The sequence below is a fragment of the Falco cherrug genome, chromosome 6, assembly GCF_023634085.1.
Source record: "Falco cherrug isolate bFalChe1 chromosome 6, bFalChe1.pri, whole genome shotgun sequence".
Classification (NCBI taxonomy): domain Eukaryota; kingdom Metazoa; phylum Chordata; class Aves; order Falconiformes; family Falconidae; genus Falco; species Falco cherrug.
Window position 1 is genome coordinate 66,525,478 of NC_073702.1, and position 119,772 is coordinate 66,645,249.

Consider the following 119,772-nt stretch of genomic DNA (forward strand, 5'->3'; position numbering starts at 1 on the left):
TTCGTTTACTATGATCTCGAAGTGCAAAAATCAAGGCGACCACGCCAAGGGGTTATGCTTCAATTAAGCAGCACAATTTTATTGTTTGCCCATAAAGCGGCGTGCGATAGGTAGAAAGACAGAAAGTGAAGAAAAGATAAATTAAAAAGGAAAGAGGATTATAGCTACCACCACGGGTCCAAGGCGTCCCTATGGTCCCAGGTCCAGGCAGTGTCCCGCCAGTCCTTCCAATCATCGTGATCCTTGGTGGGGGAAGATCTCCTTAAAATTCGGTTGCTAAAGAGTCCTCTTTTATGCCAAGCAATACACGTTGCTCCTCCTCTGGCCCATGGATTGTTGTCAGTCTCTGCCTTCTCGAGCAAGGTTATCACGCATGTTCTGGTTCGTCGTAACGACAACACTTGTTATGCGACCTTGTCGTAGTCGTTCCTTCCAGTGCTGGGTATCAGGGAGCAGCATAGTACTCCTTGTACTCCTTCAGGGTCACTGGGTCTCAGTGTCCATGAGGACCACATTCCATCTCCAGGTCTCTGTTAACAATGTTGAGACAATATCATTCTCTTTAGACCGACTCTTACACCATCCTCCCATCAAGGAGATGCTTCAGGAGCGGGAGGTGAGGAAGGCCAGCGGTGTATTTTTTATTGGGTGTTTTATTTTTAATTTCCTGGCACACAACCCTTTCTCTATGTCCACATCACAGCTATGGAATTTGTGCTTTCTAATGTATATGCATGCAGTAAATTAAACTCAAATGAATGACCAATTTCCTTACAGCTGAAGCTTCATTAATTACTGTATGTAAATCACATTAGCTGAGATTAGGTTATAATAGCTGTAAAATAGATACCGCCCCTGACAGGGTGGCAAGATTTGGAAGCCCAGGTGACAATCACTTCAGCTGCTTGAAATGAACAGATGAAATGTGATAGTTCTTGCTTCATTTTGCACCCAGCTGTTGGTCCACCCACATCACCCAGCTGTGCAGCTCCACATCAATTCTCTTGGTTGCTCTTTTGCTCCATGTACAAGGCATGTGTGGCAGCTTCCTGTCATGAGGCAATCTGAGCAACCTCATTTCGCCTTAAACACCACATGGCAGAAGGGACTGCTGTGTGCAGGTACTTCTTCCTAAAGTTATGAGGATTTACTCCTCGCAGTTAACTTCCTCACATAAGGTTTTATCTTGGTTGTATCTTTTTATGGTTCTCTCCTGATGTAGATTTGTTAGGTGTATTTGATCCCTTTCTTTTTCCTCCTTCATTGCTATCGGGGCCGAATAGTTCATTCAGATGATGAAAAGCTGCCCCATTATATTTTATATTCAAAATAACATTTAATATATAGTATGTACACTAAAAGTTACCGGTGATTTAAAGTACTGAGACTTCTATACAAAATTTCTTGGCAAAAACTGCCTTAAAAACATCTGGCCCATCTCTCAGCAAGCTTCTAAGACTCAGAGGTGATTAGGCATGGCAGCTGGGGCCAGACCTCACAGTGGGGTGCAAGCAGACCCTGGGACCTGCTTCTACCCCACCCCATCCCCCCAGAGACCCTTTGTCCCTGGGTCCCAGCGTGGGGGTGTTGGGCTGTTTTGGAAGAGTGAAGAACCTCTGCTGCTGTTGCTGGTTTTGCCTGGTAGCTATGGAAGTCAGGATGATGGCCGCCACAACCTGAAAGATTGTCTGTTTTGGAAAGAGGGTGTTGGTGGTGGATGGCTGGGTCCTGTCTCCCCTCATGTGATGATGTTGTCCTCCCCTGCAGTGACACAGGAGCTGGCTCTGCTGGCACACAGCAGCAGACGGTGCTGCCCTGAGCACTGTGGAAGCAGTGAGACAAGCCAAGTGCTAAAGGGCTGTGAAGGAAGGAGGGCTACAAACATGATGAGGGGACTGGAACATCTCCCTGATGAGGAAAGGCTGCGAGAGCTGGGGTGGTTTAGCCTGGAGAAGAGAAGACTCAGAGGGGATCTTGTCAATGTTGACAAATATCTTAAGCACAACTGTCAAGAGGATGGGGCCAGGTTTGTTTCAGTGGTGCACAGTGACAGGACAAAAGGCAATGGGCACAAACAGCAGCGCAGGAGGTTCCATCTGAATGTGAGGAAACACGTCTTTACTGTGAGAGTGAGAGATCCCTGGGACAGGCTGCCCAGAGAGGCTGTGGAGTCTCCTTCTCTGGAGACATTCAAAACCTCCCTGGATGTGATCCTGTGCAACCTGCTCTAGATAAACCTGCTTTAGCAGGGGGTTGGACGAGATGATCTCCAGAGGTCCCTTCCAGCCCTGACCATTCTGTGATTCTGTGAAAAGCAAGAGAGGGATGGGTGGCAAGGCCAGGGAGACTGTCATCATTATGAGCTCAACAGAAGCAGAAAGCTTGTGAGAAATAATCGGGATGAAAACAACTTAGTTTGTCCAGTCCATTGCCTCCTTGCAACATCAACACTGAAGCTGTCCCTGCCCAGTGTGCCTCTAACCTTTTATTCCAAAAGGCTGTCGATGGAGGTGCCTTGAATAGTGCCTGCAAGATGTCACCAGGGTGTCAGAGCCAGGCAGCAGCCGCAGGTCAGCATGAGCTGCCCGCATGCTGCCCAGCCAGCCCAGCCCAGCACAGCATCTTCCACGCTCACTGCTAAAAGCCAATTAAAACAAAAAATAGCAATATTGTTCAAACACCAGCGTCTCTTAAAAGGGAAGCGTGTCCCTCTCGGTCAAATGTGAGCCAGGGAGACGAGCAGGAGTGACAGCAATTAATCACCATGCTGCTTTGAGTCTTTATGTGAGTGCTCAGTGTTAAGTATTACAGCACCACCAACGGAGTCTGACACCAGCCTTTGTAATCCAGGTCTCTGTAGATGCAAGGTTGTAGGCTAGGCAATAATAAAATAATTCAGCTTGTTAGACACGGGCAAGGCTTTTTGGTATGCACACCACGCCAGCCTCAAAGATGATGGAAGTGTCAAAATCGTAAAGGAGGGAAAATACAAGGAAAACCCTAAAATCAATATTTTTATTTAAAAAATATCACCACTAAAATTATATTGGTTTCATTATAACCACAATATGACTTCTGAAGTTTAGCATGTGAGCAAATTAATCAGCTAGATCTGATAACAACTAGGAAGTATGTTTTGGTTCTTTTTTTGGGGGTTTTCCCCCCTTTTTTCTGTTGGTAGCTATTCCACATCTAGAAATAAAATTTGTCCCATCTCTGGCATACAGCAGGGGGCATTTGTAAAGTTTAAATCTCTTTTGCTAGTTCAACTAATTGCTTGCCTGTGACAGGATCCAACAAGTCTCTGCAGTTACACGTGAATGAAGGGCAAGAAAGCCTGTCCTGGTATTCTGGATTTCATGGAAGTTTGGGGTGCTTTGGGACTAAACTGTACTAAAGTACTTTCCTCACCCCCCAGTAAAATAAAATCAATGCAGATGTAGATCATCCTCAGAAGCTAACCAAATGATGAAACTTTTATGTATTTTTGATCTCTGCTAGTATTTTTTTTAAAGAAAGTTGGTGCATGGTCAAGGGATGTAGCTGGCGTCAGTTTTGTTAGTGAGGCAAACATGGGTGTAGGCATCACAGCTGCCCGGGTGGCAGGACACTGTACCACCCCGGTGGTAGGACAGCCCTGCTCCTCAGCTCTACCCATGGGTATCGCACCAGCTGGCAGCGTGCTTGGGGCTCCCTGTGTCTCTCACAGCCATCACTGACCTCCAGTGTCTTTATAGAGAGGGGTCTCTCTATTGCCTCTAGCTTGGGGATATGCACGATGTACCCTGGGCAGAAACTGGCCTTTGCAGCCGGTGTTGGATGTGGCATTTTGACACAGTGACAGAGGGACGCCCGTCCCACGGACCCATCTGTCAGGTTTTTGGTAAGTGGAGTGCTGCACTTACATTCCTAAATCCACGCTCATCACTGAAGTATCTTTTTTCACCTAAGCCCCCCTTGTCTCCTCCAAGGGAAGAGGCATTTGAGCCCTTGGATTACTATTACTGTTCAACAGGCTCGAAACTGTACCAGGGTTTGGCTGCTGGGAGGTTCTGCCCCTCCTTGGTAGTACAAGCAGATGCTGTGTGGGGAAGTTTCTTGACTGAGTTTGTATGCAAACAACATACAGCTCCTAACTGCTGATGGCTATCCAACTCCCTGGCTAATTAAAATCTATAAACTACACTGGCATATGTAATTTAAAAAATAGCTATGCTATAGTATGACTATGACTATGTATGCGTATTGACTAAAAATAGCACTTGCCAAGGGAAAAAAAGAGATAATTACAGTGAATTTGGATAGCAACTGATTTTATTTTTCTCTATTGAATTAAGGAAAAGGAGTATGCAAACATAGCTTATATAGAGACATATATCTTTACTGCTCTTTTAGCTAGGGAGAAAAATTGAAGATACTGGACTTGAACATTTGTATATAAAATTTTATTATATGAAATTGCTATTAATGGCTTTTCCTCTGGCCAGTTTTGCTTGAGGGTGGTGGCTGAGCCCGTCCCAGCTAGTGGCAGGCAGCGCTCCCCTGGCAGGGGTCGGGGGGGTCGCCTCCCCTCCAGGCGTGCGAGCAAGTGTTCAGTCTGGGGAAGAGAGGCTTTCCGTGTGACATGGCCGTGCGGTGGCTGCCGGGGAGGACCTGCGGTGGAAGCATAGTTTCCTCCTTGCTGTAGTCATTAATGTTTGGAGACCAAATTTTTGGTACTGAATCCCTGGCTGGGAATGGCTTTCTCAGCTCTTCATCTGCCCAGGTGTGATGTGCATCGGCTACTATCACCACCACCCTGCCTAGCACCTCCAGAACTATTTCCTCCAGGATTTCCGTGCTAACATGCTCTCAGGACCACCATATTTTTTTGGGGTGGGAGTAACATCTGCTCTCCTAGGGCCAGAGCAGTTTTCCAAGCCTGAAGGAGGAGAGAGGGGAGCTGGAGAGGTTGTGATCCTTCCCTGGGAGCGGAAGAGCCCGCACAAGGCACAGCACCATGGCGGCTGCTGGGGAGAGAGAATAGCTCCGTTTGAAACCTGCCCCTGCCAAACAAACCGCTTGCCATTGCTTCTCTTCTAACCGCATCCACACAGCAAGCCCAGCAGCTCAGGCTTTGTGTCTGTAAGGCAAGGCCAGGCACGCTGGGAAGCAGAGCACAGGCATCTGTGCTGCCCACGTGCTGAATGGGGGCGATTAATGAAATCCAGTGGTACCTTGCACAGGAACAGGGTTTGCTGGCCGGGGTCTCCTGCTGCTGAGCAGGGAGCTGCCGGCTGCTGCCAGGCTGTAGGTGTTTAATTGGTTAAGTGCCTGGGGAGGCCCTGGGATGGAGATGACTGTAAAAACAGCAGAGTAATCCAAGGAACAAAATCCTCACCTGGAGGATTTTGGTTTAATTACTGCTCAGACCCACTTATCTCTACTGCAGAAAGTTAGGCTACTTGAGCCAAGTTATTTGAGGAAGATGCTCAAAATCGGAAATGTTTAGATCACTGCTTCCGTTATCACTTAATTGAGCTATTAATTGAATTTATTATTATAGTATGATATTATAGTTGTTAAAATAGATTCCTTTTATTTGTCTTTCGTGCCGTGGTCCTCCGGGCATGGGAGTGAGATGGGCTGCATCTGCTGCGCAGTCATCCCTGGCTCTGCCCCAGCTGACCCGGGGGGAACACGGTGCTGGTTATGCCTGGAGGCAGTTACAGTATCTGCGGGGGGGGGGTGGGTGGGGACAGGGAATATACTGGTTACATGAAAACCCTCTGTCCTGGTATTATTGTGGCTCTTCCAAGAAAAAAAATAATGTTTTGGTGTGTTGCCTCACAAATAACAGTTCTGGTGTGTACTCAGTGAAGAGTTTCTAATTCAGCCTTTCAATGCCTCACCCCTGTCAGGCACTTCTCATGTAATTAGCAGCAGAAAATCATGCAAAAAACTTATCCTGACTCTTCTTTCATCTTTCTGTGGAACAAGATGCAGTAATTGCCATCCATCTCAGCGTTCCTGGGGCAAGCCCCTCTGCTCAGCATCTGCTGAATGAAGTACTGAACAAAGATGCTGAATGTGAGTGCTGAACGTTCTATGCCATAGCGGTGTGACTGTTCTCCTGGGAAAAGCCTCCAGAGATGCCGGTTTGGGAGCCAGCGGGAGCTCTGTCAGTTGTATAGCAACATCTGCCAGCGCGGGGGCCCAGGGCTGGAGCTGTGTCCCTGTGTGGGCCATTCCACTACTGGTTCTCCCCCTTCACAGGAGGCTTCCCCAGGCTGCTGACAGCACAGGTGAAGCCTCCAGCTGCACCCAGGTGCTGAATGGCGAGGCTGTAACTCCACAGGGTGACATGCACAAGACTGGGAGTGGGGCCAGGGGCTGAAGGGAAGAGTGGGGCTTCTTCCCGAGCAGATGCTGGGTGCACCAGAGGGCAGAAACCCAGCAGCCTGGCTGCTTCAGCTCTGCCCCTGCAGATTGCCATATGCTGGGTCTCAAGGGAGTCTCAGAAAATCTTTGCAGATAAGCAAGTTAGTGTGTTAACACCCTGGCTGGCATCAATGCATCCTCCTTACACTGTACCTGGAGGCACATCACTGTTTTAGTATCACTGCTGATGCTGGACAGTTGGAGATGGTCCATGGTCAGTCACCTCAGTCATATAAAGAAACATACAAAAAATGACCACGTGTGTAAAGCACCTTAACCTAGTGGGACTGATGAGTAAGGTTTCTTTGTTTCTTAGCTGCAGCAGGTTGCTTTGTGCTCCAGAGTTCTGCCTATGGCTTATTACGCCTTATTCTACCTGTCTGCTTTGGGTGCCAGGGATTTTGCCCAGGCACTTGGCCTTTTGGGTGCAGTTGCTCTTGTTTTTTTGCTTGAATGAAGCTCAGAAGGGAAGGGAGAAGGTGTGATTTCTGCAGCTGAAAGGATTATTTCTTTTATCACTAAGGATGCTGCGTGACTTTATTGCCTTTCTGAGCTCTTTAACACAGCAATAAATGAGCTGTTAAAATATTTTAAAATCAATAAATGTAATAAAGAACCAAGAAAATTACAAAGCCGCTCCTGATGTTTAGTGATTTGGGAAATAATCATGTCCTCAAGCGAGCAGTGAGTTGGGGTGAGGAGGTGGCTGGGTGACCTTGCAGGGGCTGCCGTGCTGGGGGACGGAGGAGGCAGAGCTGGGCTGCAGCCTGTCCCAGGGGCCAAGGGGGTGGCTGGTGGGTGCTGGGCTGGGCAGGGGTTTGGGCAGGATGGGAACCCTGACCTACCACCCCTTGTCCATACAGGCTGCTGCCAAGCTTTTATTTGGGAGTTTCCACTTGCCCTGGGCATGGGCTTAATTTTCAGTTCAGCCTCCTGAGCAAATTGCTGAAGCACATCAGTAAATCTCCCCTGCTTGACTCATAGGTAGCAACGTGCCTAAAGGGAAGGTGATCTCCAGGGCTGGGCTGGGCAGGGGGAGACTGGCAGGTGGTGGGGGCCCCGGCAGCCTGGGCGTTTCTTGCTTGCCTGGGCACTGCCATCCCACCTTGCCCCCTCCGCTGGGCAAGCAGGAAGGAGCTGGAGGGCAAGTGAGGAGCAGTGGCAGCCAGGGCTGGAGTCAGAGCCCCTCTCACTGCTGTTTTCAAAGGTTCATGCATCTAAATGACTTCTCAGCAGCTGTCCTCCCTGGAGACCCCTTTCTTGAAAGATGACACCACTCTTGTAATTAAGGTAATTGTTTAAATTCATTCCCTTAAACCAGACCCCATCATAACTTAACTGACTGTGTCTATGCAAGCATGGAGGGGTTGAAGAGGGTCAGGGTGCGTGTCACAAGATTGATTCAGCACCCAGAAAGATTTATAGGTAAAAATCTTGTTAAACTGAAATGCTTAATAAATATGAAGGGAAAAATCACATACAGGGCATAACCCAGGCAGGCAGCTGCCCTGAAGAGACCCTCTGATGCCTTTTGTGCAGCAGTGACTGACAGGGTGTGTGTCACCCCCACAGTCAGGTCTTTACTGGTAGCAGAAGTGCTTCACGCCCGCCCCGCTTATCTTCTGCCCAAATAGCAGGTAGGGCTGCACACGCCTAGGCTGTTTCGGGATATTTAATTTCCTTCCTCACTTACCCTGAATGCTTTCTGATTTCATGGAACTCTGAAGGTAATTGAATGTAACAGTTTAAAGAATCAAATTATTTAAATTATAGGGTAATGCTTGAAATAAAATGACAATCTGTGGGAGTTTATTAATGGTGGTGGATGGAGAGCGACAGAGCGCTGTGTGCCATCCTGCCCAGTGCGGGGCTGCAGGGCTGGGTGTGCCGAGGAGCCAGCGGCTGGGCAGGAATGATGGTGGGAAGTCAGGATCCAGCACGCTCCTGCATGGGTGGCAACCTTCCAGGATGCTCGTCCCTCTCCGGGAGAGCCCTGGCCGTGGCTGGGTTTGTCATCCATCCGAAACCGTCTGGGCAGTTCAGCAAGAGCCGGTGGGTCAGTCCCTCTCTGAGGGTGGTTCAGGGCTTCTATGAGAGGGTGACAGAAATTACCATAGGGATCAGTGCTGGTCCCCTATCTGTTCCCCATTGACCCACGGATGGCAATGGGCATCTGTGAACCCAACAATGTCACTGTCAAAAAGGAAAGAGAAACCCACAGCAGACAGCAGGGCAGGGCTTTGGTGTGGCTGCCGGTATTTTGGATGTGACTTCAGGTGGCCAAGGGTAAAATTTATGTACATGGCACAGAAAAATACCCAGCTAGTCTGGAGGCAGGCAAGCAAAGCCCTTGCATCCAGGAGACCAGGTGAGCTAGGAGTTAATCCAGCACTGAAAATTCCATGTCCAAACCCTGTGTGTCTGGTTGCCTCACTGGTCATTAAATCCCAGGTCTTGTGCCCCTCACTGTGCCACAGCCTGCCCCAAAAGCTTCGCTGCCATGTTGGGGTCTGTTCCTGCTCAGAGGGAGCTGAGGACAAGCAACAGAGGGAAGGGTTGAAAAAGAATCAGTACAAAATAGGTGACAGACAAATATCAGGACACTGATGAAAAGAGCAGAGGGGGATGGAGGACAAAACGAAGAAGATTTGTATTTAAAAAAAATAATTTGGAGGCTGATGGTGGCCCATGGCTCAAATAGTCAGGGAAGCAGCAACAGGAGGCAGGAGATGTCAGTTGTGCTCCTTGCTCTGATGCCACCTGCCTCTTTATGCAATGATCCTTACTATTTCTCTGCAGTTTCTTCATTTGCAAATCCTGTGCCTACAGAGGAAAGTGTTCTAGCATTTTTGAGGCTAGCTGGCACCCAGGGCCTCAAGTAAACAAGACCTTTGCTTTTTTCCCCCCAACATTATCACCTTTTTAATTTCTATTTCAAAGTGAAATGAATGATTACATTGTTCAACCATTTTTCTATTGTTCGGTGGGCAGATTTACCAGGACAGTAATTTAAAGCTCCTCGACCTCCTCCTTCCACCCGCCCCGCTGCCGTGCAGTCAGGTACATCTCTCTGCAGGTGGGACAGTGGTGTGGGCAAGCCTTGGGCTGGAAGGGCCAGCCTTGGGTTGAAGCCACTAACAGGCAACCGCAGCTGCCTACCCGGATCCTGATGCTTGTTTGAGAGTGCCACGGGCGTGCAAACACGCTGTTTCCCTGAACTGTCCTGGGCAAAACCTTCCCTTTGACTTCACCTCTGGTTCACACCCCTTTGCCCCTTGCCCCTCTCTTGTGGAGCCCAGGGTCTGGAAATGAGCCTTGCATTTGACTTCATAGCAGATGCAAATGCTTCGAACCATTACCTGTCACTATCTCATTCTCCCTTGCTTTTGGCTGTAAGTTAAGCTGCCCTCCAGACCAGCTGTAAGTTTTAAATAAAAATTCAAGACTCTAAATTCAAGGCTGTGAATTAAGCCCTGCAAAGAGCATAGTCCAAAGAGGTCTGCAGTCCTTAACAGATCAAATCAAATCAAGCAATCCTTAGCTTGCTCCCAAAGCAGTGGGGATTTAGCTGCTTTGGGGCCTGCAAAATTATGCATGGCATTAACAACAACGGCAACAAAAGAGAATAATTTCCAGTCCCCTCCCAACACTTTGCTCTTGTGTTGCATTGTATTAATATCATATTTTTTTGCAAGGAACCACAGCTGATGCTTTCGTGCTGTGCTGTTGTGCCAGCCCGCCCATGCTAGATGACATCGGTAACGTGGTGTGACACAACCAACGGCACCGGGTGTGACAAGCCACAGCAGCAATGCATTTTGCTGCTGAGGCAATGTGAAATGACAGGGGTGGCTAAGACTCATGCTCAAAATTTTAAACAGCTTAAAAGGGAAGCGAGGCTTTTTAAAAGATTCTGTCATGATTTTTCTTAATCATTAACACTTTTCCCTGTTTATCCTATTAGGGAACTTAAAACAGGAATTTGCACAGTGCTCCAGTTCCCTCCATTTTATGCCAGTATGGGAATCCATGACTGCTGGCCCACTAACCTTGATTTTATCAAAAAAAACCCAAACCAAACCCAGAAAGAGAGAGAGAAGAAGGAAAAACGAGGATTACAGGTCTTTGCCAGGATGAAGGCTGGGCTGAGGAGCACTTGTACTTCCTTACCCAGCGTGTCTGCAAGTACCACAGAAGACAGAAAAGAGTTGTTCCATTTCCATGCTGATAATACATTCTTTCACACCTGCAATGTCTGTCAAGCTTATAGCAATGCAAGCAAAAAAAGGATTAAAAAAATGCCACCTTGTTTCTCCTGGATCTACCAAACTTCAATTTTTTTTTCTTTAAATGTATGAAGTTCTTCTCTAGCCATGATTGTAAGAAAGAATTAAACAACCTGACCATCCTCCTGACCTTATTGTGCTTGCAAGGGACTGATGGTGTGAGCTTGAGGATCTCACCTCCTCCCTGTTGCCATGGAAGGGCACCCACAAAGACCCCGCTCCTGGTATGAATGGTCCAGGATCTGGGGTCTCTTCCTTTTCCTTTTCTTCCTCAGTAAATAGGAAACAGGCTTAATGCTCATCTCATCTTCTGTGGTGACAAGTCGAAAGTAACTCCCCTGAAGCCCGTCAAGACAAGCTAGCATAAAACCAGTGTGCAGAGACCACAAAATGGGCAGAACTCTCAGACTGCCCATCTGATGAGACATTCACAGGACTGGAAAGAAAGATAGGCGAGGAGCACCTTTTGGCGTGCAATAAATACTGAGTAACAATGTATGTGAGCATGTGAAGTGGGCAGCGGGGAGCTGTGCAACACTCACAAACAACTGTGACAGCCCCCTTTGCTGGGATAATTTGATCTAGCACAGTCAATGGAGCATGGCAGAATTATTGTGATTGTTATTTATTATAAGCATTGCAGATTTTTTTTTTTTTTGGAGGTATGAGCTGCTAGTGCTGTGCTAAATAAGGGAAGACCTGATGCCTTTGGTGATGAGTGACTGGAAATGAGGTGAAAAGTCGCTCCCGCATCCTGCCCAAATGCCTTGGTATGGCTGCGAAAGCTGGTATTTCTACATATTATGGATATCATTGCCTGGCCATACCTGTAAAATTACCCACGCAGCTGACTCTGTGTGTTTGTGTGCAGGGGTGTGTATGTGCACGAGTGAGCAATGCTGTACATGCACAGCTAGTGTTGCCGGCAAAAACATCCCAAGCGCTATTCCCCTGATTTCCATGTAAATTATCCAAAACAAAGTGACTGGTCCTTCCCATCTGTGGCATCACGTAAGCTCAGCATCGGCCAGGCTGGGACAAAGGGCTGATGCTACAGTCCGGTTTCCATGGAAACAGAGGAGGGGTAGTGAATCCAGAAATGTTGCGAACACCCCTTCTTCTTGTTGCAGCCCAATGAACGGTATTGCGAAAGATACTGCTTTTGGGGGGGTGGGGAGAAGAGTCCAAACGTCTTTACCTTTCAGCTTGTGGAGTTCCTGAAATAAAAAGAAATGGCAATTTTTTTTCTCAGTGTAGCTGCGAAGAGAAAGGAAACCTGACGCGCAGGCCTCGTTTTCTGCGGGTAAAATGTGTGTGTTCTTTAAAAGGCAGTGGTTGGCTGCTTTTCCGGACATGATGTGGTTGAAGCTGTCATCGTAATGGAAATTCATTGCTGTAGCTATGGTAAATCGAGTTTTCTGCCTGTGCTGAATGCATTAGTCTAATGAGATGTTTGCAGCTGGAGAGCTGAGCTGCTGGAGACTTACACTGTGCTAAAAGACAGGGAGAAGATGGCTTTTGCCGGGGTCTGTGTGACTGTGCTGAAAGTCCTCTGCCCTTTGGGTCCCAATGCCTGGGCTGTCTAAAGACACTGCTCAGTCTTTTAACCTAAGCAATAGGTAAGGGGAAAGCATGCTTCTTCTTCTCTGCCTGATGTTTGTCATTGAGCCTTGTCGGAGCAGTTCTCATTCTGCTTGTCTGTACGGTAACTTTACAGCTCCTCAGTTGGAGCCTCTCTTCACCAAAGCACACCCTTCCTTAGCCCTGGGAGCACTTTGTGTGAGGAGAGGGGCAGCAGGTCCGTGTGCGCCGCCGGCTCGTGCTGCGCGGCAGTGGGAGCGTGCATGGGGGTGGGGGGGTGTGCACTAGTTGGTGAAGACTTCTGACTACAGAGCACTCTGCATGCAGAGCGGCTTCGGGCTTTTCCGAACCTGAATCTAAGTGGGGGTATTTTTGCTACCAGGTAAATGCCTCTTCCATTTAAAAAGCAACTTATTCTGCAAGATACGTAGTGGGCAGTATTCATACCACAGATTTGGGGGTTTAGTATAGTTCATAGAGCAATGAGTTTAGTTATAATCTCTTTATACCTTCATACCAGATGCTAAGTTGAATTTTTGTCCTTAACTGAAAACTGAAGGCAGTGATACTTTTTATATGCTGGGCTTTTCCTTCGAGACTACCAGGCATCTAGCTTACGAGAGATGCTGAGCAGCATACTTTAGCAGAGATGTTTATGTCTGTCTTTTCAGGTGTTGGAAAGGTAACTTTGAGAGAGGACAGAGCATGGGGGTGAAACATATGCGCGTGCCCGGCTAGCCCTGCCCGTCCCCCCTTAGCTCCCCAAGCCTCCGCTGCTGCCCCAGCCCGCAGCCCACTGCTCGCCGACGGAGGGTGAAGCCCGGTGTGGTTCAGTGAGTAATTCCGCCTGTGAGGTCTGGGTGCCGTTTCCCTTTCCATAGCTGGTGAATGACTGTGAGCATTGGTGTCTTTGCCTCGGGTTCAACTCACAGGAGCAGTCTGGCAGAAAGAAGTTGCTTTTGGTTTTGGTGCATGTGAGGCTTGTGGCAAGAATATAAAGTTAGTCTGGCGAGCTGCAGAAGGAAAGTTGTTTGAATTCTCTGCTTGGAGGGGGATTTCTGTTTAATTCTGGGTTGATTTCAAGAGGCTTCTGAAGACATTTTGCTCAAGGATAGACCAAGGGCTTTTCAAATTGAATAAAAGCACAATGGAAAATGTGAAGCACGTAAAGGGGGGTTAAGCAGCAAATACTTGGAAAGTATGGGGATGCTGTTATTTGTGGGAGAGGGCTGGAGTCTCAAGAGTGTCTTTGTGCTACAAGAGTACTTACAACCTCCTCCAGCACACTGTAAAGCTAAGCACACCAGGCTCAATCAGATGGTGGTGTAAATCAGCATAACTTCCTTGGCTCCAGCCTCATTTGACACCAGCTGAGGATATGGCTTGGAGATTTCCAAGTTCAGGGTTTGTGATTTTATTTAGATGAGGTGTTTCCTAATCCTCTCTGACTGCGGGTGACTTTTAATTTTAATCCAGATGTTGCACTGATTTGCCTGATAAGGCAGAGCCCCTCTGCCCTGTCATAAAAGTTATTTAGCTGATGCACATGTTCCTCAGATTAGAAAGGCTGGCAGTGGCACAAGCTGTTTAATGATGGAGTGTGGGAAAGGAATGGAAAAAAAATAATCTATGAACAGAAAAAGTACATGTGCTGAATTAGATCAGAAACTGCAGAAGGTATACTGCGAGAAATGCTTTGTTGTTGTAGCACAGTAACTCTGATATTTGTTATATTTTTAGCGGAAATATTTAACTTGAGTATTTTCCTATGTTTTGTGGAGAAGAGTGGGTAGAAAGACACAATTTTCTTTCTTGGCAATCAGTACCTTGCCCTGAGGTTTCTCACCTGCTGGGAACACATGACCGTACAGGTGCTTGATGGTGGCTTTGGTACCTAGAAAGAAGAATTTGCAGTAATATGCTTTTCCCTCAGCCATTCTCTTAGCTCTGTGCTTGACACAAAAATTTGGCTTTTTTGATACATATAACAGAAAATAAGTTTAAAAGAGAAACACCGTAGAGCACCTCATCATGGTACATGAGTGACACCCTCAGCTTCCCAAGGCTGAGATGTGACCTTACATAAATGTCTCCCTAGCACCCTCCCTCCCTTGAATTTAAGATAACATAAAAAAGGAAAAATGCAAAAGAGGGCACAGGTCATAGGGTGAAGCAATGGAGCAGGGTGTGGGATGATTGTCCTTTAACAGCCTGGGAACAAGAGACAGGCAGGTCCTGCCAGCTGGGCTCCTGCCTGCTCCCTCACCCAGACCTGCTGGGACAAGGCAGAGGAGCAAGGGGCTCGCTGCTGGGCTATGGGCTTCCCTCATGGGACGCATCCATCCACCTTGTCCCTGGTCATGCCAGGACCTGTTGGCACCCTCACAGGCTCCCCCAGCATCCAGCGCTGGTGGGAGCTGACCTGAACCCCACAGTAGAAAAGAGGAAGATTTAACCAACTCCCCCAACATCACCATTTCTCACTGGGCTCTGACCAGAGGTACTCAGAGGCTCCTTTCCTGCTGTGGACTGAGCTCATGTCACTAACACTAGCCAATACTCCTAGTATTAGCTTGAAAACATCCAGGGTACTTCAGAGACCGAGGCCCGCTCTCCTGCAAACAGTGGGGAATCCATGCCAGCCTGGCAAATAAATACACAGTGCAAAAGCATGGTTTGGGTAGGGAAGACCTTCAGGAAATAGTTGGTGAGAGTAAGACACCAATGATTTCTGTTAAATGTTGAAGGAAGAAAAATGTCTATGTTTGATAACACTGAAGTCAGCAAAGCCCTGTTACCTTCAGGGGATTTTAGTTCACTTTCATAAAGCGTACTCAATGGCATCATGGTGTTTTTTAAAAGTAACGATGAGAAAAAAAAAAGCCTCAATTCCCTAAAATCCTGCACTACTTCTCTCCATACAGCTTTAAAATGGTGCAAAGGAGGAGTCAGCTTTATTTACATAAAACACTCCCAGCTGAGTTCTTCAGCTGACCATTAAGAGCAACTACAGTATTTAACAGGTGAGGGTCACCACTAGGCTCACTGTAGTGAGAATGAACAATAATTGGTTTACTTAGGCAATGAAAAATATTCCAGGCTTACCTTAAATAGAAAAATTAATTACATGTACTATTTCTGTTGTAACAAGTCGCCTCGTGAGGAATTGGTTTCCTGTCAGAAAATGCAAAATTTTCTCTTTATTTTGCTGTGTATTAAAAAAATACTCATTCAAAATTGTGTGTCAGGGGATTACATGCTGCTCTGCCAAACAGAATCATGATATATGCATGCATTAAATGTGCTAGCTAAATTTGCTATTGACTAATAAATTTGAAAATAATTTATAACCTATGCTAGCATCTTTGCACCAAATCTTCCTATTGATGAGAATGAAAGGATTGACAAAAGAAAGGATGACGTGCAGTGAAGGTGTGGTTAAAATTTGCTAATTAAAGATCTAAACTTCTGATATTCTTTTTTCAAATAAAGCCTTATAAAGATGATAAAATTGTAAGTAATTCATTAATATTGACCGCTCCCTTTAGGAACTAGTGTAAATTTGGACCAAATACAAAATTGTCCAGAGAGATTCTGGATGTGTAATTATCTCCTGCTGAAGGATGAATAATTCCTCTTGAACCAAACAGTTTGCTGTTGCCCTGCAGTTTATCCTGACCCCATCTTTAAAGGTGATTCTCATTGTACAGGGGAATGGTGCTATAAATGCTAGACTTCTGCTCTCTGTCCGTTTGAGTCTGTTTAGTTTGGGTGTGGGATGCAAAGGATGGGGGTTCCTTTCCATCCCTGGCCAGCCGTGGGGCCAGGAATACGCCTCTATTTTCCTGCTCCACTTACCTGGCATGTGTGCTGACACCAGCATCCTTGGCATTCAAAATGCCAGAATGACAAAAGCTTTCAGAGGAGCCAGCTGTTGCTCTCCTTGCTTTGAGTGTTTATATAGGTGGAGCTCCCAGGAGTATTCCCCAGCATTTTCTTGATTTATGACAGGTGTGACTGAAATCGAGCATTCAGGGTTGGGCCCTAAATTGCTCTCAGTGCTTTCGTTACCATAGTTCTTGCAGGGGGTCTGCTCCTGCCTGCATCGTGGTACACATGCACCCTGGGTGCCCACGCAACTCTGTTGTGGCTCCCACCTGGGTGCAGCGTGCCAGGGAGCAGCAGCAGCTCAGCTGCGGGACCTCCGCTAGCACCTGTGCCAGCCTTGTTTTCCCAACAAGAGCTGCAAAGTGTTAATCCCACAGCACGTGTAGCAATAGGCGATTCCTCATAATATCCTCCAAGATCTCAAGCAGCAGAAGTAATTTGTAAAAAATCAGTTATATTTCTCTTTGACGTGCTCCCTGGATGTGAGCAACAGGTGTGCATGTGCTCTTTGCTGAGGGACCAGACTCAGAGAGCTGCCCTACCTCTCTGCTGTGTAAATACCTTTTCCTGATGCTTGCCTCCATCTCTCCATGCTTCTACTTGTGTGTCAACGGTGTGAAGAAGGTATCACAAAATGTGGTGTGTTTTACTCGGTGGGAGGTGAAGGGAAGGTATGAGATGCTTTCTTCATTCACCCCATCTTCCTGCAGGTGTCATGCACCTGAGATTCCAATGCAGAAGCTAACTGTGAGTGCTTTTGGTTTCAAAACTGATTTAGACTTAATGTCAGATATGGACATACTGTCCCCACACACCAACCCTGGCAGGGCAGACTCCCGAGAGCCAGTTTCCCCACAGCTGACAAGGCTACCTGAGGGCTGCAGTGAGCATTTCCTACAAGGAAAGTCATAGAATCATTTAGGTTGCAAAAGATCTTTAAGGTCGTCAAGTCCAACCGTTAACCTAACACAGCCAAGTCCACTGCTAAACCATGTCCCTAAGTGCCACATCTACACAAGACAGCTCCCCGGAGGAAGATGCTGCCCTGAGATGTCTCTGGGCCGAGGATGCTGGCTCGCAGGCGGCTGTCTGGGTGAGGGGGTCTCAGTGGTACTGTGCCTTAGCCCCTTCGCACTAGCAGGAGGAAGCTGCCATGTCCCTGGGGTGCGCGGGAAATCCTTGAAGACCTGAAAGCCTCTAAGCATCATTGGCCCCCGATGAGTTCTTCCTGCCTGCCTGCCAGGGAGGACACCACAGACAGGTAAGTTTTTAACCCAAGACCTTGCCTTGTGACACAGGCAGATTTATTGAGAATTATGGTCGTTGTCATCCCGAGAGGACCCAGCGAATGTTTAGGCACTCTGTAAACTCACAGTCAGAGGGATTGTGTCACTCAAACGCTGCAAGTCTATCAGGAGAGAGGAGAGGTGGGAGCAAGGGGCTGCAACTGGTCCCGTTTGCTGGGCATCCTGTTGCAACCTGCTGTCCCCTTGCCATGAAATCAGTTTCTCAGGTACCCTCCTGCTCCCCGAGTGCCTTCCCCTTCTCCCTGGCTGCAGGATGCAGCCTGGGTTTGGGGCAGAGCTGGCACACCTGAGCCGTGGGGTTGGCACTGCACCCAAGGGCCAGTGGAGGCTCTCCTGGGGGGCAGCGGAGGGGCATGGCAACGCCAAGGTGGGCACAAGCAGGTTTGGAGGGGGGGCTCCTTTTTACAGTCGGTGTGTAAAATTATTTCCAGAGTATACATCAGAGGTCTGCAGCCATATGCACCCGTGGGCACTGTGGGGAGAGAAACATGTCTCAGAGGAGAGAGCAAAGATTTGGGAGGGAGCTTCACACCTGGCCAGGGACAGAAGAGATTTTGAAAGGAGAGGCGGTCCCTGAACAGGGGAAGGGGAAGCTCTGGGGCCTTAGCTGAGGGCAAACCCGAAGGGGAACATTGCAAGAGGGGAATCCCTGTTAAGGACAGAGATTGCTTGGTATTTTTTGTCTCTGCTGTCATTTTTATTTGGGGCTGAGCTGCCGCCATGCCTGGCCATCCTGGGCTGTCCTGCCGTGCAAGCAGGGTGGTGGTGTTGGCTGGTCCATCTCGGCTGGCACCCGGCTCTGTGGGGAGATGCCTGCATGCTCTCACTGCTTCTTCCTCAAGCTTGGACAGATGCAGCAGCCCAGAGCTGACACAGGGATGCTGGAAAGACCTCGGGGGTTTCTTGGTGACTCCTCTGGAAAAGCCCCCCAGCATTCAATAGGGACATAACCCAGCAGAGTGCTATGGAGTCAAATAGTAGATAAGGCCTTTTCAATATGTATCTGCATATTTCCATGAGCATGTACATGCATAGGAACCAACCCATTGAACTGTGCAATAGAGACAGAGAATTTTTCCTTGTTTTCCATCTGAAAGAATAAACAAGTGAATCAGTATTACTTATTGCCACTAGGAAGAAATGTCTTGTGGAGGACATGTCTTGTGGACAACATGTCTTTGGCATGGCATCTTAAAAATCTTACACAGGGAACTGAAGGAGGACTTCAGTAATACTGTATTTGACACATTTTTAAGATATGTTTACCACTGAAGATGTCTTTCCTCTGACTCAGAAAAGCGTCAGCCTGGTGAGGGCTCTTGTTTTGCAAATGCTCAGTGCAACTTCCTAAGAGAGCATCCATGAAAAGAAATGGCACAAAAGGTCTCTCTCCCCTTTCCTGCACTAGGTGCCATTAAAGCAAGGGCTCACCTTTTGGTGCCATGAAAAGAGGGAGTTGCAGCAGGTGGCCCAGCTTTTCCAGGTGAGCGTGTTCCCTTGCTGCAGCTTGAGCAGCTGCTGAGGAGGCAGTGAGCAAGTGAGCAGGAAAGGTGCGTGGCCCTGCTCTGTCCCTGTGGGATGGCAGGGACTCCACTGCCACCAGCATGAACAACAACGCAACAAATAGAGCTTCAGTGCGGGTGTGTAGTAAACACACACACAGAGTAAAAATAAATAGAAGAGAGGATGTCTTCGAGAAACTGTTTATGATCATTATTTATGTATATGTGGAAACTCAGTACCCTTTCCCCTATTGCCTTAAAAAAAGGTTTATAACATTTATCTCCCAATTTCATCTGGCAGCCTCCATCTATTTCCCTATAAACGATGAATGAGATGTGCCTAGTAACTGTCTCTTATGGCTCAGTAAATACTTGAATTTATTTGCATATTAAGTCAGCCACGTTTATATTGTGCTCGCTAAATGCAGCAACACAAAATGCCACACAGAGGAGGCTAGTCGGCCATTAATGTGCTGAGGATTTATGTGAATGGCTGCCTTTAACATTAATGGAAGTTATCTACACAAATCGCCTTCCAATGGGGGAATAGGCCATAATGTATGTAAACACATATTACTCACTGCCGTTTAGTCATTCAAGAGGATGCTTAGCAATCTAAACCACTGCTCTGGTGCTGATACTCAGTTTTCCTTAAAAGGTGGGAAGGAAGGGTGCTGCTCCCATAGGGTGTTGTGTCACATCTGAGCCGGCACACGCTTGGAGGTGGCTGCAGTCCTTCAGGCTTCAGTGGGACACGGGGGAGAAAAGTTTTGCAGGGCTGAGTCCTTACTGGACCAGTGTCCCATGTGGGAGCAGGGGCAGCTCTGCTGGGTGGGTTGCAAGATCTGGGAGAAGATGATCCCTCTTTGTCCCTCATAAGCTTTTGATGTGGCTGGGTAAGGCATTCCCTGTTTCCCACCTGAAGTTCTTGATGCACGCTCCGATGCCACTGCCTTTCAGGAGGCCTTGCAGTGACCCTTCTGGTTTGGTCAGACTGCCATTTACTCTCTTGCCCTGGAGGCCACATTGGTGCAGGTCAGCGATCAGTGCGGCTGGGCTCTACCCACACATGCCAAAAGGTTGTCCATGTCCTCTGCAACACTGGGAGCTTCGGGATGCCTGCCTGGAGCCCCCAGGGGTTGCTGTATTGGTACTGCCTGGCTGTGGAGGCTGCAGACATGGGCAAGGTGTGCTCAGGGGAGAAACCAGCTTTGCTCTCCCTTTGCAAGTCTATTTTTTGCCTTTCTTGTCTGGGTGAAAGGCAGCGGTGTGCCTGGGGGATGCAAACCCTGCTGCACCCTCAGCTCAGCTCAAACCCCTTTGTGCAACCAGGGCAGGAAGGGTGCGCAGTGATGGCTGAAGCCAGGTGCTCTCCCTCAGCCTGCCTTGGGGCCAGAGCCTTTTTTCTTACTGACCTGCCGCTCAGCCCTGCCTGCTCCCCGGGGTGGCTGAGTGGAGCAGCTATGTACCTTACTTATTTGCAGTCATTTATCTGATTTTGGTCTGGGAACCGGGGCTTCTCTCTGGCTTCCCAGCAATGCCAAGGTGAAGCACGACAGCTTTGACCGAGTTTCACAGTGAGTGTTAGAGATTGCGCACAGTGCTGATACTGAAAATCTGCAAGCCCTGGTGAGGTGGAGCCATGCTGTTTCTCAGAGGTGCGTTTTAATCTGAACTTGCCCTTTCTACTGCTCCCTGGCCCAGCTTGCCTCTTGTGGACCTCTGCTCCATCAGCATGGGTGCATGTATTGCCCAGAAGCCAGGATGAGAACCTGCTCTTGGCTTGCTGGTGAGGGCTGGAGCTGGGGCTGGGTGGCCAAACCTCAGCTGCAGTGCTGTCCCCTCAGCTGTCTCAGCTGTGGGAGAGCACTGAGGTGCAAAAGATGCTCCCAGCTTTCTGGCCATGCTGTCCTCCTCACCAGCCCTCCCTGGTCAGCCACAAAGCCCTGCGCAGTGCTGAGCATTTTTTTTTTTCCCTGCCAGCCAGAGGAGACAGAAGCCAGGCAGGTGAACAAGGAAAACATCATGATAAGAGGACAAGCTCCATGGGCATCCTGACGTTCACATGGGTGCATATGGCACTGCTGCCCCGTTGCTCAGGAGGCACCTCACAGGTCTATTAGATCAGAGATATTTATCAGTTGTTGCTTTTCCCTTGATGGTATTTGCTGGACACACATTCATGTGTTTTTTTCCTCCCAGGATTGCTGTAGTTGCATTAATCCTCTGAAGCTAAGCCTGTGCAAATATCCTTCCCTCTCAGAACATGGGCTTTTTGGGTGATGCTAAAGAAAAAACAGAAAACATAGCTCGTCTTCTCTTTATCGTTGACTAGATGAAGGTAAATTTACTAAAAAAAAAAATAAATGGCTAATGGACTGATCACAATGTTGGCAGCCACAGCTGCCTCTCCAAATTCCCACCTGATGCTGGAGATGGCCTCAATCCCTGGCATTACATTAGGCAGCCTCACATCCTCACCAGCCTGGTGGGATACCCAGCACTCCACACCCTGGACTCAGGGCTGGTCAGCAAAATTGTGCAGCATCCCAGAGTCAGCTAAAAAAACCTACACCAGCAAAAATGCAGTTTTGCTGCTGCAAGACACTTAGGTGCCAGGGGGTTTGCTCTGTGCAGCTCAGTCTAGTGGGTAGCTGTGTGTTGCCCCCATCCCTGCATGGCCACAGATTTGTGTGTTTGTTACATGAACACTCAGGAGCTCCTGTGTGCCAGGGCACCCTGCAGCAGGCATGAAGAAGCATTGGTGGCCTGTGCTGGTCCTCTGGGATGTTTGGTTTTGAGCTCTTTGGTATGGGGGGAGACTCCTGGGAGAAACCTTCAACTTCAGAGACATTTTTATTAACAGGAATTTTAGAGATGGTAGTATTCGTGCAATCTCGGGTGTTTCAGAACTTATATTAAATTTACCTGCCATGGTTGCTACCTATGATTTCTAATTAAATGAGGTTATTAAACTGGGAGACAATACTGCAAAAATTATGATCTTTTATCCTTACCCATTATTTTTACACACTTAGCAGTGGCAGTCTCTGTTGACAACAGGGACCAGTGCTGAGCTGGCAGAGAAACCCAACTTCTTGTCATTGCCGAAAAGAAAGATCTGCTCAGGTGAGCTACTATTAACCTTGTGCCAGGGCTATTGTCTGTCAGCTTAGGTCACATGGAGCAAGAGGGTCTGTCCAGGGAAGGGCTGAATGTTTAATGGTGGACCTGGCAGTGTTAGGTTAACGGCTGGACTTGCAACTTAAATGATTCTGTGATTCTATGATGAGGGTATTTATTGACCTGGGTAGGCAGGAGGCTGCCCCACGCTGAGGAGAAAACAGTGAGCGGTCGGGCTGTGCGGTCTGGAGGGAGGCACACAGGCACATCCTCCTCAGTGAAATGTTGAGTGCAGGACTGATTAAGGCTTCTGGTGGGTGATCTATTCTAATTAATTTGGAAGCTGGGGAGTTCTCCCAAACTCATTAATATTTAGCTCTGCAGATACAGAAGTCTCATGCATAGGGACATACAGGAGGGAGTGATGAGCTCACAGGAACCCATCGCCCTGCCTGGGTGAAAGCTTCAGAGCAGGCAGGGAGCTGGGAGGTGAAAATTGTGAGGCTCCAGCCCCTCTCACGTGCCCTCAGGGACTCGGGGCACGGCTTGGTGAGTGCAGCTGCAAGTGAGCCCCGCCAGAGGTTGTGCTGAGGAAAATGGTCCCCAGGGCCAAAGAAGGGGAGAGCTTGCCAGAGCAGACAAAAACTGCTGTGCATGCACATCTGTGTGCTTTAGGACATAGCATGAGCCTGTTTCCCCCAACATCATGTGAGATTACAGAAACACGTGAGATGTAGGTCCGATGGCGAACAGGGCTGTGCTTGCCCCTGAGTTATTTCTACCATCAGTGCCAGCACGTGGGTACGTGTGTAACCATGAGGACACTTGTGTCTGGCACTTAACGGCTAAACAAAAGTGCAGATGAACTGAAACTGGAAATGGTAGTCTTGCCGTGTGCTCAGCCTGTGTTGCAGGCTTTGACTGCAGCCTTAATTGCTGTTCAATTAAGAAGTGTTGCTAGTCAGAGATATTTTAATGATTATTGTTAGTAAGTCTGGGAGCCAGTGCACTGCTTTTTTTATGATTTTTTTTTGGCAACAGGGAAATAAGTGGCAACAGAATAAATAAATAAAGTCAGCCTCTGAAAAGGTCACATTTGCTTACAGTCACAGTCAATGTGCCAGTTTCTTATGCTAATTTTGGGACAGTGAAAAACTTGACACTATGGTCCTGCTGCCTGGTGATTGCTAGAAAGGGCAGCTCAGGCTGGTCAATATAGGGGTGTTAAAGCATCGGGAGAGAAATGATGTGCTGGGAAGGCCAGGAGAGTGTGCTCCATAAGGGGACACAAAACTAGAGGCAAGTGGAAGGAAAATGAAATAAATAAAGTCTGAAATCCCTCCAGGTATTCAGGAGGCATCATGCGCTTTGCATGGCACCGTGCCACAGCCCCTTGCAGGCTCCTTGCAAGCATGGAAGATCTCTCTGAATGAAGTATGTTAAAATCATTTGTTCTCAGAGATGATAAAGGAGCTAAGAAAGCTTGTGGGGAAAAATAGGATAAAAACTGAGTGGAGAAAATGGCTTCAGACAAAGAATTTAGGTCATAATGATGACATTGATGGTGTTGGATCCCGTATGAATTACAATGCAAAAGAGTAAATCTGACTTTGGGCTTTAACGTGCAGAGGGAACAGTTTGCAGTAGGACATTTTGCCTGTTGTACTGTGGGTGTCTGAAACACACCTGATCCACTGACATTTAGAAAGTGCCTTGGATTTTCAAGGGAGACACAAGAAGCATTTCAATCTGCCATTTTCTTTCCTTTGCAATTTCACAAAGATTTCATGAAGAGATACATACTAATAGTCTCAAACACTGTACTGCCCCAAAGAGCTTACAACATGTCCCTGAGTGATGTGGTCACACACACAAACCAAAAAAAAGATGACTTACCTCTATCCAATGTCCCATCCCCTGTGCAGGGGCAGGCAGTGAACTGCGACTTGCAGATACTTTATCTGTCTCATAACCACTTGCGCTTTCTCACTGGCAGAAGAAATAGATTAAAAGCCAAAACATTTTATTGAACAATTTTGAAATGATTCTGCAGGGGAGAAATGTGCCTGGGACCTGGAGGTGCTTATGAAGGCTTCTGGGTTATGGAGATTTGTGGGATGGGGGAGCAGAGCAGACCACCCTCCCGACCAGGGCTCGTGCAGGCACACTTCTCACCAAGCGCCCACTGCACTTGGCAGGTGGTGGTGGTCTCCCTTCTCAGGGAAAGGCAGATGCCACCAGTCATGACTGTGAGTTGCTTCTCTAGTGATTCATGTACTGGGGCAGTCCTCAGACACCAAGTGGCTCCCAGAGCCCCCACTGCCACCGAGTGTGAAAACAACCTCTGTGCTAAATCAGAATTTGACACAGTGGGTGGCTGTTGTCAGGCTCAGGCTGCTGTGTGCTGCAGTCTGTGCATGGAGACATTTCTTCCTTAGCAGCCCCGGGTATTTCCACAGAGCTGTGATGAGTTGTCTTTGCTACTCAGATTGTTGTCCCAGTTAGTTAGAAGAAATGTAGCCAGGAATGGAAGACATTGCCATTCTCTGCTAGAAATTCTCTTGCCAATTTTGTGATGCAGACATAGAAAATATAACAATAATGACACCTCGAGAACCAGTAAACAATTCAATGCATTTGGGGAAAAAAATCACCGCATGCAGGGGGTGAGTATGCAATACGAGCTCCTCTCTGGTCCCAGAGAGCACTGTTTTGGAGGCTTAAGCTGGACTGCCAGAGTGTATATGCCCTGTGCTAGTTGCTCTCACCGATTAGTGTCGGAATTACACAGGGGCCAAACCCTGTGACTGGTTTCCATAATATACCTGAAAGCTTCCTGTTACTTGCTCTCGCAGCTGGTTTGGAAGTGTGCCTTCTACTGACAGGCACTTGCAAGCACAAATGAACTGGAAATTCATTCAATGGAACCTTTCATCTGGGGTGTGTTGTTTTTTTTTAAAGAACACTAAAAGCAGACATTTAATCAGTACAATTTCGCAACATCTATCATATGACCAAGGTATGCAGATGATGACAGACAAGCCAGCTGGAGCAGTTTTGTTCTGAGTATTGAGTTTCTAGGTGATAAAAACAGGGTTGTTGCCAAACACAATGAAAAAAAAATCTAGAAAACAGGAAATGGTCCTTCATTGGATGGGGAAATGGATCAAAACAGCTCTGGGAAGTGAAGGTTATATATTTGTTTAGAAAATGAATTACAGATATAATCAATCAGGAGCAAACTTTGCTCTTGGGTGCTGCACGCTTTAGTAACCAGCCTACTAGCAAAGCTTTGCTTCCCAGTCACAGTGAGTCACACCTTGCTGACTGTGGTGTTCCCACAGTTGAGTCTTAGGTCTGGGATATTTTGTGGTTTCCCAGCCTGTTTTTATTCCAAATGTGTCCACCCTGCATTTTGAGAGCCACCTGCAGCCCCCTCCAAAGACAGATCCAGTGTCCAGGCAGCCAGCAAGCCTGCGAGCGGCCAGAACTTGCCTTCCCAAAAAGGGGTGTGCCAGGGTGAAATCACAGTTGGTGGCCTGATACACCACAGACAACCTCTGCCAGCCTGCCCAGTGGTCACCTGGGCACCAGAGTTTTTCTTCTGAAGTGGGAAGCGGTAGCCATGGGGTGCCTGTCTAGTTCCCAAGCAGTCCTGGGTAATGCAGCAGACTCTAGCAAGTGGTGCATGTGCCTTTCTTGTTCCTGAATTTAAGGATTAAATGAATATCCTTTTATTTATGCTGTCCAATTACAATGTTAAAAATTGGTTTGAATATAAACTTATCTCCCGTGCATGGAAATGAAAGCTTTGAGCATCTTCAGAAGCTGTGGTCCCTGAAATCTCCAAAGACAGAAACATAAGAGCCACTCCAGTTCATGCCAGAAAAGGATGAATCTTTTATAAGTATTATTTCTCAAAATGTAATATAAAAAGTGCAGCAGGTCTCTAAGGAATAAGGATAACTTTATGTGAGAAATGTGTGAAATTCCTGCCCTCCAAGAAAATATATTTCCCTACTGACTTTCGTAATATAACTTCTTCAGATTTAGGGGGTTAATTTATTTCCTGGGACAGATATCTGTGGTAGCAGTATCAGCTGGTATGTGCGATCCAGCCAAGTGTGTTGATGTTGGAGAGAAATCATACTGGAGTCAGTGGTTGACTATAACTGGTGACTGAAAGGGAGGCAGAGCCATGGGCAATGAGGGAGCAGGACGACCGGGCATGGCTGCTGAGCCCCCCGGGAGTCACCGGTGCGCTGCTGGGGTATCATTTGGGCAGGAGAAGTAGTGGACTGCTTCTTCAGTGCTCAGACTGCCTAGAGAGCACATTTTATTGGGAAGGGGGGGATGCCCCACTTCTTTTTGCAAAATGGGCACATTAGCCCTGGTGATTTCATGCAGTAGGCGTAATTTGGCAAGGAGGGAAGCACAGAAGCTTTATTCCATATTATGGACTCGGGAAAGGTAGGGAATGATGGCAGTTGTACCCAGCACAGGGGCTGTCTCTGTTAAAAATGTATTTACTTGGCAAAGTAATTGAGGATGGTAGTATGTAAGTCATAATGAAATACCTAGAGTAGCACAGGAGGCAATAAATGCCAGCAGGCCACCTCAAGCTGCTCACCATGCCAGTTTTCTCTTTTCCACTATAACATTTGCTCGTATTTCTTATTAAGCTACTGGAGGCCCACCAGATCTGGGAAAGACAAGGAGTTTTTCAATTTGACTCCAGTTTCTGTGCTAATGACTCCGCTAATTCCAGCTGGTTTCAGGGATCAGCCCAGGTTGTGCAGCCCAGGCTGGCCCCCAGCACAGCAGGTTCTGGCGAAAGGCTGGGGCAGGGGGGGAAGCACCTTGCACCTTGCTGTCCTGCCAGTGTTCTGAGGGTGGAAAGTTCTTTCCCATCCCATTCTGGGTTCAAACCACAGCCATTTCATTGCGCGTGGGAGAAAGTCACTGAGCCGGTGCCCTTGTATGCAGCATGTGAGGTGAGGATAGAGTTGCCCTGTGATGAACACACACAACAAGGGAGAGCCCTGACAGCAGATGATGAAAGGCTAGGACCTCATACTGGGTAACAGTTTGCCATCAAGGGACCACCTCATCATAACAGAGCACCCCCTTTTACAAACAGAAAAGAGGGACAGCTCTCAGCTTTCTCTGCTCTGCCTAATATTAGCATCCTCCCTGGCTCTCATCCAGGCTGCTCCATCCAACGCACCGAAGACAAATCTGCAGTTCAGGGGCCAACATTAGCCACACGGATGCAAGCTATGCTGCACCCTTGAGCCCTGGAGACAGGCATTAGTCCTGCTCCTCCTTTATTGAGTAGTATAGCTGTAATTAGAAAGAATCCTGCTTGGCTCTGAGTGTGACAGGGACTAGAGTTTCATTGGCCCATGTGCAATGCGTGCCCAGGCAGGTGGTGAGCAGGGCTGGGGTGAGTCTGCCTCTTTTGCTGCTTTCCAGCTGTTCCATCCTGACACAGCTTATTTTGCTGTTTTCCAACAGAAGTTCTGTTACACCTTGCTCTTTACTGCAAAATGTTCACCTCAAAAGTTTATTTTTATACACTGTGTTTTCCAAAAAGTCCCAGCCAGCTCTCACTGCAGTATGCACCAGGCAAGTCGGATAAGCATCACAAATCCTTGCACATGTGCTTGTTTTTATCACACTGGTGAGACTTTCTCTCCGCTGTCTTTTCCTGTTTGCTCTCCTCCATCGCCTCCACAGAAATGTGTACAAAATCACTTCTCAACTTGTCCTGTCCCAAACGCATCCCAGAGGGATTCTGTGTGGTGACAGGGCACATAGGATCTAGAGAAATGAGAAGTGTGGGGTCATTGCCTCTTCCCCCCTCCCATCTCCCACCATCTGACTTGAATACATTGACCTTCTCTGAGTTAGGTACCTGCTCCTTCTTCCTGTTAGATATAAATGTCAAACACTTTTATTTTTTCCCGCAGGAAGGGCAATGCATAGCTGGTTCAAGAAAACACTGGAAGCATTAGGGAAATTATCTGCATATTTGGATCCTTGGAATCATAGAACAGTTGGGGTTGGAAGGGACCTTTAAAGGTCATCTAGGCCAACCCCCCTGCAATGAGCAGGGGCATCTTCAACCAGATCAGGTTGCTCAGAGCCCCATCCAGCCTGGCCCTGAATGTTTCCAGGGATGGGGTGTCCTTCTTTGAAGTAAGCTAGCAGCTTTATGGCAGACACTGGTTGAAGATATTCCATAAATGTAAAAACCACTAAACACTGGGCTGGGGGGGGTGAGGGGGTGGGGAAGGCAAACAATTATAAAAGAAGAGGCCAGAGCATTGCCAGACAAGTGAGAAGGAAAATAATAGAGTATCAGCCAATTACAGACTCAGCTGGAGAACTCAAATGGCTGTAATATAAATGTTGCTCATTTCACATTCATTTGTTCCAAATGTTTGCCCCTGAAAATTTAATAGACAGCAGAAAGGATCCATGGCTTATGAGTGATCCGGCTTCTGTGCAACACACAGAAGATGAGAAAGAAAGTAACTGTGTTCAGAAGAGACACTGGTGCTTTCTTTGCTGGTCTGAAGGTTGTAGATAAATAAGATACAGCTTTGTGTGCCTGTAGTTCAAGGAGGGTTAGCTCGTTAACCACACAAGTTCCCCACTGACAAAGCTAATGGCGGGCACACCGGCAAAGTGTGTGGTCAGAAACAAGGGCATTTCAGCTAGCAATTGCTTGGCTGAATACATGAAACAGGACCTGCTACAACAGAAAGCCCAATTTAAATTTAATTGCTGGTTCCGAATCACAGCCTCAGTTTTACAGGTTGAAGCCCTATCAGAGCTACAAACATTCATGTATTTACAGAAAAATTTGTTCCAGTGTCATCTGATTATCTAATTAATTAATAACAGACATCCTGGACGTCTTTGCATCTCCAGCATTCGAGCTTTGAGCTGGGAACACTGAGGATCTTGGTGCTGGAAATCACATCTGGTAGTTCAGGGAGAAAAGAGTGATGTGCTCTGCATCCAGTCACTGGAAAAGTCACTTGGTCCTGGGCTGCAGATGGCCGGAGGCAGGGCGGCAGGGAAGCAAGTGGAGAGCCCATAGAACGTATCTTCAGTTGATTGCAGCCTGGAAAGGTAACGGTCCTCCATTACACTTCGCTGCACCCCGAAGCATGCTGGTGAAGCATGTGTCCCATCAGCCTCCTGAGCAGGAGTGTGGAGCCTGTGGAGGCAATCTGGGAGAGGACCTGCCTCCTTCCAAAACCGGGCAGCCTGTCGGCGCTGAGGGGAGGCCTCTTAGGTGAGGTGGGGAAGGTGAGAAGATAAGTGGAGGCAGGCTGACAGGAAGGCTTGGCAAGCAGAGATTGCAGGTCTGCAGGAGTAACTACTCACACAATAAATACCAAACTTATAGTACTCAGTTTTCAGCCTCAGCTCTCCAGCCTGCCTCTCCAAGCTTGCAAGAGGGAGTTTTGCACAGCGCCGGGACCGCTCCTCCAGCAGCCCACTACGTTTTACCACCCTGACCACTTCAGAACAGGGTATTTTAACAGGCTCTTTCTAGCAAACTGAAGTGGCACCTCTGCATACGTAGATGCTGAAGCAGGAGGCCTTGGGGTGCTGAGGGGAAGGACTCAAGTGTTTTGCTGGGACCCATTTGCTTGCAAATGGGAAACCACAGTCTGAGGCAAAGACCTGCAAGAGGAGCTCCACCCTCTCCTGCAGCTTGCCAGACACTTTCTTCTTGTTTCTCTGCAATATCAGAAGCGGTGCTACCAGCTTCACATATGAGAGGGAGAAGGAAGGCATTGCCTTTGTTTTCTCCCTTTTTTGTGCACATTTGGCTTGACTACCTCAGCAGAGTGACCCTTGCCACTCACATGGCCTCGTCGCGTCCATTTTTCACATCTTTCCTTTGGTGCTTTGCCCGTGCTCACTTGCTCATTTCCTCAATTCCCTGCCACAGGCTACTCGTCTGCAACAAAAACGTCAGGCCAAATGAAGAAAGGTAAGATCAGGAGGCGAGGCTGGCCTCAGCTGCTCCTGGGGGTCCTATTCTCGCCAGGGTTTTCAAGCTCTTCTGGCTCATTAAGCAAACCTGAGTGAGAGGGGGCACGCAGCTACTTTTCTACCTGCTGTCACCAGGGTGCTATCCTTCAAAAGAACACCTCCTCAAGGACAGCACTGTCACTGCTGCTGAATTTAACTTAAAAAAAAAAAAAGTATTCAGGCTGTAAGATGACACCAGGAACAATTTTTCCTTTCTTTTGCCCTCAGTAACAAGGAAAGGAGCAGACACCATCAATACTTTTTGTCTGGATTTTGAAGAATCCTGTGCTATTTCCTACTAGCTCCCTGGCCCTTCATTAAGGCACCCAGAAGGTGAGAGGGAGAAGAGGGCAGGGTACAGCAGGAGACATGGCTTGCGTGATGCCTGCTCCTTTCCCGCTCCAATGCGGCAACTGAAAATGTCGGTGGCAGTTCTGCAGAACCTGCGCTCGGCAGCTGAAGAGCAAGCCTGCTGCAGGACCCCTTCTGAAAGGGCTCTGCCACTCGCAAGCCTGGAGCAGCCAGTAAGGCATCTGTGGCAGAAACATTGCTGGGTTTCTGCTGCACTGGGTCATGTTTGCAAGAGTAAAAAGATGTTTTCTTGTTTGAACTCAGTTTGATTTGGATCCTCTGGCAAATTATTTAACAAAGGACCGTGCAATTCTATTGCAGTGTAACCTTCAGCCCATTGCAGCTGCAGACGTTCAGGTAAAAATGGCAGCAACTAGCTGCAAAGATAAATGTGCTATTTCCCAAGATGCAAATAGCCAAGCAGCAGTGTGCCAGCCATGTCCAGACCAGCTGCTGCACCTCCTTCAGTACCCACGAAACAGGGCACAAAATCACAGAGCAATTAAAAGAACAGCCCCAAGTAGTTTACTGAGCAGAGGAAAGAAGGATGGTTGGTTTCCATAGATTTGTGTCCTGTAACCGCCTGATTCTGGTGGGTGTAAGAGAGGGTGTCAGGTCTGATAAAAACATTGAAGCTTTTATATTCTCTCTTCTGGTCTCACTGCCTCATAACACAGGTGGCCAAAACTGGGAGAGCACAACTGGGGTCTCGCACCTCTGTCTTTTACACATTTCCACGATACCTGAAAACCTTTGCACCCCTTGCTGTGGTGCCCCGTCAGGTCTGTTTGAAATGAGTCAACGAGTCCAAAAGTCATATGAGGAGTGAAGAAGTGCACAAGCTTGTGAATACACGAACTCTTACTCTGCAGGAAAGCAGACTAAAAAGATGCACCACCTTTTTGCCATGCATGTCTCAGGCACAAATCGATGGCATTGAAGGAAAACTTGCCCATCCCACCCTCACTAGTGCTGCCACGTCCCATAGTCTCTCTGGCTGATGCAATGGCTGCAGGATAAGGTAGGCAGTCTATGCAGTGACAGATGCTGGTATATGTTGTTTTGGATGCTCCTACTACTTCTGCTTCTGTTAAGGAGAGTTAAATCTTTGCTGTGCTGCAGAGAGATAATGATATGTGGCTACCAGCTCTAACAGAAGATTACAGCTCATTAGAAATCCAGGTTTTTACAGCCCAGAACAAAACCGCATTCACTCCTCCTTGTATCTGCTTACAGGCTTTGCTGTAGCACTGCTCCTTGTAGAGAAAACTCACAAATACCTCCTCTGAATACCTAAGGATCTATCTCCTCCAGAGTGGCTCCAAGCAGAAGAAATGGTGTTTGTATTTTATCCAGCCTTTTCTAAACTTCAAACATTGTGAGAATGTTTAAAACACGAGGCAGCTGGCAAAATTCAACTACTCAAGGAACTAAGAGGGGAAGCACATTATTTTGTCCAAATGAGAGGTACTGAAATATTTTGTCCACTTTTCCTTGAGAAACAACTTGCGGCAGTGGGTGAGATATGGGTAATGGGAGCGTGAGGAGCCTGGACCCTGTCGTCAGCTGGCCTTGCCCTGAGCAGGCTGCTTCACATGTCTGGTTGCCTTCCTGCCTCCTGGAGGGGATACAGTGGGACATATGGGAGAAGTGAGACACTGAAAGTGTAGGAAGTTCCTCACTGGGAAGGCTGAGATGAGCCCAGGAATCTCAAGGCTTCCTTACCTATGAAGCTTGAGTTTTCACTTCCAAAAAGGAAATACTTTCTTCTGCAATGTAATGTACTATTAACCAGAAATATCCTGAACACAGGATAAGACAAAACTGGCCATTGTGGGTACGCATGAGTGACAGAAGAAACATGTATACATAGGACATGATTAACTTCACCCTAATGTCGGGTATAAAAAAGACAAATCAAACCTCACATTTAGAAGTGGGATTAGTTCTGAATTAACATACCTAGATACAGATGTCTACAAGGAAGCGACAGAACTCCCACGATCATCAAATTGTACCTGGTCAGTGGACCCTAGAGCCACTGAGCCCACCACAAACTACATCTGTATCCCACCAGCTGAATGACTGCACGCCTTCAACCATATTGAAGATCTCCACTGATACCATGGGAGGTCAGACATCAAGCCCACACAGAGACACCTCTGTATGAGGGTCTCAATGTAGCTATTTAGGTGTCTTAATCTGTTATTGAATTATTCCCTACAGCTAAGTCTGGTTGCCTAAAATAGTCATCTAGTGCCACCTGAAATGACCTGAGGTGCCCAAGACATTTTGGCAGATGTGACACAGGGCGTAAGAGAGATCACATCTGAAATGACCAGGAGGAACCTATACTGAGGTGATGGACGAACTGAGGTTTGAAGGAAGGGGGTCAATCCCATTCTCAGTTCCCACAGCTAGCACAGGTATTTGTGTTGTTTCTTTAATGGCAGGTTTGGGAAAATGGGCCCTTCTACTCAGATCCCATTGGCTGGACAGTCTCAAGGGCTTTATGTAGAAATTATCCTCCTGGAGTCAAAATGGGCAAGAGAGTCCCTCAGAGAAGCAGCTGCTTCTCAATTCAGTCCCCAAGGCAATAAGCAGGAAAGAAGAGCTTTGCAAATCGCTGTAGAAGAACTTAATGCCACGGCTGAAAATTATCCTGACCTTTCTCTGAGCAATGGTGAGATGGGTGCTCTCCATGCAACATCATTAGGCAGTCACATCCAGACATACAGAGAATATTAGCAAAAATTCCTACTGTCTGCTTCACTAAACACTTAGCTTTCATGTACTATGTGGTGCTGCTTTGGTATTCATGATGAAGAGATGTGTAACGCCTCATGTCCCTGAATACTACCCGAGAGGAACATGCAGGTATAAAGCTTTGCTTCCAGATCAGGCAATGCTTCTTGTTTTGCTCACCTGCTCCACAGGCCATCACCTCCGAGCAGTCACAGCCAAAGGGCTGCCCTGCTGTGCACAGAGGAGGAGGGGAAAATAGTCCTGTTACTGGCTGAAAAGGATCGCCTCCCTCCCATTTAATAATGTGATATTCCCCAGCAGAGTGTGCTTTCCTGAACAACAGCTGAAGGGAAGACAGACAAGATCACAAGAAGTTTGTATCTTTTCTACATATGGCTATTGGGTATGTAGATCTGGGAGACCTGAAGCTCTGCAGGAGTCAAGAGTTGGAGGCAGGGCTGCAAGTGCTGGCAGGGACTCCTGGGCCAGAGTCCTTCTGCAGCTGGGGTTGGTGGCGATATTGGGAGTGAAGGGCATTCTCCTTCAGCTGCTGTGAGATTTTCTACTGGGCTGTACTTTTGCCACTCCTTTGGCTTAAGGCACGAATAGCTTGTTCCTTCCTTATGCATCATCTCTGTGCCAGTCCAGGCATGGGTTTGCACGAGACCTGGTGTAAACCAAGTTTAAACGATCATCCTCTGGAATTACCGATATAAAATTTAATGTGATATTTTTACCTTCAGCCCTTGCAGTTACTGGAGCGCAGGTTAAAAGCTGCATTTATTGCAGGCATTTATTTTTATTAAGAACGGATCTTTGCAGTCCATCAAAAATGCTCAGCTTGGGAGGAAATGCACTGTAGCTCCATCTGCTATCAACTGTAGCAGGGGTCCTCAAACTACAGCCTGCGGGCTGGATACGGCCCCCCAGGGTCCTCAATCTGGCCCCTGGTATTTACAGACCCCCTCACTCCCCGCCCCCCCCCCCCCCCCCCGGGGTTGGGGGGGGAACCAAGCAGCCGCAGATGACTGCCTGCCACTGCATCCGTGCGCCGGCCCCCTGGTTAAAAAGTTTGAGGACCCCTGAACTATAGTTTCTACCATGGTAAGCGGTGATGCAGGGCAAGTGCAGTGTAAAGCACGGGCCGTTAGAAACATCCTGCAGGTCTCCAGTGTCGGTCTGGTGCATGTTTTTCTCTTCACTCCAGCATTCCATGGGGGCAGACTGCTGTGGACAGGGTGCTCCTCAGGATCCTCTGAAGCCACGGCAGAACCTCCTCTTCCTGGAGGAGGCAAGATGTCACCCTTCCTGCAGTGCTTGGCCAGGTATCAGGGTGGGGAGAGGTGTTCCTCTGCTGCCTCCTGTCTGGGATATATTGGGGCAATGTGGAAAGCAGGTTGGAAATTAAATTTCCAGGTGGCAATGTTTGAAAGACAAGTAAGGAAAGCTTACCCTGTGTGTAGCCCTGCATTAGCAAGTGATGAAAAGCCATACATGTAAAGCAATTTCCTTGTGTTATTTTTAAACTAAGAATAGGAAAGTGGTAGACCCAGGTCAGAGTGAAGCTGCACCATCCTTGGCCATCCAAAGCTAGTGCCTTAGGAAAAGTACAAGGACAGGGCAAACAAATACTGATTTTCCTCCCAAAATACTCCCCCAGGCTATCTGTACTACAGTGATTCCCTGAACTGAGGCGGTGCCTCTGTTAGTAGCCTGTAATTTGCTTCCTTGAATTAGCCCTTAAATTGCATCAGGTTCTCTTAACTTGCCTTGAAGCCACCAAGCTTTCCAGCCACTGAGCTGTGGGTCGAGCCCCGGCTGTGGCAAAAGTCAGAGCTGCTCCACTAAAGTCCTTCTGAGGGAACACCCTGACTTTATCGGGGGGCAGTCAGACAAATGTGTCCCTCTAGCCTCTCTGGCCAACCTGCAATTTGACTGTGTGTTTTGCCAGCCTGCCTAAGAGCTTTCTCCTGCGCGTGAGAGGATGTTGTGCTGTAACCCCTGCACTGTCAGAGGCAATTTTTGCGTCTTTGCTGCCTTCCCCACGGCTGGGGAGCACACTTGCCTTCCAGGATCTGCAGCAGCGTAACACAGTAAATGCCACCAAAGGTGCTCTCCGTTTCCCTTGGCATACAAGAAAGAAGAATGAAGTCACGGTTGGGCTTGTAATTAAGTGTAATAACAACTTGTATACTGCAGCTGATTTCTTGTCTTTTCCATATCAATTCAAATATGTTACACTGAGAACATTTTGTGTGCAGCCCAGTTGGGTCTTGTGTGTCAGCACATGTGGCAAGGAGTTCTACAAGGTTTTGCCAAAGCACAGTGTCACAAGCATTGAGAGCAGAGAAAGAGGACAAAAAAATCGTGATTGCTAATATTTACTGTGTTTCCTGACCACACTGTGTTTTATACTTCACCAATTGCAAAAGAATACCCCATTTCAGTCAAAGAAGTGCTCCAGGTCAGCAGATCTTTTGCTTCAGGAACTGTTAACTCTGAGTTTCTGAGGTGCCACCAGCTACCTTTACAATTGAAGGAGAATACAGCAAAGGCAATGCAGTGAGGTGCTCAATGCAGATCCTATCCTCTGTCTCACAGCCTCCTGGCCACCAGTGGCCCCCACCACAGGAACCACTGCTCTTCCCCAGGTGGGGGGCAAGCCTGGGCTGGGTTTTGTCTTCCTTGGCCCCTGTCAAGCTCCCCTGTGAATGTTTGTGGTGCCAGGCTTTGTTCAGAGCAGAACAAAGTGCAAAGCTTGAAGCACCGGGCTTTCATAGTGGGTTTTTGTGCCAAATCCAGGGAACTCCTTGCATTTCCTTTTCCTGATGGACTCCCTGCCTGCAGCCAGCCTGTAATGTAACGCTGAGGGGATGTTTTGTTTTGGGAGGTGGAAGAGACACCGAGGGTGTCCTTCAGAAAGCACTACAGGGAGGAAAATGCACACTGCTGAAGACAGAAGGAAAGCAGTGATGCTCAGGATAGACAGAGCCTTTCCATTTGACTCCTGCTGTGGCAAGCCTGGTGCTTTTAGCTCTGAAAGTATAGTCTCTGCAGACATATGAGACTTTCATTGGGTAAAAATCAGAGCTCATGGCAGGTTTTCAGGTGGTTCCTGAGCTGACTGAGCATTCCTGAAGAGTGCAACCACGGTGGCCCTGGGCAATATGGTAAATTAGGCACTGCAGGTGTGCTCTGATCTGGTGTTAGACATTCACTGTTTGCGTGAAAGTTTTAGGCAGCCAGTGCTGAAGACTGAAAATGTTATAGTCAATCTATAAGTCCTGCCATATGTAATGGATCTGTCTGAACTGAGCGGATACCCCTAGAGTTATTGACACCCACCGCCCACCCCCCAATTTTTAATATATTGCAAATAAATGCATTTACTGGAGGGAAGACCTAGAAGCCCTCTGTTTTTCTTATCCTACAGCAGACTGTGTAAAGTACTGACTGGATAAGACCAGAGAAGCGAGTTGCTTGTTAGTCATGCTTATGAAGTTTTAACTAGGCAAAACGTATTTGCTTTTGCAGCAGAGAAGCTCCCAGCTGCAGACACTTGTCACCAGAGACCCCTATCAAGTGGTACCTGCCCCACTATGTGGGTAAGCAACCCCGATTTCATTCCCAGCAATGTCAGCTCTGATCAATCTGATCACACTGGGTTCTGAAATTGTGAGATTTGAAGTGTAGTGAGAAATCTGTAGATTTTACAGTTTGTAGATGTTGTAAAAAATTGTAGTTGTAGTAATAAACAAACCTTTACTTCCTTTATGTTTTTTGAGCTTAGTGGATGCTCTTGGACCACATCTTTAGGCTTTTGTCTGTATCTGAGAGAGCTATGAGTCTGCCCTGTAAAAATGGAGAGCAGGGAGTCTTCTGTTATCACTGGCCTGAGGGAGCATGAAATTGAAAACGTCAGCCATTGCAAGGCTTATCATAAAAGCATGAGAATTGCTTAGACCCCTATGTCTAGCAACGTATGCAGGCAGGACTGGGACTAGTATTCTGCCCACGCACAGGAAAGCAGATGCCTGGACAAACATTTGAAAACGTATTTCTGCAGTTGTTTTTTTTTTTATTGACCTTTGTTAGCACATGACCCTTGCCAGAAGCTGCTAAGGATGCTGTATATTCCCTTGATACTCTGTGTATGGTTACATATTTGTTCCCTTTATTAAAACCTGCACAGAGGAAAATGGACCAGATCCCACTCCATTGCCCCTGCTCAACTTCATCAGCTGCATGGAGTTGTGGTGAAATAGCAGCTTTTGATGGAGTACATCCAAAAGCCCACTACTAACATGCGTGGTAACAGATGCTATAAAATTCCAGAGAGTAAATGTTTGGAAATTCTCCTTTAACACAGCTACCTTGTGCCAGCAACCTTGTGGTCCAGTTCAGCCTCCCCACTCAGAAGTGCTGCGTATGAAGCGGAGGGAAGTCCATTTTGGTATGGGTAGCACTTCTGAGGTGAGGGAGGATTTGCAGAACCGCACAATTCGGAAAAAATCAGGTTGGCAGGGACCTCAGGAGGTCATCTACTCCAAATCACCTCTGAAAGCAGGCACTGACTGGTGGGTACAAGCTCACGCCTTCATCATGCTTATCTGCAGGATGCAGGGTCAAGGTGGCTGTTGAGGGATTCACCTATTAGACATCTGCAAGAGAGACATCTCCACCTGAGCCAGCTCCCTGTACTGTATTCATGGTCAACAGAGGGAAACGGGCATGGCAAGGGTTTTGTCCCACTTTGGAGGAACTGATCCAGCTGTGGTTAGGTGAATCCCACCCAGGAGTGCACATCTGTGGCATATTTCTTGCTCCGCTTTATAACTGATGGCAATAGGAAAATGGCAGCACGAGAAAGCTGCCTTCAGATGAAAAACCTAAACTGAAAAATGAATAAAAAGCTCTGTTTCCCCCTCCTTTTTTTCTCTCCCTTTTGGTTGATCGGCAGCCCCGGGGCAGATGAGCCACTTGCCGTGCCTGCCACCCAGCCTGGCCCCCGGGGAGATGCAGTCCCCCAGAGTGGGGAGGAAGCGAGGGCGACCCCCACTCCAGCCGGCGCCCATCAAAATGACTGTTCACAACCTCTACTCAGCACCAGCTGGCGCTTTGCCGGTCGTGAAGATCCCAAAGAAGAGAGGGAGAAAACCCGGGTACAAGGTAGATACGTGATTTTCACACTCCTTCTCCACCTCCTGCTGGTTTTAATACATTTTCTCCTAGAATTTCAGGTGAAATGCAGGAATGGAGGCAAAGCTGCGCAAGCGTGGGGCAGAACAATACAAAAAAAGTAAGAGAAGCCGGTTTGTCTTCTACCTGAGATAGTGAAAAATGGAGGAAATCTATTTTTCTAAAGTTTACAGTTGTTTTAATTTGCGTGTCTGAAAAGAACTTGCCTTGTGCAGTGTTGTGCGAGATGGCTGCGCAGCTGCTGGGAAGTGTTTCTCTCTCTTTTGTCACTTTTTTCTTCCTTCTCACTTTTTTTCTTCTTTCTCACTAATGGTGATTAGAAATGAAATAAGAAAGAGAAGGAAAAGGAAAGGAATATAGGCAAGTGGGAATAAAAGGAGGAAATAAAGCTAATTTCCAAAGGTGGAAAAAAAAAAAGGACATTTTAGAAAGTAATGAGATTTCTCTTACTGAGGGAAAGGCAGTTTTGAATATTAGTCTGCTCACTTTGGGGGAAAATCATGCACAGCTCTCAATGTGACCCCGATGAGGAGGCAGGAGTAAAGAAAGCAACCCTTTCTTTGAAAAAACCAAGCTATTTGCCCTTGCTTAAGCACGGTGCCAGCAGGCTGGGGCTCTCCCACTGTGCCCCCCTTGCGCTCAGCACTGGCAGCACCATCATGCCTCAGACCAGGCAAAAATGGGACCGTGATGCTGAGTGGAGGAGAATTTATTTTGGGGAGTGAAAAAGAGCTGCATTGTAGTAAGAGATCTTGTCAGTAGACTGCTCCATCATTCTCTCCATCTCTGCCTGCAGCCAGCTAGGGGCACCATGCATGTTTGCTGTGCCCGTTCCTTGTTTTTAGTGGGAATGGGTACAGACATGCAGTCTGTTACAAGGAGGGCAAATTACTGACTGTCAGAAAATAATAGCTGGTTAAGTTCCTGATATCTGAACAGAAAAGAGAGTAACAGAAGTGGTGCATGCACAGGGACTGCCCCAGCCTTCCCTGTAGAAGGTCTTGGCCCCGGTTGTTGCCCGGCTCTTCCCTGGGTCTCCCTCAGTTCGTGGGAGGCAGCAAGACTCCATGCACAGTGCTGCTGGCTGAGTTCCATGTACAGGGACCAAATGTCTCAGCTCCTCAGGTTTGGGCTTTATCTAGAGCCGGCTACCTTTATTGTTGCTCTTCCCTTCTTTTTGCCTCCTGCCAGACCTTCTTCTTCCTCCCATCCTCCATCCTCCTTCCTCCCTCCTCTCTCATTTCCAGGCAAGCCCTCCTCACCACATCTCCGCATCCCATTTCCAGAATCCCCTGCTCCTCTGCATCCCCCTGTGCAACACCTACTGCAGTAGACATCAGTACCTCAGCCCTTAATGCCTTCTGCTCATCTTCTGCCTCCTCCTGTGTCTCTCCCTACTTCATCTATACCCCTCTCTGCTATGGGGGCACATTTTGAAGTGTGTTTCAGTGTGTGCTCAAAACAGACCTTGCATAGCTAAGAAACAGTTCCAGCTGCAGTTTCCCATTTCTTCTGAAAAGCCTTAGCTTTGGTAACGTGAATGATACCACAGCAGCAGCCGAGCAGAGCCAACCTGACAGCAGGCTCAGGTGTCCCTCTTGGGGTTACCACAGAATTCTGTAGCGGTAGTCCAAAACAGAGCTGCTTGTCCAGGCTAAGACTGGGGCAAATGCTGTAGTGTTTTGTAAAATCCGAGATATGGAAATACTTAACTATTTTTCACTTCAGTGCTAGCTTAAAACTCTGGGACAGAGACATCTGAATTGTTTTACTTGAGGTACTTGTTATTACAAGTTTATTATTTATTATATTTATTTCCCTTTATTTATTACAAGTAATAATTTAAATTATTACCAGTAAATCTGGGTCACTTGTAGGCTCTTTAGATCAAAGCCAACCAAATTTGGGATAATGATTTGGAGATGTGGTGAAATTGAGTCCCTGAGATGATTAAGTGATTTGCCAAATACCACAATGAAGAATTTTGGCAGACCACATCCCTTCTGCCCCTGCTTGTCTTGCAGACCCACATTTCTTACTCCTGCATTCATACTTGATTTGTCATTTGACAAAAAATATTGCTAGGGAGTATGTTCTCTTGCACCTCAAATATACCCACCCACCTGTGAAAAAGCCTTTCACCAACCACCACATATTTGTAAGTAGGAGAAGTGAAAAGGGAGACTTAAATTTCCTAAAATGCTGCAGTAACATTGTATGTCAGACCTGGGTGGCTGAGCACTTGATTGCTGTTGCCCCCTCTCCTTCTGAAGGGAAACTTTTCCCCCAGCTGGGTGCCACACGTCTCCTCCCGGTCCCTAGGGACTTAGTGGGGAGGCGGTGGCATCCCTCCTTTGGCAGTGAATTTGGGATGGTGTTATTTCTTGGTGAGTGGCAGTGAGTATAAAGGCACCCTTTTATAACCGATGGCTTGAGTTTCTGGAGCTGAAGCACCCGTGGCATCTGGCCTGGCGCTGTTTATTTGCGCTAGAGGATTCATACACCAAAGTGACGTTTTCTGTGAGGTGCTTTTGTACGCTGTGTGCTTAGCTGAAGTGAACCCCTCTCCATCAAAAACGCTTCCCCAGCACGAGTCAAAGATTACATCTTTTGATAGGGAACTCTAGCTTGATTTAATTAGCTCGCTAATTGTGTGACTTTCAGATACCATGAGACTTAAATGCATTTTAAAAAATGACTCCCTGCCCAAATGGCAGACAACCAAATTCTTTATAGCAACCACATAGATGAATCATTACAGAACAGATGAAAAAAACCTTCTGAATTTTTAGAAAACTAGGAATTTACAGTCTAGATTTAAATTTATTTGGCCAAGATGTGAATAATAGGCATTTTTAATCACATGCTTTTTATAGCCAGATGACCCATTGCCTGTTTTCATTAACATCAAAGCAAATACCTATGTCTTCCTAAAATGATATTTTATCACGCTTCACCACCAGGCAAAGTCCTTTTCTTCACCATCCCATTTATTTTTTCACCTTTGGTATAAAATTTCATCAGTTGTTTTTCAAAAAACTGTTTGCACCTAATGCCAAGCTATTTGCCATAAAATTCTGTATTTTCCCTAAATACAATATTCTTTCTGACTGTTTAAATCTCTAGGAAAAAGTCTATTCTGTCAGCAGCAGGGAGGTTAGTAGGTGGATCAGTTTTATTTCTCTGGCTGTAAGTGAGGGGCAGCCCCAAAGAGCTGCCTTGAAAACCTGCGTGAGGGCAGTCTGTGTTAGCACCGTGGGCGACGCGCGGTGCTGGAGGACATCGGAGCGAGATGCGCACGGGGCAAGGCTGCAGCAAAGACCATCACATCCCTCCCAGCAGGCAGACAAGCGATGGCCCCATCCGAGCAGCCTGAGGGCAGTTTGTCCCCCGGCCATGCTGCTGCAGCATCTCCTGCTTGGGGAGATGGCCCCAGCCCCGGGGTCAGTGGTCGGCCCGGACCTTGCAAGCTCCTGCCAGGCCGAGTGGGCAGTGAGAGTTGCCCTGTGCAGGGCAGCATGTGGAGTGACAGTTTCCATGACAGGGCACAGGTTCCCCTGCTGCCCTGGAAGCCACTATTAATGATGACAAACAAGCAGTCAGGATTCGGACATGCTAGGACCGAGATTGCACAGACAACCTTAAAGTGCCCTGGTTGTTCACCTGTCCTGTAAAAGTTCACAGGACAAGGATAGTGCCTTGGAGTTGAAGGTTGCATATGCTCCTCTCAGGGAGTGCCTCGTTCACTGCAAAACACTTAGATGTAGGAGGCTGTGTGCAGACTCCCCTGCATCATCTGCTGCGCGGAAGAAAGGTATTGCATGACACCAGAAGAAAAGATGGGGAAGACCTTGGATTGTGTTTTGCCTTTGCCAGCACAGCACTGACCCCTCTTTGCCCCTGGTGACTGAGCTAAGCCCTGACTTGCCTCGTGCTGAGCCTCCTCACCGGCAGCCAAATGCACAAAGAGCACGGGGTGCAGCCAAGGACCCCAAAACATGTACTCGGAAGCTCTGTGCTTCCCTGGTGCAAGTTTAACGGCACCTTTCTGCCCAGCCATTGGAAACTTACACAGCAGGAACAGGCTGGCCCAGGCACTCACCTTGGTGCACATCTGCGTGCACATCTGCAGAGGCAGGAGGTCGTTTTCTCTCCAGCAGCAAAAGCTGTTGTGGCCAGGAGATGCCTCTGCCCTCCTGGCTGGAAGGACACAAGCCCATGGGGACATGGTGAACCCCAGCCTTTTCTAGCAAATTTTTTGTCAGGACAAGGGATAACCAGTACAGGAGAACTAGGAGCCATAAAGATGAGGACCTACGATCCAAGTTGTTTAAGAAAAGTACAGGGAAAGTTTGCACCATGATTCATCTTGTTTCTTTCCTGTCCATTTTATTATACAAGCTGGCAGAGAACTTGTTCAGAATTGGAAAAAAAAAAGTTATCTAGGAAATGTTCTTCCCCTCTTTCACTTTTTTATTTTTTTTTTTGGTGCGGGATGACGGAAATACCACCTAGATGAGTCCTGACTGTTCTGAAGAGGTGTGCAGGTTGTAACAGAAACTCCAGAACTCAACAGGGTCCTCCCTGCCTCGGCCACTGCATACTCACACAAGCCCCTAGCTGGCATCAATGGCACAAAAGCCCGTGCTTTCTCTGCATCTAAAGCACTGTGACTTTGGTGAAGTAGACACATTTATTTCCTACCCTAAATCCCTGATCAGCTTTGTCTGATCTCTTTTCCATGGTAGAAGATCCATAAGAGTGGAGGGATTGGTTGTACATCTTGTTTTAAAGCAACCATTGCCTTTTACATCTCATGCTGTGCATAATAAAACCTATGACAGTTGATATTCAAAAGTTGATTCAAATGCCTTACCGTGAGGATTTCCCAAAGTGCTCTGACAGACTTTCTGTCTCTTTTTTTCTCTTTCTCTTTCCTTCACTGCTTTTTTTCACTTTCATGCATATGTACTCTCTACTGCCAAGCTCTCAGTCAGCTGGTTGATTGGGTTGGCTTTTTGATAGAGAAGAATCAGTCCAAGAAAAGACATCTTTAAATGAAATACTTTCAGATTTACACTTGGCAATATTCAGGGACTACTCAGGGTTTCAGTGCCCGGGAGGTATTTAAGCCATGTTTGCTAGTGTACCGTCTCTTGTAATCGGGCATTGTTTTATTTTGATCTAATGAAGGCACATCCTCTGCTACCCCTAACAAAATGGCATTTATCTGTATCCAGAGGCTGTAGAGCACATACCGTTGCTATTAAGTTTGCAGTAAACTGTTTGCTAAAAGGGCAAACTGCCAAGAAGGGGCTTCCAAGCTACAGGGTTTACACAAGTCTTTCCCTCTGTTTAATTGCTCTTGAACACAAGACTGCCTGGGCCTCCAAGACCCAGGGAACAGGTGGAGAAAGAGGTCTGCTGGGCACTGTCCCACCTCTGCTGGGCTGGTGGTGCTGCTGGGGCAGCACACACTCAGACGGTGCACGAGGCTCAAGGGCTGGAGAGGGTACTTGTGCGCCCGTGTTTGGGGCCACAGGGCTGTGAGCCAGTAAGGATGTTAAGGAGCCAACATGCAAGTGAAACAGAAGTTACTAGGTGTGCTGTTTCCAAAATAGTGTCTATATAGATGTGTGCATGTGTGAGTGCATATATTTATTTTTATGTATATGTATATATAAATATATATACAAGTATACAGGTACATCTCTATACAAATGTATATACTTTTATATTGGTGTATATACTATGCACAAACACACATGTATATATGCATTTATTATATATGCATATACGTGTATGATCAAAAGCAAGCCTGGAAGCCCAGCATAGGGGGTCTCCAAAGTTTCATAGTGCCAAGCCACTTAATCATAGAAAAGCGAGACATTGACGTGTTGCTAAAGAAAATAACAAATCATGCTGGTTCTCACCTTCCTACATGGGATAACCCCCAAACTGGATGAGTACCTTGATTTTTGAAACGCTGTTTTCCTCCCATTTATTTTAATTGCTTAGAAAACAAATCAACAGCACTTTCCTGTTCTTTTCTGGTCCCAATCTGAAGGCAAGACAACCTACAAAAACAGGACAACACAGGCACGTGAGGGCTGCTGGCACTAGCCAGAGACCAGCTCATGGTCCCCAGTACCCTATGGCCGCCATACAGCAGGAGGTCAAATCCATAGTTTGTCTTAGATTCACTTACTGAACTTTTTTGCCCTTGTTTAGGCTAAATCCAAAGGGATTTAGCCTGCCCCAGGGGATGGAAGGCAGTGACACGATGTGGAGGTGGTGCCTGGCACTTCTGAGGCAGGTGGAATACCGTCTCTGCCCAGACGCTGAGCAGTGCCCTGCAGGGGATGGTGCCTGGGTGATGGAGATAGCTTTTGTTTCCATCTGAGCTTATTGGGCACATCTTTCCACAGGAACTTCTCTGAGGGAAACTCTAGGTTGCATAAAGGAACCAGTTCAGGAAGGGCCTGGTGGAGGTCCGACAGGCAAAAATTTCACCCATCTCAACAAAGATGGCCTTTTTGTTTGTTTTGATGGGTACCATCCCAGCACAGGCTGCTGTGCTACTGAAAGCAAAGGAGACCCTGAATTCTTTCTTAGTGAAGCCCTTGCTGGGATAAACCAGTAACTGGGGAATGACCCAAACTCCCACAGATGTAATGGTAGACAACCCACTTGGATGGCACCTAGCCTGACAGCCTTCCCTCTCCTCTAGTTTTCTGTTTTTAGTTACACTGAAACAGTGACCATTATTTCACAGTTGTAATCGTAGTCATGCACAACATGAATATTTATCCAAAATGACTTCTGCTCTTCACTGGGACTTGCTCAAGGTTTTTTTCTTAGTAGGTAGTGGTCTGGCTTTATTTCTACCTAAAATATGCTTTGTACATTATTTCCAGCTTGGATGTAAGCTCTGAGAGAAGCAATATTCTGCTAATTTAATAGGGCTAAAAATTCCTTTTCATTCTTATGCTTGTTACTTATAGCATTTTTACCTTTGGCCACTGAAAAACAGCCACAACAAAAATATCACCTGCCAGAAGAACAGCTCAGTGTAGTATATGTAAATATACAAACCAGCCAGCTGCATGCTTGGCTTTCTGCTTTCCCCCGGCTTCCCTTCATAGCAAAAGGAAAAGCAAGAGTGGTACCTTCAGGTCACATCCATCACGTCAGCTCTTTATAATTGTGAGGACCTGATCATCACCTGACTGGTGAGATGTTGCCAGGTACTGGCAGCATAAAGATGTAGTGATATTGCACCGTAAATTCCCATCGTGTTTCACTTCTCCAAGCCAGGCTGCAGGTCATGAAGATTACTGGGTGCAACAGTGCAGCAGTGTGTATTTACTACCTGTTATAACACACTACAGACCATGGTCTGAACTTATTTACATGGGTGTCAGCCCAAAGTAGCCTCTTGGTGCCACTGGATTTACACAAGATTTACACCTCTGTAACCAAGAGCAGAATTTGGCCCTAAATTATGATGTAGCTAAAGACCCCATTTTTCTGAGTTGCGGAGAATTGTTTACACCCACATGAAATGGGTCGTAAAATGCCATTGCACTGATTTGTTAGAGTGTTAGAACCAATTTGCTCAGGTGTAAATAACTACCCGGTGGGTGGCATAATATTTGCATCCCATAACTTAAGGTGTTGCTGTCTGCTGCAAATCAGTCAGGCTTCAGGCTCCAGTATCGCACCGGGAGCAGAACGGATGCTCCTGGCCTGGAGAAAGTGATGCAATAGCAGATTGCTAATGAGTGGGAGTTCATGGGGCGTGACATACATGGAATAAAATTGGAATATCTTGTGTGTACTTTCATTACCCAACTGGTTATTTTTTGCAGCTGAAATCTCGTGTCCTGATGACTCCCTTAGCAATCTCTCCGCCGAGAAGCACACCGGAGCCAGATATTAGTTCCATCCCCCAGGATGCAGCTACGATACCCAGCTCGGCCACGCCACAGGCTCTCACAGGTACCCAGCCTCAAGTGCTCCTTGGCCAAGGGGTGAGCAGGAACCATGGGCTGCCAGCCGGAGGCTGTGCTTTCCAGGACAGGTGGAGCTCATGAAAATGGGATGTTTGCAGATTAGACTGGCGGCCAGTGAAAAAGAACAGACATGTCCTGCAAGAATATATTTTGACTGCCATGCGTCAAGTTTAGTGGAGACTGCAGATCCATTCTCCTTGAAATGCAGACATCAACATCCCATGAATGCTACCATTTTATACCGAACACTCACCCCACCAAATGGGTTGCAATGACCAGACTAAACCCCGGTGTGAACATGAAGCATCTGTTACAGCTTTGGGGAGAAGGATGGAGAAGCCATGTTCTGACTGTAGGCAGGGTTACCAGGACATAAACCCTAGTGCCTTATCACAGCAGCAGACCTGGTTATTTCTGACTGTAGCCAGGGAAAGCACAACCTGATTCTTTTTTTGCTTCTGTTACCAGAAGTACCATAGGTCAATGCTTTTAAATTGATGTAAATGAGAAGAAAATCAACAAGATGGTTGATTTACCCTGAGATTTCAGCAGAGAAATGGATTAGATAACATTAGAATCTAAACACAACACATAAATCCCATTATTTCTTAGCTGGGATGCACAGAGAGGAAGTTTTCCATCTGCTCTGGTAGCAGAATGATAGTAAACGTAGTGATGATGACGATAATAATATATTTTATTCTCATTTATCCCTCCACATCTGAAGACTGCAAGGCACATGGCAAACATTAGCCAAGTGGTGTTTCATAGTGCTGCCCTGCGTGGTGCGCCTGGTGCCACTTTTGGAGGGGGACATGGTGGCACAGTCCACCAGCCCCACTAGATCACCGGTGTGGCTGCAGAGGCAGAGGCTCCATGGGGCATTTCAGGCTCTGTGGATGTGATGCCCGTACCTCTATCTGCCCACCCCATGCCGCCAACACCTTTTCTCCAACCACCTTCCCAACGGTGTGTGTAGGCTCCCACCAGAGCAAGGTCTGCAGGAGGTGGAGGCAGGCTCAAGCCAACCTTTACCTCTCTGTCTGCACCAAAAGGACTATAGGGGCCCTTGCTCCCCAGCGAGGGACCTAGCACGCTGCCTGCAGGCTTCGGGGTCCCTTCTGCAGCTGAGCCCTGGGCAAAACCGGTGGCTTGTCACAGCAGAAGCCACATCCTGCAGATTCGGTGAGGTTTGGCATGGTGGCGTGCCAGGCAAACTGCACCCTGACAGTCGTGTCCCCCGTCCCCCCGCTCAGGCAATTCATGCATGCTGCTGCTGTCTTTCCATTATCCCTTTGTTTGTTTGGTGCTTACAAAGTGTAAAGTGCTATGTAATGATAAGTATGATTGCTATTATCCTCCTGTTTACCCAGGATATACTGCTTGAGCCTCGTCTGCTGTTCAGTGAGAGATGGGGTAGCAGAGTGTGCTGTTGACAGTCACACTAGATTTTCATTACGGTGATGCAAACTGTAAATTATTTCCAACTTTACACAGCTGTCATCATGTCCTCCACTCTGCTTGATGGGTTTTTTTTGTCACATATCTGATTTCTGTCAGAGGATAATGTTATATTGTTTGAGAGATGACAGCTCGAGCACACTCAGCCAGCTATTATAATATGTCTCACTTTAGCCTGACTTTAGGCTGTGTCTCAGCCGCCCTTAGTTACCACAGTATTATCTCTGCTTCCTCCAAGACACAGTTCCAAGCTTAAAATAAGCTCATGCTAGTGAGAGGGGAACACTGATTTTTTGGCTACTGCCAGCAAGCCTGGTAGCACGTAGAAAATCTGCCTTTGCAGGTGATGCCGTATGAAAGGAGGCATGCAGGGCTTGGCTGCGGAGAGCCGGGGACATCCCTTGCAGAGCCCAGCTGTGCAGATGTGGTCCCAAATGGGGATTTAGCACTGCACATGATGTACAGTCTCCCTCGAGGTGATGCTGTTTGCAGAGCGCTGGGGTGGACATGGAGGGTCAGGAAGCTTCCAAAGACCACAGTGTCTGCCACGGCACTGTGCAGCTCAGGGCAGCATAACCCTCCAGAAATTACAGCTGCATAAAGGTCAGAAGTAGCAAGGATCCAAAGTCTCCCAAAACCCATCTCAGAGCAGCGCTTCTTAGAGGGCCTCTCAGTGAGCCGGTCTGAAAACACAGGAAAAAACCAAAAAAACCCCAAACACACCTCAGGCTGGAGTTTACCTGTTGCTGTAAGGTCACCCTGGCTAGTCACTGTCCTGCACTCCTTGGGCATTTTTTCTGGTCACCAGCTGCATGGACAAGGCAGTCTGCAAGAGAGCAGCCCCCAGGCACATACAGGAGATACAGGAGCTGCTTTGGTTGCATGTGGCTTATCCTCACCTGTGACACTGAGCAAGACTCAGCTCACCTCACTTAGGCAAGGGGTGATCAGTGCAGGGAAGCCTGGCTGTGCAAATGGCAGCAATCCACCAGTGAGTGTAAGAGCTTGTGAAAGAAATAGAAATGTATAAAGCTAGCATTTGCTAGGATGCTCTCAGGGCCATTTTGTAATAACCTTGTTGGGATTTTGTGCCTACAGTCTGCATTTATGTCAACAAACAAGCGAAGGTGGGGCCATACCTTGACAGAAAAAAAGTGCAGCAGCTCCCGGAGCACTTCGGTCCCGAGAGGCCGGCCGCAGCGCTGCAGCAGGCTGTGCAGGCATGCATCGACTGCGCGCTCCAGCAAAAGGCAGTCTTCTCACTCATCAAGCAGGGCTATGGAGGCGAGATGGTGTCAGGTAAAGCATTTTTGTAAGGGGTGGCTGGCCACTTGGGAAGTGCTTGGAATCTTAACCTGATCCCCAGTTCTGACTGTCCGAGCTGCCCCATTCACATCAGTGGGCTGGCAACCAGCTTTGAGCATCACTTGCACCTTTGTGAAATGAGCAGCTGCAGGAATTGCCTCAGTGTCAGATGAAAGTATATCGGTAAAGTGGTGATTCAGGGGAGGAACAGGGCTAGCTCCAGAGCCCTACGTTTACCACTCTTCGAAAGTGCTGAGGCCAGGCCTGTGAGCTGAGTCTTTCAGTCAGCCAGACAAGGATGAGCAGCATTGCGAGCCCTCTCCATGCCTCACGTTGCCGACACATGTTGCTCTAAAGGAAAACTCACACAGCGTTCAGCTGGTGGTGTGTCTTCCGCATGCAGCTCATAAGCCAAATCTGTTCTCAGCTGTAAGAATTGCAAAAGTCCTGTGGCAATCCCCCATATGGCAGGACTATACAAATATATCAGAGGAATTGGAGATCACAGGGAACCTCCCAGGAGCTCCTCATCTTCCCACAGTGACACTTCTCGCTGTATCCTGATGAGTCTCCCATGCCCCACGCTGAATCCCCTGGTCTGGCTCTCAGACTGAACACGAACTTTTCTTTTAATCACAGCAAGACTTTTGTGTCACAACATTGTTCTTCCACATGGTGATGCAGTGGGAATGAAACAATGATGGGAATACAGGAACAACGCTCTCCAATGAGCTGTCGGGGATGAGTCAGGCATGAACATGAAGCCAAGGACCACAAGTCCAATCAGTTTTGCAGGAACAACAGCAGCTCAGCTGTGCCATTGGGACGCTCTTGTGTGGGAGCCCAGGCTCTGGCCCTCTGTGCAGCATATAAATCCTGCTTCTTCCCTCTCCTCTAGTTCTCTCTTATCACAGGTGTGCCTTCCCTAGGGGACATCTAAGAATGATCCAGATTTGTTCACAGAAATACAAGACTGAAGCAATTTGGTGCAAAACTTCATTTTTGCCTGGTTCTGTCCTGCATATATGATTTTAATTACAAGCAGGAGAGTCACATTGTGCCCCAAGCCTGCCAGACCCCTTGCTTTCAGTTCCTCTGAGCTGGCTCAGCTTCAGCTACCTGAGCTAAAAGCACCTGGTCAACATTGTTCCCAGCTTCATGCCTCTTCTAATCAGTGAGGAGGCGTGAATGGCCTCATAGTCATAGCGTAGCTCTGAGATTGCAGCTCACTCCCAGCCCAGCAGCAGCACAGACAGACTTTGTCATGGGCTTTACAATCTTCCCATGGCTTGGCTTACAGATGCTCAAATGGCTGTGGAGCAGGATCTCTTACAGCAGCTCAGGCCAGCAGGAAATCTCTGAAGCTATCCCAAAGATTATAACCCTAACAATGTGATTTATACTCACTAATAGTGACTGGAGGCTGTAGGACTGGAAAAAAACTTCTGGGTGGTGGAGTTCAGGCAGCCATATTATGTAGTCCTCCCTGCAAACCTGTTGACACCTGAATGTGTCCTGCTACAATTGATCTTGGGGGGTCTGTTGTGACCCCTCCACCTCTTATGGCTGGGACCTATGCATTTTTTCATTCTTGGCTGAATATATTCCCTGACATCTTTGTTCAGAAGTTTAATGCTCTGCTCTCATCTTTGAGTTCAATCTTTGATGTATTTCTAGAGGGCAGTCCTCATTCTGCTAGGCCAAAATACTTTCTGAAACTATATTTCAGTATATTCAGAAGCAAAATTTCTTTCAGTTCGTCTCTGCATTGTGAGGAAGATCGATGGATTGGTGAAAGTGCAAGTGTCTTCCCACAGCCCCATGTAGCAGAGGTGGTGATGGCTGCAGTGCCACAGGGAAACTTTCTGTTCCCTGAACATCACTGTGGCCTGGCTGTGCACCTCTGCAAATGTGAATTCACCCTTCTCAAGCCTGGATGACCAGAATGGTGTCCACCAGTCCAGCTCAGACTTTACCAGGACTTTATGTAGTGGAATTGACACTCCTTTGTCCCCCATAGAAATGCTTTGTTCAATACCTCCTTGAAATACATCTTTTTCATCACCATGTCACCTTGGTGGCTTATGGGCATCTGGTGAGCCTGTCCCATAATTTCTCCTCCCATCAGTTCATATTGAGCCTCCTCAAAAACCTATGGATCGCTGTGTACTTTCTAGTTTTTTTCCACCCATTTTTATTATTGCAGAGCTCAAGATCAGCCAGTCCTTTCTGTGCAGTCTCCCAGTCCTCTTCTCTGTTAATAATGCCTCCTAACTTACAGCATCAACAAAATCTTTTTGTGCCAGCATGGACCACTGCCAGTTCCTCTCCAGTGCTTGGGGTCTCCTGCCAGCAGAGCCTGTTGCCATCTCCTGCCTCACCTTTCACACGCAATAATTGCCAGTTCAACAAAGTTTACTCATATTTCACTGAATTCCAGATAGACCGCAACTGTCAGCCCTCCCTTGCCAATAAATGCAACAAAATCAGTAAATAAAGGCCCATGATGAAGCTAGTAGCTGTCTCATCAGTACAACCCTGGTACCTTTTATTCATTCGCAGCCATGTCTTTAATTCTTGTCTCCCCATTATCTTTTAAAACCTTGGGTATTGCTGAAGTCAGCCTAATAGCCAGTCCATCATTGGCAGATCACTTTCTTTCCCCTTCCTTAGACCAGGGTATCATAATTTCCTCCTTCCAATCATACAATACAGTTTTCAGTTGGATGCATGTATTAGAAATCCTTGCACTGCTGGCCATGCCAATAGGCACCTTTCAGAGCTCCAGGGCGAAGGTGATCTGGGTCACACAAACAGCTCCTTAAGCTCCTCCAGTTTATTTTCTGCTTCAGGTGGAGTAATTATGTAAAATATTTTAAGACATACAAATACTTGTGTGAAATCTTTTCCCCTGCTGTCATTCCTCCTCCTGCTGTGCATCCTCAGGTATTGAATTGCTCCTGCTTGCTTTCCAGTTTCAGCTTCGTTTGAGGGGAAGCAGCATCTCCTGAGCCTGCTGGTAGTGAACAGCATCGGGTATGTCCTGCGTTTCCTGAAGAAGCTCTGTCGCAGCCTCTTATGTGACAATCTCTTCAGCAACCAGCCTTTCCAGCAGTACGATGCCGTGTCAGAAAGCCCAGAGGTGTATGAAAACAGACGGATGGAGGCAGGTAGGCTGCTTGATCAGCTTGGGATAAAGATTTAACAGGGCTGAAGAAATGCCTGTCTTTTTTTGGTCCTGTATTGTATATGCTAGAGAACTGCAGGTCTGTGTGGGACCTTTCCAGAGGGAGTCAGCAGGCTGATTTGCAATATTTTTCCCAGTGGCTACAGAGGAGGCTTTCAGGTGAGAATCACTGTGTTGAGGAGGCCCAGCACAGACAGGGATATTTTTTTTTCAATTATTACCTACCTTTTTATTTCTTTTATCTCTTTTCCTAAGGCAACAAGGCTCATATGATCCCATTGTCCTTGTTTCTGTCTGTTGTAACTTTTGGTCTCATCAAGAATAGGGGTAGAAGCCTCGAAGGGATTAGGTTCCTCCAAGCTTCAGGCAGGCAGGGAGGTAGAGGGGAAATTTCTCTCTCCATCCAGCTCAACCACCATATTAGACACTACAGGTTCTCCACTGACTACCAAGCCTCCTCTGCTTGCAGACCTGCTGCAGAGCATTGCCTGTCCCTGCACCCCAGACCCTTCTCCTCAGGCACTGCCTTAGCCCATTGTCTGCAACAAGAGGTGGGCGACCGGGTGAGCATGTGGACCCCAGCCCACACTTTGGTGTCACTGCAGCATGAATCACCGCCGTAACGGCTATGCTCTGACCTGGCACTGCCTCAGCACTTTGTTGCCTGTGTGCTTCCCCACTTGCATGCCGCTTGTTTTAAGGGTCATCTGCAAAGCAGCATGGTCTGCCTTCACTCAAGGGGACCTCTTACCGGGTGAGGGGAGAGAGCCACCCACAGAATGAAGTTTTGGGTCAGTGCCATTAGCATAAATCTAAAGTAACATTATTAGCTGTAGCACACTCAGCCTGGGTCCCGATCTGTCACCTCTGTCCATGAGTGTAAACCTAAATATGAGTTGTGACTGCTAAGGGGCTTGCTTTGCTACTTGTGGGAGTGTTTCTCCTAGCTTAAAATGCCTGTGGCCACCAGTAAGGTCCCTGCCTCAGTGCTTGACTGTGTGGGGTGAAGCCTGGAGGGGCTGTGGCATGGGGCAGATGCACCCAAGGACTGGTCCAGAGAGGCGCGTGCCCTGAGCAGCACCAGGCTCCCAGGTGGATGGCATGCCTGGTCTTCCTTCTTGTCCCCACTCCAGTGCAGCCCCCATGGAGCTGGACTATGCCTGCAGCCCACATCTGCAATCAGAGGTCAGAAAGCAGAGGTCAGAAAGCTGTCCTGGGGCCCTACTATGGACAGCACAAAAGTTAGTTTACAGAAAACCGACATTGCCAAGTTATGGCCCTGAACCTCTGCTTCACCTGCAGGCTTCCTCCTGACTTAAATTATTTTTCCTTCTCTTTTGTTAACAACGCTGTGGGTGTTTGGGGAGCGCATTGTCTCTCATGCATTCAGTTTAATGGCAGATATATGCTGGCAGCTGAAAGAAAGGTGTTTTAGTGTCCACAATTATGATCCATGCATTGCGTGTTTTCCAGGAAGACCCTAAGTGTATGCTTTGCACGCCAAAGCTGAGAGTGGGCTGTGCACAAAGTGCAGAATTTGTTTTATCGTGCAAAGAAATCCAGCTGCCACTCTTACACATAGGGGAGGATCAGCGGGAGCCCAGATTGAAAAGCAGCATTATTTTTTCCTCTGGACTAGGACATTTGCAGCAACCTGAATGTTTCTGAGAGGTCAGGGGATTTCTGTAGCACTGAGTGAATGCAGCCCAGGAGGCCTTGCATTTGCATTTTAATTTGCATGTACATTTGCATTTTCCTTTGCATGGCAAGGCTGTATGTGACGGAAGGCAACTCCACAACTGGAGTTTTTACAGTGGCTGTTACACTCTGAGCATCTCCCTCCCTATGTAATTTCAATGCAGATGTCCCTGACACCATTGCCACGAGCTCGAGCTCGGAGACATGGCTGTAGGGAAGGCTGCTGTTCTCTGGGTCTCCCACTGCTGAAGCAGGGGGCGGGGGGCAGGCAATTAACAGCCCCCCGGAGGCAGCATGGGCTTGGCAGTATTGGTCAGGGCTAGTGTTGGCCTGGGCTCTGCTCCCTGCTGCCTGAGGGAAGAGGCAGTGAGTCCTGGGGCTTTTATATCTCCATCACCAGCAGCACTATGGTACAGTGGAGAATGTGAGCTTTGAAATAGCTGAGTGTAGCGGTTATACATGTGGTTAGAACTCTTCCAGCTTGATCACCTGGGGTCTGATAACCACTGGCCTGATAGGCGAAGAGCCGTAGGGTGGGTCAGCATGACCTGCAGAGATTTGGGTGATACCCTGTTGAAGTGAGGATGCGGGAGTCCAACAGTGAGGGAGGCTGTGATGAGCAGTGCCATTTCCAGAGTGGGCAGGTTCTCAGGTGGCTGTCTGAGCTGGCAGCCCCAAAGGAGGACTCTCCTTCTACCAAAGATTAACAGAAATAGAGTGAGACAGGGTTTGAGGACACTTTCAGCACTCCTCTAACCACCAACCTGGTGTACTAAATTTGGTGAACCTGCGTTGCTCTGCTGAAGCCTATCCATGGGCCTGGGGGTGGCTGGGGGACAGTTCAGCAGCTTCACCAGCTAACCTGCTGTCTGTGCCGCTGTGGGCCCCAGGATGCAGGCTGGAGAGCTGGGGGCTGGTTTCAGTGCAGCCATGTAGTTTGGAAAAACCACCTACAAGATTACTGCTTGGCCCCAGAGCACACATGGAGGCATGGAAGGAGAAATTAACTCTGACACATAAAGTCCTTGAAATGGAGAATTTTGGAAAGGGGAAAAGCTGCGTCTTCCCCACGGCAGCTTGGGCCCAGCTCAGGGCTGTCTGTCTGTGGTTGTGTGGCAGAGGAACTGGAGTGATGGCCTCATGCCCTTTCATGCTGTGCTCAGCCGGAGTCAGGCAGGTACATAATATTCTTGTTCATCATGTCAGGCTGTATTAAAGAGCTCTGCTGGCATCAGTGGAATAACTCCAGTTTTAGGCACTGGGGCTTAAGCCACTGAGTTTATGTTTAATACTGCATTGCCTAAATCTCCTTCCATCTCCCTGGGAGCCAGTGTTTCTCTGCAGCAAGGCCAGCACAGAGGGGACCTCTGCCACACAGAACAGAGATGGGGTTTTCCTGTGGTGGCAATAATGAGGATAGTAGGAGCTCTTCTCTCAGACAGGTCTATGAGAGCGCCTGTTGGGATAGAGCTTGCACGGAAGGAGCAGGACCATAATAAAGCACTGCAGGAAGCCATGCAAAGCAGCCACATTTTTCATTGTTTCTGTTCTCCAGCTTGTAATCGAGATGCTCGCTCTTTTAAAATCATGTGTGTTTCAGCCCCTATGTACCAATGAATTGAATACATGTATTGACTTTGGTGTAGTTACTCTTGATTTACACTGACAGAAGTGAGAGCGGAAGCCAACATCGTGTCCAGTCATATTAATCCTCTTACACCACACAGGAGTCACCTTTCAACCTTGCCCCAAAGCACATGCCCCTAAGCCATTATTCACCTGTGCTCACAGTAAACTGCCAGATGCTAATGGTTGCATACAGGCCAGGTGGGATTTGTTGATTATGCATATATCACTTACAACAATGTTTTACATGTCTGAGAAGTATGCGCTCAGCCGTCTGTACCCAGCACCAGCCTCTGCAATGATCCTGGCTGGCTGTGCATTGCCCTCCCTGCTCCTGAGCCCCTGTGCTCTGCCTGCCCTGCCAGCGCCTCTTACACCAGCACCCAGCAGCCCCACATATGGGGCAAGGGTCCCCCTCCAGACCTCTCCCAACATCAGTGGCTTCACTGCCTGGTCTTGGCACTTCTGGGAACATACTCCATGGCCCTTGCTCAGCTGTGAGGGGACTTTCTGACCTATAGGAGCAATTTGTGGGAAGCAGCTGTGGGGATGACTCCCAGGACTTCATCCAAGAAGTTCCCTACCCAGCTTCAGATCTGCATTACAGCAAATCCTGAGATGTTACCCATCCCCACAGCACTGGGGTTCAAAGCACCTCTGGACGTGCACCCCAGAATTTTCCATGACAGTGGTACTGCAGTTTGAACTAAAATGATGGGATGATCTGGGTGACCTCTGCAGAAAATTCTGTGAAGTGTGCCAGGGGCTACATGGATGAGAAGCCAACAGAGATCCTGTGAAGTGCTTCCATCCATACCCTCTGTGTTCAGCTTTCATTATGCTTCACTATGCTAAGCTCATGGAGGCTTAGATGTGAGCATGGGAAAAGGACATTTCTGGAACACCTACATACTGCTGACATGCACCTATGCTATGTTAGACTGTTATTTTTTCAGAAGAAAACGTTTGCTATGAAACTTGCCAGCATGATAGTGGGCACAGAAATCAAAGTAATTTATCTTATGAGGGAAACATCAAACTTGATAATCATCTTCTTATTTTCCCTTTCAGGCAATTCTTTCCTTGCTCTTTCTGTCTTGAATCTTGGGTTTGGGTCATTTTGTGGTGTTCAATGATTTCTGTGCTCCATGCAGAAAAGCACGGCTGCATGTATCAGCAACAAATCTTTCTTTATGCAAGGACTCCCGTGACCACCCTGTATCCTTGTCCTCATTGTGGGTGGGGGGAAGACAGGAAGGTCTGTAAATAAGGTCCCCAGCCTTTCTCCTTTCACCATGGACAAAGCAAATTTGTATGCATAGATACCATACGGTGTACCCTACCACTGTCCATAGGAGAACAGCATCTCTTTTTCTGGCAGTGGCTGGACGTAGGGTCCCATATGGAGCAGAAGCACAGCAGAAGGTAGAGGTATCCTATGCTACATCAATGCCTCTATATATAGGAAGATGGGCTCTTCCTATCTACAAGCACTTGAAAAGCTGGTATGAGAAGTACCATAGCAATGCACTATGAGAGTGTGACTGGCAGGCAAGACACTAGGCTGGGAGCTGGATTTTGTCAGAGACTTTCCCACTGATATTGTGGCCACATCACCCTTCCCTGCTGTGCCTTTTTTTGAGCACCTGTCCAAGGAGGGCTATAATTCTTGCCACCGCGTGCAAAGCACCTTTAAAACAGCTAGGAAAAAAAGAATAACACGATAGAAAACCACATATTATTACAATCAATATTTTCTGTTCCAAGCACGAAATAAACAGCAGCTCAGAAATTTCAAGCCCTAAGAGGGCAGGAAAAATGTTGTCTTTCCTCTTTCTAGTACCGTGGCGAGTTTAATCTTGTCTTGTTGCATGCTATGAGAAACAGCGCTCCTGGCTTCTCAGCACACTCAGAATAAATGGCTTTTATGGCTATCAATAGCTTTGGTTCTCTTCAGCATTTAATTATCTGCAAAGGCCATTTATTGCCTCATATATTCCTCTACCATGAACATTATCCTTTAGACAATAAATAAAATATTAAGGTCACTCTTTAAAGAGGGAGCAGAGGAACTGCACAAGCCATCCAGCCACAGCGAAGTCATAAGAAGTTTGTCTGGTCTTTGGGGCATTTGAATTGATGGCAGAGCCTGAAGTAGAGCAGAGAAAGGATGGGATGGTTGCATTCCTTTCTTCCTTCCACCTTCCTTCCTTCCTTTGCATGAGTCTGTGCATCCATCAGCAGGCTGGCCACTAGGGACCACACCACTGAGGTCTCCTGCCTGCAGCTGGAGTGCTATCCCCAGGACTGGCTTCCTGAAATGAGGCGTCCAGGGTGGTAACTGTGGCAGAGCAGAAAAAGGTAACTGCAGCTGGAGTTGCGTGTTGTCATCCAGAAACCTGGGGAGAGGCAGGAAAAGTTTCGGATGGTACAAAAGGTAGGAAGTAAAAGCAGGAGGGTGAGAGAAAGGAGACCAAAGGCAATGCTCATGTGGAGGGGTTTCACAAGGCTGCTAGTAGAGGCTTTAGCATTCGGGCCCTTTAAACCCAGACCAGGAGAAACTAACGAAACGTGTACTAAGGGGCAAATCCTGTCAGGAGGAAAAATAAGAGATGGATGGGAAAGATGAAAGTCACTTGAATTTGCCTGAAATCTGCAGAATTGGTAGAACTGGCTAAATTGCCCCTTCTGACTGTGTGACTAGTTTGCTAACCCCCAAATGAAGAAAGAGTCCCTTTCTGTTCCTTTAAGTTGATGAAATCGTATTTCCTTGTGGATGCCAAGCCCTGAAGCTATAGGCAGACATCCCTCCAGCAGTCAGCTCAGGGGAAGTCCTCCTTCCCACCTTCTGCCGGGTTATTTTACCTTCATGGCCTTGAGGGGGTGCAAGAAAATCCATCCTTTTTGAAAAGCTACCCTCCAGGGGGGTAGGCACCCTGCTCCCCGCAGTGGCTGAGGAGGAGCCAGAAGAGCCTTTTGCCCTTCAGCCCAAGATGTGCTCAGAGCCACGGCAGAGGCACTGTGCTGGAGTTTGCCTGGGCTGCAGCCATGGAGGCTAGAAGAGAGAGCTAAGCTATGAAACTGAGCATAAAGAAGGGAAAAAAGATGCTTTATTTCTCCATATCAAAGGGTACGTGTAAGGAATGTGGATGAAATGATTGACATAAATGCTTGAAGCATGATGGATGAGATCATATTCACTACAGAAAAAAATACCCTGGCTATAAGCATTCAATTCAAACTTCACATGGGTAGTCACGTGGAGGAAGCACGGACATTCTTTTAGAGACTTGGCCAGGTAAATCCTGTGATTGTAACTCTGTTTTAACTTTTAACTTTGTTTTAGCTGGTTAAGACTTTTCCACAGAGCTATATGATTCCTTCAGGAGATGTCTGAAGTTAGGAGTCTGGGCTTTGATTTTAAATAGCTTAAAGTTGAAACAGGATTTTCCATTCCTAAACTTTTTAAGTATTGATATAAATACCTGTGATCTAGTATACCCCTATTTCAAGCACTCAGATCAGCAGGCCACAGGCCAGACCGGATGATGAAAAACCTACCCCCATCCAAGTGCCATATGGATTAGCCAGCATGACCCACCAGATTTTTCATAGATGCGAGGGGAGAAAAAGATGATCCCCAGGTTCCTTGCCTTGTGCTGGTTCAAGCCACGTTAGGTAACATCGCTTGGGAGCGGCAGGCAATGTATTGGTGTAAGTTCTGATAGCTTGTGAAACCCATGGGCAATTAGATGTGTAGCTCCTTGCTGCTGGGTTGCTGTCGCAGCCGGGGTAACAGAAAGATCGGTTTTGGCAGGGTTGTAAGACTTAGCAAGGCCAGCCATTACGAAGTAAACGACAAAACAAGAAATGTTTTGGAAGAGAGATGAATACTTGCTCAAGTTTTGTGAATGTGGATGAGAGGGCCTTTGCTTCTGGGACTGCCTGGTGAGTTACACCCATGGCAGCGCCTGGGCTTGCACCTCCATGGGAGGAAGCAGAGCCAGCTGGGAGGGGGGAAGGGGAGCCTTGTGTTTAAGCTGTTCCCATTCGACAGGTTTCAAAGCTGATGCAGAATTTTTTTCAGGGGACGTTACTGGTTTTTGCTTCAATGTTCTTCAGTTTTTCAGCTGAGTTTTTCTCCTCCCCCATGTTGCTATCTTTTTTAGTCTTTTAGTTTAAAAGCTGAAAAGGCTCCCCCTCCTTTATCTGTCTTTATTTACCTTCTGTTTCTCTCTATCCTTTTCCAATTCACTACAAAATAAATGGAAACCCACACACAACGGCACTTCCAGTTCCATGGAAATAAAACATTCTTCTTTTTTTTTTTTTTTTTTTTTAAAGTCTTGGCCTCTGTTTAATCAACAGTGCTCCCCAGCTCCTTAGGATTTATTTGTTTGTGGTAATTATATGGAGTACATCAAAGTGCCTTTTGGAAAGTAGTATCACACAGCATCTGCCTGAAGAACATTCATCTGTTGGCAAAATGAGTGCAGAGCAGGAGATTTAAGCAATTAAGAGAGTAACAGAAACAAACTGTTGGCAGCGATGTGCGGTTTGGTGTTGGTGCCGGGATGGTGCTGGCCATGGGCAGCAATTAGAAAGGTAAGGGTGCAAGGCAAGGAGCTGCATCACCAGCAGCTGGGCAAGAGAAATATGTCCCCACCTCTCACTGAAAATAAGCTGCAGGTCGAGGTTTGGGGAACCGGGTACTTTATGGTGGGTTTCTTCATGGAAGAAGCAAGGTTACAGAAGTAATTTAAACAAAAAGGTGGCAGTGGCTTGCTTAGACTTAGCAGAGAAGCCAAAGTTAAGGAAAATGTAGCGAGGCTGGGGGTGAGTCCTGGGATGGTGTTCCGCAGCAAGCCCAGCTTCCCAGGGACATGGCACACTGGTGTGAAGGGAAACTGGCTCTCTGGGATCGTGGGGAGAGGAAAGAAAAAAAATCCCTCCAAGAAAGGGGAATTGGTGAGCTCCTAGCTGCTGGGACTGAGATTGGCCAGTGACATCAGAAGCAGTAGCTGAGAAGGCAGGAAAAGAAAGGATTTGTAAAGGGCAACTAAGGGCCCAGCTATGTTGTATTTATATGGCAGAAGAACCCCCAGAGGAAACAGAAAGTTCAGCTGAGCTGGAGCACTGGGCAGGTAGAAATGAACCAAAGATGTTATAGAAGACCTTATACCTACATATTAACACATGTACAGGCTCATGCTTTATATGTACTCTGCCTAATTTCTGGATGAGATCATCAGTTATTAATGGGCAAACACAGCTTATTTTCCAATTACTGCACTTTGCTCTAGACATCTCACTTCTTGTGTCTCAAATTACTTGTTTTTCAAACAAAAAATTGCTGTTAAATATTTTAAGGCAGTACTAAGCAATATAGTTCAGGGAGATTCATCATGGCTGTAGCAGAACAGCAACACAATATGTTCTTCCGCTGCAGAGAATCCCAGTATATGACACCTTGAAATCCTCAAATAACAGAGTAATTTTTAACTGGTCTATTCTATATACAGCTTTTTGTGACTTATATCAATGCTGATTTATAAGCATATGGAGTGCATTATAAACTACCTGGACAGAAAAGCCCCTCTAGGTACTGCTAGAAGCTGGAGACAGAAAAGATCGATCACAGCCTCTCCTGTCTCCCTCTGCTAGTGCAGAACTATTGCTGTGCTAAGACACAAAACTATACAACCCCAATAAATCTCCTTTTCATGTACACTTTGGTGTAACATAAAGGCAAAGAAGAAAGGAAGAGGATGGTGGAGCAGGTCTGAAATTAGGAGGAAGAGACCAAAGGATGACTTTGTCTAAAGGCCAGATCCCTATGTCATTGAAATCCCTTTGCCTTCACTCAAGGGTATGCAGTGCCTAAACAATTTGCCTATTCTGTAAAACAGGACTAAAACCTCCCCATTGCAACACAAGACGTTTACTCAATCATCTCCAAGCACTTAAAAAAAATCTCGATAGGTTATTTATACAGACGAGCACCTTTTATTATTAAATCTAATATATTTGTCAGCAGCTAGCTTGTGAATTTACTCTACCTTTTTACTCAGTTTGGGCAATAAAACTGTGTTAATCTGTTCCCAGCTGGTTTCATTCCCTGGTTCTACTGCATTAAACACAATGTGGCTGTTGTCTGGGCTGCAAACACTCAAGGGAAATCGTTTAAATAATGAAAAAAAATTGCCTGTGCTGAAGTCCTTGTAATCAGGACAACACTGGATTTCAGAAAATTATCTAAAAAATTTAGATTCTTGATGTTAACTGACTGGCAGCTTCTCCTTGGGGGATTCAGCATTTCAGTTACCGCAAAGTATTTTTTAGCAGCTAGGACACAGCAAGATGATACATGGTGCAGTAAAGTCTCCAGACTAAACCCGGGAGAATTCACTGCAGGTTTTATCTCCACAGTGTGACCATGGTTTCAGTGTTCATAATATCTACATTCACAACTGGATGAGGCTTATTTACATTTTCCTGTTCTGACTGAGTAGGACACCCCCTTTTTCTTCCCATGGATGCAATTGTGTGTTCCTATAAGCCATGCAGAAGTTATCCCATAGACCGAAGAACGCAGTCATGACAGCTCTGAACCGCTGTCAGCAGATGCCCTGGGCTGCCTGCTCACTCTCTGCCTCTCTGCAGCAGCCTCAGGGATGCTGTGGCTCCCTGGGGACACATCTCCATGCCACTCTGCCTTGGTGAGCAGCAAATGCTGCCATGAACCAGATATCACTCCCTGTAATGTTTTCGTCATCCAGCCAAACCATGGCAGCCACAGGCTGGTGTGGAAAAGGTTCAGTCCTTGCCCACCTGTGCAGGGTGCAGATGCGTACACCAGAGGGTGGTGTTAATATGATGTAGAAATGCCTGCTAAGGGGTGACATCATATTTTCATTGTGCTGCATGTCTGGATGGGCAATGGTCCTAAAAGGAATGGGCCGGTGCTGTAATCCCAGAGTAAATCACAGCAGGCAAAGCTGGAAAGTCTTAATCCATCATACGAAGCTCTTATCTTTAGGTAGATGCATGCAGGCTCAAGCTACAAGGAAGATAAGGTCCATGGTCCATTTCTGTTTGGCAGACAGAGAAAAAGTTATTTTTTAATCTTTTAAGAGCTGATGTTAAAACAGAAGATAGCAGCTCAGAACCAAGCAATACCTTTCACACTCTTAAATACTGTTTAGATTTCTGCTTTCTCCCCCTCCAGTTTACTCTAGATCAAACTGGTGATTAAACTCACCTGAACTATTTCCTTCTGCATTTCTGCATTTGTTTTTTGTGTTTCCCCACTTGCATTTTTCCTCCCATGAAGGCTGAGATGCAGGGTTTCTAAACTCCACAGCTGCTTAAGACTGTCCCCTCCCACTCCCTCCCAGACAGGGCAAATGCCTGGATGTGGGGACCTGGAGCCAAGCTGAGGAACTATAAAACACAAGGGAAGATAAAACTGTACGAGCAGTCTTTCAATAGGATTTCGACACTGTGGCTGGCTCCTCTCAGAATGACTGGGAGATGAAAAAGGCTGGCCCTGGCTGGGGAGAGGAGAGGTCTGAGGAAGCTATGATATCATGCCACTTAAAATATGGAGTTCACATTTGGTCAACCCATTATAGAAAATTTATGGTAGCACTTAAAAAGGTACAGGGAAGGGTCAGAGGGCAAAGTCATCACTAAATGATATAAGGAATAGGAGATGACAGAAAAAAGAAAGAGTGGAACAGAGAAAAGAGAAAGAAAAGAAAGAAAGAAAGAAAGAAAGAAAGAAGGAAAGAAAGGAAGGAAGGAAGGAAGAAAGGAAGAAAGAAAGGAAGAAGGAAAGGAAGGAAGAAAGGAAGGAAGGAAGGAAGAAAGGAAGAAAGAAAGGAAGAAGGAAAGGAAGGAAGAAAGGAAGAAAGAAAGAAAGAAAAATCTGTATTGACTGTGACAAAAAGAAATTAATGGGGAATTTAATTAGAGCAAATACAAATGATTGAGCATTGCAGGTGGTGGAGTAAAAGGTTATGAAATTACATGGAAGTATTGGCCTAGAAGGAAGGGCAGTTGTCCCAGGAAGCTAGCGGTGTGTAAAAGAGGACCTCCCTGGTTTGGGGATCAGTGTGCAGTGTGCTCAGATGTAGGGGTGCATGTTTCCATCAGTGCCCCATGCAACCTTCACCTGGAGGCAGCCACTCCATGGCTGTGCAGGACAAATCATGTTGACTGGATATGGGGACCCTGGTCCCAGTTCACTGCCCTGACCCTGGGCTCTGCTGTCCAAGCAACAACGTGGGGACAAACCCAGAGAAAGCCATGGGGGTATCAGGAAAGGGAAAGCTGGATGAATGAAAGTGTGAGATGGATGGAAGGGGAACAGATTGCGATAGAAATGGCTATGCAGGTCAGCAATGCAAGGAGGAGGGAAAACAGGAGACAGGAAAATAGCTGGCAAAACGGAAAGGGTGATTCTGCTGGTGTGGTAAAGCAGCATTACAGCAAGGTTGAGATGGTGGGAATACGATGGAAGGAGCAGTAGGAAGAGATGATGGTGAAGAACAAGGGGAGGAGCAAGTAGGTTGTATAAGGGAAGGGACCCTGGAACAGGTAAAGGGAGAGAGGGATCTAACGTGAGAAATTATGTGGGAGTACCAGGAGGTGGGAAAAGCAACACAAGATGTGTTTGGCCTGGGAGGAGAGGAGGCAGACTAGAGTGTCTTTGGAGTGCAGAAAGAGCTTTTACTTATAGGCTAGATTTTAGCAGAATGTTTGTGGGTTTTTAAGATAAAGAAGAAAAAATGAGGGATTAGATCTGCTGAGGAAAACGTCAGCTAAGGATCATCTTTCCTGGGTGTATGTTCTCTTTAATTTCCTGCTTAACTTAAAATTGATTTTCATTTGCTTTCCTAATGCATAATCAGAGGCAACCTTTTTTGGTCTTTCTGGAGTGTCTCTATTCCCAGATGCTACCAAAGGTCCACTGTATGTGTTCTGCATCACACATGCAGTATACTTCAATGTGGCACACAGTAGTGGCACAGATATCACTAAGGCAAAGGACTTTTTACAGAGGTGAGAGAAAAACAAGCATTTTTTTTTCATCCTAATGGAGAACTGGGGTCCAGAGATGATGAATAACCAGACTAAGGTTACTCCAGAGGTCTCCAGCAGAGCTGCGATGAACTGCAGGTTCTCATGCTGTTTTAACTCTCAACTGACCCATCTTCAGGAATTTGGCTAGGAACCATACAAGCTGCTACTTTAAAGAAACTCATCTAAAGAAATGTACGTTTTTAAATTAGGAAAGCAGTTGTTTTTTTCCTTCCTCCCTTTGCTGCATTTTAAGGTGTGCTGGATGTAACAGCCTTGGACTTTTCAATCCAGTTGCCTGTGGACCATTCATGAAAAGGAAAACTATGCCAAGACAGCTTGAGCATCTCAGGATGGTGAACAGTTATTACGGAGACTACTGTGCTCAAAGCAAAGGCTTGAAGCAGCTTTCTCATAAATCCTGCTTTAAAACATTGTGTACTAATTTCTTACTAGTGTGTGCCCTTCTGCTGACTACCTAGAAAATAAAATACAGAAGTGCGACAGAATGCAGAAGGGCTAAGCTACAGATTTATGAAACTGTTGCATTTTAAACCTCAATAGAGAGTTATATTTTCTTCTATTGTCTTAGAAAACATGTTTTCCCCTAATTGGCCGAAGTGGGATTAGTAGCTGTGAAAGCCGTACACTTTACAAGGCCTTCTGGGAGCTTACAAAATGCAGATATTTTCATTCATGTCATTGATGGAGCCCCAACTGATGCAGCTTCTCTGTGATACAAACTAAACAAGGAGCTGGAGAAATATAAACACAACGAGCTTCCACAGCCTTTTATAGTTTTTGGACAGTGGAGCCCATCCATCCTGCTGCCTCCTGTGCCACTGTGGGGGGCCCTGGACCCCTTACATGAGCCCTTGCCACAGTCATCCCCCACCCTCTGTGGCTGCTTCTTGGAGTGGCAATGTCAGTCATAGAATCAGAGGACAATTCAGGTGTGAAGGGACCCTAGGAGGGATCTGGCCCAAGCCCGTGCCCAAAGCAGGGTCAGCTATGGGGTCAGAACAGGTTGCTCAGGGCTTTGTCCAGCTGGGTCTGGAAAAACTCCAGTGCCAGAGCCTGTGTGGTCTCTCCCGGCAGCCTCTGCCACCACCCCACTGCCCTCATGGGGAACTGGTTCCTCCTTATCTCCAGTCTGAAGTTTTCATTTTAATTTTTTTTCCTGTTGTGTCTTGTTCTCCTGCTGTGCACCACTGTGAATAGCCTGGCTCCATCTTCTTGGAGACCTCCCCACGGGTCCTGTGGGGCTGCTGGTTCCTACCCACAAGCTGCCTCTCCCCCAGGCTGAACAAGCCCTGTTCCCCCAGCCTCTCCTAACAGGGCATGTGCTCCAGGCCCCAGGCATCTTGATGGCCCTCTGCTAAACTCCCCCATTTGTCCATGTCTGTCTGGTATCTCAGAGACCAAACCTGGATGCCAGGTTAGACCCCTGCAGTACCCCACTTTTTACTGGCCTCCATACAACATATTAACTACCACCCACTAAGCCTGATCATCAAACCAGCTTCTCACTCATCCCAGGCATAATGTTCTAACTTGGATGCAAGACTATGGTGGGAGATGGTGCTGAAAGCCTTGATGAAGTCAAGGCAAATGGCATCCACTGCTCTCCCTTTGCTCACAAATCCAGTTGCTTTACAATAGAAGGCAATCAGGTTGGTCAGGTGTGACTGATCCTTGGTGAACCCATACAGACTGTCCCTGGTCACCTTCACCTCCTTCTTTGCTGCTGCGAGAGGGGTCAGAAAATGCAGATGTCTTCTCCTGCCCTGAAGTGTCACTGGGTATAATGAATGTCTCTGTGCCCTGGAAGTCCCCTGGGCCTGCCTGCCTCTTCCCTTCCACATGTGGGTCTCTTCTGGGGGTGGACAGACTGTTGCAGGGCATGGGCTCATGGAGACATGGTTTCTCAAGGTGCACCAGCTCACGCAGTTTTACAAAGCAGCCCACACTCAGCAGGGAGCACAGAAGCTGACCAGCTGACCAGCATCTTTGAAAACTGTATGATTAAAAACCTGTAACCACACATACTTGAATGCACAGTCTCCTTTTTCCTAATCTGCATCCTCCATTTCATCAAGAGCTTCTTTTGGTCAGGAGGAGGTGACTCTGATGATCAAATCGAAGATCAGGAGCTCTGAAAAGGATTGCTTAGAAACCTGGCTGCTTGAGATGATCCCTGCTCCCCTCTGTTCAATGAAGACGTGGATATGACTTTTCAAATTCCCATAGTGCCTTCCACTGGAGCATGTTTCAAACACTAATAAAAGGAGGCTCCTGCCTGGTCTGTGGCAACAGGCATCGTTACTCCCATTTTGGAGCCCAAAGCAGAGACGTGTGGAATAAATTGATGTAGATGAAGAAAACAGTCTTAGGCAGGGTTACGAACAGAACTGACAGTGTCTGACTCCTCGTCTTAGTCTTGTACACAACTCATGGGTGTCCTTCCACGGAGAGATTTCACCCACATGTCTTATTTCACACAGACTACTGAGCGAGTCTGACATCAGTCAAAAAATCCCTGGTGTCTACTCAAAAATTTTGGAGTAATTTATATCCATAGTAATAAAAGCTGTATGCTGTTTATTTAGCAGGGCTCTTTTAATGCACTGTTTGTTGTTTTGATAGTCTGTGTCTTCTTCATATTGTAATCATATTAAAAGAGAATTCTTTTCCTGGAATAAAGAGGTAATGATTCACAAGAGGCATAATTATTCCATGCGGTGCAGGCAGAATGCTGCAGAAAGAGCTGTCTTCTTTATGCGTAAGAGCCTTTTATTGCAAGTGTTCTACACAGTAATTAAATTCCTTTGAATGAGGAGGCTTGATTGGATTTTCTTTGGTTTATTGGGAGGAGTCTGAAAAGCAAGGTATTTAGCTCAATTGCTATACAATTTTGGCATCTGTTGGAGGTTAGGGAGAAAGGTTCAGAATGTCTGATTCTTATTTCTCTTAGGCTAGTGTCACGTTAGCTGAACTCCATTGAATTCAATTGAATTGTACCCTGTCTGTACTTGGGTGAGAATCAATCTCAGGAATCTCTGGCAGAAAGCAGCAGGATACCTGACTGCACACTGTCAGGATCCAAATTATCTAAGGGAAAAAAGCCTTGCTAACGGCAAGTTACTTGCAGTTGGAAATGCAAGTACCCAACAGCGAGGAAACTTCACATTTACAGCTGTCCTTCAGATCTGATATTTGCCTTATGGCGAGTCCAGCCTTGGCCCAAGATGGGACAGAGTTTTAAAAGACAGCAGCAAGAAAATGAAGTCAGGCAATCATCTAACAAAAATCTGTCCTGTCGCTTGACACACGAGCCAGGATGCTGGCATGGCAGAACTCTTGAGTATTTGAGTTGTCAAACTAAATCATGTTTGTTTAACATCAACTACTGTACAGAGCTGCCAAGGTTTTTCTTTCAAAGAAACAGAGTAAAAATGAAAATTAAAAGGAAAATTCTATTATATACAGCCTCAACACCTATTAGCAATGGGTTTGGGTCTTGTAGCATAAATTACAGCATAAATTCTTTCTGTTACTCAATAAGGCTACGCAATACATCAGGAGGCGGGTGTTGTTCAGGCAGGGAAGGAGATGTGTGAAACCATGGGGGTAACTTCAACCTGCTCAGGTGTCTCTGGAGCGACAGTACACATGATGAGCAAAGTGGCATTTTCAACAGCTCAAAGAAATGTTGTGGGGCAATGGGAGGCACCTTCCTACTCTGGGGGCAGATGTTAACACCTCATCTCATCCAGTGAGAGTGGGAACCTCTGAAGAGCCGGTTGCCTGTATTTGTAGGGGTTATGTGAAGGTTTGGATCTCGGAGAGGTGCTGGTGGAGGAGAGGGTCCTGGGGTTGTGTGAGGGGAGGGCTGGTTTTGCAGGGAGAGCAGCGGTGGGGATGAAGAGGAGGAAGAGTTTTGATTATATTTTGTGAAGACAAAAAGGCAAGTAGGAAGGAGCTTGGATATTGAGGCCTGTTGGGAGGAGACTGGGACTGGTGGACCTAGACCTAGGTCTGAGGGGAACTAGAAAAACAAGTCTGTGTAATGCAAAACCTGGGGCTAGACCTGCTTCGTGCCTGTATGTTAGACCTCGCAAGCAAAGGGGAATATAAGGGTCTAAAACAGGTCTATAAGTGCAAAATTTGGTTTATTGGGAGGGGTCTGAAAAGCAAGGTATTTAGCTCCTACACAGTGCACAAAATGCAATGCAGAGGAGAGGAACCAGAGCAATGGTTTGCAGTGGTCCATGATGCTGGCACATGTGTCCTGAACCTGAGCTGGGTCTAAGTGACTCACACATCTCTGCCCATGATAAACCTCGGGAATGCTTGTCAGCCATCAAGCCTCTTCTCCTTGTGGAATATTGGGCCTGATGGATGTCTGCAGCTGAGTATATTTTCTGATTAATTTTGGTAATTGCAGCCAGAATACTTTAGTTTATTACCTTCATTCCCTTCTACTGGCTGCCAGGCATTACAAATGCAACAAACTGCCTGTCCAGTTGACTTCCTCTGCCTTCTTCCTTTCAACTTTCATGTTTTTAAATGAAAGACAGAGCAAACAGTAATTGCACAGTCCTCCAGCCTTGGTGGTATCTGAGGAGTAAGGCAAATGGGACCTACCGGTCAGTGGCCCAGGACTTTATGAAGAATATTGCTATAAGCTGACACAGATGAGTCACATCAAGCCATAGTTTCCCTGTTGTGACTGTACTGACTTCTGAGTGGTAGTGCTTCCCTTCCTTATTTATTAATTCTCAGCAAGGATCCTTCCTGGAGCCAGCTGTCTGTACAGAAAGTTGAAAATGGAGTTTACATTTTTGCCAAAAAAAGGGATTTTTGGCAAAAGAATATATATAATTTTTTCAAGGGCTGAATTAAAATTGGTTCTGTTTTACTGATGTTTCTTTTATGTCTTGTCTTCCCGAGCAGAAACGGCCATACCTGAGGACTACTTGGTTGACCCCGCGAACATGAAACGGTACAGCGTGGATCCTGCCGATTCTGCCTTCAGTTGCATGGGCTCCATGTACACCATGCGGCAGACTCCTGCAGATGGACGTCCTGCTGGAGGCTCCTCTTCCTCCTGTAGCCATCGTCCTGCTCAGATGTCTTCAGGGGGGTCCTCATCTACCAGCCTGCGGCATCAGACCTCCAGTCCAACGAGGAATGGGACCTATCTTGAAGGAAACAGAAGTGGTAATATAACATCTTCCATTTAGCAATGTGTGCTGCTATGCTGGTGCCACGCTGGAGTCTTAACTCACTCCCAAATTCCCCAGAAAATTAGTGAGTTGACATCCATCCAGACCACTCATGCTTCCATTTAGGAGAAAAAGCAACCTATGTAAACACAAAATCAATCTGTTCATCATTAAGTAAAAAGGTGAATGTTTTCTAATGCTGTTATTAATTATGTAAACATATGTATTATGTATAATTGTGTGGCAATCACAACTGTTATTATCGACTGACAAATATAAATATTAATATATGTCATTTTTCCTAAAGACTGATACTGCCTACAGGCAGGTACCTGTTATATGTGTGACACTAGCTGTGTACATGATAAGATGCAGAGCAAACCCAGATATTAGTGCCTACTTCAAAGAATTTTAGCAAAAGGTTTTGCTTCCCAGCTGTGTGGGCCATCCTGCCCCTTTAATCATGAACCAAGCCAGATTTTGCTTGAAAGAGACTGCCCAGCAAAACATATTTTTAGAAATCATCAAGCTCACTGATCAAGGTTTTTATCCTTCAGGAAGTAAAGTCACAAGAAGTTTATCTGCAAATTCAAGGGATGCCATGGGAACTATTGCATTTAATAACCCTTCTTCTTCCCTCTCTTTGTATTTTCATCCAGTTACCCTGCTAGGATTTACATTTGCTCGGTCAGTCACTATGCCCATTAGCTATATTCCCTATTAGCAATGATTTTTTTTTTCTTTAGAAATTACCTTCGTTCATCAAACAGGTTAGCTAATTCCCTGAACTTTGGGTAACTGTGTCTTTGTTTGCATTGTCCAAGTTCTCTATTAACAGGTCTTTATCAGTAGTAATTCCAACAGTGTCTTCACCCCTTACTAATTATTCAAACTTCATTTATGCATTTTTCATCTTGAAGATAGATCTAACAAAGGAGTTGAGTGTCTTTGCCATTTTTAAGTCATTAATTTCTCTCCCCTCGTCATTTATTAATGGAATCTACTGTCACTGTAGCATTTTTTTTTTTTTTAATCGGGATATATTTGCAGAAGCCTTGCTGGTTCCCCTAGCCCCTTTGCTGACCATTAGCTCATTACACTGTCTTTCTGCCCTTGCATTTCACCTGGAAACTGCAAGTGATTCTTGCTTGGTAGCCACTCCAGAGCCTCTTCACAGCAGCCACAGATCTTTGCATAATCCTTTCACACCACTCACCTCCCCATCACCTGCAGTATTTCTTGTTCCTGAACTTTCATCATTTAATATTTTAGAATATTTTCTTCCAAAATATGTATTACTAGTATTTATCCTAGTCTTTATTTGTTTATCTAAGGTTGCCTTCTTAAATGTTCAATACCTACCCAAAACCATCACTCACTCTGCTATTATTTGCACGCACTTGTTTCCCTGGTTTACCCCTGTGATACTCTATTATACAGATCACAGAGAAGCATTCGGTTCTCATAATTGTTTTTGCTTTACTTACAGAGTCAACTTTACTCAAAGCAAAGCGGATAGTATAGAAATACACTACAGCCAACCACTTGCAAAAGATTGTCACTAGGAACTGGGGGCCTCAGTTACAAAGAAACAGAAATGAGAGCCACTTTGTTTCAGACCTTCTTCAGCACCTCCCAGGTCAGCACAGTCAGGTGCTGGGAGGACAAGGGGCTCACTGCGTACAGGATTCATTTCCCCCTCTCCCACCGCTTCCTTAGAGCCTCCTAGCAGAACTGGGACCCTGTCATCAAGCTTTTGGGATGGCAGCTGTGAGGAGCCAAGGTTTAACAATGTTGTTGCTTGCTAGCATTGAAAATCTATAATTCTCCTTGGGATCAATTATCTCTTTGGAATCAATGGTCAGAGCAGTTCAAAGCAAAGGCATAGCCTCTCTCCAACATGACACAGCAGCACACATCCAGGAAAGAGATAGGTGCAGAGGTGGTGATGCTTCCCCACTAACCTCTCCACCTTCAGAAATTTGTGGCTCAAGGACTCCCTGAACCTGGATTCATATGTAGTAACCCTTCATAAAGATGGTTCATAAAGACACACCCCCCCCCCCCCCCGCCACACACACACTGCATCACTCAGTGGCTAATTGAATACATTGTGCATTTTCACCATCCACAAAATTCCCATGCTTAAGAATGTGTTGTGTGGAGAAAAGCCTTGCTGTCAGGGGTTTCAAACTATGTTCAAGGGACTGAAGCTTAAAATCAGAGCTCCTAAAGCTCACTCAGCTGCATTACTTTCCCTTCTTGTTTCTGGCTGTGAATGTCACTGTTTCCCAGTCTCAGCCAACATGTTGTGAAAATGCATGGCTCAGCATGGTCCTGAACAGGAAGCTAAGCTTCAGGAGACAGCTCCATCTTGCTTGTCACGACATCCCACAAAACCTGCAGTCTTTACAAAACGAAAGCCTAAAAGATGGCACATCTTTTTTTCCAGAACGGTACATAAAAGTCATTGAGTTGCCATGCAATAGGCTTTGCTGGTTCCTGTATCTCTCTAACTTAAAACATATTAAAGCACTTTGAGGAGAAAAATGCTTTTGAACCAGGTGTCCACAACATGTGGGTGTCTCTGAAGAAGTTACAAGTGACTTTAAGCTGTTACGTAAAATACTTTTGGGTAACAGGACTCACCCCAAAACTGCTTAGTATTTTTTATGTAACAAGCATTTGACACTTGCATAGACTAGCTCCTCTGGGACCTCTGGGTCATTTGGCCAGCTCCACAGTAAAGACTCCCCCAAACTGACAGTTACGCAGGGAACATCATGAAAATTCTTATGAATTGATTGATTTGCTTATTTATAATCATTGACAATGTATTAGTCCCAGTATCATCCATTGTAGGTTAGAGTCTGCCACAGAGGTACAGGCAAACTCATACAGAGATGGGTTTGCAATCAAGGTCTCTAACGGGGGGGACAGCAATCCCCTGTGCTCCACCAAAGCAGGGCAGCACTAAGAGCTAGTGACACCACCATCCATCACATTTTCTCTGATCCACTCAGATGCTTTCTGGAGACTCCAGCAGAGAGTCTTCCACAGCCCATGGCAGGAGCTGGGTCCTCTGAGGCAGCGGAGAGGCATTTATTCTCAGACATGGCCAGGCAGTTTTCAGTAGCTATGATGGGCAACACAGTGACATCCATGAAGTCAAGGTGCCCACAGATTCATTACAATATCACCTCTAGCATTAAAGAAACTGTGCTGTTTCCAGTCACAGCCTGGTTTCATCTCCTACTCCATTTGCAATAGCATCAGCTCTGTAACACTGGAATTCCCACCAGAGTCCTAGAAACCATTGTCTGTTCCTCCTTAAAATTAGAGACTGTATTTCTTCACAGCTATCACACTTTCACCCACCATGCTGCTTCTACTTTTGCTGGCAATTCCAGACTTCTAAAATACACATCTTTCTGCAACTGCCTTAGTGCAGCCACATTAAAGCTTGATTACTGTCTTTGCAAAATCTCTCTTGCAAAGGTCTTTGGAATCTGCACTCTCACTATGATGCTTCTGGCTGTGTTTTTCCCCTTTCTAGGGATAATTTATATGCTGCTGAATCATAAGTGAGCAAAGATGAGTAAGTGGTGCATGCCAGTCTCTGTTCTTATTGTCCTCCGTTTGCATACTTACAAGGCAGAGATAGGCAGGACTCATTAAAAAGAAGAATTTATCTCTGAAACCTCAAACCAATCCTCTTTATTTATGGATAGTTTTGAAAAATAGCTTGCATTATTTATCATGGTGGGCAAATATCATGGAAAAAACCATAACCATAAAACATATCTCAGTGCATAGCAGAACATGTCTTTCAAGCGGAATGGATGAGATTAAACCTCAAAGCTCTCATTAATGCAATCGGAAGCTTGATGCCTAATTCTCCATGATTATGCAAAAAAATTCCAAACAACCCCCCCCAAAAAAACAAAAAAAAACCCCAAAAACCAACTCATTTCAGAAAGCCAGTTGGGGCTGCTAACAGATAAACATGCACTTTCCTGTCATCATTTGCCAAATTGAAGCTCTTAAATCAGGGAAGGAATAGTCAAGGACATCATAAACCTTTCCAAGCCAGCTTACATAACAAAGTCTTTATTCCAAGTATGAAGAATTGCGTGTTCAACCACAATATAATAACCTTAACCTTGCCCTGTAGCTTGTTATTTTTATGTAGATTTTATTATCCAGTATTAGCAGTTAATTATTCTCACCTGAGGGCCTTTGTTAAAGAGGCAATCCTGCTTGCTAATGCATTTATTTCCTGAAAACATTTAGGGGCGCAGGGTTTGAAGTTTCTCTTTTTCCAGATTAATGGTGCAAGCACTGTCTGGGGGCTGGATCCAACACCTCCCCAAGGCAGTGGCAAAGTTGCTGCTGACAGTGTCATGGGCTCAGCACTGGGTACCACTACTTTGGCAAACACGGCCTGTCTGTTAATTTTTGAGGATATTTACAGCCTGAAAGTTTTGATGCTTTCAGTGAGCTGCCTTCTTTTTCCCCCTGCAAAAGAGAGGCAAAGCAAGAAAAGCCCAAATAAATATTTAACACCAGCCCATCGCCACACCTCATGCAGCTGGATGCTGGGCTGCCCTTGCATTGGGCGAAGGAGCACCTGCAATGTTGCACCCCTACGCAGTGTATGCCATGCCTGGAGCAGGAGCAGCTGCCATGCTGGGGGGGCAGGGACTCTGCCCTGCCACACTGTGGGGCTGAGGCCACCAGCCAGGTGGTACACGGCATCTCCTGCAAGCACTTGCCAGTGCAAACTGACATGCTAAGCCTAATCTTTGCAGAGCTCTCCACTGACTGTGGCTCATCAAACCCCCTCCCACCCATAAATATCCTGTAATTGTGTTCTTCCACACACCTACTTTTCTGATTCCTCTCCTCTTCTGCTTGGTATGCCTTAGACATTTAGAAAAGTGTCTTCTACAAAGCCTTCCTCTTGTTTATAGTGGGAGATGGTTTGTTTTTTTAAAATAATTCCCATTTCTCTGCGCCTTTGAGGGTCTGCTACTTCTGCTTAGTTTCAGTAGATCTGCTGCTCCTTATTATCTGCTCCAGTGCAATCAGAAAGAACCTTTTAAAATTTCATTCCCACCCCCTTCCCTTGAGGCAAAGAAATCATTTAGGCCTGCAGCAATATTAAAGTTCATCTGTCACTCCCTTTCCACTCTTATCTATCAATGACCGTACTCCCTCTGGGCTCTGTTTGTTTGCCAAGAACATATTTAGGGAGTCTGTTATTTATCTTTCCTTCCTTCACAGGTTTAACTCCATTTTAGCATCAGATTTCCTTGTCATGCCTCTGCAGCTGTTTGGGTGTTGGCTTTCTCTCTCTCCGTCCTCCTGCACAGGAAGGTCCTGAGGCCAGAGGCAGGGGGCAGAGAAAAGCCTGTGTGGGGTGAGAGCTCAGACCAAGCCAGGCCACATCTTTCCATCAGATTCACTGGGTTTTGGCCACTGACCCGGTATCTCCAGCCATTTCTGTGCAGGCAGTGGTCTCTACTGGGATGCTCCAAGACCTTCTTCCTGCAGAAGAACCTCTTCACTCTCCTTCCCCGACATCGCTTCAGGCAGGAGGGGGAAGTGCTTCCCTCTGATTACCTAAATTTCCATATCCCATTCCATTAATTTGACAAATTTTTGCCACCTGTCAAAAACAGGAAATTGGATTTGACCTAGATTATGATCTCTAAAAATAATTATTGGTCGCGAGCACTCCCATCTCTTTGTAATCTGAGTATTCATTATCATCTTGATTAATTCTGATGACAGGATGGCATAGGATACCCGGGAGACATGAGACTTCCTCATTTATCTAATTCTTAGGTTAAGTGTGAATACCTTCAGATAAGAAAAAATGTATAGTACTTGCCCTGCTGCCATCAAACACTTTTGTGCTTAATATAATCTTTCAGCAAAGTGATGCTATTGAAGCAAACCCCAGGCCTTTGTGTGGACATGAAATTATTTTATTCTCTTTTGTAAATGGGGAGATTACACTTAAATGTGTAAACTATGATGTTAAAAAGCCAAGTAAGTTAAACAACAAAATACATTTTAAAAGATATAGAAAAACAGATTGTTTCCAGACTCACCAGCAACAAACTATGTTCCAGATATTTTTCTGTAAGCTGATGGCATCCCAGTTTTACTAACAACATTTAAATGTAGCTTATTACACACAAGTGAAATAACACATCTTAATTCATGAAAAAGCAGCAGAGAATCCAAGATTCAACTCTAGGTAGGTAAATAAAGACGAAACAATCTCTGAAGATTTAGTATCTACACATAATTCTTGTTTTTATGTTATTATATTATACCTCAGGTAGGGGTTTGAAAGGGTTATCTTCAGCTGCTAGGGCCTGGAAGAGTTCTAGCCATGTAGTCTCTTTAGAAAGGTCGTTTATATATTTGTCTTTTAAAAATCAGGTTTATGCTATTGATTGCTAGATTGTGAAGGAGTGAATAGAATTCCCCTGTCATTTCAACCTTTTCTTCCCATCTCCCTTCCTTTCATCACAATATTTCTGATACCTGTGAAGGATCCCAACTGCTCTCGGGGGTCTCTGCTCCCCTTTGCCCTTTCCTGGCATTTCTGGAAGCAGTGGGTTGCGGGCAGGATTCATTGGGCTGGGGGCTGCTCTCTCTGTGTTGAGTGTGAATCCCAGGCTAAGCCCCCTGGGCTTTCCTTACATTCGTACCAATTTAAGGGAAAAAATGTGATCCTCAGTAGTGGTACAAATCTCCCCTGTCCACGTTATGATCGTAGCACAGAAACTTCTGCAACCCCTTGGGTACAGCCAAACCTTTCTCTCCCCATCCCTCCACCCCCACCCCCCACCTCCCCCCTCTGTTTTCTGGTTGGTTTGCAAAAGCCTGGGTTTTCTCCCTGACCTTGGGTTTGAGGTGCCAAGGTGCCCAATATCTCCACGCACCAGCTGGCATCCAGACCATCAGCAAATCAGGCAGGGGAGAAATACTCGCCCCTCTGCCTCCAAGACAAGTCTCAGTTCTCCCACTTGTCCGTGACAAAGTTACTCAATGTTACTGATGGTCCAGGGGTTGGCCAAGACCTGTTTGTTTTGCACTCTTTGTCTTCATCGTTTCGTGCCAAAGGCTCCAGATGGTGTCTGTACCATTGTGTATTGCATTTATTCTGTGAGCAGAGCCCAGGGTCGCCTGAGTCCATACGAACACCAATCCTTGCTGTCTAATTAAGAGGACCTGCGGCTATTCCTTGTCCTTTATATCCAGAACAGTGACTTAGCAAATGAGAGTCTAATTATCATGATATTTACATCACATCCCATTATGAAGCCCATCGACCAGATCTGCACATTCACAGCACTGCTGCTTTCTGGAGTTCATCTTTTGTAACTGCAAAATATACCTCATTATATTATACTGTAAGATGAGCATGGTGGCAAAGGAAAAAGGACCAATGTGCATATAAAACCATTATTGGGCATATAGGGGCAGAGCCTCAGCTAATATAAATCAGCACAGCTCTGTTGAAGTCAATGGAACGACAGTCTACACAGGCCACAAACGCAGCCCACTACATTTGCTCACACGCATTAAGATCATGTTTTAAGTCATGCATAGGGATTCTCACACATTTAATCTGTCTCTATAAGCTCGGTATTTCTCTGGAGAGTTCAGACCTTCTCTCCTTAGCAACTCTGACTGTCCTCTTGTCTACCTGGGGCTTCTCCAGGCTCCAGTTTAGGTATCTGTGCTCCCTCTCTACTTGCACTCTTCTGTTTCCTTTTTTGCCTTCTGTAGTGTCTGCTTGCTTGCCATTTGCACCTCTCTCATTAAAAAATGGGCCTTAACAGAGAGAGATGAGCAGGACAAGTCACATTTTATACATCTGTGTGCTGCCACCTGCTAATGAAAACTTTGCTTGGTGTGGGTATAAACAAACTTAAACAGCTTTCCTATAACCTAGCATAATATAGTTCTTGTAATAGTGAAGCAGCATAAGTGGGGGTGCAAATTGTATTCACATGGAGGCTGAGATTTATAATTCTGCAGAGACTAAGAACAAAAACATAAATGCACTTTCATTCCAATGTGCCTTTATTCACTTGATTTAAAGCTACAGCAAGCTGAAGTGACCTTAAATCATCCAGGGCTTGTACCATTAAAAAGTCGCATGTGTAATGTTCATCTTTGCGTGTTTTAGTAGCTTTCCAAATAGGCATTCATCGGGGACCATCGTTTTCCTGAGAGCCTAAGATTAGGAGGATATGAACTGGAAACCTTCCTTTAAGCTCTAAGATAAGTCTAAACATCTGAATGAGAAGAAAAAACCCCTATTTGCTAAATCCTGATTTTATCTTCTACCCTTTGCATTCAATGGCAAGCTCCTTTGTTTAGTGCTGAAGCACTTTCTCTCCAGGTGGGAGGGTGGTGTCTTCTTGAGCCAAGATCCCCACTGCTTGCAGAGCAGACAGCAGAGGCAGCTCAGTTTAAGAGCCTGGCAGCTGGCACATTTTTCCTTCCCCAGCAGGAACCTGAGGGTTTCATGTTTTTTAATGCAATTTGCCAGCTGGGATCATGTCTCCCGATAAGCAGTCAGATCAGAAACTGCTCCAAGTCCCCTTCTCTCCCCACCCCACCATCTCAGGCTGATACTTGCACACACAGATCAAACATCCAACACCGCAGTGAGGTCCCCCCTACCCATGCACACTCACAAACCAAGGAAACTATTGTGTGCCATTTTAATGCGCTGTTGTGGGCTTTTTTTGTACCAATAGCCTCAAGTCCTTCACCAGAACGACAAGACACGGCTCGGCCATCAAGCAAGAATCCTTTGACCTGGACAGTGGATGATGTGGTTTGGTTTGTCAAGGATGCTGACCCTCAAGCTTTAGGTCCCCACGTGGAGCTCTTCAGAAAACACGTATGTAGAAGGCTGCCCTTGCCACTTCTGGGTAATTTAAGCCAAGTGTATGGGCAGTTGCAAGAGGTAGACAGTACACCTCATACACACCCCTTCAGCTGCCTTCGGAGGCTTTAGGCAGTGTTTGTTCTCAGCCAGGCTGAACACAGGGTCCTGCAAGGAGTTCAGCTCTGCTGAGGGGGTTTGGCTGAAGAAACGTTCACTTACCACTCAAGAAGGTGGTCAAACGCTGGAACAGGCTTCCTGGAGAGGTGGTCAATGCCCCAAACCTCTCAGTATTTAAAAGGCATTTGGATAACATGCTTAGTAACATGCTTTAACTTCTGGTCAACCCTGAAGTGGTCATGGACTAGATGATCATTGTAGCTCCCTTCTAACTGAAATTTCTATTCTATTCTATTCTATTCTATTCTATTCTATTCTATTCTATTCTATTCTATTCTATTCTATTCTATTCTATTCTATTCTATTCTATTCTATTCTATTCTATTCTAATTTATCCTTCAGCAGGGATGCCCTAACAAAGTCTTTAGAAAATGCTCACTATTTGTTTCCAACTATACCAGTGTAAACTGTTTCTATGCCAAGCCTAAGAGCACTGAGGATCTGGTGCTCATTTTTCATTGTCATTTTGGCACAAAAAAGCCTCATTTCAATGACAATTTTTTCCCCAGATGCCTATGATTCTTCTCTGAAGAGCATACTTCATGTGTCTCTGGATATTTAGCAGGAGAAACCCAAAACAGCCAGGCTTTTAATCTTTTTCCCCTCAGTATTATGTAACTACATAATCAAATTTAACAGACCTGCTGACTCACTGGAGAATATGATAGCTGCTTTTGCTAGGCAATCTCCAGTGGTGGAGATGATATTATCCTTGATTAGTAAAGGGGAAGACTGTAAACACACATCTGATTTGGAGTTTCTTGTTCTGCTGCTGTATATGGAGTTGGCACCAATGCGTCTAATAGCATCTTCAGCTTCCTCCTCCTCCTCCATCTCTACTTGATCAATTCAGTCTGGCTATGAACATGGATTTTACTCTAAAGTGACTCGCTTGTGTTCAGCTGGAGGTCATAGCTTTGGATGTAAGTGCCTGGACCTAGGTCTAAAGGAGAAGAGCTCCCCAGACCTGACTCCTGAACAGCATCTCAGGTTGCAAAGCAGGTGAGAGAGCTTGATCACCAGGTCCCACTCCTTGCCAGTGTGCCAGCAGGGACAGGTGGGAATGTGGGGCTGCCGACAAGAGCTAAGGGAGACAACGGATGGACTTCCAGCTATATCCTGGATGCAGTTTCTAGATACTGAGGAGAAGAGGTGGCTGAGGAGCACTGATGAACACTGGCCTTGGTGTCTGCTTACCCTAGGCAGCTATTGAGGCCATCTGCTGTTCTACAGACAGTCCAGTGGGATGAGAATAACAGAGCAGGCACAGTGGTGCTAGGACCTACTGCTAGGACCAGCCTACTTTCACTGCCTTCTACATAGAAGTCAGATCTGCCTTATAACCTGATAATGAAAACATGGCCTACATTGGCCATGTGGGTAACCAGGCAGATAGGAAAGCCACCTTCAGATTTAAAGGCACTTGCTTCAGCATGAGTTTTTGAGACTATCAGAAAGGGCTATGCATCAAGAGAAATCTCTTCATGCAAGGGAGAGAGAATTGCCATGGTCTAAGGCATACAGATAATTCCCAAAGAAAAGAAATATGTATTAATCTTGTAAATATGGACAGTGCAAAAGCATCGGTTTTATCTAGTTTCCACTTGTAGCAAAGGATGACACAACATGCTTTTATCTAGCAATGGGGCAGTGACATGCTTCAGGCAGTCATGGGCCAGCTGCACTGGAGCATACCATGATACTACAGCTGCTCTGTGACCAAAAAGATCAAGCTAAATTGCTACTAAAGACTGTCCCTGTCATCCTTTGTTGAACACCCAGCACCCATGGGCTCTACTTATCATTGGTTTCCTTGTAAAATATGCCATAGGTGTAAGAACCTGGGTAAGATTACCACACAACTCAATTCAATTATGCCTTTGAGTTATATATGTGCCTGCAATTTTTCAGCTTTCAAGTCTCATCTGATTAGCACGGAGACCCCAGGGGTGAAAGACAAGTGATTAGTCCATTAACCTTAGCCATATCTTCCTGTATGTTCAATCTTTCTGTGAAGCAGGTGTATAATTTACTTAGAATACTTAGAAGCACTTACTGTCATTGACAAGACCCAGCTATCACCTGAAATTGTTGCTTTGGCAATCAGCTTATCTGAGCTGTAACACTGGAAGGGAAAGGGTGGTGGGACCACCAGGAAGAAGGGTCTGGGGGAGATGGACTGCATGCAGGCAGCATGCTCTCCTGCTGCCATATTTAGCCATTTGGGCATTGACCGCAGTCCCCAGAGCGGGCTCTCCCATTGTGCAGTAAGGAGGTACAGCCGCATCCTCCACTGCTGCAACAGGCGTTGCAGGATGACCTGGCTCTGTCTCTGCTCTTCTCACCAGGAGAAGAAGCTTTTCTTCTTGCCAAGACACCCAAGGAGCTCTGTCGCAGGCAGCTCCTGAGAGTGTCCGTCAAAGACCGTGAAACTGCCTACTGCCTCCCCTCCACTGTTCCCTGCTCCCTTGGCAGGGCTGTGTGCCAAGGAGAAGCCAGCCTGTAGCTGATAGATCTTTTGGCTTTGTGTAAAGGAGCTATCAGCCCGGCAGGGACCTCGTAGCGGCACTGCGTGACAGCCCCATGCTGTGCTCTCTCAGCAAGAAAGACTTGGTAGAAAGACTGGGAGGAAGGCAAATGGAGGAAGGGAAAGAGTTACACAGGGAATTAGCAAGTAGAGAGCTCAAGCTGGAAGGGATTGAAGCAGTGTTATGGTCTGACAGTTTAATTATGGCCAGTGATTGGCAAATGCATGTATGAAGGAGACAAAAACCTTTGAGTCTGACATAATTAATCCAATTTATTCAAATAGCAACCTGTCTCCACCAGTGCTAGACATCAGACTTATGAGCACGCATCTTTCTCTAGACCTTCATCTCGAGTGTTTGAGCACTGACCTCAAAGTCTGAGCTGCAACTCACTGCAGTTCTGCTGCAGCCTTACCAGGGCTGTTTTCTGTTCATGAGACTTCAGAATACAAAAGAAGGGAGACACACACACAGACAGACAGACACACACAGACAGACACACACACACACAGACACAGACACACACACACACGCGTGTGTATATATACCTGTCTCTGTATTTATCCCAAGCAAGAAATAGATCCTGAAGTCTTTGATTTTACTCAGAATTAAGTGCGTGAGCACCCATGAAAACGGGGACTTTCATCTTTCTCATTAAAAGCCTCATCCTGGGGGACATCCACCACCAGATGCAATTCTTGTTTGCGTGGCACAGGGCTTGTTTAGGGGCTACTCTGCTTTTTGAACAGTATCCTCAGAACAAGTGCTCCAAGAAGCTGGCACAAACACAGTGATATTTATTCTGGCAGGTAGAAACTGTATGTTTGTACCCACCGTATCACGACTTTGCAGCTCATACATTTGCTGTGTCCATCCCCTTGCAGGAAGATGGCAATGTTCTCCTGCAATATTCTAACTTGCAGTGGGCCATATCCCAACCCATGTGAAACAAGTTAATTGCACTGATGACACTGAATTTTACCAGCTCCAGACCTGGTTCAAGATCTTCTTGGCAGGGCTATTGCAAATTTGGGGACCATACTATAGAATCCTTCTTTTTAAAATTATTTTTTAAAGGGCTGACACAGTAATACTGTATAGAAGTCAAGCCAACAGTATGCACAGGGACATGGCTAATATGGGATATTTAATTGGATATGAATGCTCCCTCTGGCATACTCTTGGCATGGAGTCTAATTTTGACCCCTACACAGTAATAATAAAGGAAATAATAAAATGCTGAACTCAACATTTAGAAACAGCTGCCTCCACACCAAACCCTTGACAGTGTTTTTACCCTACGGCACCAGAGTTACAGGGTGCTTCGCTTCTTTCTTAAGCAAATATTATTTACATGTAATGCTTTCCTTTAGATTCCTTAAAATAGTGGGAAGGAGAGGGAGAAGGTGAAGAGGGTTTCTATTATGGATAGAGTGGGGGTTGCAAAATGATGAGCGTTAATTGATTGAGTTAATCAGAAAGTGACCTTAACTGCTCATCAACTAAATCACCTACTGAATGGAATAATAATGATCAGGGCAAATTAGGATCTATAGTATTGCTTAATTAGTAGGTAATGGATCACAGAGGAAGATCTGACCATCAAAATCATAGAATACAATATATAAAGCATTAGTATGTGTGTGTGTGTGTATGTGTGTATATATATGTACGCACACATAGATAGCACTCGTGATGTTTTAGCTGTGGTGGTCCAGGTATGTAAGTGTGGTGGAGACTGTGGGGATGGGTAGATTTTTTAGCAGATCCACTAATACAGTCAGGAAAAACCAGATGAGCTCGGGATCCAGGGAAGGACAATGTAGCTGAAAGCTTCTGCGGTTTACAGTCCATAGTAAAACAGAATCTGTTTCTCTGTACACCCGTGCTACTTTGTGCTCAGTACTGCACTTTGTAATTTCAAAAGGTTTTCAAGCCAACAGGTCTGGGATAAACAACTAGACTTGGTGGCAATTTCCTCCAATTACACAAGTATTAAATTAAATTTGGACAAATGCTATTAATAAATGCAAGGAAATCAACAAGTTACTACTGACTTCAATTTAGGAACAAGAAATATATATCTCTATATATATATCACTGGATGTAAGTGTACTGGAAATACGTGAAACATGCAGATAGCCATGGACAAAGCTGGAACTGAGATTCAGAGGTGCACTATTAGCAGTTCATGAGGCCACATCCTTTCTCCCTCCATCACTCCTTTCTCTCAAGGATGACTGGCTTTTCTCAGAATTGGGCTTAGAGCAACTCTGATTTTTTAAAAAAATCCTTGTGGTTTAATTATTGAATATATTATATTCAATATATTATATGATAATGAATATATTATATTCAAATAATTGAATACCTAGACAAACATTACAGATCCTTTAAGAATAAAAAATAGTATTTGATTAAACCCTCCTTTAGAGCTTCTTCCTATCATACCTCAGTTTTCAATTTTTTAAATGAAATTTCAAAATGCATGACATTTCAGCTAGCTCTACTAAAAGATAGGCTGCTTCTGCTTTACCTTGTTTAATGTCTCAGGACACAGCACTGGAAGGTAGTTAAGATTTTGATTCTTTTTCTCTCTTTTGAAACCAGGAGATTGATGGCAATGCTTTGCTGCTGCTGAAAAGTGACATGATCATGAAATACCTGGGGCTGAAACTGGGACCTGCGCTGAAACTGTGTTACCACATTGATAAGCTCAAGCAAGCCAAGTTCTAACAATTTCATGAACACCAACAGAATCTGACCTAAATCCAGATGGAAAACGAAAGGTAACATGTTGCCTTACAGAAATGCATTCATTTGCAGGTTGCTTTTCCTTCTTTTTTAACAAAGACTTTGTCTTTTTTGCCATTTGTGCATTGTCACCTTTTTTTAATCCAATGGGGTCTTTTGGGCTGCTTTGTGTTAATAATTTGCCAAAAAGTATATAATTACAATAATTATTTTGTATCATTAATATTATTATGATTATAGTAAGTCCTATTTTTGTAATCAGAAGTGGGAAATCAAAAACAAACACAGCTACAGCATATGCTGAGGACTGCTGGAAGACTAACCAAGAGTCCCTCACTTGCCACGGGTCTGCCTTGGAGGAGTAACCACTGACCCACATCAGCTGGGCTCCAGCTCCACCACCTGCGCTCAAGGGCTGGAAAAGCGTGGCATTTGGTCACCTGTTGTCTGATGGGAACTGCCCCACGTCTTGCACTATCTGGAAAACTTGAATTCTTCACTTAAAAAGAAAAAAAAAAAGGGGGGGGGGGAAGAAAAAAGAAAGTTTTAAAAAGAAAAATAAAATAGGGTAAAAAAGGTCTTTTTGCAGCTAAAGTACTTTTTCCCACTAGAGGGAGCAGCCCTAATAGACTTGAGGCTGGAGCTCTGATGCTATGGTGCTTTTTGTCTGATGAGCTTTGACCATCACAACTCTCCTATCAAGCACAGCCGTAAATGCCGAAAAGGAAACACAGGCTCCCAGCAGGATAAGGCCGTCACCGTTTACAGATAATTAATTCAAGAAAAGCCCAAATGCGGAGAGTGTTACTGACAGGATGCTTCCCGTTACGCTGAAGAGGGGGTGGATGGCTCCTACGGTGTCTGGCATGTTTAGCTGTCAGCTCCCTTCCCTGAGCCATTTCTCTCTGGTATACAGTTTGTGGGACTCTAAGAAAAAGCAGAATTTTGGGGTTTGATTTTTTTTTGCATTTTTAAAAAATGAGTGAGCTGGATGGGAGCATTCCCCACGAGGAGCTGGCAATGCAGGGCACGTCTCTGCACTCTGCAACAACAGTCAGGTCCAGGGCTGACGCTGTAGGGTCGGTTCCTGATGGCGCTGAGGCTTTTGGCACACATGCAGATGTGGCAGGCTTTCCATCTCAAGTGGATTAAAAATAATGCTCTTTTGCCTCTTACTCAAACCAAAAGGTGCTCATTGGTATTCCACATAGCCAGTGGGGAGAGGACAGGTCTCAGGCTGAGGAAGTAATCCGTGGCATGGGTATGCCCTCGTTTTCATCCTTCACAAAGGAGGACTACTAAGGGACACTTCCATAGAGTTTAAACCCTTAGTGCATGACAAGGAGAGGTAGCAAGTGTTTGCGTGTCATGCAGATTATTTTAGAGCTAGCCTCAACTGAATCAAGAAACAGGGTCCTGATAATATGTGAGACATCATACTGTCTGACCCTGTTTACACAGAACAGAATATTACCAAAAATACCTCATGGAATAAAATTCAACTTGATGCACATTGCTAGACTGGAACTCCTACAAAAAAGATACCTGTTCGAGGCCTAATGCTGGAAATCCTTAACTATATGAAAAACCATACCCTGCAAGACTTTCACTAAACTCTTGGGGACTACTCCCCAAATTAAGAAAGTTGTCTGCATACGTTTGCAGGATTGGATCTTTACAGGACAGACCAGCTTTCAGCAAATCCTGTCTGCACGCTGAAACACCTTTAATAGGAATAGCTGAACAAGTGTATTAAATGAAAAGTCATATACTATTGAGTGATGTAATCTACTGAACCCTAAATATGATGTTGCTTGGAATGTAACACCCACCCACATCACTTTGTGTTTGTGGTGTCAAGAATGGAAACCTGTTCAGCTGGCTGTCTGGTTGAGGCAGAGGTGACTTCACATCAACATCAAACCTGTAGAGTTCATTTTTCACTCTTACATTTTTTTTTCCCCCAACAAAGATCCCCACAATACATGAAAATTTTGCTGTATTAGTAATACCACCTTCAGAGAGTATTCAGTCTTTCTCTCTCCCCCGCCCCCCCTAATTTTGAACATAGTTAACCTCTCTTTTTTCAAAAGTTGGTTTTAATTCCTCCACTTAAAACCCCAGTTTGCTATAGTATATCAGTAGCCAGAACTTGTTAGACTTTATCAGATGGTTTCAATGCTGGAAAATCCCACTTTGTCAAAATCAAAACTCTTTATAACAGCATGTCACTTTCTAATGTAAAATTCTATTTAACTGCAACTACAGCTTTCAGTAACGTCAAAACATCGTTTTGACATTTTGGAAATGGAACATTTTTGTTCCAAGAAGATTTTTGCATTTTATTGTATTTTCCTGTAGAATCTGTAGCCTCACATTTTGCTCTGAGAATGGGGAAAAAAAAACCCCAGAACTATAGACTTTCCTGAGCAAGAAACCTTCCCATTCAGCTCCACAACTCACTCCTTCACCCCACCTTCCCTGCTCCGGACATTAGAGCCGAGACGGCTGATAATACCGACACAGTATGTATAGACTCCATATTGGCAGTGATGTTCATACATTTAATATGCTGAAATAGTTTTCATGTATGTAGCTGACGTATACAGTCAGTGGTGCTATCTCATCTGTAGGTACACCAGGTCTGTCCAGGCCATGATATTTAATATTCTCTTTTTTACAGGGGAGGCAGTTAATAGATTCATTTTACATGTAAGGAATGCATATAACAAAAATTCCTCACTGCATGTATTATTTTTTTTCACTGAAAGGCAATTAGGAGGCAAACATTGCTGCAGTAATATTGCAATTATAACTAATTTTTCTCTTCAAAGTCTCGTCAGTGAGGGTAGTTAAGCAGCTCTGCTGTGCTGAGAGTGTCAGGCCATTTCCTCAGAACAAGCTCTAAAGAGCCAGAACATGCACGTCGGCTGCTTCTCCGTTAGCTGCTGCTTTAGACATTGCTTGTACAAATTACTTCACTTGCTATGCTGTTCGTAGCTCTCACTTCAGACTGCAGCCAACCCAGCTGTATGTTTGAACTGTTCCCAACAGGTGGGTGGATGTGCGTACCCTTAAAAGCAATACGTGTGCCTCTTTCCTACTTCTAAGCACTCATAGCAAATCAAAAGCACTTTGGTTGCTTCAGGCAGTTTCAATGTTTTGTGAGGATTCACCATAAAAAAAAAAAAGAAAGCAGGCAAAGTCCAAGGATTTGGGGACAGCTCTTCCCTTGCTCAAATGCTGTTTGCAGGGTATTAGGAGCACAGAGCTGGTGGTCCCAGGCAGACCATCTTCTTGCACCTAGCGTGGCTGACCAGCCCAGCCTCTGCTGCCAACACAGGCCAGCCACGCTGCCTTCCCACCACCTGCTGTCACAGCCTCTCTTCTCACACCAACAAATGCCTCCTTCCCCAGCCAGACCTAACTGAGTTTCAAGAAATGCCTCCGGGAATTCCTCCACCTCTCTGAGCCCACTGTCTTGCTTGGCAAGCTGAGGAGCGTGGTGGCCTTTGCAGCGTTAGCAGCTTCACTCAACGTGATTAATGCAGGCAGGCACTCTTGGGACTGGCATGTGAAGCATCACTCTGGGCTGTTATTGCCCTTAAACTGATCGCTGAATTTCTGTAGGTTGTCAGCAGCCTTCATGAGTTACACTTCTTTGCTTCTTAAAGCAAGGACAGCTGTGAGAGTTTTAGAATGTTATTGGCAAAACCAGCAATAATCAGCAAAACAATAAGAAAACAGCTAATGAAGTTTTGGTGTGAAAACATGCCTCTGTTGGGTTAGTGGTGGGAGCACAAACTGCCCAGTGCTGCACAGGCAAGGCAGGATGAAAGGAGAACATGGGAGCAGGTGTACGGTTTTGGAGAGGGAGCAGCTCCAAAGCCTGGCCCCAACTCTGGCAGCCAGGGATGGACCTTCCTCTCACCCTGGCACAGCCACCCCATGGCCCCTTCCTGCCCACCGGGTGCAGTGCCCTCCCTTCCTGGCTGCGCTGTTTGGAGGCTGAGCAAGCTCAGTGAGGAATTTGTCTGCTCTCACCTCCCCAAAACATAGCCCAGAATCTTCAGTTAAGTCATTCATGCCTTCTTTTTTTTCCCCTCTTCCTACCTCTCTCCCTCTTTTCCTTTGAATGGCTTCTATTTAGAAAAAGACATCAGGAGGGTGATCCCCCAGGCCCCTCCAGGAACCTGTGGGTGACCCCCAAAGCTTACCCTGTGGAGGAGCATCTTTGGGGGCAGACATCTGCCAGGATGCAACTGGTCCCGCCTTGGCATAGGGAAGGGAGGCGAAAATTACATGCTCCCTTTTTATTAATAAAATAAGATGCTTTTCTGGCACTCGCCCTCTCTGAACTGCAGCCTCCCTCCGCAGGGCCGGTCACTTGGCTCTCCCCCATGTGGCAAGGAGGGAGGCAGAGGAGATGCCCAAACTGGCCGCTGGCTGCTGGCTGGCCCAGCGGGGTGGCAGGTACGGCAGGACCAAAACCAGCCCCTACCCTGGTTTGAAACTGGTTTGGCTGCAGAGAGGTGTTGTGCCCAGGGTTTTGGTCCAGGGGATTTTGCTGTCAGTTGTTCATGGATCACATCCCAGCATTGCAGTCTGCGCGTTCAGCCTGTTGCTGTGCAGATTTTGTCTCCAAATCCACCCTCTTGAGCTTGTGTTAGGGGATTGCTCTGCTAGTGCAGGCTGCTTCCATATCAACAGGCTTGGGGTTGCTAGGGAAATAAGTCATAATAAGCACTTTGGGGGCAAAAATTCAGGGAAATAGAAGGTCAGCAAGAGCCTCCCTCCCTTTCCAAGCACTCCTCTGTGCAGAACCTTACTGCAACAGCTCCAGAATGGGGCCCACACACCATCGCTCCCCATTGCTGGTGACTGGGTCATATGAAGCTGTACAGATTTTCCCTCTCTCACCAAGAAATATGGTCCCAAATTCACACACCTTCACCAGAGAAAGCAGGCAAGTTGCTGCACACATTGCCTCTGATGCCTTGCAATCGTTGCATGCTGCTTTCTAATCTATGCTCTCTTCATGGACAATTGGAAACCGATTCCCTTGGAAATCTAAAATTTTGCTTGAAGAGAATCGCTTTTATTCACTGCCATGAGTTAAGTATTATGGAAACATGTCTGCTAACAATTTGCTTTGTGTAATTTGTACTAATGCTAATAAGCAACAGCTGCAACACTTCCTGTTGTAAATTCTTTTGTGGTTGCAGTGGTATTATCACATCTGTACTTCACAAATCTGATAGACTCTAGCACTCTAGCACAACTCACTCATTCTGGCCCCGGCTCCAGCAAATCCCCATGCCTCAGAAGTATGGCTACGCAAACATGAATTTACAGTCTCTGTCTCCCTTCGCTCCCAGAGCCTCTGCTCCCCACCAGGTGCCTGGAGCTAGAGGGGTGGGTGGCGATGTGGTAGCCTGGAGGTCAGCTGGGGCATGCACGGTGTGCTTGGAGGGGATTGCTTTCAGCAGAGACATCACTGACCAGTCAGGTTTATTGCAGTTCAAGCAAGCGGCTTTTGGTCAGGGGCTAAGTGCAGGAGAAAAGTGATTTATTAAAGAAAAAGAAAGAAATATGAGCATGCAACACACTGCCACCATAAGACCTAAGCTGAAACCCAAGAATCTTTCAGCTGTAATGTAAAGAAAAATGTTTCCCTCACTCAAGACGCTAAATAAAGCATATTAGGCCAAACCCATGTCCCACTGAGGTCCGCCTAGGTTTTTCTATTTGATTCATAAGACTGGGGCTTGGCTCATAAACCAGGTCAAGCTTCAGCCACGTCCCATAGTAACTACAGCCTAACAAGTTATTTCATCCTCCCTTGCAAAGAACGGAGACAGCCGCTGCTGGCCAGCCCCCTCTCCCCTGCTCCCAGGAGAGCTGCTAGCTTCCTGGTAGAGAGCTCTTCCAGCTGTGTCTCTACCTGATCCCAACACCTTCTCCGTTAGCTTTGTGTTTTAGTTACGAGTTTCATGGAGGGTGGGTTAAGTAGGTTTTCCACTTTGCAGCAAACCAAAGCCTGTGCGCTGAGGATTTCAGCCATGCCACTAGGCAGAAACTTGCCTTGATTTGAACATGACTTCAGTGGGAGATTTCCACATGTTCCTGAGGTGAAGCCCTAGGTGGAATTTAAAAATAAACTTTTCAAAATCCATCCCAGTGACCCACAGTTTTTGGCTCCTTCAGCATCCACGGCACTTCATCATACTTCAAACGGTTGAGTCTCTTGGTAGTGCCATAATCGGACAGGAATAGCTCACAGGACTTCAGAAGAGACTCCATCTTTGACTACAGAGTCTTGTTCCTCTTGGTCTAGAGGCAGCTGCCAAAAAGCAGCATTTGAGGCTGGACGGGAGAGTGTGAGTGAGCATGTGTTGCTCAGAGACGCTTGCCTGGCTGCACAGAGGGGCTGTGAAGCCAGTTAAGAGCAGGGCAGGGCAGCTAGGAAGGACAGGTTTCAACAACGGGCAAATCCCAGGCTTTGCTGGGGTTCCCCTGGAGTCTGTGTCCTGTCTCCAGGTTTGTATTGAACTTTCCTTGCATAGAGCAGTATGTCTTTGTTACCCAGTGTTTTCCCTTGGTGTTATATAAATCTGGGATCATGCTGCCCTTCTTTTTTTGAACAGGAAATACAGGCAACAGATTTCATATTGTCTGAGATCTCTAAAAGAGTAAGGAATGAGAAAAACCTGAAGTCCAAGTGGTACAGAAAGGAGGACATTTCAGAGTGGGGCAGTTTCACAGCTTTTGGTGTCTTTCAGATGAAAGAGGAGAAGGGGAGAAAAAAGACTTCTGAATTACAGTGAATCCAAGCCAGTGAAAGACTAGTGATTAATTTCACCCCTCATTTTGATGGTTTCTTGATCTGTAATATAGTTTATGGCCCTGAGTATTTGCTGCAGTGGCAGTATTGTGAATTGATCCATGTGTCCAGGTTCCACTGGAACAAAATTACTGTCTCTAAATCCTATCTGTCTTCTTCATGGCTTTTCTAATGTGCTCTAGCATCCAGAAGGTTTCTGATCCGTTCAGTAACAGTCAGTCTTTAAATAAAAACTTCTTTTTCTTTTTCTTGTGGCACAAAGACTTCAGAAAGAAGCTATAGCTATAGCTGTGTAGCAGGTCAACATTCACCAGCTTTTCATTTTATGCCTATCAGAAACCTAGTAGAAAAATAGTTTCTTGCTGACCCAGTCTATATGCTTACAAGAAGCCAATCTACCTTCCTGTCCCTGCTGTAAATTTAGTAGTTATTCCACATTTTTACCAATGCAAATGAGATCAGTATCTGATTTACTCTCTGAGAATACTAACAGTTCAAACACAAGCATGTTCAGCTGCTGTTATCAAAAGTCACTATCAGTGTTTGTGTCACAAGGGCACGTAAAGATTGTGTCTGGCACTGTGCAGGCATACTATGAGACATTCGAGCTGCCCTAGAGAGTTGACAACTTCATGAGGCACAAGAGACAATCTAAGAAGAAGGGTTTTCTAGAGGCAGTTTTCCTTCCTTGTTGCAGATAAATGCTGAAAACAGACAGAAGTCAATGGCACGGATTTCCCACAGCCATGTGTGCAGAAAATAGCAAAACACTGATAAAAATGAAGCAAAACTTCCATGAAGGTGAACTGTATTGCCTCCTTCCCAAACTTCCAGGAATTTCAACTCAGACCTCCTGGTCTGAACCTAGTGCCTTACCCACAAGATCACCTGCTCTTACCATATTCCAGCCTTTCTCCCTGTGCTGTCCATGTCTGATGCCTTGCACAGACCTTGCCTATATCTTCCTTATGCACCTAAAAAATAGCACCCAAAATGGCCTTTAAAGGTCAGTTAGTCCTTCACCCTGCCCTCATTCTTCTCCATCTAGTCTTCCTCTGCTGTCTAGTCTTTTCCCCCTGGAACTTTCCACCCCTTTCCATTCCTATCCTGCCGCTGTAGCTACTTCCATTTTTTTCTCCTCTGCTTTTTTCTTGCAGCATCTCTTCTTTTCCTTCCTTTCCGTCTTTCAGCAACTGTGTATGTGTCCTCTTCAGGCCTGCTGCAACACCTTCTCTGCTTTTTGGCTCTTCTCTGCTCTTCCTTCTCTCTCTGTTTCCCCTTTCTCTTTCTCTGTGGTTTTCCGCAACCCTTTCTTTCCTTTCAATCAAGTGCCCTTCACAGGAGAGTCTAGTACCATTTCTGCTGCAACAAGGACTACCACGCGCTGACATCTTTGAATTAGCTTGTCTGTATTTTTTTTTTTTGACATGCTCTTTATCTTGCACAAAAAAATTTCCACTGCTTTCATTCATCAGCATGAAAGGTTCCTTTTAAGGATGGTTTTTAACTCATAGGCTGATGACTATTTGCAATAAATACCTCATGAAAGGTTCAGCACTTTTATGCAGGGCGAGTGCAGTTTTCCCCTCTACCATCTTTTTCTGTGCTGCCTCTTGATATTCAAGCTGTTTAAATGCTTATTGGTTTGAACAGTCCCAGTTACACTGCTCGCTGGGATGAATCCTTGGCTCTCGCTCTGTTGCTGATGGCCACGTGGACCAGGCTTGGCCCTGCGAATGGCACACCATTAGGCAGGTGCGAGCATCAATGTATGCTGAGCACAGAGCCACCAGCATGTCTCTCCCAGACCTGGAGAAGGTCCAGCTTGCTTTCAGCCAGCATCAGAAAGTTGGTTGGAAAGAAGAGGTGCCCATTACCAGGGATAAGGACAACAGGACGTAGGAAAAAGCCATCCGGCTGGAAGAAGAAGACAACTGGTGTTGGCCAGCTGGGAGGTGGTGGTGGGATAGACAAACTTGGCAGTGAGGAAAGGCCATGCTTGTAAGCCTACATTAAGCATTGTGAGAAAACCTGTGTGGCAACAGGCATTGCAATATTTACAGCATCATCCTTCATACTGAAATACGTGCAATAACGCAGGGCAGATTCACACATGGATGCACAAGTGTGAGTTTAGAGTAATGACTGTAGCTTCTGCAGGGCTACTGCATACTTCGACCAGTGGGAATGAGATCAGATTTTGGCTCTGGGTCTCTGTTTCCAAACAGCATGAAGGATGAGAGCAGAACAGTTTCTATCCAGCTGGAAAGTGGTAGCCTTAAATCAGGCCACAAAAAAGTGCAGGTCCTGCTCACACTTTTATTTTTTTTAAATGTTGCTCTGAGCTCTCTTCCAGCTACTCAACATTAGCTTCCAAGGCTAGTGAAGCATATACAGGGGCTTTTGATGTATGTGCAGCTATCAGGTTTTGTATTGCTAACTGAGCTCGAAGTGTGTTAGATTTGATTTTTAATGTCCTGTAATTTGCTAGATAAGCCTCAGTTTCTGCAGTGGCCGTATAAGCAGGGCTGTTTTCATCACATCTTGCAGGTATTTTGCAATCTTGAACTTTCTTACATATCTACTACATATTAATATCATCCTCCTTGAAAGGTGAATGACATGTCTTTTGCAGTACTGTACAACCTTAGAAATGGACATTTTGTGAGGGACACCAGATTGCAAGTGACTATATAGTTATTTTAATTTTTTCAAGCATATACAAAATCTGCCAGAGATAAAATACCCTGAATATACAAACAATTTGGTTACAACCAAGAGTTCAAACTCACACTGCCTTGCATTCCCGAATTTATTACAGACTATACCACTTAATACTGATATACACAACATCTCCACATCTCACATCATTAGAAAAATGCATTTGTGACTGCTCTCATCCAAATCCCACAGGAGCTAACAGCAGCCTGTCCAGCATGTGGCACAGGTTCCTCCTCTGTGACTGGTCTCAAAACAGAGAAATCAGCTCACGTACACTAGCTCACCAGGCTTCCTTCACTTGCCAGCATCTACATTAAAAATAGAATGTAAATAATGAGATTTCCTTTTTAATAAAAATGTGCTGTCATGGTGAGAATATAGGCTTGAACGATGCTGACTTCAGTCCTAGGTCTTGTGACTTGATGTGAGGTGTATATAAGGCTGATGTATTTTGAAAGTCCTTGGCTTAGACTGTCCCACTTGTTTTCATCATTCTGCTAGGTTTTACTCCAGCTGGTGCTGCCATGCTGGAGTCACCATGCTCCTGCTCTTTTCTTGATGGCATAAGGCAGCTGGGTTTTTTTCACTAGCGGTATAACATTGTTAGCAGCAGCCCCATGGGCTGCAACAAGAGTGACGCTGCCTGGGTGCCCCCTTGTAAAGAAAAAAACTGTTTCAACTTCCCCCAGTGCACCCACCACTGCCTTCTGACAGTGCCTCCTGCCCCATCCCCAGCACACAGCACCATCCAGCTTTCCAGGGTGTTTTGATCATGTCCTGCTGTGTAAACCTTCCTAGGCTACTTCTTTGCTGATGCTGATATAGACCATCCCCACCAGCATCAGTGAGGCAATGATGTCACACTCGCTGGTGAGAGAACAGTCTGGATTCCTGCCTTCATCTTTTACACGTTTTTGCCTTAGCACTGTTTAGTTTTCCTTTATTTCAATGAGAGAGGAACAAAAAAGCATCTTACCCTATGACCACCTCAAGGTTCCAATGCAGCAATGCAGTTCTGTGCCATTCGATGCCAAGCCTGCACCTTTGTATCATTGCCACCAGTCTTGAGCTCTGTTTCAATCTGACCGCTCAGCATGTTTTTCTGAATCTAGGTAATTTCTAATTCTGTGTAGCCTGAGTAATTCTTTTACTTAATGTTCATCCTGCTGTCCGTTCGTTTTACTTAGCATTGTTTTTTAGGATTATTTTATTTTTCTATTATTGTCAGGAGATGATAAACAAATTGGGTTGCTTTGATGCCTACATAGGCTTAGATGCTTATGACTTTTCTTAATGCAAGCTTTCTCCATTTTTGACCAAGCATTCTTACTAAAGATGACATACAGGATATATTATTAATTGTGCCAGGATTACCATAAGATGCTAACAATAGTCAAGGAAAAGACATCTGCCCCTTAGTTCCACTTACTGGAAAAGTAAAGCAATCCCTTTAATACTTTGATGCTTCTCAGCTATCAAAACCTTCCCTAATAAATCATCTCCAACAGTGAGCATTGCATTATATTAAATAGTTTTGTATTTGCTTTACAAATATGCAAACAAGGGAGAGCGGAGGTAAAATGAATGTGGAACTTAGGGATAAGAATAACATGCGAATAAAAGCCTGGAGTCCCAGAAGCAGCACGATTACAACAAACAGCATATTATTATTGCTCTCACCCTGCCTCAAAGGGTTTTATTGAAGTGATTTGACTTCAGCTGTGGAGGTGTGTGCCTTTCTATGTGTATGTACACACAGGTCTGATGTATGTACACAGATATGCACCTGCCCACCATATGTACACCTCATACATATTCATGCATCCAAGTGAAATAATAACTGTCAGTTTAGCATGTTCTGTATGGGTGGGTCCAAGATATTAATTTTTAATATGTACAGTGTTTCAATACATATGCAACTGTTTAACAAATATAGTGTCAAACTGTGATTTTTATTTCTTCCAACATTGTTTTTTATTACTTGTAACTTACTCCTTCCAGTGGATTCTCTGTCACTATTTAGAGGCATGTTTTAATGTATAGCTGTATATTGACTGTTCTGTGTGCTGTATGCTACTGTTTGCGTCTCAATTAAGCTATTACTGGTCTAGATGTTCTTAATTTTGTACAACTGATTTTTGCTTGGGTTTCACAATTTGAGGCAGTATGTTTAAAAATGTAGTATGGAGGGGGATCAGCTGTGGTAAAGTAAAAAGGTCCCAAACCTTCAGGTTTATGTTTCATAGAAAAAGACAGTACTTTCTTTTACTATTGCAAAATTATTTCTGTATTTTTAATAAAGAATTGGATTTACTTGGTTCTATGTATGTTTTATCTAATAAACTGTATTTTTTAAATAAGGGCCTGCTCTCAGTCTTTACACAGCTGCAGTGTTCATAGACACACGAAGCATTTTTACCTACCAAACTCCCTGTGGCTGAGCCTGCAGCTCTGCTAATGCCAAAATTACCTCCTATCCTGACTGGTGCAGAGCTAATCTCACATTTTTATTCACATTTCTCTGCTATGCAAATAAGAGATGGATACTGAGGTGTCAGCCTGTTGATAAATCCCCACTGCAATACATTAGCATCAATGCTTATTTGCAGGGCAAGCAGTTTCTTTGGTTCTCCACTGAATTAAGGCTAGGGTGTCAATTTGAAGCAAGGGTACAGCACACAGGCAGACTCCTAATCCCTCAGGCTGCATCTGCATGGGCAGACCCTGCTCTCATTTATGCTGATGTAAATCTGAAGTGGCTCAGCTGAAGTCATTACTGTTATTCTGGATTTACACTGGGGAGCAAACAAGAGCAAAATTTGTCCCAGGACCATAATATTTCAAGGCTGATCTGCCCACTTTACACACTGGCAGCTAGTGGAATACTCTAGCAATTGTCTCAATAAAAAGTCTGAAAAAGAGCCAAAAAAATCTCAGCTCAACTAGCATTAAAAAACTTCTCCTAGAAAATAAGAAATGCTTTCCCTGTTATGTAGAGTCAGCTCTAGCTATCCAAGAAATACACTGCATTGAATGATTCCTCCTTTTTCCCCCCTTTAATTACACTTTCCTCTATAACACTATCAATGCTACAGCATGATGAAGTTTCCCTTGAAGTCAATTTGCCATCCACATCAGTGAAAGCGAGAATAAGCCCCCGGATAATAGTCTTTGGGTCCTATCTTCTTATTGCTCTCTGTAATCAGATAGAGATCAGCTGCAAAACCTAATGTTACAGAAAAGGTAAATGAACGTATCCGAGGGACTCTGCTACAGAAAAGTGGGTTCAGGTGACCCCTTGATTTCATTGATTCTGGCCCCTCTTTATGAATCCCAAATTTAAGGTAGTCTTTTAAAAATGTTGTAAAGTTGTTTCTTCGTATGCTATTCCTTCCTGTATTAAGACCAAAAATGAAGGCTTGTGAGATATGTAGTGACCCAGAAGTGGTTCATTCCCAGCTGTGTCTTGTCACTTGTGCCTCCATTCAGGGGACAGGAGAAAGAGCAGGAGAGTACACGTCCCGGTGCTGAGTGGCCAAAGGCTTCGGCAGAGTTGGCAGGAGGCACTGGGCCAACCCCTGCCAACAGCCAACAGCTGTCCTCTCCCCTGGCATGGGTGCTCACATTCCTGGGACGCCACTGTGTTAGGACCCAGTTCATACAACAGGCCTGACCTCAGCCATATACTTCCCCTGCACCCCTAAACAATCAACTGCAGTATTTTGGCTCTTCTGGCTAGGAGAAATTTGCATTTTCTTCACCAGACAGTTCTTTTATCTCCAGACTTTAAAGCCAGAAGAAAGTTTTCCTTCAGACTGAATATATTTAGAAGCTGTCTGAAGTCATTTAGAGCCTGGTTTCTGAGGTGAAGCAATTTAACTCCGTCGTTGGTTTATCTGCCTGCAAAGTGCTCTGTCTCCTTGGTTTGAAGCTCAGACTTTGTCTGTAATAAACACCGGGGGGAGGGAGAAAGGCACTTCCTTTGATTATAAGAGGTGTATAGAGTAGACTGGACTTCAGGAAGCCAGCATTGATCTTGAAGATCACTGAATAACATGGGCCATGCAGCAGTTTCATTTACTATTCTGTCTAAAGATCCCAGTTGGGGCTCACATCCCAGCTCCATGAGGAATCACACAAGGAGATAAGACATCAGCATTCCTGCCTTGCACAGCTCACAGACCAGGATTTAGATCTCAGGCAATGGATAAATATCTATATATCTATATCTATATCTATATCTATATCTATATCTATATCTATATCTATATCTATATCTATATCTATATCTATATCTATATCTATATCTATATCTATATCCGGGGGGGGGGGGGGGGGGGGGGGCGGGGAGAAGGGGGAGAGAGAGACCATTTGCCAAAACTGGCAATGCAAAGCAAACACAAGATTTGGATACACTTTATAATCGTTAGGTAAATATAGCAAGCTCTTTTCTTCCCCTAATTACTTGCTGTGATGGCAACAGTGGCCTGACCGTCCTTCCCCATCTAAGACCTCGCGCCATATATAATACCAGTCAGTCACTTGCTCATACAGCTGTCTACCTCTCACACATCTGTCAGGAACCTATGGCAGGTGACGAAGTTTTATGCAGCCCCCTGCACAGGCTGTTCACCTGGTATTACCAGACAGAGGGTGAGTGTAACATACCAGGGGCATTTCAGCCTTCTCAGACCTCTGTGAGGAACGCCCGCCCATGACTATTTACACTGAACAGGCCTGGGAAGGATTTTCATTTGCCTGTCTTTTGAGGAAAACTTCTGGTTAAAAGTTATGTCCAGGCAAGATGAATTATTAAGCTGGAAGAAGCTATTGGAAGATAGGAGTCATTTCCCATGCCCTTGACTCATTCCACACATCCAGGAGAAGGATCAGAGAGCTCCAGTTTAGCAGAGATTTACTCTGAAGGCAACAATGCACAGCACTCTTCCAACCCTGTAAATAATTCCAAGATCTGACTGTGTGAGAGCTCCTGGGGAAAAAATCAACCTCCATTCATGCCCTGGCAATGAGACTCATTCTAATTAACACATCTATCTGCCAACGCTATCTTGATTGCACACATGCCACAAACGGCTGAGCAGGACTTTCCTTCCCAGCTGTGTGTAGACCACTGTGACATCTGGCATGGAGGCTAAGAGCAAGAAAATACATCTCCCTTGTAGACTTGCCTAGTGCCCTGTTAGTGCCTAGAGAGCATGAAGGAGAAAGATGCATCCCAAGCAGGGGTGGAGAGCTGGGTCTGAGGGACAAGGTGGTAGGAATAGACGGGCCTGGAGATAAAAGAGAGACTGGGAGCTGGTGGAAGGCTAATGATTTTGCTTGAGACTGGGAGAGAATAGGAAAGACAGGAATTGTAAGCAAAAAGGGAAAATGCTGGGGGTGGAGGGTGGGGGGGAAAAGGAGAAAATGTGGGACAAACTGGTTAAAGAGCTACGGACAAGGAGAGAGGAGACTGTGGTGGTCTGTAGAGGACAAGAATGTTGGAGCTAGCAGCGAGGGTAAAGCAATTCTCTGAACCTCTGAACCAGCAGAGGCTGGGAGTCACGGCAGCGACATGAAGCAGCACCAGCCGCAGGGGCGCAGATCCCCCGCCAGCCCCTCAGGAGCAGCTGCAGCTGGGGGGAAGCCCTGACACCCCACAAACACCTGCTCCCTGCGCCATGCCGGGCTGGGGGCCAGCAGCACCAGTAACTCCCATGCACCACGGTGTGCCCCCAGCCCCCCTGCCCCCCTGGCACCCCTCTCCTGGCCCTGCTCAGACCCCAGGCCTTTTCTCCCCATTGCTGATTTTTCCATTTCTCTCATGCTCATTTTTGTCTTTCTGGCTTCTCAAACTGATGGGAACTCTTTGTTCAAAAATAAGCCATCTTCTGAAATAGTGTTACTTCTCTCCTTGAACTTTTCCCTGTGAATGACTTGACATTAAGCTGATAGTTGCTCTTAACTAATTGTTAACCTATTAGTGGAGACCATAAAAATTACTGAAAGGCCGAGGCTAAAGCTGTTTAAATGAGAAATATTTCTACAGAACTCCCCCGAGATGAAATTAAAAAGCTCCTGCCGACAGAGCGGCTGCCAGTCTCAGAGTAACGGGTTTGAAGATGATGTTTTGCTAACAGCAGTTAATCAGTAAATTCCCATTACTAATAAGGCCATCACTCTTGGCTGAAGCCGCAAATTACATGTTATGTTTCTCAGAGCTGAAGATAGAGTGTTCTTTAAATTTTGCATCTGCAAATGTAATGTTTAGCACAAAACACAATCAGGAAAAACAAGAGGAAAATTGAAAAAGTGTCACATACATTCAGCATCAATTTGTTTCTCTGTCACTAAAATTACATATCTTTTTTGTTCCAGTATTTATTACTAACTTGAAATTTATATTTAGGAAGGGAAGGAAAACCTAGAGGGCTGAGGTTTGATCTCAGGCACACTGCTGCTGCATGAGAGGCATCCTAAAGTCAGACGTAGCCTGATGTAAGTGAAAGCAAAATGTGGCCCAGTCACTTAGGACAAAATTAAAAAGGAAACAACCCCAAAAGTTTCATTACAATGTTGCATCTCGATTGTCAGCCAGATCTTTTGCTCGCTTACAGCATCACAAATCTGGCTTCCTTCCACTGACGCAATCATGACTCCTGATTTCAACTCTTACTAGAGAGTAGGATTTTTGCCATCACTGTCCAAAGAAGAGTACAAAAATGTGTTTTATTATGGTTAGAAAGCTGGAGGTGCCTCTTGATTACCAGTCCCTTTTGTACTCCTTTCCTTGTCCCAGACACAGCCAATTCAGAATCCAGCCAGTTGCTTGAAAATGGAAGATAAAAAGCACCAATATCTAACTGGGCAGCAGGGCTTTTTTCCAATTTTAAATGTTCTTTATCTACATTTCCAGAGATAGCTATACAAAAGTCAGCTGCTCTAGGCACAGCTCCTCCTTCCAGTGCCAAATGATCTTTGCAGCGACACAGCAGCATTGCTTCTACTGACCAGTTCATATGAAAGCACCTACATGGTTGGCACCCCTCCAGGACCGTCAGCAGCACCTCCAGGCTTGCTTAGCTGTCGGTGAGAGCGGGATTTTGCCCTGCGGTCTTAATTCTGTATAGAAACGGTTGCAGGCAGACACATGCCAGCCCCACAGTGGCAACCATGGGTCCCACTTAATGCTGGTGGATGTTGGCTTGACTGCAGAGCACAGTGTTCAGCACTCCATGCTGGGGTGGGTGCAGGCAGGCAACCCTCGATTTTAGTGGTGATGGGGGTGTTTCCCTGCTCTCCTTTTGGTGCTGCAAGGATTGTGCTCAGGACTGAAAACCCTTTTTTTTTCCAATGCTGCAGAGCAGCCCCTTTCTGGAGCATACACAGACCCGTGGTCCCCTGGGGAAGGAGAGATGGTGTAATGGCGTACAGGTGGCGGACAGGAAATACTGTGCTTTGGTCCAAAGGAAGCTTATTCCCGCACAGAGAAAAAGTTGAAATACAACACCTGTTTTGAAGAAGTGTATGTGGCCCAAGAGAATACAAAATATGTCGTGCACTCCATGGTATCCTCACTGCGGTGAGCAGCGCCTGTCAGAAGTCAAGGAGAGCTCAGGACCAGAGAGTCAGAGCCTGACACCAAAGTGCCTTTTGAATCCCGGGCGCTGTGTTTTCTTGGTACTGAAAAACTTGTCTGTGAATTTCCCAGGCAAGATAATGCTGGCTGGTGATGTCTGTGTTTTCTTCTTCACTTTCCTTTCTGTTAACACATCTTCTGCTTTCTCTGGTATGTCTTAGAGCTATGTACAGTTTCCTGTTGGGTGGAACTCTGTATTTTTTGGCTGTGGTCTACTTTCTACATTTTCTGCACGTATTTCCCCACTTTTGCTTGCACCTCTGTGTCCTTCCTTCACTTAGCCATCAGCCTTGTATTAATCATTGCTTCCCTCTCCCTCACTCTCCCCACTTAGAAGAGCTTGGTTCTTCTCTTATGACTTTGTGTTTTCCATCAGAAAAATCCAGTTTCAGGTGGATCCTTCTTTCAGGATCAGTGTCTAGAAAACAGGATGACAGCTGGGAGATTTCTGCCTCAAGCTGGGAAATGTTGACAGGCACAAAATTCATGTTCCAGGGAGCACATCTAGAAAGCCGGGAACTCATTTTCTGTCACAACTGTACAACATGGAAGGCTCTGTGTGGCCTCAGAGCAGGCCAGTGACCACTGCAGTTCTCAGTGTTTCTCTTCCTATTGCCAAGGAAGCTCGATGTTCCCTCGGTCATGTTACTTTAGCTTTGCTTCAGCCCACCTGCCTGGAAAGGGGAGTTAATAAAAACTCTTCTCTTGATGACTAAATTTACACATTATTTCTCAGACATCCACCTGAACTCTCAGCTGCTAAAAGCTTCAAATTAGGCACAGTGAGGTAGTACGTATTGTCTTATATATAGACCCACATACATATATGTACATACACACATATATGAGCACTTGCCTGCACACCTCCCAAGAAGTTATCACTACCTACAGCAAACTGCACATCCCAGAGACGGGAGATGGACCTGGTTTGTATTTGAAGTCTCTCCTGAGCACCCTGGAGGTAATCAACGAGCTGTTCAGCTTTTCCAGACTGCTGCCTCCATATGTTGCACTGATAGAGCTTCAATCGGATGCACACCACTGCAGTTCTTTCCAGCTCGTCTTCTGGAGGAAGGGACAGTACTTCTCTATCTCCTTTTGACCTTCTCCCTGCTAGTCCTTAGACCAGTTGACACAACTCAGCCAGACAGCAGAGGCTCAGGAATGCTGAAATCCTTCAAGTTCTAGCCATGGAAACCCCACGCTGACACAACACTCTCACTCTGTGAGGGAGCCAGCCTTGCCGTCATAATGACTGATGCCTCCATTGCCATGAACAGCTACTTCTACTTTGGGGACAAAGCTCCCAAACTGTGATCCTCAGAGCTTTTTTTTAATGTCACCTCCACTAAAAGATGACATAAGGACCTCAGCTTCCACCAGGGAAGTTTCCTGGAGACCCTAACACCTTGGTTTTGGGCATGGGCAGTAGTTCCTAAGCCTGCACTAGGATGAGAATCTGCACCTTACTTGTGCTTGCAGGGCACACAAAATAAGCATCCTTTTGGCTTATCTCACCTGCAGGGCCTCATCTGGCAGGGTTTTTTAAAGTTTCATCCTGGGAGATGCAGACTTTAATCACCTCACTGGGGCTGAAAATTTATTATGGCTTATTCCACACTTCAGCAAGTCACCTAGCCACTAACCTGCCAAATAAAAGACCTGCCACCATGTTACCACATTGTCTTTTGGAAGAACTGAGTTCCTCTGAGCTTTTGAACAAACAGGCTTTGGCCTTTAGTTCCAGGAGGTTTAGGGCTGTGAATCCTGACTGAAATAAAGCACCTCCTTCAGCATATACAGCTCATCCACCATGGGAGAGGGGTCATAAAATTTAAGAAGAGCCCTTGTCTGTAACGTTTCCTGTCATCAAGCTTCATGTGATCTCTGCGTTCACATACCCACAAAAAAAGGGGCTCTGGCATCTTGTGGAGAGACCAGGAACATAAAGTCAGATCTTACAGTTTTGAGTACTGTTATGAAACGGGTGGTTTATAGATCTCCTCCTGAGCAGTTAACAGTTAGCTAAGCCCGGCTGAGCAGGGATAAAGCCCTCATCTGAAAACAACAAAGTCACACCAGACTGCATGATTGGGGGAGGCAGGAAGGGGATAGCTTTTCTCTGGTCTTTTTCTTTCCTAAATGTCCATATCTTGATTGATTTTACATTTCCACACACAAAGATGTTTGTCTCCTGTGTTTTAATTATCCAGCTTGAAGTATTTCAACTTGGTCTTGATTTTATTGACTTGCATATTTTTGTTGGCTCCACCATCCATCATCAGTGGAGTCTGAGAAGGGTTCCTTCACAGCCAAAACCATGTCCTATTACTGCCTGCATGCAAGAAGCATCACCAATAGCCATGGGCAGCAGTGGTCTTCTATCTTCTCCAGAGAAAAACTATCCAAAAGAGGATTCAAACCTCCAAGCCAATGTGTTATATGAGAAGAAAAAAACCCCTCAATTAGAGCAAATGGATTACTCCGGGTTTCCTTTAGTGGTTACTGGAAATGTTAACGAGATGACTAGTTGTTTCTTTTGTAGAGAACTGTGAAACATGGGTTTTCAAATGTGAACTGGTTCATTTTAAGCCAACTGTATAGCTCCATACACCAGTTGCAGAGACCTAGAACTGCAGCTTTTGTTTAGCTCAGAAACAATTTCGAGTGAGCAATCTGGGGAAGAGAGTCCCTAGTTTAAGGAGTAAACTGAATTAAAAGCATGATTAATTGCTACAGCTTATTTAGCTTCAGATTTCTCTGCTTTGTATGCTTACCAGAGGAATCACTGCACTTATATTTGGTGCTAATAAAAACTCTATTAATGCTAATTGATTTTTATATAGTAAATTTATTACCTAGAGTTTCATGCTGTGTGGCCACATGGCTTAACAGTCTACTGTCTGCAGCCCACACAGGTTCAGAATGGATACTAGCGTTAAAGCTCCACATGGTGGATATTGTAACCTCCAGAGCTACTCCAACACAAGAGTCCAGCACAACCGAGTTTTCCACATTTCACCAGACGTACGCTCAGCTAACAAAACCAGCCACAGGCAGCAAAGGAGTACTGGGGCAAGAGCCCTGCTGATCACAGGAACCATCCAGGCCCTCGCTCAGAGGGTTTGTGAGGAGTTTCAGTTCACAGAGCTAGTGTCAAGTCTGGAGCCATGGACAGAGAGCAGAGGGAGCAGGAGGAGGGAGCCCAAGGCAGGCAGTACTGCCTGAAGACACCCTAGGCTGAAGGCAAGGATGCAGCAAAAGGCCAAGTACAAATTAGCTGGATCTCTTAACATAAAAAAAAATATTTGGTGATTCATCCAAAATTCAAAGTGTCAGTCATTTCTGAGGTTGCAATAGCACTGTTTGCTTTTATTAAATTTTGTTTTCTTAAATTATCACCTCTGCCTGGATGCTGCCATTTCAAAAACAGCAGAACCTTTTTTTTTTTCTCTCTCTCTTCCCCGCCCCACCCACCACCTCCCAACTTTCCACAAAACCCTTCACCTCCAGCTATAGAGAAGTCCTGGAAAATTTCAGCCTTCTAGGTGAAACTTTTGGATAGTCACAAGCAAGTGAAAACAGAGATATAACATAATGGAAACACTCTGGCAGCCTTAGCTGTAGCTGTCACCAACGCTCCAGCCCTAATGAAAACTTTCCTGAAGTAAGGCTGGGGTAGATACATTAACCCAAAGAGGCCCTTTCCTGACCTCACCATGGTTTGCAGGCAGGCCAAGCCCCCCGAGATGTGGAGGGCTGCTTGGGCAGCCTTGCTCTATATTGGAAGGGGCTTGCATGTGTAAATCAGAAGGTTATTTCTGCCCAGGGTTTAATCCCTTCTGCCTGGGGGAAGAAGCCACGATGATTCACCCAGGACAAAGCTTCCTCCATTCCTGTTTGCAGAAAATCCTGTCTGGTGTTCCCCAAGCACCAGCAGTGCAGCTCTGGACAGCTTCCCTGGACCTGCCATCCCACTGCCCGCCAAGTTTCCATGGAAAGGACACTCAGCCTTGCCTGACAGAAGACAGAGACGTTGTATGCTAAACCACTGGACTCCCAGCAGGGAAGGAGACCCAAACAGTCCCCAGCTCTCGGCTCGCATTTTCTCGTGGGGCAGCCCTGTGCCCTGAAAGGTCAGGAGCATGAGCCTCAGTGCAGCGCCCCAGCCAAGCAGGAAAGGGTGCACCAAGGCTCTCCCCACCACAGGTCTGTCCACAGCAGCCCCAGCCAAGGAGAAAAAGCTGCACCGTGTCTGGGCCAGCCCTCTCGCCTGCACAGCCTTTTGGGGCACCCTTGGTTCCAAAAAGCTCTGCATTTGCTCTAGATGACCAACTAGCATTTCTGAGAAAGGTTCATGGTGCATTATCTGTGTTGTTGGCTGGTTTGCAACACATAGAAGCAAAATGAGCTTTAGATTATACCCCACTGGCAATCCACACCAACCGTATGGCCTTGAAACTCCACAACACTATCCTAGCGGCTTCCAGTGAGAGCAAAACCTGACCAGCGCTTTACTCACCATCACTTGTGAGTCTTTTACCAGAGTCTCATTCAGATAAAACCAAGATGTTGCATTACTATTTGTCATTTAAAATCATTAATTTGGAGCCCATACAGCATTTCAGTGCTGCTCAACTCCAAGGTTTCAAATAAAAGGGTTTTGCTTATTACTTCAGAAGGCCCTGCACCTGGGCCAGGGCAACCCCCAGTATCAATACAAGTTGGGAATGAAGGGACTGAGAACAGCCCTGCAGAGAGGAGCTTGGGGTACTGATAGATAAAAATCTGGACATGATCTGGTAATGTGTGCTGGCAGCCCAGAAAGACAACCGAATCCTAGGCTGCATGGCAAGAAGCATGGCCAGCAGGTCAAGGGAGGTGATTCTGCCCCTCTGGTCTCATGAGACCACACCTGGAATACTGCGTTCAGCTCTGGAGCCCTCAGCACAGGAAAGACATGGACCCCTTGGGGCAGGTCCAGAGGAGGGACACAAAAATGTTCAGAGGGCTGGAACACCTCTCCTGTGAGGAAAGGCTGAGAGAATTGGGGTTGTTCAGCCTGGAGGAGAGAAGGCTCCAGGGAGATGTTATTGCAGCCTTTCAGTACTTAAAGGGGACTTACAAGAAAGACGGGGGCAAACTTTTTAGCAGGGCCTGTAGCAATAGGACAAGGGCTAATGGTTTTGAACTAAAAGAGGGTAGACTTAGACTAGATATAAAGAAGAAATTTTTTACAATGAGGGTGGTGAAACACTGGAACAGGTTGCCCAGAGAGGTGGTAGATGCCCCATCCCTGGAAACATTCAGGGCCAGGCTGGATGGGGCTCTGAGCAACCTGATCTGGTTGAAGATGTCCCTGCTCATTGCAGGAAGGTTGGACTAGATGACTTTTAAAGGTCCCTTCCAACCCAAACTATTCTATGATTCTATGATTACTTTCTTATTATGTACCTAATTGTCTTATAATGTGCCTAATTTCAAGAGAGGCCCAAGGGCTGATTCTGAAGAGAAACAGCACACTTTGCTGCTGCCAGAGTGCCTGAGAGGTGAAAGACCTCCACTGCCAACATGCCCAAGTGATGGGCTTAGGCAGCTGCCCCATGAATGTGCTGAGTACCCTTCCACTTCTGGGGGTCTTTTCTCTACCCACGCATTGCATATGGACTCGCTTCCAGTCTTCAGGGACCACTGCAGGAGACTCACAGTGTAACAGCTAGAGGGGATGCCATTAAACAGATGGGGCAGGTAGGCACAGTCCTGAGCTGAATGAGGGCTGAGCAGCCACAACTGCTAATTTCTGGTCTCCCTGCCATCAAAACACAACATTTTGTTCCAGCTTTCCAAGGCAAAAGGGCTGCAGTGCAGGCACAGAGCAATCTGTACACACATCACAGCCTTGGGGCAGTCATTGAGGCCAAAGCAATAGCAGGCCTGTTTTTTTGAAACCAGGTAGCTGGCAAACTATCATCTTGTCACTGGACTGGTAACCATATATGCAGTCCCAGATCCTGTTAATGAAAGGCAGAGCAGAAGGAAATACTGTCCTTTTGGCCCTTGGGTCACTGAGCACCACTGAGGTCTGCAGCTGTTTGGTTATATTTTCATACATGCATGTACTGCATATTACCTGTATATTCATATAATTCTTGCATCTCTATAAACAGGTGAGTATTGATCTGTATAGATCACATAGATTTTTTGCTGTCTATTAATCAGGAGTGAGCCAGACTTGTGGTGACAGCTGCTAATTTTGCTCTGTAAATGCAACTGATCATTGATTTGGAAGAAAGTAATAAGAAACAACGATCATTTGTGTGTTGTTCCTCCTCTTCCCTTAAAAGAGAGAGGTTTCTGGCCCCACAGCTAGAGGATTGCCAGACAAACAGTTGATTTCGCATCCAACATAACTGAGGCATGGAAAACAACAGATAAAGGATCCTCTAACAGCAAATCCACCACGGGCAGAGAAAGTTTCTTTTGTGTCAGAAGCTGCTTGACACAAGGCTGCTGCCTCCCTTGCTTCACTGCTCATTTCTGTCTCCCCTCCTCCTCCAAATCCCTTCCTCCCCCAGGATGAACCAAACATCAACAACAATTTTTGCAGAGCTAGTCCAAGTCAGGGCTAAGAGCTTCCAGGAGGGGTTAGGAACAAGCAGCTGGGGCTGCTGGCAGAGGTTAGGGGGAAAAGTAAAATAATAATAATAATAAAAGTTATCATTTGTAAAATGCTGACTGGCTACTGTTTAACAACCCTACCTGTGACCAGAAAGGTACTAATATTAAAAGCAGAGATATCAGTGATGGCATGTGCCTGGAAAACATTACATTTAGCACAAAGGCTCTTAAAGGACCAGTTCACAACATCTCTGCATACAGCTATCAGGCCACTCAGAGTACTGAGATAGATGAAGCAATTGAAAGGACACGTACTGTGATTACAGGGATATACAGATATGCATGTTTCAACCTTAGCTTCAAGAACAATAAATCTTTGCTAGGTAGATAAATCTTTGCTTGGTAAGAGAGGACTTTTGCAGCTGGTTCCGATAAAGTAAACACGCTCTTACATTAGTAAGCTTTAATAGTGAATAGTTGAATTGATTCTGGTGAGGTTCTTTGCAAAAGTGGAGATTATAAGGTTTCTTTGGAAGAAATCTGACAGGGATACATTTTTTTTCAATGTATTTCAGGCATATTTGCAGCAAAACTTACTAGCTTTTCCAAACTGAAGGTTCAGTGTGTTTCTTTTTCATTATTAAACCAGTGATCTATAGCAGACAGAATTTTTCTATGGAGTAATACTTGATACATTTACTGCCAGCAGGTAAGATACCATGGTTTTACTATCGCACAAGGGAACAACTGTACCAGTACCACCCTTTCTCATGTCCTGCATTTACCGCACTGATGGGCTAAAAATAAGTGCACAAGGCTCACAAAATGCCAAAACCTGAGCACCTTCAGGGCTTACCGCTGTATAGTCAAAGGACTGAACTGATCTGTTTTTCACTTGTGCAAGTGGTTGCCTTACTCATGGCAGAATTACCTAGAAGCTCCAAGTCCATTTCAGACTGTAACATCTCTCTGACTGGCATTCAGTGCGCACATCAGAAGAAGGTGCAGACCACAAATACATCCAGATGTTTTGCCAGTTATTATCAGCTAACAGCTGGCTTGTAACAGCTCTAGAAAACATAACTCTGAATGTTCACTCCTCTGTAAATTTATCATCCTTTTAAAAAAATCCTCTGCCTCCAAAGTCCTGTGGCAATGGTATCCTCAGGTTAATATGTAATGCTAAAAAATCCTCATAGTGATTTTTCAATTTTTTTGTGCATTGTGAAGGATAAGTAGCAATATTCCACATACCTCCTCCTGTGCCATTATTCTGTGCTTCTTTCTTTGTGAAGAATAGTCACATCCTTCTACCTCTCCCTTTGCATGGAAGCCTGTTCACACTTCCAACCATTTTTGTTACCCATCCTTGTTGCCCATTTATTTTCCCCAGAGTTATGTTCAGGTAAGCAGGTCTAGCTCAACAACAGCATGGACCTACCATTTCCTAGTATTCCCTTGCGAGTCTACTCCTACTATGTAGGGGATGTCATTCATCCTACCACCGCGCCAATGAGCTTTTTGGCACTAGGATTGCTTTTTCCTACTCTTTAGACAGTCTGTGACCCTGAGGGGCTTAGTCACTCATAAGGGCTATTTAGGCAACACTAATAATTAACCACTAACCAGCTGAATCCTCCAGGTCTAACGGAACTCAGCAAGGCTTAAGTTCAGCTTAGTGAGGTTTGGGAAGCTCGGTGGCTTGCAGGATTGACTCTTTCTTTCTCTGAAGTACTTTCCCAATTAAGCTGTAGTTCAGAAGAGGCTGTGGGATTTGGATCATTATGGGTGACAGTCCTTGGGAGCTCTGAGGAAAGGGCCAGAGGGAACAGTCTCCCCTCTGACTTAAGCAATGAGGTGACTCCCCTGGAAACCACTCTTTTAAGTGCCCTATTAGTATTCTGACACACCGTCCATCCTATTAAAAATTACCTTGTCACCGGCGCCTTTACTGTCATAAGCATGGATGGGGCATTAACAGGCAATTCATTAGCTCTGCTCTGTTCCAGCACTCTGAAGCTATTCACAGCTGCTGAGGAAGGGTTTCTTCTATATGGGACAGAGCTTGCCCTAGAAATGTCCATAAAGATGCATGCACCTTTATGTATGTGGCTTATGGCTCATAGCATTATTTTCCCCAGTCTCCCCCGAGAGTAAGATCAGATGCATTACTCCCCTTAATCAGGAAAAGGTGGGGAAAGCCATGAAGCTAACAGGATAGTCAAGGACACAAGCAGGACAGGAGATCATGTGTGATCTGGAAGACAAAACTGTTTTGAAGAAACTGCTCCTCACCCCAGATATTTCTTGTACTTTTCTGGAAAGGATTCCTGGAGAAAAAAGGCGCAGAAAAGTGTTCCCTTTGACCTACTGGGAATCCAATTTAATGAATTAACTTTTATTTTCTCTCAAAGATAATGGTTGTTGGTATTTGGTTAATTAATTTTAATGAAGTGAATTAACAGTAAAGTTAATTAGTTGCAATATAAGTCAATTTCATGTCACAGATATTTAAAGCAGGAATACACCTAAAGATACAGAAACTTTACAGCAGTTCTTAAAGTCCCAAAGAAGCATGTAGGATCTACTGTTTAAAGATCTACACTCCTTTTGTGACTTTATTGGAGCTGTGGAAGTAACTGGTTTTCTCTGTTCACATTTGAAATAATAACTGTTTGGACATGAAGAAATACTCGTTTGGAGTTTATTTTTATCTTTCAAGTTGCTGCCTACATCCAATTTAGACCCTAAAGTGAAATTTCTTCTATTAATTTCTCTCTTTAAGGTTGTGGTGCCTTGCACACCCTACCTGACTCGGACCATGCTACAAGAAGGCGTATTTGTACATCTTCTTTGGTTTTGTTTTTGTTTCTATGGAACATAATCTGTAGGAAATCTGCATATGCCTTTTTATTCGAGAAAAGGAAACTTCTTCAGTTAGGCATTCTTTACCCATAAATACTTTAGAGAACAGATTATAAAAGCAGTTACAAAGAAGTGTGATCCAGAGTCAATTGAAACTCCTGGAAATCTTACTGTTAACAGCAATGGGGCCTCCTCTGCCAAAAATACCATCTCTGCTCTCTAGCTGTAACAGACCATACACAGGGGAAGCAGCCTTCACCCTCTGCTCTACAAGCATAACACGAAAGAGGAACTGCAGAGAGATCATCTTGACATTATGTGGGATTAACAGAGCTAATCTAAGAAATCATCACATGCAAAGGTTTCTTTGGATCAGACAAATTCTCGACTGGGACCATTTTCATTAAAATGTGTTTTGCTTCCCTTTCCATGGTCTGCATTTCTAGGTGCAGACAAAGCATTTTCCGAGGCATCATTTAACTGTTCACAGTCCTGCAAAGGGACAGCCACAGGTTTACTCACAGTAGAGGTGAACGTCAATCTACAATAAACTCTGAAGTTCATAATGAAAAACAGTTGAGAAATCAGTTTCCTGCTCTTTACCTAGGGAAAAAGGAACACTGCTTTGGGACCTGGCTCCTCACTAGACATCATAAATAACTACACACACAGCAGAAGGAAAAAAAAGCTTCTTAATTTATTTCCATGAGTTAAGCACATACTTTAGGAATAAGTTAATCACTCTGTTGTTTCCTGTCTCCTACCAATAAAAGGGGACTTACTTAAGCACGATGCATGCTGGTCTACAACACAGTCACTCAATTTTTACAAAGAACCAATGGATCATGTTAGCAAGTCCACCAGCACACCGATTCCGGGTTTGTTGGAGCTGCCAGATCCTGTGCGCTGGCTTCCCAGCAGGGAATCACGGCCTGGAGAACAGAAGCCTGCAGGGTTGCCCACGGGAATGAAAGGTAGCACACGGCAGAGACCTCGGTGAAATCATTCATGTGGAGATCAGGTGTGCCGTCAGAGCAGCCCTGCGAGAAATTCACCTGCTCACAGCAGCTGCAAAACCCTGCAGCCCCACAGATGCTGGTGTAACTACGCTGAACCGGCCCACCCGAGCCAGCGATCCTGTGCTGCAATTTTCAAAACATAGCAGCGCTAGCCCCAGAGGTTTGCAGTGGCGTTTCTGCCCCTAGATCACACACACTCAGCCAGTGCCCGGGTCCCCAATCCCTGCTGAAGTGCTTTAGCTCCCTTGAAACCTGGACGAAAGGTCTCTGCGCAAGGCGAGAGCCTCAATGCCTTTGAAGCCAGCAGGTTCCTGGGCAACTCCGGACGGACCTACCTGAGCCCAGAGCTCGCAACACCCACAGGCCCCTGCAGGGCCCGGGGCACCACCCACAGCCAGCGCCTGGCAGGGCTTACGGTACCCCCGGCAGCGGGCCGGAGGGGTGCTGCTCCGCGGGGAGCCGCGGCCCGGGGGCGGTGGGCTGCAGCCCCGACCGCAGCCATGCCGCAGCCCCGGGGCGGCCATTTTCTCCCCGCCCGGGCCCCGAGGCCGCGACCTGCCCGCCCGCCCCGCGGCCTCGGCAGCAGGAAGAGGCGCCCGGGGCCCGTCCCCCCGCGGCGGCCGGCACTGCCCGCGCCCCGCCGCGGGAAGCCCGCTCCAGCGCGGCCGTCAGGCGTCCGCCTGCGCACCCCGCGCAGCCGCCGCGGCGGCCACCTGCCCGGCCCGCGGCTGACACCTTGTGGCTGCCACACCGCACGTCCGCCCCGGGCGGCGGGCACCGAAAGGCGGCGGCGGCGCCTCGCTTTCGGCTGGGTGGGGCGAGGGCGGCAGCGGGCTGGGCGCGGGGCTGTGCCCGGCCCGCCGCCGCCTGCCCGCCCCGCCGCGCTCCCCGGGGCGGGCCTCCCGCGAGGCGCCGCCAGGTGGCGCCGCAGTGCGGCAGGCGCCTGCCGCCGGGGCGGGCCGCGGGCGGGGGCGGGGGCGCCCGGAGCCGGGCGGGGCGGGCAGCGGGCGGGCCGGGCCGAGCCCAGCGCCGGCCGGGGAAGGGGCTCAGCCCTGCCAGAGGGGAGCACGCTCGGCAGGAATTCCTAAACAGGCGTCCCTGCAGCTCCCCCTCCTCGGTCCCAACGCTGTCACAGTAAGGGGCTCAGCTTTGGCTTAAATTATTCAGCATCAGAAGTGGCACATAAGAAAACGCTCGTCGTGTCCGCAGCGACACGGACACGGGCCTGAGGCCTCTCTGCCTGGTGGTGCCTTCAAAACGCTGGTTTTCCCCCGGCTTCTCTCTGCACCACACCTTCCTGACGGTCCGGTGGCAACCCATGCTGCACGGCCTCCTGGAAGGTGTGGAGATTTCAAGAGCTGATGTTAACCACAAAGAACGTTTGTGTCCATCGTGTCAGGGTCAGAAAGCGCAGAGTGGCATTTTCAGTGGAGAAATAACGCATGCTTTGAACAAAAGGGCCCGGCTGAGGACTGCCTGCGCCGTCCTCAGTGTCCCCGATGTCCTGCTGAGAGCTGCTGGTCTTTCTTTCCCTTGTTATTTACGAGCAGCATCTGTAATTACAAAAAAAAAAATTAAATAAATATATATATAAAAAAATTTTCTCCGTGGTGTCATGTTTATAGCTCCTGGTTTTGCATTCGGAGACAGGAGCGGCATGGGCAGTGGTGATGAGGCCGCCTGGCCGCCCCTGGCCCAGCTGGGGAGAGCAGCAGAGCCTGGCGCAGCCGGCTGGCACGTCTCGGGGACGTTACGAACTCAGGTGATTGCCAGACTCAGAGGTGAAGTTAGAGGGGCCTCATCTGACTGCACTCATGCAGCGTTTCATTACAGGACTTTGCGCCCATCAAAATGATGGAGCATAGGCCAGCGTGTTGGCTCTGCAGGCTAATTAGTCTCTCAGACCTTCTGCTCCTCTGGAAGTCCCAGCCCGGCTGGGCAGGACAGGGCTTTGTGTTGCTTGCGTCGGGTGGCCAGGTTCCACATCTGTGGTGCTGGTATTTCGCTGGTCTGCGGGCTCTCATTTGGCCTATAAATGGCAAACATCTGCTGGGGTTATGGTCGGCTTGTTGGCTGATTTCAGCAGGGGTGGTGACCTGCTGTACTAGTCGATCAGTTCTGGAAGAGCAAACTGGATGCAATGCGGAGGAGTTTGAGAGAGCAGGAAAAGCACTCAGCCAGTCAAAAATAAAAACTAGGTAAAAAAAAAGAAAAAGAGCTGTGGAAATGGCAAATTGCTGCAGCTTAATAGCTTAGGCAAAGTGCACGCTTGTGCCTCGGTGTCCTTGGCGTTTCCCGCACATTCTCTCCCTCGATGGCTAGATATTATTTTTTAATGCGTGTTGACAATTGAGCGTGTTACTGTATCAACCCAATAAGATAAACAAAAATGTAGAGTCTCTTAAGAGGAAGTAAATTATGAGAAGAAAATGTGCCTCACGCCTACACTGATGAAGTACCCTTAATTTGATTTAGTCAGGGAATAGTTTATTTTAAAGTGATACAATAGCAATAAATTCACCATAATAGCCCAGATCACAATGATGTCCCCTGCTATTAATGCGGATGTCATGAACGTCTCAGAGAAATGTCACCATAGTTCGGCAGGCTGAGGAGCAAAGTATGAAAGACTAACTGTTCTCCATCACGTTGGTGTCAGCTGGAAGAATTTCATCGACCCTTCCCTCTAGTTACTTTGGATTGACACAGATGGAAATGAAGGCAGGACCGGACTGTCAAAGCTCTCAGTGTTAGCCCTCTTTTATTTATAAATGAAGTCCCTGCCACTGCTCCGATTCACCTCTCTCCTGTGTCAGGGTAGATCGGGTCTGGTTCTGAAGGCATCATTGGATTTGCACTAGCTGACAACAGATCTGGCCTTTCTTATGTGAAACATGCATAGTTCTTTCCGTGTAAACTTGCTTTAGATGCAGGAGTTTGGGTGAAGAACTGTCGAAGCGACTTAGCCCACCAGTTATTCTATAGCCTCACTGAGCATTTATTTCCAGGGCAAGCAGGGCAGTACACGCTGAGAAGGAGCGACGGAGCACAACTCTGTGTAAATAATACGTTAGGCTTGATCTGGACCCATTTCTGCTGCAAAACAGACTCTTTGTTCAGGAACTTAGTCCAGTTGGGACTTCCAACAAATGGAAGTATTTTATAGTACAACCTTGTAAACTACTTAGGGGTTTTGAAAATAAACAAATACAAGCAAAAGATACTGTTGCTGTTCCTCAATGCCTGGTAATTTCCCATGAGCACGGATGGCCAGAGAGAGAGCTCTTTTCTCATGGTTACGTACTCTGCCATTTCGGGGATGTCACTCACTGGACTGCATTATAAAAAGCATTTAATGAATCTCCTCTTGGGTTTGCATTCATGAAAAAAGCCCCAGCAGCCCAGATTGCAACTCACAGCAACCTAACTGCTTCTTGAGCCCATACTCATCCTGCTGGGCAACCTCCTTAAGTCTCCCCAAAATGCATATGAGCATCCGATGATACCCTTTGGGAGCCCTTGGAAAACCCAGTCAGAGTATCCGCTGGCACGTGTCCCTCTCAGAAGAACCAGGGCTGGACAGGAGCAAGGTGAGGAGACTTCTGTAAAAAACAGTCTACAAACCCGTGAACTTAACAGAGAGTGAAAGATATGATATTTTTTTTTTTTTTAATCAGCCCTTGTAAGTGTTAGAGTAGGGAATAAAATTTTCCATTAAATTCTATATAGTGGAAGGTTTCACTTTCTATCAAATTCTCCTGGATTTTCCTGTGAGAGCAAATGTGTCTGACTGATAGCATGTGGCTATCAGACACAAGGAAAATTATCTAATTTATAGCCAGTATTGAGAAAGCTACCAGCAGCAGAATAAAATAGTTCTCCATATGGTACCGTAAAGCTTCCAAAAACTATAGTTAAAGAAAACAACAATGCTTGTGGAGAAATTCTCTTTTTGTGTATCAAGTAAGGGGTTACAGCAATGAGACTGGTAAAGACTTACAAGAAGGAACGATGTCTTTGATTGTCTTATATGAATTTATAGCTTTTATGTACAGGATTACAAGCATTAGATGCATCTTTGTGCTAACAGGGCTCATGTTTTGCAGTACAAGAAAACTCTACAGTTACATTCTGTGGAGGCTTCCACAGTTTGCCAAATGGAAAAACATTTGGAGGTTTGGAAAAATCTTGCACATAAATTACTAAAGGCACGAAGCGCCTGAAAGATGGATGAAATCAGAAGCCAAGGAAAAGCAGCGTGTGTGCCAAGGAACAAAAAAAAACATGTAATGATTTCTTTTAATGACTCTCCTGCAAAATGGAGAGCAAGCTTCCAGGGCATGTCATATTCTCATAAAAGCAGCTTGCCTGGGTGATGAGAAATACCCTGTAAGTGGTCAGACCGAGACCCAATTTTTCATCCTTTCTGCACGTAGCTCTCCATTGATTATGTTAAGTGCTACCCACTGGTTAAAAAACACAGCAAGCTCATTGTCTCTGCCTGTGGCAAAGGGCAGCTACACACTTGCTAATTTCCTGATTTATGACACCCTATAGAAGGAATTGCAAGTGGGCACACGGTGGGACACACACACACTCACTATTAAAACACAGGGAGATCAGGAAGTTTGTGATAAAGAAAAGGCAGGCTCTCGTCTGACATGTAATCTCTCTTTTGGCTTGAAGTAAACCTGCTCCTTCAAGGCTATGCCATCAACAGGGCCTGGCTCAAGTTTCACCACTAAATCTGAGTCAACAATCTCTAATCTGGACACCGGGCTCGGGATCCAGGCTCAAGTTGCAGTTGGAAGCAGACAACAGGGACATGGGGAGCTGGGGGCCGGGGGGCGGGGGGGAGTTGGGAGAGGAGGAAAAAGACAATCTTTGTTTCTCATTTGATTGTCCGCACAAGGCTGTACTGAGGTCATATGTCTTTTTTTTTTTTTTTTTTTTTAGTCATCTCCCAGATAAAACTTTGCACTTCTCTGGCCTTGAAATTGCCTTCCTGACACTTATATTAAGTACAGAAGATATATGTCCAAGAACGGGGGACATAAGTTTGCGGAGCAGCTCAGATTTGGAGTTCTTTTCATCTTTCTGACATGTGATACCGTGACATAAGCTGCCTGCAGTGGGGTTGCTATGTAGATATACAGTTTCTGAAAAGTTACACCAGGAAAACTAAAACCTACCGATGGATTTAGCATTTCACAAAGAAGCGGGATAAAATGTGTGGCAGTTAGACTCAAAAGCTAAAAAAGGTGAATTAAACTTTCATGAAAACAATCCCCCTAAAAAAAAGGGATCAATAAGTATGAAAAGTATCTCGTTGCATTCCTAGCCTTTGGGCTGCTGGCTTAATCCCGCTACTGTATATAATAAAGGAGACCCTGTGTGTTTAATGGCAAGGACAGAAAGAAGGGGGAAATACTTGGGTACTGTTCCCCCTAATTTGACCCCCTTCCCCCCCTTTGTTGCTGCCTTGCCATGATTTTATTTTGAAAAATAAAGATTAGAATAAAAAATATGTTGTCTGAGGCTTCCAGCCAAAAATGTGCCAGCACTTTCCCTCCCCCCTCACCCCCACCCCCCCACCCCCCAACTCCTTAGGCCAAAAGCCTTAACAAAAGCTGTTTTCTGTTTGGAAGATCTCCGGGTCCTTCGCTTTCTTTCCTAACCCCTAACACAGGAAATGATTTTATAATTCACATTATTAAGGAATTCGACTCACGCTCCCCCCCGCCCCTTCCCGCCCCATTCCCTGGATGTCAACCGACAATAAGCCTGTGGGCTGGCACCCGTCCTCTCTGACCCGTTTGTGTCAGCTCCTTTACCTGACCCTGCCTGTAAATCATCTTGCCCGACCTCTCTCGCAGGAGGCAGCCAGCTTTCCCCAGCATCCAGCTGTGCTTCAGTGCCTGGGCGCCTGCTTGGACTTACGCTTAGAAAGATACCTGCGAGCTGAGTAGCAGGCTGCTCCCGATCATGTCCCCCCCCCCGAACATTGCGTTTCACATAGCGCCTGTCACGCCAAAGACCACGCTAGCAACTGAAGCAGTTCTGGGAGCAGAAGCAGGCTTCCTGGTTCCAGGAGAGAGCCTCAGGCACGAACAGGAAGGCTGTGCTCCCTCTTCCCAGCCCTGCCGATGTTGCATTCACGTCTCTTCCATGAGGAGTGAAGAGCACCTCTCCTGCCTTTCTTGGCGTAGCTTGTGTCCCAGTGGGCGGGCCAGGAGAGACTATGCCTCACTGATCCTGGCCTGGGACACGGGAAGGGATGACAGACTCTCTCTACAACTTGTTTTGCGTGGGCCTGTGTGGACTTGATGCCTTCAGCTGAAGAAGGGGAGCGAAGCCAAGTCTCCAGTCCCTCCAGCAAGCCCCCTGACCACAATGCTTTCCTGGAAAAGGCGTCAGTGTTACTTCTTCCTCAAAGCTTTTCCTTTTACTAAATATGTCCAGCAAAGTCCTTCAGAGAAAAATAGGCCTGCCGAGAGGTGGGAATCGCCACACATCTCTGTCCTCAGCTATCTTACCGGCTAATAATAACCAAACTTGCCTTCCCTGCCTGGGCAGCGTCCCACCTGCAGCGTGGGCTGCCCGGATGCCAACGACCCCGCGCAGGAGGTGCAGGCGAGGCTGACCCTTCTCCCATGACAGCCAGGTGCCTGGGCATTTGGTGTAGGGACACACAACTTTTAGATGCTTGCATTATTTGTAAGGAAAGGCCCTGGTCAGTGCACCTGGCTGCCTCTCTGTGCCTTACATGTCCTTGGAAAACTGTTTCAGCAGGGCAGCGGGTGAGGTGGCTGGGACACTCTCCTGCTGCAGAAGACAGGTGATGCTTTAGATACCAGGGAACATCTTTGAGAAAAGAGACTGTCAGCAGCCGAAATTACTCTTTTTTTTTTGCCTTGGGGCTGGGTCAGTTCCTCACTGTGTCACAGAAGTTCAGGTCCCAACAGTTCTTGACTGCCAACGTGACGGGCTGACGAGCACCCCTGCGCCAGAGAGCCCATTTCCCTTGGAGGTGCTGCAGTGCCCTGCAGCTGGTATCCTGTGCGCCTCCGAGGGGCTGTGCTCATGCCATTGATGGAAGAAAACAGCCAGGAGCTGCTGTTCAGCTGTGTTTTTCACAGCCCTACGTCCTTTGCTGGTGCATCCTATGCTTTGTGGAAAATACCCTAGTGTTCCTCAGGGTAACATTGCATTTCTTTGCCCAGTACCACATAAACGACAAGTAAAATGTGTGCAAGCCTATGTAAAGCTGTTCTACCCATTTCAAGACGTGAGCAATTACATTCAATACGAAACAGGTTCAGCTCAGTTCCTGGCTGCTGTATGCGTGTGGATACCGCCTGAGTACCACCTTCCCTAACTCACACATCCCAAACAACAAGTCAGCTTTGGGTGGGAGTGGAAGGCAAAGCAACTTAAGGGACCATTTCTTTTCTGAGTTATACCTCTGCAAATCCAGAGCGATTCCAGGGGAATCAACCTGTACCAGCACCAGCAAATTTGTTCTTAGTTTGAGCACAGAATGTTTGTCATAGTTGTTATTAAATGATGCCTTTACATATTCCAGGCCTATTTTTAAAACAAAGGCAATGAAGTTAG

General features: G+C 46.2%; 1 protein-coding gene across 1 annotated transcript; it reads left to right on the forward strand.

Moving 5' to 3' along the window:
- The first annotated feature begins 12,179 nt into the window (after positions 1-12,179).
- On the forward strand, positions 12,180-96,327 carry SCML4 (Scm polycomb group protein like 4). The gene is made up of 9 exons (XM_005445721.3): positions 12,180-12,325; positions 12,959-13,120; positions 38,222-38,430; positions 46,332-46,461; positions 49,035-49,235; positions 52,217-52,411; positions 69,793-70,059; positions 78,857-79,002; positions 84,306-96,327. The coding sequence occupies exons 3-9, from the start codon at positions 38,233-38,235 to the stop codon at positions 84,429-84,431; spliced, it is 1,263 nt and encodes a 420-aa protein (XP_005445778.2). The 5' UTR covers positions 12,180-12,325; positions 12,959-13,120; positions 38,222-38,232; the 3' UTR covers positions 84,432-96,327.
- The last annotated feature ends 23,445 nt before the right edge of the window (positions 96,328-119,772 follow it).

Bases quoted from the DNA above. Each gene is read 5' to 3' on its own strand.
- SCML4 (XM_005445721.3), top strand. From the start codon at position 38,233: ATGAGCCACTTGCCGTGCCTGCCACCCAGCCTGGCCCCCGGGGAGATG. The intron at 38,431-46,331 runs GTAGATACGTGA...TATTTTTTGCAG, and splicing joins GGAGAAAACCCGGGTACAAG to CTGAAATCTCGTGTCCTGAT. The intron at 79,003-84,305 runs GTATGTAGAAGG...TTTTGAAACCAG, and splicing joins TGGAGCTCTTCAGAAAACAC to GAGATTGATGGCAATGCTTT.